The sequence below is a fragment of the Canis aureus genome, chromosome 37 (genome assembly GCF_053574225.1).
Source record: "Canis aureus isolate CA01 chromosome 37, VMU_Caureus_v.1.0, whole genome shotgun sequence".
Classification (NCBI taxonomy): domain Eukaryota; kingdom Metazoa; phylum Chordata; class Mammalia; order Carnivora; family Canidae; genus Canis; species Canis aureus.
The window spans coordinates 8,798,223-8,942,401 of NC_135647.1; the positions used below are offsets into that span (position 1 = coordinate 8,798,223).

The 144,179-nt window shown below is 38.1% G+C and overlaps 1 long non-coding RNA gene across 1 annotated transcript; it reads right to left on the reverse strand.

The window, feature by feature from the left end:
* Positions 1 to 20,572: 20,572 nt before the first annotated feature.
* LOC144306567 (uncharacterized) lies at positions 20,573 to 93,283 on the reverse strand. Its single transcript, XR_013373642.1, has 3 exons — positions 92,990 to 93,283; positions 50,227 to 50,294; positions 20,573 to 20,748 (listed from the first exon to the last, which is right to left on the reverse strand). It is a non-coding gene; the product is annotated as an uncharacterized LOC144306567 (long non-coding RNA).
* Between the last annotated feature and the right edge of the window lie 50,896 nt (positions 93,284 to 144,179).

Here is a 144,179-nt window from a genome sequence, read left to right on the forward strand (position 1 = left end):
TTAGTGTGTAAAGAAGTCATCAGAAGAAAATATAGCAAAATGTTAATACTGATTATCCTGAGAAAAATGGGCAGTTTTTATTTTATTCTTTATATTCTTGGCCCTTTTCCAAATTGATAACAAATAAGCAAGGCTTAATTTTATAATAAATATATAATTAAAATATTTTATGTAATAGAATCAAGCATTTTGCTCTTGCTCTTTTTTTAATTTTTCTATTTTCATGGTTTTCTTTTATTATTCAGTGAATTTTACTAAAAACATTTTCTTTTGATTTCTAATAATGGAGCCAAAGGCTTATTTTGCTTCTTTTATTTTCTATATCTCCTTGTTGTTCAAAGCACCAATATACAGTGGGGTCTGGTATCTTTTTTATTTTATTCAACTATTTACAAAAGAACTGGGCATTAGATGCTTCTGTAAAAGATATAGAGCCAAGTGATAGATCAACTTTGATTTTTATGTTAATGAAGGGGTGGACGAATTACTGTCATCCTGAATTTTAACTGCCATTCATGAACTTTATGGTTCTTTAGTGAGTGGATCTGTAAGTTGCAAAGCAGTAGTGCCCACTACAATGAGAATGCATTTGTCTTTCCTCATAGATATTGAAATATGACTAGATGCGATACTGTAAATTAAGATGTTATACTCATACTATGTGCCCTGAGGAAGGACTTCTTTAAGAGGAAAGTAAAACATGGTTATGCAAAATTTAGAAAGATTGCAAATATTTCTCTGACTACAAATATTAAAGCATACATGGCATCTTTAAATATAACCCATGTTAGGGGTGCCTGGGTTGCTCAGTCAGTTAAGCACCTGCCTTCAGCTCAGGTCCTGATCCCAGCGTCCTGGCATCAGCCCCACATCAGGCTCTCTGCTCAGTGGTGAGTCTTCTTCTTCCTCTCTCTCTACTCCTTCCCTTCCCCCACCCCCTGGCCCGCTCATGCTCTCCTTCTCTCTCTCTCTTAAATAAATAAATATTTTTAAAAAGAGTGTTTAAAAAATAAATATAACCCATGTTAAACATGGTCCATGTTGTGCACAGATGATAGGAGTTTATATCTTTATTTCAAATGCCTTGAATTTCAGAGAAGAGCATCTGGGAACCAAAAAACTATCTTTTGTTTTATGAGAGCTCAATTCTGAGAAAGAAGGTAGAATATACTCCTTCTTTATCTTCTTCCCAACCACCTACAAACTTAGCCATACGTGTCAAGGAAGTGGTGGTCTGGAAGCCTCTTTGTTGTTCCCATCATGCTCTCCAGTATACATTCAATCACTCTCCTCTCCAATTTCGGAATCAACAGTCATGGAATTTCATTGAAAATTTCTTACTGTGCCTCTGAGATTAATTCTCTCCATTAAGTGAATACTGATGGAAATAATTAACCTTTCACTTGGTGTTAATAGAAAAAAGTAGAATTTCAGTAGCACTAACCTACTTTATAGGCTGTTTCTTCTGTTGTCACCATCCCATCTCTGTTCTCACATGTGACCATCTGGTTCACTGAGTGAAGCTGTTCATTTGTGTTATTTGCATGAGTACACATCCAAAGAGCAAAATAGGAGATGAAGGAAATTATGCACATGGTGGAAGGGGAGATCTGAATTATGTACCAAGGAGTTCTCATGTTGGTTAATTTCAGAAACTACATCGTACATCACTGCTGGAAGATGTGGTTGTTAAATCACTGTTCTGATCTCAGAAAGGGGGTGTGGGTGCAGCAACAGGTGTTTGCAAAAGAAATTTGATTTGATATTATATGTTCAAATGACATCTGAGATTTAATAAGTATTGACTTTAGTACATTTTGCTCTAATCATGAGAAATGCAATCTATACAATATGGTGCCTGACATTAAGTGTTAGGTTCATCATGATCCTGCATTCTATGGAATCTTGAGAGCTTCTTGGCCCCTGTAATTTGCCATCATAAGGAAGATCACTGGATTGGGACCTAGAAATCTGTGGTTTAATAAGCACTGTGGAAGATTCTGGTGCATGCACATAATCCTTCAACCGTTGACTCTAAGTGATGCTTCTTCCTACTGTATGGTTTTTGTGTTTTTTAACTGCTGCATTTCTTTTGCTTTTCCAGATATTCAATCCCTCTTCCTGGAAAATTGAAATGATCTCTAACAAATTTTTCTGTCTTGATACCCACCCCTTGACCTTTTGGTCTTCCTTTTTTTTTTTTTTTTTTTTTTTTTACCTTTTGGTCTTCCTTAAACATGCCTTTCATCATACTCTTATACTTCAAAACCCCAGAGCCTCCCCACAGCCACCAGATGATGCCCAATAGTCCCACCCCATTCTTTAACATTTCCTATTGTATAAGCTGCTGACCTAACCTAAGAACTTATTTCTCTTTCCTGCCCAAATTGATTCTCACTCTGATGAGCTTTTTTGTTTTAATTTCTATACCATTCCTTGCACGTATTTTTAATCCATGCTTTTGTATAAACTTTTCAAGGTCTAAATCCCACTTCCTTAACCTTCTGTTTTCAAAACCAAGCCATCTCTCAGTGCCCTCCCTCCAGAAAGAATATAATATGTAACATTATCACTTCATCATACCTTGATCTCTACCTTTCTGCTTATTCTTCTCCTTTGACAGCTGCACATATACTATCTTATATTGTTATATACATGTCATCCTCATTGACAAAGAATAGAAGCAGAAAAATGTTCACCTTTAGCCCAGAAGGCTGATCTATAGCCTGCATGGTTTCTCTAAGGATCAAACATGTGCTGGCTGTTACACTCTTAAACGGTCTCATGACTCCCTGTACATCTTACCAATAGTTAATATCGAACTCAATGATTAGCCCTGGAAAAATCTTGCAAAAGCATTTTTATGAGTATAAATTTGAAGAAGACATTTAGGATCTAGTACTCCTTGCATGTCCTTTGCCCCTTGAGCACTAAGCATAGAACCACCAGCAAAAGTGCACCTCTTTCTGCCCACAGATCTGTCCCCATGCTACTTAAATAAACTTACTAAATTATACCACACAAGTCCCAAAAATTCTTTCTTGGCTGTTATACTTGGCTATCCCACAATACTCATGAACAAAAATAATTGATTTCTACATCTCTGAATCTTTTTATTCAATAGCTTACATGTAACAGACATTCCTGTGTATTTACCTTTGACAAATGGACAAAATGCTTATCTTCAGCCAAATTGTTATTCAGATGATTGAAACATTATTTCTTGATCACAACTCACTGTACTAAAAGAAAATTACTATAGTGTACTTGGATGAAGGTAACTGTGATGGGTGGTCGTTCTCTGTAGAGAGGGAAGAGCTATGATGCTCAGTGTACTGAACAGCTCTGAGGCTGAATTATTGGACCAGGATTAGGAAAATGGACACTGTTTCCAGGGTGTGTTAGAGACTTGCAAATAGTCCATAGGCACAAAGATAACGTTCTGGGGGTGGGGGGGGTTGCCAATGGTATAAATACTGGAGAGGAAAAAAAAAGAAAAAGAAAGAGAAAAGAAAAAGGAGGGAAGGAAGGAAGGAAGGAAGGAAGGAAGGAAGGAAGGAAGGAAGGAAAGAAAAAAAGAAGAAGAAAGAAAGAAAGAAAGAAAGAAAGAAAGAAAGAAAGAAAGAAGAAGAAGAAGAAGAAAGAAAGAAAGAAAGAAAAAGAAAGAAAGAAAGAAAGAAAGAAAGAAAGAAAGAAAGAAAGAAGGAAGGAAGAAAGAAAGAAAGAAAGAAAGAAAGAAGAAAGAAAGAAAGAAAGAAAGAAAGAAAGAAAGAAAGAAAGAAAGAAAAAGAATCTTTCTGTTTGCCTTTGCTGGGACAGATGAAAAGTGTTTTGGAAAATCACAAAATTACATCAAATATTTAAGTCATATTATACATGATACTGTACATAGAAAACCCAAAAGACTCCACCCCAAGATTGCTACAACTCATACAGCAATTCAGCAGTGTGGCAGGATACACAACCAATGCCCAGAAATCAGTGGCATTTCTATACACTGACAATTAGGCTGAAGAAAGAAAAATTAAGGACTCAATCCCATTTACAATTGCACCCAAAAGCATGAGATACCTAGGAATAAACCTAACCAAAGAGGTAAAGAATCTATACAGTAAAAAATATAGAACACTTCTGAAAGAAATTGAGGAAGACACAAAGAGATGGGAAAATATTCCATGCTCGTGGATTGGAAGAATTTATATTGTGAAATGTCAATGCCACCCAGGGCACTTTACACATTTAATGCAATCCCTATCAAAATACCATGGACTTTCTTCAGAGAGTTGGAACAAATCATCTTAAGATTTGTGTGGAATCAGAAAAGACCCCGAATAGCCAGGGAAATATTGAAAAAGAAAACCAGAGCCAAGGGCATCACAATGGCAGATTTCAGGTTGTACTATAATGCTGTGGTCATCAGGACAGTATGGTACTGGCACAAAAACAGACACATAGATCAATGGAACAGAATATAGAACCCAGAAATGGGCCCTTAACTCCATGGTCAACTAATATTTGACAAAGCAGGAAAGACTATCCACTGGTAAAAAGACAGTCTCTTCAATAAATGGTGCTGGGAAAAATTGGACAGCCACATGGAGAAGAATGAAACTAGACCATTCTCTTACACCATACACAAAGATAAACTAAAAATGGATGAAAGATCTCAATGTGAGACAAGATTCCATCAAAATCCTAGAGGAGAACACAGGCAACACCCTTTTTGAACTTGGTCACAGCAACTTCTTGCAAGATACATCTATGAAGGCAAGGGGAACAAAAGCAAAAATGAATTATTGGGACTTCATCAAGATAAAAAGCTTCTGCACAGCAAAAGAAACAGTCACCAAAACTAAAGACAACCTACAGAATGGGAGAAGATATTTGCAAATGACATATCAGACAAAGGGCTAGTATCCAAAATCTATAAAGAACTTATTAAACTCAACAGCAAAGAAACAAACAATCCAATCATGAAATTGGCAAAAGACATGAATAGACATTTCACCAAAGAAGACATAGACATGGCCAACGAGCACATGAGAAAAGGCTCCGCATCACTGGCCATCAGGGAAATACAAATCAAAGCCACAATGAGATACCACCTCACACCAGTGAAAATGGGGAAAATTAACAAGACAGGAAACAACAAATGTTGGAGAGGATGTGGAGAAGGGGAACCCTCTTGCACTGTTGGCGGGAATATGAACTGGTACAGCCACTCTGGAAAATTGTATGGAGGTTCTTCAAAGAGTTAAAAATAGAACTGCCCTATGACCCAGCAGTTGCACTGCTGGGGATTTACCCCAAAGATACAGATGCAGTGAAACACTGGAACACCTGCACCCCAATGTTTATAGCAGCAATGTCCACAATAGCCAAACTGTGGAAGGAACCTCGGTGTCCATCGAAGGATGAATGGATCAAGAAGATGTGATATATATATACACACACAATGGAATATTACTCAGCCTTTAGAAAAGACAAATACCCACCATTTGCTTCGACATGGATAGAACTGGAGGGTATAATGCTGAGTGAAGTAAGTCAATTGGAGAAGGACAAACATTATATGGTTTCACTCATATGGGGAATATAAAAATAGGAAAGGGATTATAGGGAAAAGGAGAGAAAATGAGTGGGAAATATCAGAGAGGGAGACAGAACATGAGAGACTCCTAACTCTGGGAAACAAACAAGGGGTAGTGGAAAGAGAGGCTTGGGGTGACTGGGTGATGGGCACTGAAGGGGGCACTTGGCGGGATGAGCACTGAGTGTTATGCTATACGTTGGCAAATTGAACTCCAATAAAAAATATTTAAGTCATGTTATAAAAGATGTCCTGATTGTAAATACCACATAAAGCTTTGGCTTGCCATGTGGTATTAGTGAAGCTACCTTACTGAAGATCTCAGATCTTCATCGATGAGACAAAGGTCTATAGTACAAGTGCCTCGTTATAAGCATTTTTAATTGTAGTGCAAGTGCCTGGCATTAAGCTTTTGATTGCTGAACCATCCATTTCAAGGACATCCATCTCAAATAAACACATTGCCATTTAGACAACTAGATAAGAGCCAGGCAGTTCACCCATGAAGTTTCCCTTTTAGAAAGCTCTACATAATATAGGTAAGTGACCCATGCCTTAATTCCCACTCTTATTTTTTTTTAAATTCACCAATAAAGAGCAAACCTGTAAAAGCCTAAGCCCAGTCCCAATACAGGTGAACCCCAGGTCCATTCTCTCTCACTCTCTTTCTCTCTCTCCTGTCTCCCTGTCTCTCTGTCTCCCACCATGATCTCCTTGAGTGTCCTCTGTGTGCTGGGTAGCCTCCAGGAATTGTGAGTAATAAACCTTGTTTGTTCAAAGTTCCTGATTAAGGGGGAGGTGAGCTTGCCACATGTAGTATGACCAGATGAGTGCCCCCAAGCATTCCTAGTCATGGCATCATTATGAATAGGCTGAGACAAACACAAATGAGATCATATGCCTTTTCCTTGAGGTTCTTATACAAATTCAAAATGACAGTGGCTGTTCCTGGATCAAAATTTGGAAAATTAGGACCTTGTCATCCTGGGGCTAGTTTTGGGACAAAGGTATGCATAGTGGTCTTGGGAAATCTGAGATAGAATCTCACGCGATGATTAGTCAACTATTAGGGAAACATGGGAACAAGCATGAGACAGGTCCTGTAGTCTATCCACTGGTCCTAAGCATTTATGTGGAGACCTCCCTGCAGACTTCATTTGGTCTATTTGCTTCAGCATGCCCCTGGCCTTAGAATATCATCTAATATCCTGAACCTATTTCTTTTTCCTACTCTGTCCTCAGGTCCTGCCAACACTAGATATTTTTTAAGGTCCTAATATAAAGAGCTCCTTCATGCCTTTTCTCCTGCCAAAGAAGAGAGGAGATTGATGGCCCATTTAAAAAGGCCCAATAGCTATAAACGCAGAGCTAGTCTTTTGTCCAGCTTGGAAAGCAGGTGGGGCAAATCCCTGTTATTTGCTCCTGATGTTTCACCCCTCAAAAGACCAACAAAAAGGTTTTTTTGCTCTAGCTGTGGAAAATAAAATACAAGTTAAAGCCTCAAGGCACACCCTAAGACAAGCCTTTGGCAGCATGCCCTGCTTAATTTATATTTCAATAGAGCCTATTTTCCATATTAAAATGAACACAGGGAAATCAGGAGAAGGAAAAGGAGAGGAAAAGATGGATGAGGTAGTAAAAAAGGATGCAAAATGAAAAATTTAGATCTCAGATTAACAGTATATCTCTGAAATTTTGTTCTGTCAGGGCTTAATTTATCCGTGTACTATCAAGGTAAACACATGCTCCTCTAACCTTGACATTTCATGGACTTAGAGTAAAAGCAAATCTTTAGCCCCATCACTGTCAGTACACATAAGCCTTTGGGAAACGCAGGGCACTCTGCTCCACACAGTCATTCAGGACCCCAGCTCAGATTCTTCAATTGTGTTATTTTTTTTGCCCTCAACAAAATGAAAGAAAATCCAGCTGGAGTAGAGAACATAGCAGGAAGTTCCTAAGAACCAGGAATGAAAGGGGCCTATGTTACTTCCTTCCACATTCTGTTGGCCAGAACTCAGACACCTGACCTCTTCAATCCGCAATGGAAGCTGAAAATATACTTTGGTTATGCAAATAGGAATAAAAGGAAAGAGCAGAGAATTTGGAGACAACTAGCTTTGTCTATGTGACAGTGTGGGACCAGAGCTAGGAGTGTTTTCTCCCCCAGCAGCATCCCTGGCTGGATGACAAGGGAGTGCCCAGCCAACCTATGGAAGTCTCTAGTCAGCTTTCCTCCATTCCAACTGCCATGTGGTAAAAGGAATTTTAACCCTCTTTTGCACTCTGTGCAAACACATAAAGTACACTATTAGTTAATCTTTTGAACGCAGGTGAAGAGGTTTTTATAAATTAGTTTGTATCTTATAAAGTTGACGCTATGAAAACATTTGATACAGTGTTTAGATTTGTGCTGGCTTAGAAATTTAAGAGATTTGCATAGAAATACATTATTTAGAATGTACCTGGAATAGAATTCTTTTACTAGATGATTTCGTAACTTTAAACTATCAAAACAAGCAAACACCCTAAAAGAAAAAAACAGGCATGTTATTTCCTTCCCCCCAAATTCCTTTACATAGAAATAGAAATAGATGGTTACTGTCTGGTTAGAGTGGCAATTTACAAATCCTTTCAGCAAAATATGTTTCCTTGGTTCACTCAAAAATACATAATAGCAAATACCCAATCATTAATTATAGTTCCACATCATGGCAAGAGCTGGGTTTGTTGCAATGTGCCCAGTTCTCACCTCGGTTGTCACTATTACAAGGCACTAAGAGAGCCTTCAACATGTTATTGATGGTCTGATGAATGTTATATGCATAGAGGTGGATAGGTCAGGGTTTAACCAGAAATGCAAAACCGGTTCAAATATTTACTTTCAGGGAAATGGTTATACAGGTGGTAGAGGACCTGAAAAACCAAACAAGCAACAGTGAGGTAACCCAAGAGATTTCAACAGCAGGAAGCCACTCCCACTCAGAGGCTGGAGAAACAAAGAGAGGAGATGGTGGTCTCTCTGCCCAGGGACCAGGTCACAAGTTGAAAGCTGGAGCCTGAGCAGGTGTCTCCCCCAAGAGCTGGTGATGTGGAGTGTTTAAAGCCAATGCCCAAGAACATGCCTGAGGCAAAGAAGAAGAAGGAGGAACACATGGCTTTTCCCTCTCCTCACTTCCCACAGGGTCCTGCCCAAACAGGGCCAAAGGGCCTGCCAGACGGACTGGTAAATGCTCAACACCTGATTTTCCTCTGGAGGCAAGAGGACAGGGGAGGGAAGAAGAATAAATCTCAGGGTGAGCAGGCCCAGGATCAGCAAACGTAATGAATGTACCAAGGAAGAGTATCACGTATGGCTTACGTTCTCCATTGAGCTACCTCCCACAACACAAAGTGGTGGTCTCCCTCCATGGAGCTGTTTATACAACGCTTGCCAATTCAAAAGGATTCCAAATCCTTCCAGTTATGTCTTTGAGGAAGAGTTATGTTCAGTTTTAAAAATTGCTACCTAAGACCTCCAAGCATGTCTAATTAGTTTGAGACTTTTAGCATTGTGTCCTTGCTGGAGAAAAACAAACCAAAACCAAAGTAGTCGGACAAATGCGTTTACATTTCGCATGTAGGAGGTCTTCTCAGAATATATCCGAGAGATGAATGTAGGAAGGAGACTGTCTCCTTGAGAATCAGAGTGGTGAACACTTTCAACTAAATGTCAAACTGACAGAACAAGTTAATAAACCCTGGGAATTCATTCTCCTGTCAATAAGTAAGAATTATACAAATAAATCCCCACACTTCCTACACACTTCTGAAAATCCATAACCTTTTTTTTTTTGGAGTTAATTTGTAGCAATGAAAACAACCTAAAAAAATAATAAATTTCAGCCACGCAGCTCTTTGAAAGGTGATAAAAATGAGACCGAAGCAGCAAACACAGAAGAGTTGGGTGCAGAGAGGATCTCAGGGCACTAATGAAAATGACACATTTTCAACCTAGCAGCGCTAAACCTGATTAAAAAAATGTCTGGAAACATGTAAAACGCTTTAGTCGTTCATAAATATAATTAGGGTTCTCAGCAACTTTAGCCAAATGGATGTCATGGGAATTCTCTAAGATGGTGTCTACTGTGTACTTTGTGAAAGGCTGTTTTTCAGAAGGAAGTAAGGTCTAATAGAAAGAGACTGAGCGAGATGGGCAAAACCACATAAAATTAAAATTCTGATTTAGGCGTCTGCTAGCTGTATGGTCCCGGAACAAGACATTTTACAACTTCAACTTTCAGTTTCTTTCTTCATTTAAAAGGGGATATTACTCCTCCCATGGTTAATAATAAGAAATGGCAATATTGCCAACAAAGGACATTGACACATAGTAAATTGATGTTCCATAATTCTTGATTGTAATTATTACCTTGTATTTACTGTTTGAGCATCTGCTTACCACATATTGACAAGCTATCTTTTTTTAGTATTATGATACCATTTTTCTCATCAAAAAAAGATACTTGACTTTCTTGGAGACCACTTAAAAAATGAAAACACCCTTAAAAAAATGCAAAGCCTCTGGGAGGAGTTACTCCTTGAAATAGTATCTGTGAACACTGTGGCTATTTTTAATACCTCTGCAAAGATCAATAGACAGCCACCTAAGAGCAAATTTGGGAAAGGTAGTTAGGTAGAAAAAAAGAGGACTTAGAAAAAACCTACATATTGATTGAAGCATTTGTCGAAAGTGCAGACAAGTAAGTGCCATGCCCAGCCCACCAGAATTTGGAAATCTGCATAATTAATAAGCAAGCCAGTTGAATCTGACTTACATGGTATAGGATCCCATGTTGAAGATAATTATTCTAAAGACAATATGAGGAGTTGTCAGGCGGGAGGGCTTGAGAGGGGCTGATGGTCATCCCACACACACTCCAGCTCTTTACACAATACTACTGGGTTCAAGTTTGCAAAGCTTTTGTTTAGCCCTAGTTGATGACTAGGTAAACAAGAATAGGCTAAGAGTCACCCCGAAGGTTCATATGGCTTGATGCTTAATGCTGTGAGTTCAGAGATTTCCTTTGGGATGGGGGCACTATATCTATAATTGCACATTTATAATTGCATTTTGGTAAGATAAAAAAAATAGTCACTCTCGGCACAGTATATTGAATTTATCAGTATAGGTAGTTTGAATTACCAGAGAGAACGGGCAGGCCCTCGTTTATTATTATTATTATTATTTTTGTTTTCAGGCCCCCATTTTGGGCAGAGATGGAGACTGGGCAAGTCTGATTCACACCTGAGAAGTGTGCTTCTGGCTTGCTGCTTGACCTCAATCTTTCTTTCCTTGCTTTCTCCATTTCTGACTTCTTTTCTACATTTTGGACTCTCCACACCTTCCACCCTTTCTTCTTATCTGTCAACGGCTTGAGATGGCCTATAGTGACAATGGGCCTGCTCCTCTCCTGTACATGAAATGAAAAACTCTTTGTGTAACAGGTTTAACACCAGGTTCTATAATAATTATTACCAGTATTAGCAATTCATAAAAAAAATCACGATCCTTTCCTTTATGCATACTCCCACCACTCCCAAGGATATATAAAGTAAATTTAAAGTATGCTAGAAAATTAAAAATAATTTTTAATATGAGATTATTGTTCTCTATATCTTTTTATCCCCATTAAAAACTTGAGAAATATATAAGTTTATTGTTACAATGGCATTCTTCGGGGCCAAGATCGTGAGCTGTAAGTAAATTCGTGCCAGGTTTAAAAGTCATGTCCATTTGTTGCTTGCCCCCCTCCCCTCCAATATCTGTCTTTTGGTAACAGAAAAAAATTCACTTGCCAAATCACAGCATAAATATTCAAGCCTCCTTTGTGGCAGTTTCATGAAATGTGTTCCTCCTTCTTTTTCAATTTCTGTGCTGGAATTCATTCTGGAATCAAATACCTTGTTCTTGGATGGAGTTGACAATCAAGAGATGTTCCATAGATTAGTCTGAGTTACTCTGATTGCTTCAAGGCTGGGTGGTTTATGGAACTGAAGGCAGACCTTCAGAATCAGAACCGGGCTAAGGCCTAAGTTCTTATTTAAGCCGATTTCACAGAAAGATCTCTTTTCTTTTTGGTTCACAGACGTGCTGTGAGGTACAAAACCTGAACTGGATACCGATTCCAGTTGATGTGGGTTAGTCAGTTCTTATGCCATGATCGGTTTCATAGCCGATCTCTCTTCCTTGGCCTAAATCTGGAGAAATGGTAAATTTACAGACTCTGTTTCTTATAAAATAAGAAGCAAACATAGCAAATCTACACTGAAACATGACTTATGATATTAGGTATTAAATGTAAGGATTAAAAAAAAATAAATGTAAGGATTAAAACCCTTAAAGACAAATATAACTACTAACTTTTCATCCTTCGTCAGAGACACAAAGGTTTCATTGTGGCTTGACTTATAATTATAAAACTACCACTTATATATATACATATATTCATTCCTCCCCCAAACCCTATGAGGTGGTTTTATTAATATCCCCATCTAACAGATCACACATGAGTGGGGTTCTCCCCCAGGCTGGTGGTAAAATGACTATCACAGTTCTGGCTTTGACATTTCTTCCAGTAGTTTTTTTCTTTTTAATCAATAAATCTTTTTTTCTGATCACCTCATAAACTGCCTCCTGCCATCATCTCACTGACCCACCTGAATCATGCCCATTGAGGCGATTCACATGCCATTCCTAAGAACATCCCAGTGGGCCAAGGAGTAATGACTGCTAATTGGTTCTGGTCTATGTTCCTAAGCTATTTCCTGACAAGGGAATTGAAGTGATTCCAGAAACGGGAAGCCCCTTCTGCTGGGGATGATCAGATATATCTGCATGGGGTGGTGATGATGGGAAGTTACCTACTTGGAACAAAATGAGCTTTGAGTAAACAGCCAATGATTTCCAATCCATACTTTTCATATCATGTCCTAACTTCCAGCCTCGTTTTCTGTGTGCTTTGTTGCCTTTAGTTACATTGGACTATCACCATTCCTAAACATGTTGTTGGTAAGCCACCTCTGTGCCTTTGCTACTCTGGAGAGCCCTAATATGAGCTTTTGAGTCCAAGACATCTGGTTTCAAATTCTGGCTCTACTTCATACAGACTGAGCATCTTACACTCTCCAAGTGTCAGTTTTCTCTGTGGGGAAAAAAATAGGAAAAATATTGATTTCATAGATTTATACTCAGTATCAAATCAAAAGAAGAATTTATCACAATGTCTGTGGTAAGAAATAATAAATGATTCCTGTCTCCTTGACATTTTTTTGAAATACTTCCTTGCTAAGACTGCAGAAACCTCTTCTGGCTTTTTATCCTCATCTTTTGCTTCTCTTAGCCAAGAGTTGAAAAATAACCAAAGTTTGGGAAGAAGGGGATACAGCACCACAAGTTTATTTCCTTAAAGTTTGATTTTAGATGTTGGCAAAATGGTCTTCTAAAGTATGTCCTGAGTGCTGGCAATGCACTCTAGACATGGGAAGACACTGGCTTCTTACCTCATCTAACATCCCTCACAAAAGTGGCTTATGCTGCTAGAAAGCCTGATTATCCCTCCACATCTACTTCCCATCTGGCCAATTCCTGTATTTCTCAGAATGGTCAGCACTTCCTTAGGAAAAACGTTTCTGATCTTCCAAGCTTCCAGAGTAAATCAAGTCCTCTCTCATTGATTCAAAAAACACCTCATCTTCCCCTATTAATTTCAGGTGCTCTCTGCCTGACTCTCTGACCTGTGATCCGAAGGACCTAGATAGTTCTATCTATTTCAATGCCATTGCCCCCATGCCTATCTGGCTCTTGGCACAGACACAAAGCACTCAAAAATTGCTCTTAATTAAATCAGTGAACAATTACAACCTGGACTGGAAGGTGTCAATTCTCAGAATCCAGAAAATTCAACGTATTTATTTGCTGTCATATATCTGGGTAAGAAGTAAGAAAAATGAACAGAAATAACATATTTCTAAAACAGCATACAGATCTCTCTATTGCCTTGTGAGAGTGTTCAAGGTCCAGAATGTTCTATGAAAAGTAAAAAGAAGACTACATTGGGCAAGTGTCACTTCTAGTTGACAGACACATTTTTATAGAAGCTCCATATCATTCTTATTGGATCAAACCATATTTCACAAATGTGAAAGAAACAAACAAAAATTGGAGCAAAGAAAAAACAGAATTGAAGAGAAAGTGGAGGCAGATATGGCAAAAAAGTTAATTTAAGTTTAAATAAAGCACGGAAGGCAAAATTCCTTCAAATGCCTTTAAAAATTTCATGAAATTATTAAAATGAAAATAACTGAAGTCCAAATAAGGTACTTGATTTTATTAATATGCCAATCACATTTGGCAATTATTTTTATTTGTGTTTTTGAAAATTACCACATGCAAGTCCTGATATAAGACTTGGTGATTTATTTTTAAGGCATTTTCAATTCTCCTTGAAAGGGCAGTGAATGTGAACTCCTTAAAGTGACTCTCATAAAGAGATCAGTAACCTGTAACCAGCATTAACTTTGTATTTTGAAAAGTTGAAGCCTGGGTGAAATGTATTCAGAAAGCATTTGTGGAGAAAGAGATGTGGTATGGAATTCACAATTTGAATTCAGATTTTCCTGTGTTTAAATTCTAATTTTCTGTATGATTTTCAGTCACCTGTTTCATTGCTAGCTAATAGCTCTGAGATTGTGTTTGAAGCTATTCAATATGGAGAGTAATAATAGTAATAATAACTCCATATTGTCTTTGTTTGACTTAGAAATAATGGACACCTTGCACCTGACACATAAATAATGTGCACAGCAAATAACAGGTTTAATTTTATTGTGTAGGATGATAAGAGGCCACCTCTTGTCAATAAGACAATAGGCTGCTTCTTTGCATGGAACCCAGTTCATTTCGACATTATCATTGAAACCACCAGTGGTTACAAATGCCCAAGTAAAAAGCAATATATTTGGCAGGTATAGAATAAAGAAACAGCTCTTGTCTGCTGCAAGTTACATTTGTCATAAATTCTGCTGACAGCTTTGGTGAGAAGGCTTCAAAAGGAAAAATATTTTCAAAACTAAGAAATGCATTGAGGACTCCAAAGGAGAAAAGGACACTATTGCCAGAAAAAAAAAAAAAAAAAAAGCCTGCAAGAAGGCTTTGTTTTCACTTGACCTTTTTCTTGCCAATCTCAAAACCACCAATTTCTTCTACTAACTTGCAAACATGAATAGAGGAAACAAAACTGATGGATGAGTTCAAAGCCAGATTTTTCGGAGTCTGTGATGACAGGACAGGTTCAAGGGTAAGGATTGCTCCTTCGAGTGATCTGATTTCTTGAACTTAATTTCCCAGTCTATCAGCAGCCTGAGAGACATTATTTTCTTCAGCTTAGTCAAGTTAAAAGCAAGATTTCGCAGACATAAATAAAGAGAGAGAAAAATGTCTTCTCTCAAGGGAATATTAATCCTTGGAGACACGAGCCAATTTATTATAGTTTCTCATACCTTTGGTGTTTCTGAGACATTGGTTAAATATGGCACACTTTTAATAGCTTTAGCTTCTCCATGTGGAAAAAGAGGTCCAGCAATATCTTAAGGGTGAGAATGAAGGACTTTGTCCTAGTGGGTAACTGTAACCATAAGATTGGCAATATCCATGATGTTATTTTTAGGTATATTAGCATGCTCTTAACATATTTCTCTTGAATAATTTGAAAAACAGACTTCTTTGGCTAGTAGACACAATACCAAAACAAGAAAGCAATTTCCAGAAGATATTAACCGTCTTGGAAGGTTTGTGGACTGTGAAACATAAGATCACTAGTGGTGGAGATTTTGATGTATTTATATTTGAATTCATTTTTATGTATTTATGTCTTGCCTTGTTCCAAAAAGGATTTAAGATGTCTAAAAACAACATCATATGATTTTAAAAAATGAAGCCTTAGTGAGGATATTCAGGGCAAGTAAGAGTAAGATAGATAAGATATATTTGAGGTTAGAACAAAAGCTGCTGGCCATGTGGTTTTTATATAGGTGTTATTTTTGTCTGTGATCCAGAACTAGTTTCCAGTGGGTAACCAGATGACTAAAAATCTATGGACCCAGCCGAGATTTTACTTTCGAAGACTCAGAAAAGAGAAATCAGTTCCTGGAAACCCTATCTTGTCCCCCCACCCTGCCATAATGGTTGGTATCCTGGTCTGTGTTTTTGATGTGACTACATCTGACAACTCGTACGTTCCCCAACTGGGAAAATGTACTCTGTAAATAACGGAATTTCAACTTCTTTTTCTAACACGCTCTTCACCCTTCATGTGGTCATCACAATTATGCCTGCCAGAAAGGCATCGAAAGCTTCTTGAGGCAAAGTCAAACCAGAAGAAAACCTCAGAAATAATGTAAATGGCAACTACTATTGTAGAGATGACAATTTGAAACTATAGAGATTTCCAAGGTCATGGCTACCTGTAACTTTGCTTTCCCTCTGATTCTCACCCAGGGACCCTCAATGTCAAGAATGACAAATAAATTTTTACATTGAGTTACAACTTGGATCAATTGTCAATTGCTGGTAGATACCTAAAGCTTTAGGTTGAGAACAATTTTTCACCCATACCTGGGCCCAATGGAAAAGAGTAATGTGGTTTACTAACAATATTGGCCAAGAAAGTAAGAGTGGTGACAAATGTATTTAGCATGTCTGGTTTCAAGTGCTTTCTGATCTTTTGATTCGGATTATACCCCAGAGTTGTAGGGAATTAGCTGTTTGGTACCTATATTCCTTTTCTAAGTCCCTATCAGGAAAGCTAATCAAGAGTGAAGCATTTTTGTCTCTCTACCAAACATGGAAAGACTGTTATCCTCCCCCTATCCTGTGATTGCCTCTATGTGTTTTTATTGTTGTCTGGAATGGGGCAAGATGCAAGACAATATATATTCCACATATTGAAAAAATTCCCTAACTCAAACAAAATTGATTTAGAATGCAGATGAAGAGAGAAAGAAAGAAAGAAAGAAAGAAAGAAAGAAAGAAAGAAAGAAAGTAAGAAAGAAAGAAAGAAAGAAAGAAAGAAAGAAAGAAAGAAAGAAAGAAAGAAAGAAAGATTCCAAGGGCCCATATATCCAGAGCTATGTCTTTTTGTTCATTACTTTGCAGATCCTTCTATCATATTAATTTACTCTTGAGCTAGAAATATGCAGTTCTAACAATCTTCTGCTTCCTGTATGTAAGTGATTTCCAATTTTAGATTCTTCCTATTATGGATGGTAGGATAATTTCAGGTCCGACATAAGTCATGTTTGTCTTCTAAGATTCTGAAGGTATTACTCAATCCTTTAGGAATATGAAAAGTACTGTGGGTATTGTCATGATTAGAAGGGTAAACACAGATGTGTGTTGCCAGTGAATTTTTCAGCATGCATAGTGTGAGAACATCATCAATGGAATTCCAAGAACTTTAAATGCTGTGGGAAACTGGCTTCTAAAAAGTTCTACGACATCTGACATGCAACTGTCCTTGTACTAATCATTTCATTAAAGAATCAAAGTGTTCATAAGGCTAGTTGGTCGTTGAAAAGTATTTATGGAAGAAAATTTAAACTATAGTGAAATTATAATTGTAGATTGAAATTCTTAGTTGAGGATAAACTTAATAGAATCTTAGCAGTTACTGCTAATTTTCATGTATACATATATAATGTATTGTTCCAGTACTAAACTCATCCATGATGCTGTTGCAAAGGATCAAACTTGTTCAGAGAGCTAAGGCATCCCCAAATTGGTAGGTGAGTTTCTTTTACTGATATTGGATGTATTTACATTTTAATTACGGGGATAGAAATCTGTTTTGTAGGATATGAACAGGTGTCTCTGAAGAGATATCACAGTGGGAAATGTTCATGGAATTTCCATACTTGGTTTCAACCCAATAGTACATATTTCATAACATTTCAGCTAAATTAGCACATCCATTTTTGTGTTATATGGGGGTGGGAAAAAACTAACCTTTTCTAGCTCTTGAAAATTAATCAGACGTTTTTAGCTTTCGTTTTTGAAATGAAAAATGTTGCAAATTTGAACTTCCACCTTGGCAGAATTAAAATGCTTATTCAAGCATGGAGAAAATCAATGCCAAATTAGGAAAAAAGGAAATGAGAAGACTCAATTTTGAAGGTTTGAAATGTAACTCCTGTACACATGAATCCCATCTTTTAAATGTAATACCTGGTAGTTAGCTGATGATCTCTACAGTGGCATGGACTATGAATCAGGGGGTGGAATAGAGCATGGTTGACAGGAGACTCAGAGGGAGGGCCCCCTGTATGGTTACTGTGCTTTTTGGGAATCCCATAGTCATCACTGGTACCTCTAAGGTGGGCAGTTAGAAGCTCGACTCTAATGTTCATGCTGCACATTCCTTCCAGTGAAATTATTAGGACAGACTCAGAGGCTGGAGTTGAGGTCTATAGCTGAGATTTTCAGTTTTTTGGACACACAGCTGGACTACATTTCCCAGCCTCTGCTGCGGTTAGAGTTGGCCATGGGAATGAGTACCTGGTAAGGGGATAGGGTACTTGTAGACCTGATCTACTGAGAAGGAAATCCTTCCTTTTTCTTCTCTTTTCACAGCTTGATGCTAAAATCTTTGTGTCCTTTATTATTTGTTAAAGTTGTTACCCCAGGATTAAAGGGGCCTGGGCCAGGAATGAGTACTTGGAGAAAATCCACTTGACCAGGAAAACACGGTAGGCTTTTATATGAATAAGAAGTGAACTTGCATTGTGTGAATCCATTGAGATTTTAAATTTGTTAGTTTCAGCTGCTAGCATCACCTTAAATAGTATAGACAATTATAATCTCCAGAAATCTGTATAAGACGTCTCAAAATAAACATGCAACTTAAGTAAAATGATGTGCTTGCTAGATAAAGCTAGTTTACAAATAAGTACTGATAACCACACATCCCTTTTATTTAGAAATCATATAGAAGACCCCCTACCTCCCACATGTTTCCACTAAGGGTTACAAAAGTGAAGAAAATGTCAGATACAAAGGTATCATGTGCATGGATTACCTTATGAGTAGGGCCTCCAACTCAATTCTAGGCACTGCTTTTATCTTTATTTTTTTTTTAAGATTGTATTTATTTATTTAAGAGAGTAAGAGGGAGCACAAGCAAGAGGAAGGGCGGAGGGAGAGGAGGAAGCAGGTTCCTTACTACGCAGGGAGCCTGATTCAGAGCTCGATCCCAGGACCCTGAGATCATGACCTGCGCTGAAGGCAGACGCTTAACAGACTGAATCACCCAGGAACCCTAAGTACTGCTTTTATCTTTCTAAAAAACAAAACACCACAAAAATGAGCACTGTCTTAGGAAAGTTTAACCAGCTGAAAGCCTAAGATAGTCAAGATGCTTTGTCTAAGTATAAAATTCCTGGATATTTTATCTGTTTTTGCCTCTTTTCCTTGCATGACATGAAGATGGAAAATCCTCACATCAGGCTAAAAGTGTGGCTGAAACATGGAATTCATGGAAGTAGTAAGAGCAATGATTTATGTTCTAAAGGTAAAGGGTAACTGCATGATCCCAGACTAGCAGAATCAAAAATCAAAACCGTTGTCAGCCCTCTGGGGTCATCGGATGTTTGGCAATAAGTAAACAAAAGATTTTGTAAAGTCATTGATTTTTCTTTTAAACTTCTGGAAAAGTTCTTTTGATACATAACATTAAAAATTAATTGAGATCATGCATTTCACATACACATTATAACTGTATAACAACGTAGCGGTTGCTGCTTATGTGAAAACCTTTAGGAATAGCTTTAATAAGACAGTTATCCAAAAATACTTTACATGTTTTTATGGTCACAGAGATTCTGCTCATCCACGTATAAGATTGTCTCGCCAGAGATATGACAATGGAATAATTTGCCTGAAAGATTTCCTATTAAGGTTTCAAAGTTTCCTAGTATATTCTGAACAGGTAAATAGAAGTGTGAGGACTGATATTCATGGGTGGTATTACCCAAAGAGCGGAGTTTTTGAGGTTCATCCTCCGGAGTAGGATGTTCATAAATTAGGGAAGGGTTAGGAGCCAAAGTTCTGACCACAGATAGCCGAGAACAGGGAGGAATCACTAGTGGAAATTTGCATTGATAGAATCTTCCATTAGGTAAGAGTGTAATTTACCTTGAAAAGGCAGCATCCAGGTATTGTGTTTTTTTGTTCCATTTTCAGCAGATTTTTTAGTTCATAATTTTTCCTCTGGCCCTGGTTGTAAGATATTTATGCTTGACTGTGCTCATTGTTTTTTGTGAACTTATAAAAATTGCTTTTTTATTAGTCTATAAAAGCCATGTTTGGAGACAGCCTAAAATAAAAATTAATGCAACTTATCACCCTACAGCCCGGAACAAGTGCCTGTTTCGGTCTCGTATTTAAGCACTGCAGATGCATTGAAACCTAATAAAAATTGTTCCCTGGCCCATCAACCCCAACCAGGGAGCAAGAAGCTGAAATCTGTGAATTGCCCACAACCCAAAGGGGAAGTCTTTTGAGAGCTGCATGGTAAGCTCAGAGCTGGTATGTTATGACTAGAGGCATCAAGTATGAGCTTTGTGGAGAAGCGTATGTTTATCACTTAATAAACTCTTCCTCCTCCATCACTTCGGCTTTTTCTTTCTTTCCTTTTTTCTTTTTTCTTATTCTTTTTTTCTTTTTACTGAGTCCTTTTGTGATATGCCTCACTGTGGCTTCGAACTCCACCTTATCAAACAAAATAGCTGCATTCTCTCTAGTGCTTAAATCGCAAGGAGTAGACATAGGGATTTGCTAGCTCAAAGCATGTCCCATCTTTAGATCCTCATGTCCAGGAGGGCATTCTAGCATGATAGGAAAGACATCAAATGGGCCAACTTGACAAATCATAGCAACAACGACAACTATTCTTGTCACCACTATTTTATGAGACTAAAACAAAAACACAACTCCCAGCTCTACAGATGCGACTGTTTTCTGGGAGATTCTTGCAGCTTCCTTATTCACTTCTGGTGTCCAGAGATGTGATGCAGCTTGCCAGTGCTTGCAGCATGCAGCTTGCGGGTCACCAGCACGCAGAGAGCTGCAGGATGAGAGGGAAAGATAGACACAATCATTTTGCCAGAGCTTCCCTACTTAGTCTCCTCACAAGAGACATAGGCCAACAACCTCTAACAGGTCCATGGTCCCTCGGACAATCCTACCTTCCCTCAGCTTCCAGTTCCATATCCGGTCAGGATTTTTTTTTTTTAAGATTTTATTTATTCATTCATGAGACACACATAGAGAGAGAGGCAGAGACAGAGGCAGAGGGAGAAGCAGGCTCCATGCGGAAAGCCCGATGTGGGACTCGATCCCAGAACTCCAGGATCATGCCCTGGGTCAGGAATCTTAACATAAACATCAAGCCACTGTCTTCAGCAAAAGCAGCCCCAGGGGCACAGATAGAAATAATTGGGAAATACCCACCCACCCCCTCAACGTTTTTTCCTTGAGGTGCTTTCAGCAGTGTTCTCAAGGACAGACCCATCTTTGAATGAATATTTTTCTTCCCAGACCCCATTCTTTTTCATCTGGCTCTCCAATCCCTTATTTGAACTGTGAGGATCAAAAGCCATGTCTGGTTAATCTTCAGGAAAAGCAGGCCTTCCCAAATATGATAAGAAGCCAGTTAAAATGGTCTGGGTGTTAAAGCAACCCCAGTGGAAGGATTCTAGCTAATAGATACCATCCGTATCCCCAGAGTGAGTGTGTCTTGTCCAGCTTTCAACCCCATCATCTCTGTGCTATTGGTCTTGTGGCTCATCCCTGAGTACATGCCTGGGGTTCCCAGGACACAGACCGATTGGTTGTGCAATAAAGACGTTATGAGAAACTCTCGTCTCTCTCTTTTCCTCAGGGCCTGAAATCAGCAAGCCAAAAAGCTTTTTATCCTAATATAGAAAAGAATTAGGCAGCAGATGCTTCTTCACAGCAGCCTGCATGCTGAGGAGAGGGGGAAAATATGGCGCAGTCCTCCTTTGGCAAGAGTTTAAGGCTGAATCATCATGGGAGTGTTTGTGGTGAAATCACATTTTTCTTTCAGATAGTGGAATGATTATCACTGGGCTATGGACATCTAGTCCGGAGTGATTTTGGTGAGATCTACTCTTTTTCACCACATAAAGAGTTTGTCTTTGGCTCCCAGGAAACAAAACATCTAAGAGTATTATTGTGGGAGGAGAACGGATAGAAGGAGACCCTGGAAAAAAAAAATTGGCCAAGATCAAGAAGTGAGGAGAGCCAACCAAGTAATGAAGAGGATTTGTTTTCTTTTTGAACTAAGGGTGGGGATTGGGTCATATGTCCATAATTGTGAAAACAAAAGGTCACTCGAACGAACACTTTCCCAGAGGCCCCCATGAGACAAGCTACAAAATCAATTCTGTGTCATCCGACTGAAGACCACCAACGGGGGGTGGGATCATTGTTTAGGCTTGATAAGTGAAAGTACAATTTTATATTACCTCATTACTCAGAGGCTTCTTGAGATCAGAAAGGGAAAGGCGGACAGCAAAAGGGAGACTGTAGTGAGGAAGACCCTTCAATATTAGATTTTTCCATTTTACTGCTTTAGGTCTTCATTTATGCCTGACAATTGCAATAGATAACTAATTTGACCCTTGTTATCCATCTCATTTTTTAATTAATCAATTCTTCCAATTGGCCCTTGTTCAATCTTTCTAAAAGATTAAATTGTCTCCCATAATCTTTTCCCATTGCTAGCTCCCTATAAACTATCAGGAGAAGTCGATCCTCTTCAGCCTGGGTATTTACAAAATATGCTCCCTGACTCTTCCCACTACCTCCCTCTAGGGCTGCAAACAGTCCCTCTGATCCAATGTTACTTTCTTCTCACTCTTCTTGGGAGATGTCACCTTCATTTCTATACATCCAAAACCTCAATCATCTTGTTCCTGTCAACAGTATGCTCTGCCTTCTGTACATCTGTCTATTGAGAAGTTTATTCTCCAAACCTCTTCTTCAAGGTTATCTTCAGTGCTTCTCCAGTTGCAGACCATGTATCTCTGATTTCCTACCATGGCCAATGTTTACGCTTTTGTAACATTTGCATTTCATTCAGCCTTATTTGGATTCTTGCAGCATTAGTGCATATTTGTGCAGCGCAACTTCTCCAAGGAGAGTGAAACTCCTCTGCAACAAGACTGTGCCAATCGAGATTCTTATACTCCACATAGTATCTCAAGGACTTCATGCAAACATTCAAAATAGTTTTTCTCCAAAGCCTTTCAGCTTGTGGCCTTTAAAACTTCACCTCTAGGCTTTGGGAATGGAAAAATAAGTCCAAATGAGGCAAACCTCCAGAAGCCCTTTTAGGGTCATCATCAACGACTTTATGCCTCGACTTCTCTCCTCCTCACTATTCTAGAGTTCATAGGATCACTGAGCTAGCCAGGACACTGGATAACATCCAGCTGAACACTCTCACTGTAGGGATGAGTCTGCAGCAGGTGGGAGAGGTCATGCACCTTGACTGAAGTCACACAGTGTTTAGAATAGGGACTGAGAAATGACATGTCCAGACCCATGGTTCAGTCATTTCTTTCCTGTTTGTGGTATCGTTTTACACCCTAGCGTTCCCATAGCTGCCGAGCCAATAAATACTGTTAATTTGATTTCAGGAAACAAACAAACAAAAATGAAAAACAAAAACCTCCAAGCAAACTAAAGCAAGAAGGAGGGAAAATAAAATGTAGGGTTTGTCTAAGCAAGCCTTCTGCTTTTCAGTTATGTCTGCCATGCTTCAGGCCCCTGGTGCGTGCTTGTCAGTTCTGATCATGTTTCTTTGCACTTTTATTCTGTTTCAATCTTTTCTCTTTGGTGTTTCAGAAGTTGCTTTGGATCTAATTAACCACTTTGCTTATATCACTAATAATGCTCCATTGTCAACAAAGGGCCACGTTCTGCCCTCTGTGTAGTTGAGTTGCTGTTACACTGTTCTGGCCCCTCTCAGAGAGCGAAAGCCAAAATGCAAGGCCTAAGGGAAGATACTACCCAAAGGCCATGCCTCTGGAAATGCTGAAATACCCAAAAGTAGACAAATGCTTACCGTGTAAGAAGAAGAGTAGATGCACCTCAGAAATGTTCTAAGTCACTACTTTCATGCTTTGGATGCCAAGAGGCATTTCTTGGAAGAATAAAATTAAAATATCAAAATAGTTTTAAGGAAAGAGTTCTAAAATAGAATCAAAAGTCCTGAAATCCAGTTCTCGATGAAGCCTTTGGTCATTAATTTCCTTGAGTGTCAGTTTTCTTGTAAGATGAGAATTACTCTGTTCAGCACAACTCATATATTTGCTCTTATTGTCAGAAGTATACATACAAGGGCACAGAAATTTTATTTACATATTACATTTACTTTTTCTGGGCTTAAAGAAGATTGTTCCCTGGGCTAGGGTTTATTTTACTGGTTGTGCTGTACAGATTTTCCATGTGCATTAGCTAGGAAGAAAAGAGTAGTAGGAGTCCCATTGCTGAAATGTGGGACTTACCAAGCAAGCTGCAGGACAGATGGAATCGACCATCGAGTGCGCAACTTTTGATTCTTTATGATTCTCTGCTGCCTTTCCTCCATTTCTCTCTGCTCCCCACATTCCATCACCCTATTCTGCTCAAACAGGCCACTTGTTTTATCCTCCAACCAGTTAGTTCCATAACTGATATGAATGACTTAGGAGAGATACAGCACCTCACCACACGCAACCATATATGAACCTGACAGCCTCTGTGGAGATGGATGCACACAAGATAATGATAGAGCAGTAGACAAATAACTAGCAGTTTGGCTTATTTACACTGAAGGAGTTTTGCACTGCGGGGTAGTTATGTGCCCACTTTTTGTACCTTCATTGTAGCCACTGATTTAGTCCACTTAATGCTTCACTTTGAGTTATTCTGAGATTGCCACACACAGTCTCATGGTAAGAGACAATCTTAGTGTGGAGCAAAAATCCTCATTTCCTCTCTCATTACCTTTAGGATCACTATGGGGCAAATATAGTTAGTGTCTCTGCAAAGCACGTTTTTCTTTTCATATGTACAAAGGTTGTCCTATTAACAAAATAGTTACTTGTAATCTAAGTAGGTCTCAATTTCCACTTTTTTTTAAAAGAGAAATCTTTTTTTTAAAAAAAGATTTATTTATTTATTTGAGAGAACAAGAGGGAGAGAGAGAGTATGTGTGTGTGTGAGCAGGGGGAGAGGAAGATGGAGAGAGAGAGAGAGAGAATCTCCAGCAGACTCCCACTGAGCATGGAGCCCAATGTGGGGCTTTATCTCAAGACCCTGAGATCATGACCTGGGCCAAAATAAAGAGTCAGACAGAAGCTCAATGCACTGAGCCACCCAGGCGCCCCTCAATTTCCACTTTTGAGTACTTTATAGTAGACTAAATTGTTCAGGGATAAGATATGGGCAAAATGAACCAAATGAAACAAGTCATTATAAAATTTAAAATATAATATGTGCCATTTGCAATAGCTCAAAAATTGTCAAATATCTCGAACAGATGTGCAAGACCTCTGTACTAAAAAACTAGAAGCTCTGTTGACAGAAATCAGAGTCTGTAAATAAATAAAAGCAGATTCCATGTTTACAAAAAGTTTTCTTGTTGCTGGGGTATTGCTGTGGTGGGGTTGTCAAGTTTATTCAAAAACATATATGTCAATGAAATGCTACCTTGAAAAACAAAGTCAGAGGACTTGTGCTACCAGATACCAAGACTTATTGTAAAGCTGTATAATTAAGACAGTATGGGATTGACTTACTGACAAATAGACCAATGGAACAGAATAGAGAATCCAGAAATAAACCCACAAATATACAGTCTCTTGAAATATATAACAAAGGTGTCACTGCAATGCAGTGAGGGAAAGGATTATATTTTCAATGAATGGAGTTGGGTGAGGTTTATATTTATAAAAGGAAAATCAATATGATTTATAATTCAACGTGGTGTATAGATCTGAATGAGAAAAGTATGAACCCTAAGGCCCCAAGAAGATAGCAGAGTATTTCCATGTAATTTGCATAGGAAATTATTTCTTTTTTTTAAAGATTTTATTTATTTATTCATGAGAGACACACAGAGAGAGGGGCAGAGACATAGGCAGTGAGAGAAGTAGGCTCCCTGTAGGAAGCCTAATGAGGGACTCGATCCTGAGACTCCAGGATCACACCCTGAGCCAAAGGCAGATGCTCAACTGCTGAGCCATCGAGGCATCCCAGGAAATAATTTCTTAAATAGGATTCAGAAAACACCGCTTATAAGGAAAATTTTGGTAAATCGGGAAAAATTAAAATTAAAACCCATGTTCATTAAAGGACCATTAGAAGAGTGACGGGGCAAGGTACAGAGAGGGGGAGTCTAGTGACAATGCATATATATCACAGAAGACTTATACCAGAAATACATAAAAAAAACTCCTGTGTGTTAATAATGAAAAGACATGTCAGTAGAAAAATGAGCTCAGGATTTTAACAAGCCCTTCCAAATAACACATCCAAATGGCCTATAGACATATGAAAATTGTCCACCTTCATTAGTTGCCAAGGAAATTCTAATTAAAACTAAAATGTGAAAGCCCTTTCCACCCATCAAATTGACTAAAATAACAAAGGCTGACAAAAACCAGGGGATTATGGGGACACAGGACAACTAGAAGCTTCCCACACTTTGGATGGGCGTGTGAATTGATAAAGGCACTTTAAGAAACAGTTTGGCAGTATCTACAAATGTGTATAAGGCGCATACTTTATGACCCCAAAGCATGTGCTCAGCAGAAATGATTATGTATTTGTGACAAAGCAATGTTGGTCATGGTGCTCTTTGTGAGAGCCAAATATTAATGGTCACTTGATATATTTTAGATATATAAATGGAACTCTGCAAACACACTGTAGAGTAAAAAGAAGCCAGACACAAAAGAAGACATGCTGTATAATTCTGGCTAACCCGGACAATGGAGAAAGAAGCCATAGAGTGATTACTTTGGAGAAGATTGCATGTGTGGGCAGGGCCAGGGAGTCTTCGTGGGTACCTGTTAATGTTCTATTTCTTTAAAAAAAAATTTATTCATTCATGCAAAACACACAGAAAGAGGCAGAGACATACACAGAGGGAGAAGCAGCTCCCTGAGGGGAGCCCCATGTGAGACTTGATTCTAGGAACCTAAGATCATGACCCAAGCCAAAGGCAGACACTCACCAGTGAGCCACCCAGGTACCCCAACGTTCTATTTCTTGATCTGATTGATGGTTATGGGGCTGTGTGCATTTTGTGCAGATTCACCAAACTTTTTTTTTTAACTTTTCTGTATATATATATTATACTTAAGTAAACATTTATAAAAAAAAAAACAAACAACCAGATCGCCTATTCCTTAATTCTGCTATTGACTCCAGATTATTTTGTCCCATTATTGTTGCTCTCTAAAATTGTTGTGCAAGATTGATGCAGTCTATAAAACTTGGCTTGAAGTAATCAGGAAATTCCAACTTTAAAGGTTTTGTGTTATTGTCTTTTAAAAAACAACACACATACAATCAAGCTGTCAAGGACCCTGCTTGTCTACCAGAGATAGGGAGATTCAGATCAAGAAGAGAATTTTAATATGGTCATGCATTATCTATAACCTGTAGGATGAATAAAGATAAGAATTAGAGTGAACTTAGCTGAAAATAGCCTTGCGATAAAAAAAAAAAAAAAATCACTTTATTTCAATGACACTCACTTCAACTGTGATTTTTATCTGGGTTTATTTAATTCCTCAGCCCAAACCAAGATGACTTGTTTTTTTGTTTTGTTTTGTTTTGTTTTTCCTTTCCTTTCTTTTCATTCTTTCTTTATTTTTTAGGTTTTCTTTTTTATTTCTTTCTTTTCTTTTCTTTTCTTTTTTTTTAATTTCTCCACTTCTGCAAGGTCAATGTAACCTATGGAAATGGAGTTGCCCTTCTGGTTTCTTGCATGATGTCATTGAAGCCACAGCTGGGACAGAAAGCAGATGTGAGGCTAACAGTACTGGTAGCCTGAACTACTTGTTCCGAACTTGAATTTCGAAAACACTGTTCGAAGTGACTCTGACATTATTTTGATTTACTATTCTTACAAACAGCTCTTTCTCAGACTCACAAGCTAGCCACATAAATTAAACAAAGCCATGTCTCCTTGAAGGATTGATGAGGGAGACAAGGAAGACACATATCACCCTACCGGCAAACACTTGGTGTAGGGTTTTTACAGAAAAGGTTTCATTTCTGGTCATTGCCAGATTGAAAGCTTTTGTCCTTAATTTCTAAGCGATGCTCTCCTCAGTCAGTTTAAATACTAGGTGAAGTTCAGTTTATTTGCAGGCATCCCCTACAATAATCATTGGATTGCTCTTTCATTCCCTTCCTGTTTCTCTTGTCTTTCTGGTCCTCAAAGTATAAGGACAGAGCCACTTTGAAGCAATATCCCAAAAAGGAGAATAGACATGCAAGCATGTTTTAGTATCATCTTGAAATTTCTAGGTAAGGAAATATAAACCTGAAAAAGTGAGTGATGAGAGGGAGACCCATTGTTCTCAATGTAATCTTAGGACATAGAACCAATGACATCTTGTAACTCAGATTCCTTGAAGCGGTAATAAGGGTGAAGGGTGGATAAGTGGGTGGCCACTGTCGTTTAACCAAAGGTCCCACTGTAGTTTAATGAGTGCCTGTAGAAACTTCAGTTTCCTGGAAATGGGGGTAGGTATTAACCAGACCGTGTTAAATTTACTGTGATGAGTCAAGTTACTCACTGGAGATGAATCTGGAACTATTGTCCTCTAATTTAGCAAGTAATAAACTGAAGTTGTTAGAGGAGGACACAAATGATATTTAGTAAAAGACACTTCACAGAAGGTTCATAAGAAAATGCAAATTCAATTTCTAAAAATTGTCATAGCTATAATTGCATTTTTTTAATGCAATGAGGCTGCCCTAGTAGAAAACTCACACCCAACAACCTAGCCTAGCTCACTAACAAACCAGTTTCCCCTGCCTTTTAAGAGACAATAGCTGATTCTTTCGATCTGTTGGTTCCTGGACAGGAGTCTACCTTCTCTGAATTTTTTTCCATATTTAGATTCATAGCACTCTTTTCAGTCTTACCAGACAAACTTGATATGCCGACTCACTGCAACATATATCACCATATGGCCTAAAACTAATAACTGCCTCTCCGTCACCCATAACACGACAGTGTTTGATCACATGGCACAATGATCATTTTTAAGGCATGAAGAAAGGCACAGGTGCATTAAACTATTGACATGAAACACATCCTCACTGCAGATGGAATGGTTAAGCCAAGGTTCAAACCGGATTCTGGTTAGGTGGAGATGTTTGGTGTACCTCCCAATTCTGATAGAGTTATTAGGAGGCAGTGCTGGTACTTTGTGGAGTGTTCATGTATATGATGCCTTTGCCTGAGTACTTTAGCCAAGATGATTGGGCATTCATTGTGTTCCATTCCATTAAATAAGGAATTGGGAAAATCATGTGCTCTGTTACATTGTGTATCTGTCATGTAACATTTTAACCAAGTAAATGACTTTATGAATCTATATTTGCAAATAATTAGTACTATTGGTGAGCCAGAAAACTTAGAAGTAACTTTCATCTTAATGTATTTGTAAATTACATGTCACTGTAATTTAGACATTACTGAGGGGTTAGACAAGTTATTCCTTGGGTGGAAAATGAAGAGTCCCTGACTCTGACCCCAGGTTTCTAATACTGCACTTGGCTTAGTGCACTTGGAAGCAAAATCACATATACTGTAAAACTCACACTTGCATCTCATAATCTGTCCATTAGTAAATAGTTTCCAAGCAAAATGAAATTTGGTTTAATATTTTATAGATTTGATTTATGTAGTTGACTGAGAGAGACAGCACTGGGGGGCAGGGGGGGTGCTGCAGGCAAAGGGAGAAGCAGGTTCCCTGCTGAGCAAGGATCCCAACGTGGGGCTTGATGAGGGTACCCTGGGATCATGACCTGAGCTAAAGACAGATGCTTAACTGACTGAGCTATCCAGGAGTCCAAGCTTAATTTTTAATATATGCTTGCAAAAGGCAAAATGACAAGAGTATGAGCTGGTGCATCAGAGTAGAAAAGCAAAGGATTATATGGATTTACAGAATCCAAAGATGGAAAAGAGAGTTGTGATTTATGTCACATTAAGAGACTGAAATCTGGGCAGCCCGGGTGGCTCAGCGGTTTAGCATCACCTTCAGCCCAGGGTGTGATCCTGGAGTCCCAGGATCGAGTCCCATGTCAGGTTTCCCCCATGGAGCCTGCTTCTCCCTCTGCAGCCTGTGTCTCTGCCTCTCTCTTTCTCTCTGTCTCTAATGAATAAATAAATAAAATCTTTTTTTAAAAAAAAGAGAGAGACTGAAATCCAAAGAAGTTCAATTACTTGTCCAAGTTCCTAGGACTACAGTTGTCTGCCCTTGCTCATGGTTTCACCTTCTACGATTTCAGTGACCCAAGGCCACCCACAGTCTGAAAATATTAAATGGAAAATTTTGGAAATAAACAATTCATAACTTTTAAATTGTGCATTCTGAGCTGCATGATGATAATCTCGCACTGTCCAGCTGTATTCTGACCAGGACAGGAATCATCCCTTTGTCCAGCGTCTTAAGAGACTCTGTGTCTCCACTCTGCATCCGTTGCCATCCCTTAGCGACTTAGCAGCCAGCTGAGTTATCAGATCAACTGTCACAGTATCACAATGCTTATGTCCAAATAAACCTTATTTTACTTAATAATGACCCCAAAGACCAAGGGCAGTGATGCTGGTGTTTCAAATATGCTTCCATTAAGTGGAAAGAAAAAATGTTCCCCATTTAACAACAGTTAAAACAACAGTTTATGTTGAGGTTGCCAAGATCTATGGTAGCTTTTACTACAGTATTTTGTTATAATGTTCTATTTTATTATGAGTTATTGTTGTTAATTTCTTACTGTACCTAATGCATAAACTTTATCATAAGGAAAAAAACCCAGTATATACAGGGTTTGGAACTAACTGCAGTCTCAGGCATCCACTGGTGTTCTTGAAACATATCGCCTGCAGATAAGGGGGCACCAGTGTAGACAGGTACAAAACCAAGAATAAAAGAGAGATCTATCTTTTCATTTCCAGTCTTGTTTCTTACTCTACCACACCATGTTTCCCTTAGAATATTAGATTTTCATATTGATAGCTAACACATCTTAATCATATAATATGGACTTTCTTCCTAGTGATTGTTAGGAAAATACATTTATGTGAAAAAATAACACTATTTTACTGCAGTGGTTCTGGGCTTTGGCCGAAAGTAACAGTCTCCATACTCCCTTGCAACTCAAATTCAGAATGTGTTACAATCCCTTGGAGACCGGTTTTGCTGTGGGGCCTTAAAGAATTTAGATGGTCAGTAATGAGTCCAGAAATAAACTTGGTAAGTAAACGATGGTACACTGAATCCCCACGTAATGTGAGGCTATGGGTCCTCTGCCAAGAGTGGGGTCTGTGATGTTTGGCTCTGTACGTTTCAGCACAATGAAATCCAGGGCAGGGAGGACAACTGAAGCCCTCTTAAATTATAAATAGATCCCAGTTGTGGAGAATCCTTCTAAAGTTTCTGGCAATTTCTTAAAATATATTATTCATATTGCCACATGATATGGGTAGAGCCCATTTCAGCTAACTCTTACATTAAGTGCTAGAAAGCTAAATGAGGCCACGACTCTTTTCTTCAATTACAAATACCAATTAGATGTATTTTACTCATAATTACCAAGTGGTCATCTACCCAAATGGCTTGGATTCATGCATTTATTGACTCTAAGAACCGGCTATACCTTGTGATACGGAAAAGGAGAAGCAGTTCAGTGTGGAAGAACTGTGAATGGGCCACACTGGGACCTAACTCACACATTCATTCATCCAGTTAATATTTCTTAAGTAAATACTGTTTTTTCACAAGGAACTCACAGCCTAATGACAGAAACAGATAACCAAAGAGTCAAAGAAACAGACAATTACGTAAAGGTAAGTACCCTGGTGGAGCTTCCCAGCAGACAGGTTGGAGATGCTGAGCTCAGAGGTGAATGAAATATTTTCAGGTTTGTTCATATGGGAGAGAGTAACCAGAAATGTGACAATTCTTACAAATGGTACCAGAATCCATCATTAGGTGGAAATTATGGTTTTTGGAAAATATAATGTAGGTTCTTGGGAAAGAAGGTTCTTATTGATTGGTGCCAAGGTTTCCAAAAATAAAGCTAGACTGTTCTGGTTTTTGGGGTGTGTGTGACTCAGTGGAGGGGAGGGGTATGCAGTGTGGGGAAGACAGTGAAGATTCCAGAGCACTCTGAAGTATGGTCTGTAGAATTCTAGAGGTCCTCGATACTGCCTCGGGGGGTTGAAAAGTCTAAACTATTTATAAAATAATGCTTAGATTTTATTTATTTTTACTCATGGCCTTGTCATTTATACTATTGGAACAAAGGCAGCTGTGGGTAAAGCTGCTGGTGCCTTAACATGAATCTCAGGAATGGCACCAAGCATTTTTTTAAGCCGATTTCATTTAAAAATGTCTTCAATGAGGCCGTAAAGAAATGTTAATTTTATTAAATCTTGATTCTTGAGCATATTTTTCACTTTAAACGTGTATCTCTGGGAATGGCTAGATTTTCTTCATAAACTTCAACCAAAACTATTATAGTAGATAGGATCCAGAAACAGATGCAAGAATCAACCATCCTCTCATTTAGGACCCTGGAAAACTGTGTGGAGGTTCCTCAAAGAGTTAAAAATAGACCTGCCCTACGACCCAGCAATTGCACTGTTGGGGATTTACCCCAAAGATACCGATACAGTGAAACGCCGGGACACCTGCACCCCGATGTTTCTAGCAGCAATGGCCACAATAGCCAAACTGTGGAAGGAGCCTCGGTGTCCATCGAAAGATGAATGGATAAAGAAGATGTGGTTTATGTATCCAATGGAATATTACTCAGCTATTAGAAATGACAAATACCCACCATTTGCTTCAACGTGGATGGAACTGGAGGGTATTATGCTGAGTGAAGTAAGTCAGTCGGAGAAGGACAAACATTATATGTTTTCATTCATGTGGGGAATATAAATAATAGTGAAAGGGAATATAAGGGAAGGGAGAAGAAATGTGTGGGAAATATCAGAAAGGGAGACAGAACGTAAAGACTGCTAACTCTGGGAAATGAACTAGGGGTGGTAGAAGGGGAGGAGGGCGGGGGGTGGGAGTGATTGGGTGACAGGCACTGGGGGTTATTCTGTATGTTGGTAAATTGAACACCAATAAAAAATAAATTTAAAAAAAATTTAAAAAAAAGAATCAACCATCCTCTATTCATTATAATACATGTGAAAAAGGTGTGCAAACATGCAAAATAATGCCACATGTCATATCCCATAGAGTCGTTGTGTTGCCCAATGCAGAGGACAATTACATGTGACTGTTCACATTTAAATTCATCATTAATTAATACAACAAATAAAATAATCAATTAGATATTCAGTTTCTCAGTCTTCCTAGGCTCATTTCAAGTGCTCAACAGCCACAATGTGCCCAGAGGCTGCCATATTAGTATTTTAGAACTAATTCCCAGTGTTCTGGAAACATTCCCAGTATTCCCAGTATTCTGGAGAGTTCTATTGGGTACCAAATATGTGTATGATGGTGACTTTTTGGTCTGTGTTCCTATGTTAAAGACAAATTTTAAGGAAAAGAAACTGAATCATATTTCTATTGGAATGTATAAAAATCAACATCATTTCCATGCAGCTGGTCTATGTTCTCTCCAACTTCTCTTCCTTTGGGCACTTGGAATCTCAGATTCCCACTGTCAGGGCCACTTCAGATCAAGGTATAGAGAAAGCAGGCTCTCTTTTCCTTACCCCACAGCTCAGAGGGTGCCCAACTCAGGGTGTCCAGAAGCAATATAGTTATCTTAGGTCAGGAGTCCCTGGATTTAAGCAACCCTGATTGCAGCAGAGCTTTTATGCCGACCGGGCTGGGAGGGTGCGGGAAAGCAAGGAACTATTTCCTTCCAACATGAATTCAAACGACCCTCTCCATGGAACCTTCTTGATGGCATACTCGTTCCCAAATCCACAGTTACCTCCTCTACCGCCAAATATTTTCAACACACATTTCTGATAATATGGTTCTACCCTGGAGTTTGCAAGCTTGTTAGAAGCTGGGATGAGAGACTGCCTGTTAGCAGATGCCAATGCTTTACTTCCTCAATATTTTCCCTTCCTGTGATAACAACCATCATCATTCTCTTTTTAGGAGACAGAAACCCATGCACAGAAATTTGTGTGCTGTTATTCGCAAGGTAACGATATTTGAGTGTTTACTCTCACGCTGGTGTTAATTAGTTCACAGCATATTTAAGTCTGGGAACAACACAAGTCAGCTAACATCTCCGAAGGACATCTTTTACACAGCTACATTATGTTCTGACAACACCCAAGCAGCTTTGCCAAGACACCAATGGTGACTGGTAAACACGGTTTTTGGCAAAGAACGCAGAGGAATTCCTCTCAACTGGCAACCCGGCAAATCCAGGTTTACAAATGTGCCACCCTTGGTTAATTAGTGACAGTGCTGGCTTTTAATTTAATTTGAAGCAATATGAGAAAAAAAAATCAGGAAAAAAAAAGGTGAATAAACAAGCCCACTAGTCCCGCTGCTGGAGAAATGAAGTCACACAAGCATGAATGATCCAGTCCCGCAAAGAGGTTGATGGATGTGGTTGCTTTTGAAACACAAGAACATCTGGCTCCCCAGCACAGCTGAGGGGGGGAAAAAGTAGGGTCCAAATTCATGGACACATTTCTGTCAGAGACATCCGGCAAACAGATGGCAGTGGTTCCAAATAAAGTCCCATAGATGTGCTGAGAGGTTTTTGAAAACCTGTGTGTTCATAAATGCATTCTTTTTACCCTTTGGTTTCCAGCTCTGTCACTTATCATCAGTTCTTTCTGCACTTGCTCGCTGTCTTCAGAGCAGTGATGTTTCCCAAGGCAGATACCTATAGAGGCCTGGACTATATTCTCGACCAAGCCTGGCCTGGTGTGAAATGGCATGTGGAGTCTCTGTCGGGTGACCCCCGACAGTTATGAGAATCAGTAGCCACCACCCCCCCTCCGAAATGCTAGTTAACATATTGTAAAGGCCAGCATTCAGCAGACACTGTGGGCAGGGCTCTGGACTAAGTGCTCATCTCATCTTATGTGGTCCTCATTGCAGTCTTTGGCAGTAGCCGCTCTCACGATCATGATTGTAAAGATTAGGAAGTTCAGGTGCATGTCTGAAGTTATCCAATTTGCTGGCGGCAACCACAGAATTCATTCTTAGGTCCCTCTTGGTGAAAGAATAGGGTCGTATCCACTTTCCTGCACTGCCTATAAAGATTTTTAGGGAAATAATGCACTCTTTGTTTGAGGTGGGTGAGCTTAGGCAATCAAAAGACGAGATTTTTGAGTTGCTGTAGTCTCTTGAACAATGAATAATATATTGTTTGGAGAATACCTCCAGAATCTAAATTTTAAGAGGGATTTTTCCTTTTTGCTGTGGCCTGCTTCTAGTCTGATAGATCCCTGTGAGAAGAAGGGGACAGAGTGCAGAGCTGAGACTTCTGGAAGGCACAATGGAAATCTGTATCTACTGGAGGACTTGAGCCTCCAGTGGGTAGGAGCAGTACCCTGGGATCTCATGTGGTGCCCCCCCACCCACCCCGGGGCTGAAAACAATCAGGAACAGAATTAATACTAGCAGTTAAGAACATCCTGAGGTTCACTCGCTCTCTTTCTCACAGGCAATCACGAATGTCTACAAACATCAACATCATCCATTCAGATGAGATATGAGAGAAATTCAAAGCATGCATGTAGAGGGCTTAAAAATAGTCACACTCAGTGATGTCTGAGGCTATCAGGCAATTCTATGGTTCTTCAAATCAGACAGGACACTGGCCACTAGCGATGCTGAAGCAATGCCTTCTTTCATTAAGCGAGACTCTAGGAATCTAATTCTTTCATTGACCAAACAGGACCTGGTGCTAAGATCTTCTGCAGAAAAGGGGTGATGGAGGCAAAAGTCGTGTTTATAATTATTGTATTATGTGTGTCATACAATTTTTGAGACACAAGCATGGCTTAAATGGATAATGGAATAGATATTAGGCAAAAGAGTATTTTGCACATTTTCTGATTTTTGAGGCAGTGCAAAAATCCAGGGTAATTTGGTTCAAATTTCAGATACACGCAGCTATGTCAGTCGACTCAACTGGCAGCAGGCAGAGGATTCAAAGACTCATATTTCTGAACTGTAAGAAAAATACTTTATTCTCACAGGATTCATATCGTTATACGTGTGACAACACACGTGAAGACAGGGAAATTACTTTATAAATGTACATGGCGTGGACTCAGTATCCTGGTTAAGTCATTTGTTGAGTGTGTTTGTAATTGTTACTTCTATTTCTGTCCTCACTTCAGAGTGTTTCCAGGAGCTATTGCTGATTGCTGATGAGCAGATAGTGAGCTTGATAGGGGAATGAAGCCACATGGCTGAAAGATCTTTAAGGGTACTCCTTACTGCGGTGGAGCCTTGGCACAGGCAAAGAGGCACTCCCTTTGGAACTTGAGGAGATCATGATTTTAAATAGTCACACCTTCAAATAAACCCCAGTCTGGGAAAGTGCTCTAGATGGGGATGACAGAAATAATAAGATTATTAATAACTGGTAACACTTATTGGGTGTCTCTGTATGTTCCAGGCAAAGTGCTTCAACTCTTAAGAGACATCACTTTATTACAGTAACTATTCCGAAGGTTCTATTGCTATTCTCATTTAGCATTTTAGGAAACTGAGGCCCAGGGAAGTTAAAACTTGCTCAAGAGTAAATCTTGCCAAAAATAATTTTAAAAAATAATGGAATCGGGGACAGTTGGATGGCTCAGTAGGTTGAGTGTCCAACTCTTCATGTCAGCTCAAGTCATGATCTTGGGGAGCCATGGAATCGAGCCCGGCCTCTGGCTCCATGCTCAGTGGACAGCCTACTTGAGATTCCCTTTCTCTCTCTGCCTCTGCCCCTCCCCCTGCTCACTTTCTCCCTCTCTCAAAGGGAGTCAGCTTGAAGATTCTCTCCCTCTGCCCCTCCCTCCTTCTCTCTCTCTTAAATTAATTAATTAATTGTTTAAAAAAAAAAAAAGAGGGAGCTGACCTAAGAAGTATACCTGCCTGAGAATGATGAATCTTTAACCACTTGGTATTTTAAAAAATATTGTATTTATTAATTTGAGAGAGAGAATATGTGTGTGAGTGAGAGAGAACACAAGCAGTGGAGGGGGAGAAGCAGGGTATCTATGGAGCAGGGAGCTTGATGCTGCTTGATGCCCAGAACTTGGGATCACAACCTGAGCTGAAGGTAGACACTCAATGGACTGAGCCACCCAGAAGTCCCTGGAACCACTTAGTATTAACATCTGTCAACTCAGCCTGAATTTCAGCAGCAAAATTTACAAAAGGGAGACTGTTACTCCCACATAGGCAACTTCCTCTCATCTGCTGGAGATGCATACCTGTTTGCCTTTACCTAGTTTTTAACACCTTACTCTTGGTTTCATTTTGTGCTGTCATAGGCTTTTTTTTTTTAATCAAAAATTTTGCTTTTAAGGTATTTATTGCCTTTCTAGCATAAGTTGACATTAAAATGAATTTTTTATGAGTTGTTTTATATAAAGAAATTAAGGCGGAATTACAAAATCTTTGCACCCAAATGACCAATTTCAAATGGTTGGTTTGTGAAGTCTGGGCTTTAGTGAAAATGTGCTCACAGCATTTGGCTGAAGATGTTAAATATCCCACTACACAGGAAGCTGACTTTGGGGAAAATATCAAATAAAGCAGTACCACTTTTAGTTCTTCTCTCTTCACACACTGCCTGCCCCAAGGCAGTCTGCTTAGAAAAGTGGTATATCTTTTGAGCAGGACTCTAATATCAGAACCTCTGGCCACATCTCACACTGTGAACCCTTCATCCTCTGTTTTCCTGAAACTTCACCCTAATGACTCTAGCACTTTCTTCCTCCCTGTCTTTACCTGTTCCTCCCCTACCTCTTCCACCTTCTCTCCAACTCCCTCCCAATGTCACCTGGGTCTCACTATTGGCTTGCCTTTTCTTGTTTTTCTCTAAACCTGGTGTCATTTGACAATCTCAGCTGCAATTAATATTTCAGCGTGGTACAAGACTTCCAAACCTTTATTTTCAGCTCTGGCATGCTCTCCCAAAACTATAACATTCTATCCAAAACTCATTCTTATCAATATATCCTTCATGCATCTCAAATTCAATGCACCCAGAGTTGGTGTCACTAGCTATCTCTCTCTGAAGAACACATACCTGTCTATGCCCTCTGTTTTCCAAGCATGTCTGCTTCCTTGAATTTCCTCTTTGCAAATGATACAAGTTACCTAGGTGAACAATCTTTGCCTCCTTTTTCTTTTTGCTATCTAAAATAACATCGGTTGACAAATCCTCTCAGGTCCATTGCTTCAATACATCTCAGATCTACCCATTTATCTAAATTTTCCTAGATAAATTCTTCAGACTCACTCTTTCTCACCTGAAGTATGCCAATTGGTCTCTTCTAGTCTTTATTCTTCTCTTATATGCATCCTGTATAGCGGCAAGATCAAACTCCTTTTTCTTCTTCTTCTTTCTTCTTCTTCTTCTTCTTCTTCTTCTTCTTCTTCTTCTTCTTCTTCTTCTCCTTCTCCTTCTTCTCCTTCTCCTTCTCCTTCTCCTTCTTTCTTCTTCTTCTTCTTTCTTCTTCTTCTTCTTCTTCTCCTTCTTCTTCTCCAAGCTCTATGCCCAACGTGGGGCTTGAATTCTAGATCTTGAGATCGAGAATTGCATGCTCCTCTGACTGAGCCAGCCAGGTGACCCAAGATCAAACTTCTTAAAGAACAGTCCAGATCATATCACTTCTTTGTTCAAATTTCAATGCAAACATTACATAGTTACATCATTCTATGCTGTTCAAAAGTCTCAGCCTGGTATCCAGGATCCATTGATGAGACCATACATCATTTTTCAGGTCCTACTTGGCATGACATTTCCTCTGGGAGTCCTTTTTGGAGTCCACAGAGCCCTGCTCTGAGCTTTCACAGAGACTATCCTTGCTTCTTACTCTCCATCACACTTTATTTTAAAAATCAGTTTAGTTTTTTATCTTACCTTAGACTTAGAGAGTTCACAAGAGCAGAGAGAATAGAAAATTTATTTATAGTTATATTCCAAGTCCTGGTCCTTGGGAGATATTTAAAAAAAATGCTTGTTGAATTTACTAACAAATAAGTGAATCTACTCATTTTAAGCAAGTAGATCCATTCAACTCTAAAATGTGGCTCTGGACCAAGTGACTTGTTGCCTCTAGTTTAGATAGCCTATTTCCTATCTCGATATGGTCCTTACCTGGCCCTACGTACCAGTCCCCATAAAGCTAAAGTCAGCCTACTTTGATAAAAGCATAACTCAAAATGCTTCCTCCATCTTGAAACGTTCCTTGAGTCCCTTAGATATGAGTGACCTCTTTCACTTCTAAATCCTTGTAATATTTTCTTTGTCCCTCTTTTATAATACTGAATATGTTTTTCAATTTTTATATAAAAATTGTACATATTTAAGATGCAAACACAATGATTTTATATACATATACATGGTGAAATGATTGCTACAGTCAAACTAGTAGTCAACTACTAGTTTAAGTCAACTACTTCTTTAAGAAGTAGTCAAATCATCTCCTTACATAGTTACCTTTGGGGCATGAGTATGACATCAGCACCTGACATCTACTTTATAGCAAGCATTTCTTAGCTTCCTGATTACTCTGCAGGCTCTGGGAATACAGGAGTCTTGTTTGTGCTATTTTTACCTAAGTACTCATTGTAGGGCCTTACAGAAAGGAAAAGCTTAATAAATCAGCATTTATTGGGGTGCCTGGATGGCTCAGTAAGTTAAGTGTCCAACTCTTCATTTTGGCTCAGGACATGATCTCAGGGTGGGAGACTGAGCCTCGCATTGGGCTCTGCACTGGGTGTGGAGCCTACTTAGGATTCTCTCTCTCTCTCTCTCTCCTTCAGTTCTCTCTCTCACTCTCTCTCTCTCCAAATAAAAAAAAATTCAACAAAAACAAATAAATAAATCAGCATGTATTGCCTGTAATGACTGAATGAATGAGTTGTATCAACAGACAATGGCATTCTTAACTCCAAACATCAAATCTGTATTTCTCAGAACTCTTGCAAGTTTTTGTTCAGACAGATTTATAATTTGAGAAATAGTGAAGTTTCCTCAATTGGTGATTAAAAGACTTGCCCTTAACCTCTCAGTCTACCCCATTGCCTCAGGGACCATTTTCATGCTGGCTTTGTCCAGATTTATGAAGGAACAATACGCAGAGTTCTACCTTAGGCCAGGAGTATACCTTTCACACTTTCCATCATGGGACTTCTCTAATGCCAGGGTATGAAATACCTCCTGGGAACCCACTCAGCATCCACACACATGCAACCCAGAAGGGCAGATGAGAAAACACAGAGGGGTATCAGGTGCTGGTGGCTAAAGGCTTCGCTCTTCTGTACTTGACTGAACAGTTTGAGACGTATCTCTTAATGATCCTGAGAGGATGAGATTCTAGTCACCCTCTCCAGTACCCAACACACATCCTTGGATTGGCTTGGCCCCGAACACTTCTCCTTGCCATCACATTATCCAACAAACTACCTCAACTACCTCACATCTGACATCTCATATCTGCTTCTGGGTGAGCCTAAACTAAGATACCTAGTTGCTAAAGTCAGGACCAGATGCAAATCTGATCCTCTGCCCCAGAGAGTGAGAACGTTGCAGTGAATCATGAATGTTGTCGTTTTATCATCTTTTTAGCACACATCACGCCTAGAAGTAGGATTTGAAAAACAAAAACAAAGAATTTTACTGGTTCCTATGACTTCTTTCCCTAAGGAAAACTTTAAATAACCATTGTTGAGAAAGCTTACCAGCACACATGATATCCAAAATACCCACATTGCTCCTCGAATGCTTTTTAGTTGAGGTAGAAAAGGAATAGTTTGTAGCATTAAGGACAGACTTTGACTGCTATGATTGTGGGTTTAAAAGTTAAAAATGCAGTTGACAGTTAACTGTGGCTAGTGGTGCTAAACTTATATATCAATGCAGAGAGAAAAAAGGAAAAATTGATGGATAGAGAAAATGAACAATGCCCTAAAGGACATGCACATACCACCATAGATCATCGGGAACAGACAGCAGTGAAAGTGAATGGACTGAAAGCCCAGTCTGCAAATCACATGGCCAAGTCATCATTTTAGGAAGAGGCATTTAAACTACCACATTTACCTTTTCCCTAGTTTGTGCCAGCCCTGGTCTCATGTCCTACTCTCCTATACTGTTGGTCCCTGCAAGCATCCCTTTAAAGGATATGAGTAATAACGCAATTATAACAATTGCAGCTGTCCTCTATTAAATATGAGCCAAGCACTATTCTAAGCATTTAAAACCATATGGCATATAATATTCACCACAAGCTAATGAGATAAGCACCCTTATGATTCCCATTTTTCAGACGACGAAATGAAGGCTTAGGAGAGCTGCCTTAACTTACCTAAAGTCACATAGCTGGTAAGGGATGGAAACAGATAATGAGCTCAGGTCTGGGACTCATGATTCTGAGTTCTTAACTTCAGATGACTTGACTTCCAGAACTCCGGCACCCTACCCTCCTTTTATAGACCCCCAGATACTGGTCTTCCCCATATCAGATCTTCTGCTCTAAGCCATTTTAGTCATGCTCCTTGCTGCAAAATTGTGCTCTTCATCTATCTTCTCACCTGACCCCGGGGTGGTTTCACTATCTATTTTGTGATGTTTTCCACTAATCTCAACTATTTTCTGGCTTGTCCCTTCTTCTGAAATATCACCATCATCAGGAGTTTTTGGTGAAAATCCACTCTGTGAAATGCGCAAACAGATTTTCATTCATCCTGCACAGAAGTGTTTTAAACATAGTCCTTTTTTCCAAGAAAGTCTCTTCAACATGGAGAAGCCTAAGATTTGCACTTAGAATGCTTTATAGATTGTGCTCAGGTTTCTTGAGAATCTATCTCCATCTCTAAGATCTCTATTATGATATGTCCTAAATAATCTCAAATATCACCTTTATATACCATTTTCCCTACTACAACCAAACATCACATTTAACAACTTTTTAAAATTTTAGAATGGTTTTGTGCACGCAGAAAAATTGTGACAATGGTACAGCAAGTTCCCATGTACCCCACATGCAATTTCTTTTCTTATTAACATCGTATACTAGGATGACATGTTTGTTACTTTAATGAACCCACACTGATACATTATTATTAACTAAACTCCATACTTTATTCCGATTTCTTAATTTTGGCCTGATGTCCTTTTTCTTTCCAAGATTCCATCCAGGAAATCACACCATGAGTTGTCTCATTAGGCGCCTCATGATTGTGGTAGTTTCTTAGACTTCTCTTATTTTTTGGTGGCCTTGACAGGTTTGAGACTGCTCAATTATGTTGTAGGATGTGCCTCAACGAGGAATTGGCTAATGCCTTTCTCGTGCTTAGCCTGGGGTTATGGTTTTGAGGGAGGAAGACCACAGAAATAAGAGATATGCAACACATCCCACCAAATGCATGTAACGATCAACACGATTTTTCACTGTTGATGTTGACTTTGATCCCATATATAAGCTAGAGAATCAAGGTCATACATCAAGGTCATATAGCAGGTTTCTCCACTCTAAAGTTTCTCTCCCTTCCCATTTTCTGCTCTTTGGTGAAAGGGACTACACTTTCTCTACTACACTTAAGGACTGGGCAACTTTGCACACCCTGACTTAAGATGGATTATTTAAATATTTGGAATTAAATATTTGGAATTCTTGTGCACGGAAAATTTATTTCTTCTCCATGTATTTTATTGAATCATTTATTTATATCAATATGGACTTGTGGATATTAATCTTATATGTCGGTTTTTTAACTCTATGATACTTATTTATTTTGTTGCTCAAAGTTTTCCAGCTTTGGTCACTGAGATCTCTTCCAGTTGGCTCCTACATCCCTTTGGCACACTGTCACTGTGAGATTTTGTTTCTTTGTTTTGCTTTCAGCACTACTTTACTTTCTGGCACTAGAGATGCTCCAGGCTCATCTTCTCATCTTGTGTATTTCTGTCCCTAGTTCTAGAAATAACCATTTTCTGAAGGAGCTCTAGTTCCTTTTATTGGAGAATAGTATTAGAAACCAGGATCTGGGTGCCAGCTGTGCTCGTTGTTACTGGTTGCTTCTAAGCTGACTGAGCAAAGAAATCTATGACTGCACGCTAACCCCTGTTTATACACATATCTATAAATATTTCTATATGTAGCCATCTATGTCTATATTAAGCTAAACATGAGTTCATACCAATGTCTCCAACTTTAATCTGTCACTGCATGGATCATTCTAGCCTCCTCCCCTCGCTTATCTATAAAGTCCCTCTCCAACAGTGAGAAACCTGGCTTCTGCCATCTGCCATCCATTTACTCCATCGTTCTGTTCCAGGATACATGTCTAACAATATCAGAATTGTTAACCCAGACCCTGTGGGGAACAACTTTATCATCTAGAGTATGGCATAATGCCACGCTTCTGAAAGTTACGTATGAAAAAAATAATTCTAAGAAGCTTTCTCCACACTTTTGTTTGTTTATGTCTTCCTATTGATTTCTGCCGTAGGGCCACTTTACAGGGCGAATAAAAACCACAGCCTGGAATAAAGCAGAAGTTTTTGGGAACAAGGCATTGGGACGTATGAAAATGAAACCCACAAATACAAACACAGAATCAGTAGAGCAGGGCTATGAGAGGAGTCAGTGCAGTTTCAGACACAATTTTGACCGAGCCCAGGGCAGTGTCGCTAACTTTGGCTTCAGACTATCTGAAGGTTGGTGGCAGGCAACCATAGCCTGTTGCATCACCTCTTTAGTACCTAGACCTCAGAAACAACTCTAGGCCTGACCTTTTTGGTTACTAGGTGAAGCTACATGTAGAGGACAAGCTATTTTTGTTGTTGTTGTTGTTTGGTTTTTAAATCGATTTTCTTTTGAAGAACAGTTTTAAGTTCATGAAAAAACTGTGTACCAAGTACACAGAATTCCCAGTTGCTCCCTGACCCACAGCCTCCCCAGCTACCCACACACCAAAGCACAGTGGGCATTTGTTAAAGTCCACGCACAAGCCTACACCGAGACATCATTATTGCTCCATCATTTACACTACAGTTCATTTGTCCTATTGTACATTCTTTGGGTTTTGACAAATGCATAACGACACGTGTATATACCACTGTAGTATCGTACTGGGTAGTTTCATGGCCTAAAAAAATCCTCTGTGCTCTACTTGGTTATCCCCACCCTTCCACCCCCACCGATCTTTGTACTGTACAGCTCTGCCTTTTCCAGAATGCCATATAGTTAGAATCATAGATAGTCTGTAGCCTTTTCAGATTGGCTTCTTTTACATTCTTTACTTAAATATACATTTAAGTTTCCTGAATGTCTTTTCATGGCTCATTTCTCTTTCGTTACAATAGCTATAATATTTAGCTATAATAATACTCCATTGTCTGTATGGACTGCAGTTTACGTATCCATTCACCTACAGAAGGATTTCTTGGTTGCGTCCAGGTTTAGGCAATTGTGAAGAAAGCTGCTATAAACATCTGTGTGCAGGTTTTTGTGTGGGCATAATTTTTCAGCTCATTTGGGTAAATACCAAGGACCATAATTGCTGGATCATATGGTAAGAGTATGTTTAGTTTTGTAAGAAACTGCCAAACTGTCTTCCAAAGTGGCTACACCATTTTGCATTCTCACTAGCAATGAATGAGAGTTTCTGTTGCCCTACATCCTTGCCAGCATTTGATGTTATCAGTGTTTTGGATTTTCACCATTGTAATTGGTGTGTAGTTGCAATTTGTTTTAATTTGCAATTCACTAAAGACATACGATGTGAAGCATCTTTTCATATGCTTATTTGCCATCTGTATATCTTTTTTGGTGTGTCTGTTCGGATCTTTTGCTCCCTTTTTATTTGGGTTGTATAGTTGGGTTTTTTGTTTTTGTTTTTTTGTTTTTGCAGTAGAGTTTTAAGAGTTCTGTGTATATTTTGGTTAAGAGTCCTTTATCAGAGATATCTTTTAAACATATTTTCTCCCTGTTCATAGTTTGTCTTCTCATTTTCCTGATGGAATCTTTCCTGGGGGTAGAATTTTTTTTTTTAATTTTTTATTTATTTATGATAGTCACAGAGAGAGAGAGAGAGAAGCAGAGACATAGGCAGAGGGAGAAGCAGGCTCCATGCACTGGGAGCCTGATGTGGGATTCGATCCCGGGTCTCCAGGATCGTGCCCTGGGCCAAAGGCAGGCGCCAAACCGCTGCGCCACCCAGGGATCCCTTTTTTTAAAGATTTTATTTATTTATTAGACAGAGAGAGAGAGAGAGAGAGGCAGAGACACAGGCAGAGGGAGTCTCCAGGATCACACCCTGGGCTGAAGGCAGCGCTAAACCGCTAAGCCACCGGGGCTGCCCAGAATTTTAAGTCCAATTTACCTATTATTTCTTTCATAGATCACGCCTTTGAGGTTGTACCTAAAATGTCATTACCAAACTCAAAAAAGGCATCTGGCTTTTCTCCTATATAAACTTCCAGGAGATTTAAGATTTTTCACTTTACCCTTAGGTCTCTGATTTATATGGACTTAATTATCATGAATGGTGTAGGGTCTGTGTGTAGATTCCTTATTTTATTCTATTCTTTCTTTTATTATATTCCTATTTTAATTTGTTTTATTTTTTTGTGGATTTAGTCCTGGGCTCTCCATTTTTTTCCAGTGATCTATTTGGCTATTCTTTCCCTAATACCAAGACTTTATTTTTTTTTATTTTTTATTTTTCTAAAGATTTTATTTATTTATTCATGAGAGACACAGAGAGAGAGGCAGAGACACAGGCAGAGGGAGAAGCAGGCTCCATGCAGGGATCCTGACGTGGGACTTGATTCCGGTCTCCAGGATCACACCCTGGGCTGAAGGTGTCGCTAAGCCACTGAGCCACCAGGGCTGCCCACCAAGACTTTATAATAAGTCTCAAAGTTGAGTAGTGCCGGTCCTCCAACACTGTTCTTCATTACAGGCTTGTTTTTAGACAAGTTCACTCTGAATGTAATGCAAAGGCACTCAGTCTTTTTTGTTTCATGTGCTTTCTTCTGGCTTTCCACTGTTCCAGCAGAGCTCACATTGAAAATACTTGACAAAATGGCCTTCTGTTCTTTTTTTCCCTCTTGCTTTAAGGAAATTTGATATCAGAGGCATTTCTTCTTAATTCTCTGTCTCCTGAGGGAAAGAAGTTGGTCTTTCTATCTAGTTAGATGACTGGGAGGGATGAAGGGAGGCTCCTGGATGCTTCTGGAATCATTCCAGACACCCTTCCTGGAAGATGTCTGGCAAACAAGCCACCACTGAGCAGTGTGACTCAGTTTTTTCTTGGGCCAGACCCTCTCCTGTGATGACCAGGAATATAACAGATAGTATTAAACACTGACTGGGGCAAAGTACTCTTTGCAATATAAGGTTCTAAAATAAGGAGATGTTGCAAAGAAGATTCCAGACATACTAAAGATTCTGGATTTTCTGAATTATATTTTTCTAATGTTGAAAACATAGAAAAGAGTGAAAATGTAGCTTTTTTTGAAAAAAAAAATAAGCATAACATATATACTGTTCCAATTAGAAAAATTCCCTTCTCATGTTTAGTAGTGTTCAAATTAGGCTGAAAAAGAGAAAAAGAAGATTCAAAATGCTTGAGACTAAAGCAGGTATTTCGGATTGCCTTTTGTTATAGCAATATGATTTGTTTAATAATTCATATTTTAGAATACATTAATGTAAATGATAATTTTAGATTGTCATCAAATTTTTAAATATTCAACACAGGAAATTTTCATTTTTGTTAATTTTCTCAGATGAAATTGGACACTTCAGACATATATGCAGTTTCACTCATGGAAGTACATTCGAATTGTTTTGTTTTAGTAATATAGAACTAAGAAAGGTTTTCATATTTTATTTAAAATGAATAGTGCATTTCTGGATATGGGAAGCTGTTGAAATAGGAAAGGTAAGAAATATTGTGTTTTATTTTCTAAAATCCCCGGAAGAACAGAGATCGCCACAAATGATCTTGTCAATATTGTATTTTCTGGTTTCAGAAATGAAATAGCCATACAAAGAAAGTCTCTTTAATGTGCCTAATGATAAAAACAAAAAAGACCAGATAGAATGATTCTGGAAGAGTAGTGATCAATCTAAACAAAAATACTTCGGACTGTTTTAAAGCACTGCTATAAAATGCATTTTCTACTTTTTTGATTCTTTAGTATTATTTGGAAAATTTTACCTCCTGATACTTCCTAAGTCATGATCATCACATATACAATTATCCCCTATAAATGAAGAGAATCCCCACAATATTTTGTTGTCATTGTTATTATTATTAATGTGTTGCTGTTCTTTTGATTGTTTTTGGCTTAGTCTTCCGTCCCAACAACTTTGCTACTCTTCCCCCTCAGGTAAATCAGACATGTTTTATACTCTACACACATTGCATTCAAGGAGAGGATAATCTTGTGGTTTATCATTCACATGGGGACAATTTTGAGTATGAAAGGATGTACATTAAGTGATTACTTTGGTGCGACAGGCATAAACTGGACATTTCAAATAAATGAAATCATACACTGTATGATTTTGAGTGCCAAGTTGTTTCACTCAGCATAGTGTTTTCAAGGTCTATCCGTGTCATAGCACATGTAGGTGCACCATTCTTTTAGGGTTAAGTATATATTCCATTATATGATTATACGTTTTGTTTCTTCATTCATCAGTTGATACACATTTGAGTTGTTTCCATTTCAAGCTATTATGGATAATTCTGCTATTAAACATGGCAAGTTTTTCTGGGAACATCTATTTTCAATTCTTCTGGGTACATACCTACAATCGGGATTTCTGGGTCCCATGATCACTCTGTGATTAATGTTTTTAAGGAACTGACAAATAACTTTCCACAGTGGTTACATCACTTTACATTCCTACCAGCAATGCATGAAGCCTCTAATAACTTCCCATCATCACTATATTTGTGTTTTGTTTGTTTAAGATTATAACCATCCTAGTTCATATGAAGTGGTGGTGCATTTTGGTTCTGATTTGCATTTCTGTATAACTAATGATATTTAGTATTTTTCATTGGCCATCCGTATATCTTAGTTGTAAAACTGTCTATTCACATCCTTTGTCCACTTTTAAAATTGGCTTTTTATTGAGTTGTAAGAGTTCTTTATATATTTTAGATATTAGGCCCTGCTCAGATATATGATTTACAAATATTTTATCCCAGTGTCTTCTTTTTGCCTTATCGATAGTGTCCTTTGAAGTACAAAAGTTTTAATTTTTTCTGTTCCTTTGTATTCCCTTCTATTTTTATAAATATATAATTTTAAAATTATTTTTTCAGTGGTGCCCTGGGGATTACTATTAACATCTTAAATTATAACAGTGTAGTTTGGATTAATACCAACTCAATCTTAATAGTATATAAAAACTTGCTTCTATAAAGCTCCCTTCCCCTCTTTTTTAATGCTATTATTGTCATAAATTATGTCTCTTTAGGGACTGTGTACTCATCAAAATAGATGTATTATTTTTTATTTATGCAGTTGTCTTTTAAATCAGATGATAGAAAAAAGGGGGTTACAAACAAAATGTATTATCTTTTATTTTATATTTCCATATATTGATACCTTTACTGTTGCTGTTTATTTTTTCATGTGTTCTAGTTACTGTCTAGTGTCTTTTCATTTCACTTTGAAGAACTTTTTACAGTATTTCCTGGAGAACAATTCTGCTAGAAGCAAATCCTATTTTTATTTACCTGGGAATGTCGTTATGTCTTTTTTTCTTTATTTTAAAAAAATTTTCTTGTTGGATATACAATAGTTGGTTAAAAGGTTTGTATCTTTTTCTTCAAATCTCTGAAATGTCATTCCACTGCCTTCTGGCCTCTCTGCTTTTCTGGTGAGAAATAATGCTATTAATGTTATTTAATATCTGTTGTATGTGATAAGTCTTTTTCTTTTGCTGTTTTTGATTTTTTAAATATTTTAAATTAATATCATGATTTCCTTTTTGAATCATGGAATATTTGGAAGTATGTTGATTACTTTTGAAATATTTTGAGATATTATAGTTATCTTTTCCTATTTAGTTCTGCTTTGATAGCATTTGGTATAGAGAACATACTCTGCATGGCTCTAATATTATACAATTTGTTGAGAACTATTTTATGCTCCAATGTATGATCTCTTTTTATTGATGCTCCATATCTACTTGAAAAGAATATGTATTCTGCACTTATATTGTACAGTGTTTTATATGTTTCCATTAAGTCAGGTATATTAATTCTGTTGGCTAATTATCAGTATCTCTACTAATTTTTGGCTGCTGCTTATTTTATTAGTTATTAAGAATTTCTATTAAAATCTTCCTCTATTTGTCTATATCTCCTTTTATTTCTCTGTTTTTCTTTATGTATTTAGTATATTTTAGGTGCATATGAATTTAGAATCTTATTTCTTTTAAATTTATTTAAATGATAATGTTAGTAATATTTATTGCTTTATAGTCTGTCTGATATTATCATAGCTTTATAAAATTTAATGTTTGTAGGATATGTTCTTTACATCCTTTTATTTTCAATCTATGTATCACTATACTTAGTGTTTACCATATAAGTGACATATATTCTTTCTCTGCCGCCATTCTTTCATTTTTATTTACATTTATTTTTATTCTATTTTCTTTTAATGTAGTCATCAGTATATATTTAAGTTTATTTCTATTATTTTATCACTTGTTTTCTTTTAGCCCAACATTTTCTTTATTCCTTTTCTTTTTTTCCTTTATTTCAAATTAATTATACAGTTTCGTTTCATTTTTTCTCCTATATTACCTTTGGTTTTTTTTAATTATTATTTTTAGTGATTATTCTGTAAATTACAAGGCCTATTTATGCCTTACTAGAAAAAAACTTTGTTTTCCTTTTGCTTCATTCTACACAAGGTAAGAATTTTAGAACAGTTTATTTTCTTTTACTATCTTTCAACTTCTCTGCTACTTTTTTTTAGTCTCTTAATTCAGTGTGCACTTTAAACATCAGGAGATATTATTTTCATTATTGTTTTATATAGTCAATATTAATTTATATGTACTTACATCTTCACCTTTCTGTTTCTCTTGTTTTTGCATAGAGATGCTTTCCATATGGAGTCATTTTCCACTGCCTAAAAAACAAACAGCAGACAAAACAAAACTCTTTTTAAGATTTCTTTACTTCAGATGTGCTGTCAGTAAATTCTCTCGACTTTTATTCTCTGAATAATTTTACTTGGGTTTTATTTTTCCACATATTTTACTGGGTATAAATTTCAGGTGGGCGCTTTTTCCCCCAGCTCTTTGAAGATGGCATCTTATTGTTGTTAGGATTATTTATGTCCTCCAAAAAAGTATGTTGAACACTTAACTGCTAGCATATTAGGATGTGAACTGACTTTGGAAATAGGGTCTTTATAGAGCTAATCAAATTAGAATGAGATCATTAGGGTGAGCTCTAATGCAATATACCTGGGAGTGTTTTAATAAAAAGGAGAAATAAGAGATTGGAGTGACCCATCTATAATCCGCAGAATGCCAAAGATTGCCAGAAAACCACCAGAAGCCAAGAAAAGTTCAGGAAGGACTCATCTATAACTTTCAGAGGGAACATGGCTGCTGACACCTGGAGTTCAGGTTTCTATCCTCCAGAACTGTAATACAATTCGATCTGGTTTCTTTCAGTCAGCCAGTTTGTAGTACTTTGTTGCAGTAACCACAGCAAATGAGTACAATTGTCCTCTGACTCCTCTCTGTTCCTGTTGAAAAGTCTGTTAGTACTTTGATGTATCATTTTTCTCTGTTTTTATTTTTTTTAAGATTTTATTTATTTATTCATGAGAGACAGAGAGAGAGAGAGAGAGAGAGAGAGAGGCAGAGACACAGGCAGAGGGAGAAGCAGGCTCCCTGTAGGGAGCCCAATGTGGGACTCGATCCTGGGACCCTGGGATCAGGCCCTGGGCCAAAGGCAGGCGCTCAACTGCTGAGCCACTCAGGCATCCCTTTCCTCTGTTTTAAATTTTCTTTTTGTCTTTGGTTTTCAGCCATTTGACTCTACTGTATTTTATAATTTTCTTTGCATGCATCCTATTTGGATCCCATGTTTCTTTAAGATTTATTTATTTTTTGCAGGGGAGAAGCTGAGGGAAAGAGAGAATCTCAAGCAGACTCCCTAATAAGCATGGAGCCCAACACAGGGTCTGATATGGGGCCCAATTCTATGACCCTGAGACCATGTCTTGAGCTGAAGTCAAGAGTTGGACGCTTTACTGACTGAGCCACCCAGGCATACCCGGATCCCATGTTTCTTTGCCCTGTGATATGTTTCATACGTTTAGAAATAATCTTTAAAATATCTTTCTAAATAATATTTTTCCACATTTTTGTCTCTGTCTTCTCCATATGAGATTCCAAATACACATTGTGTTAGTCTTATTTACCAACTTCCATATGTTTCATGTCATTTTCTGTGTTTTAATTTTTTTTGTTCCTCTGAATACTACAATCTGGATCTCCCCTCCTGTTATACCTTCTAGTTCACTAATGTTCTCTCACTTTCCTTACTGTTAAACTCATATTTTGAATCATCACTGTTAGGTTATTTTGGTTTTGGTTCTGGAATTTCCATCTGATTCTTTATTATATATTTCAATTCTCTTGTGATAGTTACCATATTTCAGAAAACTCGACCATTGACTATATTAATCACAGTTATTTGGAAATCTGGTTTGGATAACTGCAATATCTGTATCATCACAGATATGTTTTATTGTGTAAATCTTCTCTTGGCTTTCTGTCATTTGGTCTCGTTTACTGGCAAGCCTAGTAATTTCAGATAGTCTGCCAAACATTGTATATGAAAAATTATAGGTGCTCTGGTTGAAGTTGTCTTTCTCCAGAGAGAAGTTAATCACCTTCTGGCAGCAAACAGATATGAGAAAACCATTTTAATACAATCAGGCATTTAGATCATTCAAGGCTATGCTGTAGCTTTCTGCTGTTCTGCTGTTTCTAATTTGCCTCTATTCCTATAATGGAGCTCTCTGGAAGTCTCAACCAAAAGCCTGCAGTTTTACTGTGGTCTCCAGGAACAGACTTCAATCCCAAGTCTTATCTCTTCAGAACTATGAGTCAGGTAAATCCTTAGTCTGCTTGTTAGCCTCTTATCAGCTACGTTTGCTTAATTTCTTAACTCTTGCCCTTGGCCTATGGAGCTCAGGAACTGGCAAATTTCTTTTTTTTTTTTTTTTTAATTTATTTTTTATTGGTGTTCAATTTACTAACATACAGAATAACCCCCAGTGCCCGTCACCCATTCACTCCCACCCCCCGCCCTCCTCCCCTTCTACCACCCCTAGTTCATTTCCCAGAGTTAGCAGTCTTTACGTTCTGTCTCCCTTTCTGATATTTCCCACACATTTCTTCTCTCTTCCCTTATATTCCCTTTCACTATTATTTATATTCCCCAAATGAATGAGAACATACAATGTTTGTCCTTCTCCGACTGACTTACTTCACTCAGCATAATACCCTCCAGTGAGAACAAAGTTGAATACAGAACATAGGTCTAGTTTCACTATTGTTTTCCCTTCCCCAGGATTCCCTTTCCTGAACATAAGGTGCTTAATTTTGTATCTTGAGGCTAGCAAGTCTGCCACAAGCACGAGCTTTTCTCCTTAGGCTCTAGGCCTCTCCATACAAATGAACAAAGTGGAAAATAGGTTGTTGAGTATAGACCTCCATTCAGCAATTATTCCTTTTCTCTGAGATTTTAGCTCATGACATTTGTTGGTTTTAGTTGATCTCTAGTATCTTCAAATATGTTTCATTGAATACATATTATTTTAATCCCATTTCTACCTGTTGTTCTCTAGGAAATTTTTTTTTCCTTTACACAAACTTTTTTATTCAGAAAATCTTTTAAAAATATTTGTATCTTAATTTTTTAAAATTTTCTCTTCACTAGATCTTTCCACAATTTTCCCTCAATTTCATTATGTTCTTCATTCTATTAGTAATAAAATGATCAAATCATAGAGATAAGCATAGGATTGGTACTAATTTTCTATGTGTGTGTGTGTGTGTGTGTGTGTGTATTAAAGAAAAGGGTAGCCATAAATGTTGAAGAATTTAGAAAGAAAGCCATCAGACCTACCCTAAAATTATTTATTTTTTTCCACAAACCTTCTGACCCCAAGCAATACTTTTTGGACTGCTCTACACATCAAATCCACCACCAAAAAGTAGTATTTTCACCACTTTTAGACTTTCTATCATGATCCTTTGGTTCATGTCCTTCTTTAGATTTTCTATTCATCACTAGAAGTATTTGCTTTCAAATATGTTCAACAATTTTACTCTATCTCCATCAGGGGGTTGACCACTGAGAACAGTTCTAGTTTTTGCCAGTTGTCCCTCAGTGATTAGTAGTAGTAGTAACTTTTTACCCTCAAAATTATTCCTATTTGGGGAATTATTATATTGCTATCCTTTAGTCACACACATGACAAGATCTCAATTCTGGCTATATCAAATTGCATAAATCCTCTATTGAACTACAGACAAATTTATCTGAATGACTCTCTGATCCTTGCTCTAAAAGATAATAGTCATCTCATAATTATTTATTCCTAAATAGAAAGTTTGCCCTCCTCACACTGTCTCATTAAGTTAGCCATCTTTCTGAATTCTAACTTTCTATCAGTGACACTAGCATCCACTTGGGTTACTAAAGAAATGAATTTGAGAGTCACCTTTAGTTTCTACCCTACCTGCTTCCTAAGAAACATATGTTGAATCCTTTTACTTCTCTCTACCACCACAGCCACGCCTGTACCATAACATCAAACCTGGATTGCAGAAAGAGCAAAGGCTCAATCCATTCTCTACCTGGTTCCAACATTAACATTTTCAAAATGTAAAAGTTGTGCATAGGAGCTGAGAATAGCAAATATAGCTTGGGAAAGATAAATAAGTAAAAAGTAATCCAAGCATTACATTTTTTCATGAGTCAGGAGCTAGACAAGTAAATGTTCTGTAGTAAGAAGTGGCCTTGCATTCTGGTAGTATTACTGCCCTGCTGAAAGGCTTTGTACCAGAGCTTTGGTAGCTTCTCATTGTGCTCATCATAAACTACTTACCATGGCCTACAGAACCCTCTTTGATCTGGTTATTACCCCCCTCCTTATCCAGCACCAGCCATGCTGGCTTCTTTTCTCCTAAGGTTCTTTACATTATTATTCCTTCTCTTCACAATTCTCATAGCTTATCTCCTACATTTCTTCTTTTAAGCATCAATTCAATAATTATCTCTCTGCTCCCCATGTTATGTCTCTATCTTAAGTGACCCCCAGTTATTCTCTGTCATAGCATATAGTTTATTAACTTTGTAATGCATGTGACAATGCAAAATTGTTTTTTGTTTGTTTATTTTCATTATTGTTCACTTGTGTATTGTTTACTTCCACCACTGTAATGAAGTTTGAGGAACCTTACCTTGTTTACTTCTGTAGTTCTCAGAGCAATACTGGCTTAAAGTAGGTGCTTCCTGAATAATTATTGAATAAATACATTTTTGAAAGAGCTCTAAGATTTCCTGCAAAGTTCTGAAAAGTGCTAATTAATCTATTATTTTCTCGAAATAAAATATAATTTCTCGAGTATTAGCATCTGTAATAAAAATGATTTATTCTTTGGCTTTATGTTTTGATTTCACATATAGTATAGCCAATTATATTTTATTGCAAGTCTAAAGCAGTTTTGTTATATCCTAGATCAAATGGGCTTTATGAGTCTTCCAGGGAGCCTAAACTGTATTTATTACCTTGTTTCTGTATGAAAATGTGGTCTGTAGTCCAAGTAACAAAAAATTTACTTTCCAACAAACTTTGAGTTCAAAATTAATTTTGACATTGATGACAGTCTATATATAGAGTTCTGAGCAATCATTAAAACGTTGGACCAGAAACCAAGTTTCACTAATAACATCTTAGTATCCATGCAACAACCACATTAAGCCCTGTTTTCAGAAGTAGGGAAGATGTAAATGGTAAATACTTAAATGTAGTCCTTTATATGGAGCAAGAAAGGTGTTTAGTACATAGTATATACAGTAGATGTGAGTGCAATACTCCAATGTCTGGACAACCAGAAGGAAAGTCGTTATGTGGATTTCTTTGCTAAAAATGATCTAAAACCATTAAAAAAAAGAAAATATTTATTGGTACATTTATTGGTAGTTGTTTAAAGCAATATTAGAGTTGCGTATCATTTAGTTTTTTGAAATTTGTCTTAGAGAAGATAGGGGGACAGCAATCTCTTCTACACTAAAATAATGTTTGTTTTGCATTCATATTCTCTTTGATATTTAATTAGTCCATGAGATTATTAGAGGGCTATCTTCTCTACTACTTCACACAACTATTTTGTTGTTTTATTTTATACAAGAGCTTTTTGTTTTGTTCTGTTTTGTTTTAAATGAACAGGAACTTATCTGTTTTTCTGGCCAACAATTACAATCTAGTTTACTCAAACACAGGTAATACCTGAATTTCTATATTAACAGTAACAAAGTCAAAGTGTTGTTTCAATAAAAAATTATATAAATTTAGTGGCTGTCAGGAAAGAGTTGAAAATCAGCCCATATCTATATGTCAGCTGAACTCCATGCTTGTTATTCTTAAATGGGTCTCTTTTTCACAGAAGTTCAGCAAAACAATAGAATTTTTAAAAATATTAAAGAAGAAAAAATGAGTTATGTCTGTTTTATGATAAATGAATATTGCCAATGAAGATTACGCGTTGTATGTATGTTCCTCATATTATTGAAATGTGTTTTTCCTCCTGCAAGACTAACATTAGACATAAAACTTCCCATAACAGGCTGTATTGGTCAATGTGTCCCTGGAAGAAGGTGTTTTGTGTCTCAGAGGTAGCATAAGCCCCATTAGATGTGTTGTTGCCATGGTAACTGCTCTCTCTTTTTTAATTGAATAGCATAGTAAGTAGTCTTATAAAACCCACCAACCCATAACCTTCTGGTGCCTCAGGGCAGCTTTAACTTAACCACCTTCTCTTTGTCTTTATTTTTTCAGTCTAAGGGATTCAGGTGTTTGGCTCCACCTGTTTTATGAGTCTGATGTGCCTCGGTGCTAAAATCCTTGGGTTGTTGACCACAGATAATTTCTAAACAAGAGCTCAGTGTAGTTACAAAATCAAGAAAAGAATACAAAACTTCAATTGCAGAAGCGAAAGCAAACTTCTACATAAAACTGTGTCTGTAAAACTCAGACTGAATAAAGCCAAGTATTTGATCTGATTTCACAAGAACTTATCTATACCTGGCAGGGTGCAAAGAGATCATACTAGAAACACAAGAACCACAAAGAGTGTTGCTTTAAAATAAGTCTTCAGCAACAGGCTTACATATTTTAAATTAAACAGAAATTCTCCTAGGATCCAAGAGTCCTATTTTCCATTCTGGCTCAAACACACACCTCATAAAATATCTGTGCCTTAGTGCAGAGATGTTGCAGGGGTCAAATAAAATCTATTGCAACTCCCTTCCCACCCTCTTTCCTTCATAGAGATAATAATTCTTTCTGGTTGTTTTGCTAGTTATTTATGTTTAAACCGTTAGTAAATCTCTTTTAAAATAAAATTGAATATATGGGAATTGCTAGTGTTTGGTAGGAAAAGAGGGCTATTAGAAGTTGTTCTACTTGTGGAAGAGGGTATTAAGATATGATAAACAAGATCATTTTGATAATATTAATCTAGTGTCACCAAATACTTCCTCCTGAGTAACATTATGATTTTTCAAAAAACTGAGTAGGTAAGAACAATAACAGATATCTGTGAGTTTAAATTAGGTAGTGACCCTTCATAACATCAAATAAACACAGATTCTAGAGCTTAGAATTTACCTTATCTAACTTCCCATGCAATTAGAGATTCTCTTTACAATATTAAAAAGTTAATTTGAAAACATGTTTCTATCTAATCTTTTAGTACTCCTAAATTTTGATGCAACTCAAATATAGTTGATGATTGCTTTCTCAACTTTGCTAGCATCTTTTACAAGATGAATAATTTAGTTTATATTTAGGCAATGAATAAATACCATAGCAAAGTGGGTAATTATAGCAGCTTACTCTTTTCAGAGTGTTCCTCTGCCTAACTCAGAGAAGTCCCAGAGGAAATAAAGGAACTGGAACGAGGAATTAAGTATAAGAATGAAATATACCTACAGAATCTTTGGAAGAAGCACATCCCATTGAACTGAGGCTATGGAGATCTCAAGGTGAGAGAGATTGGGGACGCTACTCCCTAGGTGTCTTTTGCTTCTAGTGTGTTGCTGAGTATGAAAAGAATTTGAGGCCCTAATTGCTCTTTACCTGCCATTTCTCAATGTTGTGTTTGTAGTGAGCAACCTTAGGGAATGCAATAATGCCTCCTTCTGAGACAAAGAGCAGGCTTGCCTACTGTCTGCTATAAAATAGTAGGTTCCCAATATCAGTGTCCCTTGGCTATAAGGTAAAGCCATTGCAGATGTAGCATCAATGTGGAATCCTGCATCACCCCTGTGAGACACGGTGGACAAGGGGGAAAGGATTCAAACATGCTGGTGCTTATGCTTCTTGCTTTGCTGTAAGTAATAAAGTCCTTTGTCTCTGATCCAGGAATCTTGTGTCTTTGACAGCATCCATGAAACTGTAGCAGGCTTATTTATTAGCTTGTAAGTAGGATAAAATTCCACACCAGATAGGAGGAAGTTGTTAAATTCACCCCTACATCCTTTTGGAGGTGTCATTAATACACTATCAAAACTGTGACCTGATTTTTGCTGGAAAAGAGAGTATAGTTTAATTTTTCTAAATCTGAAGCCATTACCTTGGTAGATGTCCTAAAAGCAAGTAAAACACTTTAAAGCACATACAAAAAGGGCAAAAATAAAATTGCTCAAAGGTACATATTAGCTCTTTCACAAGATGAGGGTTTCTTTTTTCCCCTAGGCAGAAACCTTTTAGACTAACATTATTTTGCCAAACTATTTAGAATAGAATTTGTATTTATAAGGTTTAAAATAATCTTAATCTATCATACGCAGAATCATAACATGGTTTATAGACTTTGTCATCTTATAGCAGAAGAGGCATTGGGGGCTCTGTTAGTCAACTCGGTTTTCAATACAATGTTAATCAACTCGGTTTTCAATACAATGCCAACTGCATCAGTTCACGTATATCTGTTTGGAAAGAAGTATTTGTATTCAGTTGGTAACATACTAACTGTACATGTGATTGGAGTTGACAATCTGGAATGTACTGATATTCTATAGCTATCAAATCCACAAGTGGGATAAATAATATCTTTGAAGATAATCCAAAGAACATGATGTCCATTTAATTCTCTAAACCATTATTTCTCAACTTTTTATTTTTTTAACGGCCCCCTCACAGAGCCTTTTTTTGGCATCCCACCCCCTTCAATTGCTTCCCTGCCAAGCTTCAAGGGAAATTTGAATACCAGAGATATACTATATATATACACACACATATTTTTGTGTTGCAGCCCTTGGAAGGCCACAACTATTGTAATATCTAGGAATTTTTTGCCTCCCAAGAACCAATCATTATCCCCTTGTGGATGATATTGCCCACATTGAGAACTCATGTGTTAAACACTCTAAAATCTATCCCTGGACTCAGCTATATACTTCCCTGCTTACCCCATTACATGGTCTCTCAATAGCTTTTTTTTTTTTAACTGCCTTGTACTTTGGAGTGATGGTTATATTTAGTGATACTATAAAAAAATAGCACATGAAAGTACTTAAGGCTACTAATAAAATTGTCATTGGGGGCACCATAATGCAATTATTACAAGTCTCATCTGGTATCTGAATTTAAATTTTGACATTTCACTCACTACTCTGGTGTCTTAGGCGTGTTGACTAGCATCTCTGAGTCTCAGTTTGCTCATGTGTCAAATGAGGATAACAACAGTACTCAAAGCACAGGCTTATTATAAGAAATAAAGATAAAAAGTATGTAAAGTATCTGACTGAATAAAATCTTCAGAATATTAGCTCATATATACACATAGTTGTGCAGGGTCCTCTGTGCAAAGAGTCTAAGAATGTTCTTACTGGTCACTGTCAAGAATAATTGATTTTATCCTAGGAATCAATATTGAGAGTTGTGGTTGACAGATTTCCATCTTTTCACCATCTGATAGAGAGTTTAAAGCCCAATTTGTGTTCTTTCCCAAATCAAGTACATAGTAATTCATAGTATATATTTGTCTCCTGATTCCAAATCATGATTTTGCTCTTATTTTCCTTTCTGTTTTAGCATGAATTTTGGAGTCATACAGAGCTAGTTTGAGTCCTGCATCCATTACTGATTAGCTTGTTAACTTCAAGTGAGCTCTTTTGCCTCCTTAATTTTCTTTGTTCTCATTTATAAGATGAGGTCAATATTGATACCTTGCTAATAACATTGTTTGGAGGAAAGTATATGGCACGTGATGAGTGATAAGAATTCAATCATTCTTATTCAATTATGTTTATGACTTATGTTATCTTACCATATTTTTTGTATCTGTGCAAACCACCATAGTTTTTTTTTTCAAATGAGATGAATAAATACAGATAAAACTAGAACACTGCTGCTGTGATTTGAAGGTTTGTGCCCCTCAAAATTCATATGTGAAATCCTAATGCCAATGTGATGGTATTAGGATGTAGGGCTTTGGGAAGTTCTTAGATCACAAGGGTGGAGCCTTCAGGAATAGAGTTAGCACTCTTAGGAAAGGGAGCCCACAGAGCTCCTGAACTGCCTCTGCTATTTGAAAACACAATGGCAAGTCTGCAACACAAAAAAGAACAGAAAAGGACCCTCACCCAACTGTGCTGGCACTCTGATCTTGAAATTCTAGCCTCCAGAACTATGAGAATTAAATTTCTGTTGTTTACAAGCCACCCAGTCTGCAATATTTTGTTACAGCTGCCTGACTAGACTAAGACAGTTGCCATGATCACAATGCCTCCTCTATCAGGTCTTAAGGTCTTGGATATTTTCTCACACTGTCACTGGAGTCCCCTTGACTGGGAAAGAAGCAATGATGTTCACCCAGTACCACTCCAGTCATCATTGCAAACCCTTATGTTCAAGTTCCTCAACTATGACACTGACCTATGATCCATGGATGATTGAGAATGAGAGTTTGCCCAGGATGATGGATAGTTTAGGAGGTTCAATCCTGAAACTAAATTTAGATATCTGGACACTTGCCCTGCAGGTCAAAATAGTTTTGTGTGTGACGCCAGGCAAAGCAAGTCAAGCATCATCACACTCAAGTATCTCACATCAGCTAATCAAAATAGTTGTCTTTCCTTTTTTGCTTGCACCTCAGAGCTTGTACCAACATCTGTAAAATCCTCAGCCTAGATTAAAGTACTAGCTTCTTCGCTGTGTGGTCTTGAGCACATTACTTTGCTTTCTTGGTTTCTCATTTATAAAGCTCTATGCCTATAGTAGACACTTTGTAAATGTAAACTCAACTCATTTCCCTTCCCTTTCTTAGTGGGAGAGTCGGGGTTTCAGATTGACTCTCAAGTTAAAAATAGGAAAAAAAAAGAATTTATTTCCCCAAGTGTGTATATTACATTTATTTGGCCTAAAAAAAATAGACCCGAATACAAAGCTTAAAGGCAAAGTCCTCTGCCCACAATTGTTTCTTGCTTATCTCTTTTCAGAGTAGTTTGGCTGTGCATGGGTTAAATTGATAAGGATAGATATGAATGAAAGAAGGGGGAGAGAATGGAAAGGTAGATATTGATATTTTCCCTCTTTATTGGTAGTGGTACCATGGAGGAAATAGTTTCTGAGACTCTGCAGTAGACAGAATTCAAAGATGATCTCCAAGGATCCACTTTCATATACCACTGTCCCCTTCACTGTGAGAGGATCCCTTGAGTATAATAAGACATCGTTCCCATTAAGTTACATGACAAAAAAGGTTTTGCAAATGAATTTTCGATTATTAATGTGTTGACTTTGAGTTAACCAAAAAGGAGATTATTTGAGTGAGCCTGACCTAATCACATGAGCTCTTTAAATTTGTATCTAGAGGATAAGGATAAACAAAGGTAAAGATCTGAAGCATGAGAGGCTCTGACTTATCATTGCTAGCTTGAACATGGAAGGGACCACACAGCAAGGGATATGGGTGGACTCTGGAAGTTGAGAGGGGTCCCCTGCTGGCAGCCAGGAAAATAAGAGAGACCCACAACTGCAAGAAACTGAATTCTGGCAACAACAAGAATGAGCTTGGAAGTGCATTTTCCTCCAGAGCCCCCACATAAGATCTCAGGTTCCAACTGGCATCTTCATTTCAGACTTACGAGATCCTGAGCAGAGAAACCAGCCATTCCATGCCTGGATTGCTGACCTATAGTAACCATGATGTAAGAAATTTTTGTTGTTTTAGGATGCTGGGTTTGCAGCAATTTATTGCACAGCAGTAGACATATCACATGTTGGGTGATATACAATAGCTTACAGAGATACCCAAGCAATACCTGGAAACAGCCAGAAGCCTCATCCCATCTATTTAAGCATTAGCTCAGTTGCTGTTAGTCATTATCTTCTTAAGCTACTAGCAACCCAGGTTTAGCTACTTCACCCAACCCACTCATAGCTTGGGAATGAGGTACTGGAAGTCCTTCATTGGCATGGCCCCTAATTCATCAACATGGCAGGCTGTTCCAAAGTAGTCAGTTCATATCTTTGAGTCTGTATCATTCATGACCTGCTCATTTATTTCTTCCTGACTTTAAATATCCTTGTACTACACTATTATTACTTAAATCCTACTAAATTCTAAGGTCCCAGAGTGAAGGCATTTTAAAAATCTACTTTAGTACCTACTAGTTTTTGCAAACTATGAAAATGTTGATTAAATGAATAAGACAATGATGTAAGAATCTTGCTTATCTTTCAAGTCCTATTCCAATCAATAAGGTATTTTCTGACCCACCACCCTCCTGAAATATGGAAAGGAAAAGGGATCATACTAATGGATAAACTTTGAAGACAGTGCTAAAAGGTACATCAAGAGCTGCAGTGGAAGTAGAAACTCTTCTTTCTGGCTGAGAAGGGAAAGAGAACTTAAAAATTATGATTTTGGTATTCTCAGAGATATTTGAGAAGCTATCTTATTCAGAATTGCACAGGACCAAAAAAACTAGAAACAGTTCTTGGAAATAATAAATATGGTCATCAAAATAAAACATTGAACAGGATAACTGAAGAATAACTTGGACACAATTTTAAAAAGTTTGTGTTCTGAAAGATTCATATTTATTCCTCTATGAACCTATGTCTAAGGACACAAAGCAAAACAACAGAAAGATGAAAAGCATGCAAGAAAATATTAAGACATGAGTAATATTTATTAAAAATATGATAAAGAGCACCTGGGTGGTTCAGTCAGTTGAGTGTCTGACTCTTGATTTCGGCTCAGGTCACGATCTCAGGATCGTGAGATCCAGCCTTGTGTCAGCTTCTCCCTTTCCTTCTCCCTATGCCCCTCTGCTCACTCACTCTCTTTTTCTCTAAAATAAATAAATAAAATCCTTTTAAAAACACAAAAATAGGTTAAATAAAATGCTCAGAAACAAGGTAAAAGAAATTGCCAATGTAACAGAGGAAAATTTTTCTGAGTGGAAGCAATGGTTAAATCTTCAGATTCAAAATGGGCTATAAGTTACTGTGTATTAATTTGTTGTTTATTTATTCAGCAAATAATTATGGAGCTCAGTTTTTTAAAAGATTTTATTTGTTTATTTGAAAGAGCACAACCAGGGTGGGTGCAGAGGGAGAGGGAGAAGCAGGTCCCCCATGAGCAAGGAGCCCAGACTCAGGGCTCCATCCCAGGACCCAAGGATCATGACCTGAGCTGAAGGCAGATGCTTAACAGACCAAGCCACCCAGATGCCCCTCGAGCTCAGTTTATTCAGAATGTTGTGGAAATGGAAATGAGTATTAAGAATGAAAAAGAATTTTAAAAATCTGTGGTAGGCTATATTTTTAAGTGGCTCTCAAATTTCCCATGTCCTATATAATGACCTCCCATTGAGTATGGGAAAAGACCTAAGACTGTGATGGATGTGACTTCTATGATAGTTTATACTATACAGTAAAGGCAAAGAGATTGTCCAGTTATAACTAAAGTACCTAATCAGTTTGCCTTTGAATTGTGTTATCCATACCTAGGATAATTGCCTAGGTACACCTGACCTAATTAAGTGAGCCCTTTAGAAGTGGTTCTAAGGATACCTGTGTGGCTCAGTTAAGCATCCAACTTTTAATTTTGGCTCAAGTCATGATCTCAAGGTTGTGAGATCAAGCCCGGTGGCAGGCTTCATGCTCAATGCAGAGTCTGCTTAATGTTCTCTCTTTTTCTCCCTCTGCCCTTGCTCATGCACTCTATCTCTCTCTAAAATAAATAAATGAAATCCTAAAAGAATAAAAGTGATTTTAGTAGGACTTCCTTGCGCTTAGAGACTTCTTAGAAGGAACTCTTTCTGTTGCTGCAATTGAAGAAGCAAACTGCCATGAATTCCATAGCATCAAAGAAATAAATTCTGCCAAAACCTGAGGGACTATGGAAGTAAATCCTTAAGTCAAGCCTTCAAATAAGACTGCAGCCCAGTAAACACCTTGATTTTAGTCTTGGGATACCCTGAGTAGAGGATTTAGTTATCTTTCTTGGACTTCTGACCTATAGAAACTATGATCTAATTAACAAGTATTGCTTCAAATTGCTAAATTTGTGGTACTCTGTTAAATAGCAGTAGAAATCTGATACAAATTCTACACATATTAGGGTGAAACTTCGGGACTCTAAGTATAAAGGAAAGTTCCTTAATGCTTTCAAAGGAGAATTTTAATATTATTAAAATAAGAATAACTTTAGACTTTTCATTAACAGTGTGTTGTTCTAGAAAACGATGGGACAGTTTCTCCAATGTTCTGAGGAAAAATAATTTGGAGCTAACCAATGAATAAAATGAAAGAGTGAAATAAAGACATTTTCTGACATGCAAGGACATTGAGATTACAATGTACATATGGCATGATTTTGAGAAAATCATAGAATATACAATAAAAAGAATCAATTTGACCTTTACTCTTGGAATAGTCTCCTTCGAGAGGTACACAAGAGTATGTGTCAGATGTGTCACTTGGACCTGGTGCATATGCAATATCATAATATTATAGACGCTGCTGGTCTTTTTACATTTTTATTGAAGTAAAACATATACAGATTAATAAGCCTCAAATTCACTAATCTTGATAAGGTTTGGGGAATTTTATAGATGTATACACGCAGGTAATGGCTACCAAGATGAAAATATAGAACCTTTCCAGACCCTTGGAAAGTGCCTTTACCCCCTGACATGACTACCACCACCCCCACTTCTACCCTCGTTCATCAGTTTTCTCAGGTCTGGAAGTTCATCTAAATGCAATCTCACAATGTGTACTATTTTGCTCCTGGTTTCTTTTGCTGTGACAGCCATTCTTATCATTGTGTGGGCCACTAGTTCATTCCCTTGTCATTGCTTCCTAATATTTGATAGATCACTTCATTTATATGCCACAACCGAGCCATTGTCCCTTTGGATGTTTCAGTTGGTTTTGAGCTTTGGCTACCATGAAAAAAGCTGCTGTGAATAACTTTCCACGGTATTTTTCCACTCATCTGCATGTGGTCAAATACCTACGAGTGGATCGCTGGTCCATAGGATAGTAGATATTTTTACCGCTTTTAAACATTTATGTTCAAGCTATAGGGAAAACATTGAAGACTCATGGATAGTACTAAAGTAAATGAAAATAGCAAAAGTCTTGGTAATTTAACCGCAAGGTTAAAGACAAAATTCAATGGGAGAAAAATAATACTCTGGCTCATTTACTCATATTCACCAACTAGAATCAGAGTAAACTTTTCAAAATTATATTCTGATCATGATCTTCCTCTGCTCCAAAACCATTCCTCTGGTTCTTAGAATAAAGGCAAAGTCCTTGATAAGGCCTGCAAAGCTCTGTATGGCTGGTCTCTACTTATCTTTCTTCCCTGTGTTAACTCTTTGATCTTCTCCACTTTTTTCCACTTAAGTCCCAAATGGCTCCTATCACATCATTCTTGCCATGACTTCCCTGTCACAGGGCCTTTGTAAGAGCTATTCTTCTTCCTAGGATGCTCTTTTCTCCCAATTTCCACATAGTTAAATATCATTCATCCAGCAGATCTCATACCAAAGGTAATCACTTTGGAGAAAGAATCCCTGATCTCCTTAATATAAATCCTCATAATTCTATAAACTTCTGGGCAGCACTTGTTATTGCAAATTATTTGTTTGTGTTATTATTGATTGACCTTTGCCTTTTTCATTAGGTGGCAATTTCCATGATGACAGAGTTTATCTTCATTTTTATTTACCATTTTATTGCCAGAATCTAGCATAGCAGTTGGTCATTGTGGGCATTAAATACATATTTGTCAAGCTGAAGTAAAAACCTTACATGGTAAAGATAATTTTGAAATTGAAGAACCAATGTCATTTAAAATTATGAAGGCAAGCAACTGAGGAACAGAAAATAATAATATAATGCAAATTGAAATAGAGGAGAAGATTCTAGTAAGTGAACCAAATTTCTCTTGTTTCTAGAATGGACTCAAAAGCCTAGTACTTATAGTGATAATCATGAAAAGAACTAAAATTAGAGACATTTAAGTATAATTATCTCTGGGAAACGAGGCTAGGGCTGGGGAATGGAGTTGGGGAGGTAGACTTTTACTTGAAATTTTTTACTTTATTAATTTTTAAAAAGACTTTTTTTAAGATTTTATTTTATTTATTCATGAGAGACATAGAGAGAGAGAGGCAGAGACACAGGCAGAGAAAGAAGCAGGCTCCATGCAGGGAACCTGGCATGGGACTCGATCCCAGGACTCCAGGATCACGCCCTGGGCCAAAGGCAGACACTAAACCTCTGAGTCATCCAGGGATCCCCTAAAAAGATTTTTTAATTTAAGTGTGTGTGTGTGTGTGTGTGTGTGCATGCACATGCATGTGCATGCATTGGGGATGGAGAGAGGAGTAGAGGGAGAAGGAGATAGACAACCTCAAGCAGACTCTCTGCAGAGTGTGGACCCCAGCATGGGGTTTGATCTCATGATCTGAGCTAAAATCAAGAATAATTAACCAACCGAGCCACCCATTTTTTACCCTTATTTTTAATTTATTGTACTACAAAACATGTATTATAATAAATAATTGAAAGATGAAACCCAAGGTTACTATACATACACAGTTTGGGAATCCTTTGGAAGACAGCAGAAGATAATTTGCACATCTCCCCCAGTTTCAGGGGTTGGGTGTAGAGTAAGAAATTTGTTGACAAATTTCCCAGGTCTATGACAAATTCAAGTCTCAAGTAAAGTGAACTAATGAAACTATAAAGTGATTTGAAGACTATCAAGGGTAATAACAGGTTTTGAAAATTCATAGAGCAAGATGTCCTTGTTCCTTGGAGTTAGTTTAGGCAGTCGGGGACCAGGGCAAAGCATCAGTGTCCTGGGTGGTCTCACATTTGCTCCTGTGGTAGCAGTACCATATCAAATTAGTCACATATCACAATGAAAGAATAGAATAGAGGGAACAAAATATTAGTCATATCATAGGTTTCAAATAGAAATCCCATCAGCAAAACAGGAGCAAATATTTTAAACCAAACTGGTGAATCAGAGCTAAGGATTAGGATTTTTCAGGAGAGAATTTGGTAATGGGATATGGGGATTTGGAGACAGGGCAATCCATATTAATTCTGATTCACCACAATTGGCTGACTTTCTCAGTAACCCTCTCAATGGGTCAGGATCTTGTCTTCTGGGCTGTCACTGAACATATCTACTCTACATGCCAACCTGTCCTGAAAGTTCCAGCACAAACTTCCAAAAAAAAAAAAACCCTTTATAGTGCCCAGAACCAGAAATAATCCCTCCCTCCTTGATCTCCCAAAGCCCTTTCTCTAATTTTCTTATGTGGCATTTAGCCCTTTATATTATATATATATATATATATATATATATATATATATATATACACACACACACACACACACACACACATATATACATATACACACACACATATATACACACACACACATACGCACACTCTGGTTATACATGTGCATTTCTTACTTCCTTTATTAATCTAAACGTCATGACAATTTGGGATACACATTCATTGTAGGGACCAGCCATGGACTTTGCACATCGTTAGCGAAAGAAGGTTCAACAGCAAATCAAGTGCTATGTGAGGACCCCAAGATGACACATTTTGCCCACCTCATTGAATTGTCATATGCAATGTGCCTTACAAGTGTGTTTTGGTTAGCGTCACAAAATTCAGAATGTGTATTACCAGATCATGTTATAAGTATATTTTATTATTTCCATTAGTACCATCTAGGGGAATGAAAATGTTTTCTATCTATATTGATAAGCACCACACCCCCTTTTGTATCAGATGTCCAAGTCAGGAAACTAGACATTGATTTTTAATTAACAAGAACTGCGAAGGTATTTGAATATTTCTGCTTTTAATAATAACAATGATTCATGCAGGCTATGTGGTTTAAGCTACTTCCTAAGGTTATATCGTTTAAGTCCTCATAAAGGCCTACTATTCTTCAACAAAGACAAGCTAAGGCTCTATTTATCCATTGTCTATAAAGCTAAAATAGTAATGAAAATGTCTTAAGGGGGAGAAATAGAAGCAAAATTCATTCTACATTCAAAGCAAGCCATTTTCTGTGATTTTAAGTATATGCAAAGAAATTCAGAGTAACCTACACATTCAAGTCGTGATTTCTGAGAAATAAAGATGTGAGGCCTACTTATGTTCCAGGGAATTCCTTTTTTCCTTTTCTCCTAAGGCTGTTATCTCTTTTTGTGTTATTATGGATGAAATTGGTTTAAACATAAAAAAAAAACCCACAATTGATATTTCATCCTTGAATAATGCAGGAGGTAATGTATGCAGGAAAGTTTTTCCAAGGCATGTCTGAGTATATACTTTTGAATTTTACTGGAAAACATGTCATTCCGTTCAGAACTCTGAATTAAGATGCACTATTTTTCGCTGAAGGCTATTTTAAATTAGGCTAATAAATTGCTACTCTCTGCCTTGCGTGATAATGCATTACATTATCTACTGATGTACATGTATTGTTTGACTCTAATGGTGTGGAAATTAAATGTTAGACATGGGCCAGATGTTCCTATAGATGAATATGAAGTATGACTCTGGCACAGTTATGTCTTATTGGAACGAAGGGGAAGGCATGATAACCAATAACAGTAACAACCACCTCGAGAAACATCCTCTGATCCCAGTTTCCCATAAGAACTAATATCACGCACCTCTACATCCTCTCAGTCCTTGTCTTTGAGGAATGTTCTAAATGCCAGCAGTTATTTGCACCTATTTGTGGGGAAAGACGTCTTGTTTCCTAAAATGCATAATAAAATGAAATTATGAATGAATAACTACCTGGAGGGGTGTCCACAGACAGTAAATATTTGTCATCTTTATTTGACAGACAGGAGCAGCCTGGAATGCTTCCCTGGATTGTGTACCTCGACATGGCAGTGAGATTTCCACGGGTCATTCCTCTGCCCCCGCAAAGAGTTCACAGCGGGTAGGAGGGATATGGGAGTTGGGGGAAGGGAAATGGCAAACAAATGGGCCTTATGGTGAATTTTAATGAAGATCCCCTGCTGGCTTTAGCCCCAATGGAAAAAAAGAAAAAGAGAAGAAAAAAAAAGAGAAGAAAGAAAGGAAAAGAAGGAAAAGAAACACATAATCTATTCAAGAGGCTAACATACGAATGGGATCCTAATTCCAATTGCAGAAATCTGTCACAGGAGTGGGATAGGGGTGGGGGAGGACATAGGATGTTTGCTGTTGCCACTTCTACTGTGCTACTCAGACTACAAATATGTAGATATATTTTTGAAAATCATCAGACGTGAATCCATTACATCATCTTACCATAAGTCACCCCCCACACACACTCCCTGAGAAATGTTTGCAGATCTGTTCTGATGGATGTCAGAGGAGGGCTTCTGGAAGCTCTGAGGAGTGTATTTCAGTTATCAGGAAAAAGGGTAAAGAAGGAAATATGTGGGTATGTTCCATGATATACCAGAAGAACTGGGGAGACAGACAAATGTAACTCAGTGAAAGGCTAGGCCAATGTTTGCAAGTATCTTCTTTTTAAAGAGCTGCTAGTTCCAAGAGGAATATGATGAGAAAATGTAACATGGAGAAAGGGAAAAAAATACATTCTTTCAGGCCCGATTTCAGCTGCAAGTGTTACTGTGAGGTTTTCCCTCTCGTTCGCTGTCTCGTGGTTTGCTTGAAAGATGGCATACTGAGGGATTTGTTGTTTTGTGCGCCAGTGGTTTTTGTCTGTGTGTTTCTCTCCAGATAGTGAGATCTTTTCTTTCTGATTTATGTGGACTCATTTTTTTAAAATTTAGTATCATTTCTGATTTTTGGTCCAATCAACTTTGAGCTCTCAGAGGTAGCTTAACTCTTCTTCTTTACCTTGTTTTTCCTTATCTGCAATTTCTTTATTGTGTCACTTAAAAAAAAAAGTAGAGTTTTGAAAGTTCTTTTCCTTCCTAATCATGAGCGTAAGGTCATTTTTTTCTCTCGCATGAATTTTCTACAAAGATGAATGTCTTGCCTTTCTGGATCTCCCTCTCAGGCCTGATGGGAACAGAAACCTAGTTTTTCTCATCATAAAGCAGTAGACTAATTATATATCCAATATATTCATGGTGTCATCAGTTCCGGACAAATTAAAAGAGTCTATTTCTGCCTTCCAGGACCATTGAGCTGCATGAAATGATGAGTAGCAGTCTGGAACCCTCACCTTTCGGAAAAAATTACTCTCATTTCTCTGAATCTTAGAAGTTTTGCTTTCTTATCATTGAATCAAATGGATTCTTACAATCCCTGAGACAAGTTTGCAGGGTACCCTTTGATGGATTGGTGTCAGCATTTTTGTGTTGAACAAGCTTCCTGGTCATTATGCCAAAAGGAAAAAAAAAGAAGAAGAAGAAGAAGAAGAAAAAAGAAAAGAAAACCTCTTAAGGGCAAACTGTCTTGCTCATTTCTAACATATTCTTGCTCATTCCTAACATATTGATTTCTAACACACATTCTATGTGTTAGAATATATTTTTAATCATGAGACCTATTTAAATACAGTCACCAATGAAGAAGGGCAAAAAGGAGGAAATGAAGGAAAACAAGAGAGAAAACATGAGTTTCTGATGGGCTTGCTCTCAGTTGGTCATTTCCTCTAGACTTAGGCTTCTTCAGCATTTGGTATAGCAAGTGGCTGGAATCAGAAGAAAGGAAAAAGGAGACCACTCTGTTCAAATGAGGCTCTATAAGTAGGGTCATCACAGAACCAAGACTAGTTCAGCAAATATTTTATTAGGATTGGAGACTAAACCTCTAGCTAACCGACTTAGTCCTCAGGACATACAGTTCCTTTGAGGACATAGGTTTCCTTTGAGAAACAAACTACCATGGCAGGATAGCATGGGAATCCTGAATTCTTGGTAATACTCAAATATTCAATTGAATATTCAATATTCAATTCTTGGTATAGCTAATGAGAATGCTATTATTAGTAAAGAACATGAATTTGGGAGTTAGGCTTGAAGTGAAATGAAGTGAAATGAAATCATATCTTCACTACCAACTATCTGTGTGGGCATGGACAGTTCTTTATACTCAGTTCCAATTTTCTCATCTGTACAATATGTGTGATTATAGCACCTACTGCATAGGATTATCATGATTATCAAATGAGATAATATACATAAAAATGTTTAGCTCCGTGCTCCTGGCATATACCTTCAATACATATTATCTGCTACCAATAGAACATTAATAACAAACACAGTCATATTAGTAAAGGCTAGGCAGAGGGATTCTTAGTCTTTTTAAGAGTCCAGTCTGACTCCCTTCTGAGATTCTGGCTGTTTGAGACTGTCAAATGAACTCCATTCTCTACTTTATTCTTCATGTCAGATTTATTGTGAACCCTGTGAAATTAGTTCTCCGTGTTTTATTTGATGACTGCGACCATTCAGTTTGTTATTTTGGGTTTAGTCAAAACAGACCCTTAATATTTTTGGAAAATGAATTTTCACTTGTCAAGAACTGTGTAACTGGTCATTTTATCAATTAAATTAACAAAATCTATCAGGTGCTCAATCTCATAAATGTTAGAAGTTGTAGGATAAATACAAGCACTCTTTCTAAATCACAGTGGATGGCACTCTTGAAGTCTTATTGGGGACTTGAGGCCAACATGTAGGAAATAGTATGAATGCAGAGATAAAAGCTATACTATATAAGAACTTAACCTTTAAGGCCATGATGAGGTGCACCTATTCTCTTAGGTCTTGTGGGTTTTGTTTTGTTGCTTGTTTGCTTCCAAGACTGGAAGGACATTTTTTATGTGGACTCTGGAACTTCTACAGTTGCTTGCTTGCTTGCTTACCAAACACTGCTCACTTGAAATCAATTTGCTCAGAAAATGCTAGATTTAAGGTGTTTCTTTATGTAAAAATCCAGAATATGCAATCTCAGACCTGTGACATGGCTACTATTTTAAGGACTTCTTTTGGCATCCAGGGCAAGCTTTATCCAGCTTCTGACTCTATACCTCCAATTTTGGCTTTGCTATCCTTAATTTCACACGGATTGGGCCAAAAGGCTGTCCAACATGCTGCCATGATATTTTTACTGTGCTTTACAGTGTAGCCAGTATTTTCACATGTAGTTGAATTATTTAAATATCTGATTAGGTACTAAGTTATGTAGCACATAATGTGTGGGTTGCAAGAGTGCAGGTAAGACAAATCAGTAAAAGGTTGAGGAAGACTTCATATAACAGAGGAAATGGAACTGGGCATTGAAGATGGAGTATAATAGTGTTTGTCTCTCATACTTTCTAACTTCATTCATTTTCTTTTGTTTAGTTTTACATAATATATAAACATATTCTTGTTACATTCAAAGGATACCAAATACAGAGACAATAAAAAGTCCCCCACATTGAAATCTCCCCAATAGAATTATTTTTATATTACTCCAGCCCTTTCTCTATGCATTTTTATATATAAACCTGAAAACAGATCAGCATACATATTCAATAGGTGGGGTTATAGTCTATTTCATCCTGTAACTTTATTTTCTCTACCAACAATTTGGCTACTTAATTTTTTTTTCTTACATGATATTTTAGTCCGATACAATTCATGTAAGATTAAATCACTCATTTAAAATGCACGATTCTGGGGCACTTGGATGGCTTGGCTGTTAGAGCATGTGATTCTGGATCTCGGAGCCATGAATCTAAGCCCTCCACACTGGGTGTGGAGCCTATTTAAAAAGGTCCAGTTTAAGCAATAGTTTTTAGTATGTTCAACCGTCAAGGATATTCATTCCAGAACATCATCATCATCCCAAAGAAAACCTCTTACTTATGTGCAGATACTTTCTTTCTCTCCTGCCCCAATCCCCGGAAAACAATCTACTTTATGTTTCTACATATGTGCCCATTCTTGACATTTTACATCAGATAGAATCTGTAGCCTTATGTGTTTGCCTTTTTCTCGTGTAGCATAATGTTTTCAAGGTTCACCCATGTAGTGTGAGGCATCAGTACTTTATTTCTCTTTGTGGCTGAATATTTCATTGTATGGTATATACCAACTACGTTTATCCATTTCTCAATCCATATTTGGTTGTTTCTATTTTTAAGCAATTATAAATAATGCTTGGTCAGTTTTGGTAGTTTGTGTCTTCCTACGAGTATAATACCATTCATGTACAAATTTTTCTATAGATGTATGCTTATATGTTTACAATTTTATCATCTCATCAACAGTGTATGAGGATTCCAATAACTCCACACCCTTATTATTGTCTGTGTTTCTGATTGTAGCCATCCTAGTAGGAGTGAAATGGTATTTCATTATGGTTTTGGCTTGCATTTTCCTAATTATTAATGATGTTGATCATCTTGTCATGTGTTTTGGACACTTGTACATCCTCTTTGGACAGAAGTCTATTAAAATCATTTCCCCATTTAAAAAATTGGATTGTGTATTTTTGTTGTTGAATTACGTTCTTTATATATTTCTGAATATCAGACCCTTATGAGATATATGATTTGCAAATATTTTCTCATGTTATATGGATTGACTCTTCATTCTCTTGATAATGTCCTTTGATGTACAAATTATTTTAAATTTCAATTATGTTTGACATCTGCCTTTTCTTGTTGTAACTTATATGTTTTTTATTTGTACCTTTGATGTTATATCTAAGAAACCATTGCTTCATTCAAGATGACAGATGTGCCTATGTTTTCTTTTAAGAGTTTATAGTTTCAGCTGTTATACTTATGTCTTGATCCATTTTGATTTAATATTTGTATGCAGTATATGGTAATTTTAGAATCATATTTTCAGTTTCTGCAATTAATCATCTTGGATTTTGTAAGGGACCATGTTAAATGAATGTGCAGATAGATTTGAGCAGTATTTCCATCTTAACGATATTAATTCTTCCAACTCATGAACATACCATGTCATATTATGTAAATGCAATAATAATTATTTCTCACTTCTTTTAATTTCTCAGACCATTATTGTTTAACTTCATAATTGTTTCAGTTTCAGGTCATGTGAAAGTGGTAATATTAAGCATTCCCTGAATTCTGCTTTATTGTCCTCTTCCTGAATACGCAGGAATACCATGTTCCCAGGCTCTCTTGCAGTTAGGACAGGGCCATGAGATAGTCCTGGACAATAAATTATAAATAAACTGTTGTTTTTACTTTTAGGTCAATAGGCAAAAAGTGCAAGCACAAGTTCTCTCCATTCTCTCTTGCTTTTTTTCAGTGATTGTTGGGATCATCTGTCAAGATGGCAGAGTGACAAGATGGTACCAGTCTGGCTTTCTGAGTCAACAGCTTAAAGATAGCTGCTGGTAGATGAGCTTCCTGACTTCATTGGACTTTGTTGCACTGTCTTGAGATTCTGGGATTAAAGCAGCACCTACTTTATCCTGACTAACACAGATGAGTATTCACTTACTCCCCCAATCTGTACCAACCTTCATTTATTTTGTTTTCTTCTTCAATTTTTTCCTAGACAATATTGTAATCCTACAGCCAATAGGTAGGTAGTGAGCTGAACAATTAGCCTTGATGACAAATAGATGTGAGAGTTAAAAAATATGAGTGAAAAAGGAAAAAAAATTATTCTGGAAGTAATAAATGAGGTAGCTGCAAATCCCAGTATTTTTGAATTGCTTCAGGAGGCTCCTTAAAGCTGATTCCTTTTGTCCATTACTGCACAGTAAAAGACCAGTCTTTTGTAACCTGGTCTTCCCACTGATTTCCTACGGACTTTCAAAAATAAATTCAATGATTCAGGTGCCTGGGTGGCTCAGTAGGTTAAGCGTCTGACTCTTGATTTCAGCTCATGTCTCGATCTCGGGGTTATGAGTTCAAGCCCCACATGGGGCTCCATACTGGACATGGAGCCTACTTAAAATAATGGTGATAATAATAATAATAGCTTTCATGATAAATTTCTTGAAAAAGTTTAAATTGATGCCATGATTGTTTAAAGTGATGTATCACATTCAACCTAAATCTGGCCACACCAAAACAATTAAGATTGTAAACAATAAATTACTTAAAATGGACATTATTACTCTTAATTATTTAAACAGTCTTTCTATAGACATTGAAAGGAAAATATAGATAAATGAAGTCAAAAGTAGATAGATGAGAGGAAGAGGCAAAAATAATTTTAAGATAGACTACTTGGATAAATGTTATTATAAAATAGCAGCTGGTAATGTTGATGTGAATTTAGTGACCAGTAAAGCAACTAACGTAAATGAAAAAATTATAGAACTTCAGTTTTTCCATTGTAAGAGGTAATACATACTAAAAGACACCTCTAAGTTTCAGGGGAAAAAAATGATTAAAACCATCAATACATTTCAGTCAGCATAGATATATTTAATTTACATATTTTAATTTTAGTCACCATCACTAATTAACTCCTTCTGAGACAGATGAGGTAATTAGTAACCTCTATGTCTCCTTTCTTCTGAGTTTATTGCCTCTATAATACTTAATTTTTAATGGCTTATATCTGGTATAATAACATTTACCCAGCTGTTTTATCTTATAGTTATATTTAAGTGAATTAAGATTTGAACTCCTGTCCTGTTATCATGGCTTCTTAGTTTCTGTGTTTTTTATTTTAAGTCACTTCTTCTCCGGTTGCATTTTCTTCAGTAAAGAAACTTCAACTTTGATAAAATTTCATTGCTCCTAAGTTTCCTCAAACCTATTATTTCATATATGGAAATGCTTTTTGTTTGTTTGTTTTTATATATAAATAACATGTTAACTTGGTCCAACGGAGATTTTGTTACCTTGTTTTGGAAACTTGAGTTTTTATTCTGAGACAAATTTCTTCCACATGTATGTTTCTTGCTTTTTCTTCCCAAAAACTTAAAGGAAACTTTATTCAGTAACTTAACTAAATGTGTTTTTATATCACCAGCTTTGTATTGATTTTTCTTAGTATATGGAATGCTCTATCATTTATTTACTTTAGGTGAATTTTCCTATGTGATATTTCTGATTATTTTCTGTCCTATTTGCCAGAGTCTACTTGAGCAATATCAATCACCCTTATGGTGGATGGACTAGAGTTTCCATATCTATTGCCTTCCTAAGGATGTATTTTAAACTTGTTGTCTCTTTAATTTTATTCAGTATAAAGCCTGATTTACATGATAATTTTTTGCTTTTTGCTGCTTCTAATTTATCTGTACTGATTTTGTTTTATCTTAGTTTTTTTTCTTTATATCTCCATTCTTCTCCTCTCTTTTATTATATTATTGTGTTTTCCTTGGGTTACTAAATCCAGTTCTCATTGGATTATTCAAGAGATTAAAGTACCAGCAGAGAATCTGCTTTTATTTCTTTTATTTCATAAATTATATATTCTTTCCATTGAATCATCTGTGCTATCTTTTAAACTCAATGCCTTCCTCCACTTACATATTTTGATTGATTTTTGTTTTTTGTTTTCCTGTAATGGTTTCATGGCTCTAAAATCATTTATTTTCTTCCTCCACCTTTGTTCAGATTTTAGTTTTTCTCTGAAATAGTTTGTGTGATTTTTTTCCTGAATATCATCCCTACCTTGTCTGGAATCATCTGACTTCTCTTCTGAGTTAGCGGGCACCAAGAGCAGGATATGGAGAAGGGGCAAGCACAGCTGAGGCCAGCTGCAGTCCGAGCTGAGGTCCTGAGTTCACTCTTATTGCTGATGTCTCAGCAGATGTCCTCTATTATACTCCATTCCACCCAGCTTGGCATGCATTCAACTCTTGAGGTCTTTGGCTCACTCCCCTGACTTAGCACTACATGCTGGAGCAAGAGAATCAGGAGCCCTTTCTGCTTCTGCTAAGGTCCAGATGTGGTTTGTAGAGCATTTTCACAATATTTTATCTTGATTTTCCCAGGGATATCTACCCATCTCTTTAGCCCACTCCTTTTCAAGTAAGAGAATATGCAGAAGTTTCAGGATTTCTGCAGTTTCTCATATCTTCCGTGCTGCTTTCTGGGGTTGAAGCAAGCTTGGGAATCCTGTCAGCCTGGCCAATAGACCAGAATTTTCTGTCCTTTCACCAGTCATAACTTTTTGAAGTTTATAATTATTCTGTATTTCTTTCTAATGCTGGAAAATTCTTGGCAGGGTTGTTCTATTTTTACTTTTGTTTATTGGAGGAGGGAAGTTCTGTACCACAACTTCATGGTATCACTATTACTCAGACTCAGAGTTATATCCAACTGTATTTATGGATATGCATCTCAAGCAACTAGAGTGAAGACTAATATATTAAAATGAATAAGTAGATGGGACATCTGGGGGCTCAGTCAGTTAAACATCTAATTCTTGGTTTCAGCTCACATCACCATCTCATGGGTTGTGAGATCAAACCCCACATTTGGCTCCATGCTCAGTGGGGAGTTTGCTTGAGATTCTCTCTCTCTCTTCCTCTGCCCCAACCCCTGCTCTATACTTTCTCTCACTATCTAAAATCAATCAATCAATCAATCAATCAACCAACCAATCAATCTTTTAAAAAAAATGAGTAAGTGGATATGTGGGCTCAACAGCCTGGACTATCCTAAATAGGTGAGTTAACTAGGATCATGGGAATGGAAAGAGAAGCAAATACGATTCTGATCATCTTCAAGGGACCATTACGTATTCTCAAATCATGTGAATAGATCACTGATCCTCATTAGCATGAATCTAGCAGGAAGATAAAGATTGAATCTCAAGATAGTGGGGAAATGCCATGGTAGGTATCATGAGACAGGCTTTTATTCCAGCTTTTTCACACCACTCAGATGTGTGAGGTAAAGTGAGTTATTTGCCCCCTCTTGGCCCCATTGCTCTGTCTATAAAATAAAGGTAATGAACTTGCTCTCCAATAGCACAGCTCTGTATATTGTAATGGGGAAAACATGGGGAATTTGAAGACTTTTTAGTATGTAGTAATGATTTTTGTACAAATAAATGGGGAATGAATTAAGGCAATTGGAAAACTGAGAAAACATTTTTGTAATTCAAGGGAATTTGCAGAGGTAGGATCGAGAAGTAGGAGAAACTGCATTTCAGGATGATTTCAAGTGTCTTATTTTGTGTTATAGAAAGATATAGGTGATTTTCAGAAGTGTGGAAATCAGGCCAAGGAGGTATTTTTAAACAGATCATTATATCAGCATAGGATATGGGAGGGTAAAGTAGTGATGCCTATATCCAGTGATGATAAATTGGCAGTTAGAAATGGAAATCTGACACACACACAAAAACATAAGTTTAGGACTCAATCTTATAGAAGTGATTGGTGGAACTCTACAAGGGGCACATACTGTGTGTGTGTGTGTGTGTGTGTGTGTGTGTGTGTGTGTGTGTGTTTGAGAGGAAGAATAGAAAACACAGCATAAAGTTAACCCTCACAAGATTATTTATTAAAAGTTAAGATCAACTAGGTGAAATATAAGAGGTAGAGAAATAACTTGTTCATGCATTTAACAAATGGTACTTACTGAAAAACATTGAACTGGTACTTTAGGAGGTAAACCTACATTCCATCTTTAAATGTGACAGAGATATGATAAGTATTTGTTTTGTTTTCTTGGTTAATTATGTATATCTCTTAAGAGATTTGTAGATAAAAACCTTGAGAACTCTGAAAGGGATTTTGCTTTCTACTGGGAAATACATGAGAATATTATTTTATATAGCAAGTAGCATTTGGATCTTAAAGGTGAATAACATTTTCCAATGGAGAGAATGCTGTCATGGAGATTTGGCAGATGGAAAAATTGATATTAGCCGTGGTTCTATAATAGTGGGGACTTTAAGGCACAGTCCCATGAAGTTCTGGAAAGGCTTTTAGTGACTGATTCCAGGGACTATTTATATACGACCTAGTAGGCTTAAGGGATGGACAAAGATGTTGAGGGCCTGGGGACACATGACACATAACACATAACACATGAGAGATTACACCTTACAGGCTTCTGGTTTTGGAATGAATAAGTCAGGGGAATAAAAAGCACAACATAAGGAATACTGTCCATAATATTATAATGGCAATGTTACAAGACAGATGGTAGCTATGCTTGTGATCAAATAGCATAATGTATAAACTTAACAAATCACTAAGTTGTATACTGAAACTAATGTGACATTGCATGTGAACTATACTTAAAAGAAGAAGAAAAAAGAGGAGGAGGGGGTGAAGTGGAAGAGGAGGAAGAGGAAGAAGAGGAAGAGAGAGGAGAAAGAAGAGGAAGAGGAAGGAGGAGAAGAAGAAGGAAGAAGAAGAAGGTGGAGGAGGAGGAGGAAAGTTTTAGGAGTTGCTGAAGACTGGAGCCATGGAGGAAGGACCACCTCACAGAACTGTAGTCTGGGAGAGGCATAATCACTGCAAGAGCCATGATGTTCAAGCAGGAAGACAACAGGAAGAAAAACTCCCGAACCCATTCCCTCCCACTCTCCATCTCCTGATGTGATGCCCAACATGAAGCAAGGGAGCAAGGTAGTTAGGTGACTTCTCCAGCAACAGCTCCCTGGAGCACAGCTCAAGGTAGAAAATGGATTGGGATAGGGGCCAAATGAAAGATAACTGCCACAGCTATGGAGCTGGGAGAGAATAAAGCGTGACTATGATAAAAAAAATCAAATGATTCATTTTGACTAGAATAACTAATACATGAGAATGAGAAGCCAGAGTGTGCATATAAATAAAAGCAAGTGGTTGTTGAAACTCATGAGAATAATTACAAGGGAAGAGGCGGGAAAAATCTTGTCCACCTGGTACTTAACTCATCAGGAAAGTTTGTTGCCTTTCCTGGAAATCAGCAGATGACAGCAACAAGGATAGAGAAATGACATTAAAAAAAAAGATGTACTACAAAAAAGTAAGTTAGCTTTAGAAATACTACTGTAGGGGTGCCTGGGTGGCTCAGTCAGCTAAGCATCCAACTCTTGATTTCAGCTCAGGTCATGATCTCAGGGTCATGAGATCCAGCCCTGCTTAAGAGTCTCCCTCTCTCTGCCCCTGCCCCCCACGCCATGCTTGTGCACTCTCTATATATTAAAAAAAATTAATATCACTGTAACAGCAGCCCAGAAGAGGCAGGAGGGAGAAAGGAGCTCTCTGATTCCTTCTTTTCACTTTATAAGGTGAATAACAAGAATGCCATGTAGCTCACAACTCAGAGTTCCTGGCAAATATTTGTGGGACTGGCAGACAGGAAGGTGGCAGTGGAGTGGCAGAGATGGGACACTGCAAAGAAGAAGGAGATATTAAGGATGCTGCAAGGTGGGTCTGACAGCCTACGGTGCTAATTTTTCAATAGCAGCACGAGAGAGGCCTCTTGCTGGAAGGTTTTCCAAACATAGATGAATTCTCTGGGGGTCTGTAGGTAAGAAAACCCACCAGGAGTCCTTCCTAGGTCTACAGTCTTAAGAGAAATTTAGCTGTCTGACCTCAGAGGCCACATGAGAGTAGGTTTCCAGAAGGACCCAGAAAATGATTAACATCAAATGTAATGGTGTGCTGAAATTGGCTCATACCAGCTCCTGAGAGTCAGCTGTGCATGTCTCTCTCCAACTCTGGGTTCAGTGGCTTCATACTGGTAACATGAAACAGGTTATACTGGTAACATGACACAGGTTGTGGTGGATGTGTTCATGCCACAGAAATGAACAAATACTGCAAACCAGGGTCCCACCTTCACCTGGGCGTTGTTGTTATTGTTGTCAAACATTTACCAGCATAATACTGATCTCCTTCAAAGATTCAACTGGAGAGTACGCCGCCGTTGTGCTAAGCAATGAGGATGGTGTCCTGCAAGGACATTTTTATGAGAGGAGGAACCCCCCCCCACCCCCACCCTCAACAGGGGTGAGCACCCACTGAGCAGGTTACAGGTGTGCTTTTCCTGAAAAGACTGAAATGAATGGAAGCTCATCGGTCAGGACTGTCTATTGATCAGTAGGAGAGAGTTTGCGATGATATAGCTCAGAAGAGATTGAGCAAATAAAAATAAATCATAAACAATTCATGAGGCATGCAGAATTCAGTGAATAGAAAATTAACGCATTCCTTTGAACTGAACAGGCCTGATTTAGCTGCAGTGAGCCTTACAAGTTAAAGCTGGTGCCTTCTTCCTGTTCACGCCCACTGCATGGAGTAAAATTACATCCCACCCACCTGAAGCCTGTCATGGTCACCTGTGTTTCTTTAGGAATCCTTCCTACTGCGGTCCTGAGCCACCGCTAGCTGTTCCCAGCAATTGTGTCTGTGTTTGCCCGTTCGTGAAGGAAATAAATTCTCTCCATGCCCATATGTGACACTTTCCCACCTTCTGATGGCTCAGACTGGGCTCAGGGGGTTCAAATGAACTGCTGCTGAATGAAGAAAACTTTATTCCAGTAATATGGTGCCAAGTGACAGAAGAGAATTAATCAATTTTGTCTTTATATAATTTTCTGGATGCTTCTGCCACCTTTTCCCCTTGACTTCCCTTTCACATTTATTTTTCTAGCTGGCATGTTTTCTATACCACTTTTATACACCCAGTTTCTTAGGGATTAGAAATGCATAAGAAGTTTCACAAATGGAGATTTACTTACTTACCAATATTGCTCACATAGCAGAGTCATCCATCATTCATTAAATAATATTCGTTAGTCACCTACTATGTAAGAGACGCTATTCAAGGAATCTTATATTGTGCAAATCAAGGGCTCACCAGGTACAAGCTGAAGCAGAGATGCAATCTCCAGGCATGTTTGGTTTTGAATTAAATGACTTTGCATTCACAACTGTATTTACTTGAACGTCCTTGAGTCCATGTGAATGCCTTTTACTTTCTTTATTATTTTAATATTATTCAACTTATATCTTGGAAGTATTTAGTTTCCAGAGTGGAAGCAACTCAGTTTAGTCATACTGTAGGAAATATGCTGACATTGCTATAAAGGGCCCATGTGGGGTATTACTGCGGATTTCTTCTCTCCAGGTCAGCCATACACATGGGAGGGGGCGGGTGGCAATCAAAGTATTATGGAGGGACACCTATAGATCTTAGTGCATGAAAATGTCACCTCCATAAGGTCTGTCACCATGGCTGACACCTCAAACCTTTGGTCACTTATTTTTCTAACATAAGAAAAACCTTTGTTAAAATGTAAACAATATTAACCATCTAAGAAAATTTCAGTATCCTAAGGAAAGTCCTAATAGAGACCTGAGTGAATTTACCAAATCACATCTATATCCCCAGACAAGAGGGTGTTTAGGAAATAAGTGGGGTGTATGTTTTGCAGAGGAAGATCTACAGAGGAGGCCAGGAGGTAGGATGAGCATAATCTGCAGGGGGCGGGGGGTGTCACTGAGAAAGAGAGATATCAGAATACAAGATCCATTAGCAGAGACCCATTTTAACACTGGCTGGTTAGATGACTACTTCTCACTGAATGGCATAAGGAGAGTTGGAGGAGGCCAGTACTGTGGGGTGGCTTCATGAGGCCAGCCAGGGACCCAGGCCCCTTCCATCTTTCTCCTCCCCATGCCTGGGGTCTTGCCCTGCCTCAGTCTCCCTGTTAATAGCTAAGAATTCCCAAGTGTTGATACACATGTGCTTTCATACAAGTCTGCTCGGCTGAGCTCCCCGGCTGTTCTACCTGGTAACTACGACATCCTTGTTGTTCCTGCTACAAATCCAGTGGGTTGTAATGCTGGGACTCATGGATTTACATGTTCTTCACCACCCACCAGGGGTTTGTTTCACTAAATCTGCAGGGCTATCTGTGGCTACATGGAAGGGGGAATGCCTTTTTTCCCTTTGGTTACACTCTGGCCTAAAGTTCCTGAAATAAGATTGCTCTTGTTCCGTCTGCAATTTAAAAAAAAACAAAAACAAAAACAACAACAACAACAAAAAAACAAAAACAGGACAAAACAACAGCATTTAAGCTTTCATGTACCATCTCTGCTCTCTGTTGCTCTAAATATGCATCCAGGGGGAGCTAGGTTGCAAGATGCACCTAGGAGACTACAATCATGCTGCACTCAGAATCACTTCCCCTCTTATAATCAAATCTATATTATAAAAAGCCCATCTACCTAGGGTCGGGTCAGTCTGCCCCCACACAGGAACTTTTATTCTCGTTTCTCTCTTTAAATACCTTTCTGGTGGACCAGCCATACCAATTCAGCAGATATGCTTAATCACTCATACCTAAAGTGGGGTTTAAGGAGGCATAGCATTGATATAGCATATAAGTTGGGGTATAACACTTTGAAAATCATGACACACGAGAAATAGAACAATGAATTTCTTTACTGGGAACCCTCCATAGCATGACACATGCTATTCAATACAATAAAAGTGTCTGAAATTGCAACATTTGTATTCATCAAAAGAGCCAACTGCTGGGGTGCAGGATCCCACTTTGCATTGAGCATTGAGTCTGATTAAAAGTTCTCTTACCATTCTAAAGTGGATTTAGTCTACCATGTAGTAAATGTCAGTGACAATGAATTTTGAAGCAACAAAATATAGAGCTTTTATGATCCAGCAACTGTGTTCATTGGGATTTACCCAAATGAGTTAAAAACTTATGTCCAAACAAAAATCTGCACATAGGTGTTTATAGCTGCTTTATTCATAATATCTAAAATTTGGAAGCAACCAAGATGTCCTTCAGCAGGTGAATGGATAACAAGACAATGGAATATCATTCAGCATTAAAAAGAAATTAGCTCTCAAGCCATGAAAACACATGGAGGAATCTTAAATGCATAATAATAAGCAAAAGAAGCTACTCTGAAAAGGCTACATACTGTATGATTCCAACTCTATGACATTCTGGAAAAGGCAAAACCATGGAGACAGTGAAAAGTTCAGTGGTTGCCAGGAGTTCTAGGGAGAGAGGAATGAATATGTGGAGCATAGAAGTTTTTAGGGCAATGAAGCTATTCTGCATGATATTGCATTGGTGAACACATCCCATTACACATGTGTCAAAATCCATAGAATGTACATGACCAATGACCATGAATCTAAATATAAACTGTGGATTTTGTATGATAATAATATGTCAATGTAGGTTCATCAATTGTAAAAAAAAAAAAAGGATTACTGTGGTGTGGGATACTGATAGTGGGGAAGGTTATGCATGTGTGGGGAAGAGGATAAATAGGAACTCTCTGTGCTCTCTGCTCAATTTTGTTATGAACCTAAAACTACTCTAAAAAAATTAAGTGGGGTGGGGATACTCAGAACTTTGTGGAACAAGTATTAAAGTCTTCAGTGCAATCCAGAAACCATCAGCATAAATGGAGCCTTACCATCCACCTGTGTGTATTTTTATTTTTATATTCATGAACCCCAATAGTTTGTCAAAAATAATGAATATGAATAGAGATAAAAAACTATAGAGGAAAGAAGAGAAAATGAGTGGGAAATATCAGAGAGGGAGACAGAACATAAGACATTCCTAAGTCTGGGAAATGGACAAGGAGTAGTGGAAGGGGAGGTGAGCAGGGGGATGGGGTGACTGGGAGATGGGCACTGAGTGGGGCACTTAACAGGATGAGCCCTGGGTGTTACACTATATGTTAGAAAATCGAACTCCAATAAAAAATATACAAAAAAATTATTAAAAATTTCTGAGTAATTTAGAGAAAATGAGAAAAGCCTCTTACCCTTCTTTCTTTGGAACCATATGAATATATCCCATATGTTCCAAACCTGAGATACTAAATACTACTAACAATCTGGATGAGATCCATATCACAGTTCCTTGCCCTTGGGGAATACAGGGGAGGCAGATGCCAAAAGTTGGGATGTGCCAATGTATGCCAGCTACTGGGGATGTATAATTTCACTGTACTCTCTATGACAACTTTTAAGTAGGTATTATTTTCCTCTAATTTATTAATGTTTTGCATGAGTCAGTGTCAGGCTGTATCCTTACAGACATGTTTTGTTTGGGAGTCCCTAATTCTCCAGGTACCCAGTCTTCCCAGTTGGAGACAGGAGCACCAGTTTTCCCTGGGTTATTTGCTCAGAATTACATGAGAAAATTTAGCAACTGAGCCAGAGGCCTTGAAAAGGAGAAAACACTGGAACACTGGAGAAATGGTCCTGTGACTTAATAGTAAAAGACATCAGAAAATGTAGAAACTGGTTTGAAGCAGACAGAACTGGGCTTGAAGAATCCTTGGGAAGGAGGGCAGCATTACAGATCCAAGGCAGGACAAGAAATGTAGCCATTGGGGCACCTGGGTGGTTCAGTGGTTGAGTGTCTGCCTTGGCTCAGGTCATGATCCAGGGATCCTGGGATCGAGTCCCACAACAGGCTCCCCACAGGGAGCCTGCTTCTCCCTCTGCCTATATCTCTGCCTCTCTCATGAATAAATAAATAAAAACTTTAAAAAAAATAAATGCAGAAGGGAAGGGAATGCAGAAGAAATAAATAGTCTGGAAGGGAAGGTAGAAGGAGGATAAGAAAGTGATGGCTACAGATATTTAAAAATATACATATGAATCTGAAGATGGACCAGAAATAGAGGTACCCACCAAGAGGGAGCCAGCAGCGGTGAATGGGGAGTGGTGGTGATGGATGCCATAAGCTGGAGGATGGAAGAGATAGGAATAAAAAATATGTATTTCTACTGAATTTTGTTTGACATGCAATATTTCATTGGTTTCAAGATAGTGATTCTTTATTTTCATACATTACAAGCTGATCACCACAATGGGTCTAGTAACCATCTGACACCATATAAAGTATGTGCAATATTACTGACTATAACCCTTATCTTGTACATTACATGCCTATGACTTATTTGTTTTAGAACTGGAAACTTTTATTTCCTAGCCTTCCTTACCTATTTTTCCCATCCCTCCACCCTTATTCCCTCTGGCAACCAGCAGTCTGTTCTGTTTTCTGAAATGTTATGTTTTGTTTTGTATGTTTCTCTCTTTTGTTTTAGTTTTCTTAAAAGTCCACATATAAGTATTTATGCAGTATTTGTCTTTTTCTGTCTGACTTATTTCACTTGGCATAATACCCTTTAGTTTCATCGATGTTGTCATAAATGGCAAGATCACATTCTTTTTCATAACACAGTAACATTCCGTTGTATATGAAAAAAAGTTCATATAAAATTTTGTAATTTTTTTACCTCTGGTTCCCCCAGCTCTAGCCAACGTGAGGTTGACCTCATACTCATGGTTCTGTGCATATTATTGGAAATAGCATCACTAAAGCAGCAATTCTACTAAGCTTGCCTCTGAGTCTTTGAATCTGAATTAACAGGATGGTCCTGACATCAGAAACCTAGGCACTTGCTCAATGCCAGGGGCAAGATCTTTCCATTATGCCATGTAACTGCCATGGAGTAAGAAGATTAAGTAATAATTATTTCCAGTAATTGCTGGTGAGCTCAAATCTAACTAGTATCTGCCTTCCTTTGCCTCTCTCTCTCCCCGACATCCAGCTGCTACTGCATGTTTCCAGCATCCATGTCTGTCCTGCATTCCATTGATGAGTGTCCCCCCAAAGCAGTGCTCAAGCCTAGCTGCCTATTGTACTCACCTGAGCAGTTTTTAGAAATAAAAAGCCCAAGCTCCATCCAGAGAAACTGAACCAAATCTTTAGGGCGGGTCGAATCTGCTAGGTTACAAACAGACCCAAGGGATTCAAATGTGTAGCCAGGCTTCAGAAATACTGAGACAGAGCATCTTTCTCTCTGAACTGCTTGTGAAATGAAACAAAAGATTAGATGTTATTTATCGACTTTTCAAGCAGGTTTTTGATTCTTATATGGGAGATAGGCTCTTTGCTGTGAGATAATTTGTCATTTGATAAAACTACCTTCAAAATGTTTTAAAGATTGGGACTTCCTGTTCTTAGCACAAAGAACAGCAAATGCCAGTATCAAAGTACCAACAGGAATTTGGATTTAAACATATCTGGCAGTTTTCCTTTATATCTGTGTGTGTGTGTGTGTGTGTGTGTGTGTGTGTGTGTGTGAATTCATTATTTTCTCCTAGAGAAACAGCAAGAAGGGAGTATTTCCTTTGGGTAATCACTTGAATATGAACAATAACTCTATTCTATCTAATTCTAGATATGCAACTAGAATCTCCTAAACAGAAAATGAAATTCATCAAATTCTCAAGAATGGCTTCAAAATACTGAATCTTCATAATAACTCCAGATAATAGATCACTGTTATATCTGAGGTGTGGCTTAGCAACAGGAGAGGCTATAGGATCCTGGAAAAGTGCTCCAGCTATAGACCATAAATGACAAAACAAAAACAAAAACAAAAACAAAAACAAAAAAAAACCCCACACAACCCTGCAAAGGATTCCTTGCTCCCAGAAACATGGATCTTGTCAAAAATTTTAAAAACTATTAATTTTCAGAAGGTACTTTATTCCCAGGATTCTCTGTCTTAGAACTATAGTGTCTGTTAACTTAATAAGAGTGAAAAGAACATTGAATCTCAGTATTTGATGGCACAAGCCAAAGATGTGTCCTTAGATGCTGTCTACATTTCTATCCACCAGCACCCTACCTTAAGGATTGCTGAGAACATATATTTACGCTGATGTGCACATCTGGTAAAATGACATTATGTGTGACCTTCAGTATTTTCCACCTGCGTGCAGCCTGTAGACTGCCTTTGGTGTTGACTTTCCGCTGTCTAGTGTTTGCAAGAAATTTCCATAGTTTTTAGGTCATTTGGCAGTTTTTCACAATCTCTGTTTTCAATTTTTATTCATATAGACAACTGTGTCCACGATAGGAAAAAAAAAACCTAAACTCTCACCTTCTTTATTATTGACTTAAAAAAATTAAGTTCTTAAGCTGATTCAACATGTTCACAAGACTCCAACGGTTATTCTCTACCAGCAGCTCTTTTACAGACTTGCCTCTGTTCTTCCTCCCTTCTATCCCCCTGTTTGATGAAAGAGGCAGGACAAGTAGACCTGTCTATATCAGGGAAGGACTTTCAGACACATGAATTACAGGCTCCATTATGGTTGGTTTCACAAAGACCCTGTGCCAGATCTAAAAATATTTGCAGAAACGTGGTCCTTATAAGATGGCAGACAAGGGAACAGCAAACTCCAAAAGATGGAAGATTGCATACTATATTGGTGGATAATTGCATGGTAGAAAATGAAATCATGCTACTACAATAAAGAAATAAGAATAAATGAAAAAAAATGAAAAAAAAACCCAAATGTAAGAAATATATTATGTATGCAGAATGGACATTTTAAAAATTTAAAAAGGATGAAGAAATCACAAACCCACCATATGGGTTTTGCTAAACAAATAGACCTGGGTTCAAGTCAAGGTTCTGTATTTCCTTCTTGTGCAATATTCAGTAATTTGCAAAACATCTCCAAACTTTAGTCTCTCGTCAGTAGCATGGCCATAATACTCCCTGCTTCAGTTTGCTGGAGGGGCTTGGGTGAGCAAGGGTGAGTTAGATGCACCTAATGTAGCATTTGGAATATATGATAGAAGGGACATAATAAATGTCAATTACTACTCCTCTCCCTTTTGTCCTTACAAAATGTAAATACAAAGGTAGTATCACTACCCAGGACTTCAGAAGAGCTGAATTCTGAGGCTTGATCTTAATAGTTCATTATACTATTCTCGTAGATCCTGAAAAAGTGCAGGGCGAGGCCAGTTCTTTGCATCTAAAAGTAAAGTAAGATCCTGGTAGAGAAGCCTGAGTATGTAATTCGGTGTTGCTGGGTTGCTTTTACCTGGGATCATGATAACCCATTATGAGTGTGCTTCAGCAATCTTGAAAGTGGATAGCAGCAAAATGCAATTCACTGTACAAAAGCAGTATGAGACAATGCACCTTTCAGAAATGTTCTGAAATCCTGATCACGCAGTGTCACAGAGATTAATGGTGAATTATAAAATAAGTGCATGATAGCAGCACATTTTAAATGAAAGTGGGGGAGTGTGAAAACATAATAGGCATCTTCTTTCTGAAGTTCTTATTGCTGTGTCTTTAGTGAAAGAAGAGACATAATCAAAAGTAGATTAGAAGCAGAGCTCAGAAGTTGCTCAGGATAATGTGCCTTTAAAGGGTGAAGGTCATGTCACCTTCTCCACTTTAGCCTCTATTACACTCATGAAGACAAAGATAAGCATGTTTCTATTTAATAGAGTAGCCACAAAATCAATACAGAGAAATTGTTAATACATAGTGTAAATGCCACTAGAAGCAAATACCCTCCAGGAAAAGAAACTTTCAGAACAGTAAGGGACTTCAGAAACAATGTTGTCTAACTATATCATTTCTCAGGCAAGGAAAAGGAAGCCCAGGGAAGGGAAGCAGACATGGTGGTTAGTTTGAAAGCCTGGAATTGAACTCAGAATCTCTAATAACATAGTGGTTCTCTTATACATCCTACTGGATCTAAGAGTGTGAGTTGGAAGCATGTAAGTACAGCTACAATTTCTACTCTATAATAGGGTCCAGAAAAGTCACAAAATAAGTAAAAGACAATTTTCACCAATGAAAATGTTTTGATTCTAATGTAAACTTTTATAATCTAGAATTCTGGCCTCGAAGAGAATAGATTAGAGAAAGAAATGGATGGGCTTTTCACATGAAGTTTAAGTGGAAGTGTTTGCATGTAAACAAATTATTTTATTTTCTGTTTAGGTTGGAACATTTGACAATCACGTCCATTTCCCTAAAAGAATGACCCCTGAATTCTACAACCTGGAAATCAGGAACTCTAATGGTTCAGAGTCTCCCTTCTTTTCTGCCCAAATCCCATTCAAATTTGTCTCCTGGAAACAAGGGCCCTGGCAAAGTCTTGCACAGACTTGAAAAAATCTTATATTAGCTTGTAAGGAAAAACAAGGCAAAATAATATAAACAGAGGAGATGAGAGCTCTTGTGCTTTTTCTGGCTGCTCAGTCAAGATCTTGATGCCTGTGATGAATAGATTGCATGTGTGCAGCAGAAGATAAAAATGATCTCTGTTGGCCCTTTCCCAGCCACAGATGTCATGGCCTTGATCTTAAATATCTTATTCCAGCCCCAGTTTGCTGAAATGCTCCAAGGCAGAATACCCTGTGTCACTCTGCCTCAGTGTGGCAAGAGGCTCCCAGGGCCTGGGAATGTGCTCATATTTGGTGATGCCTTCCTGCGTCACTAAATTAATCAGATGGATCCAGCTTGAGAAGACAATAAGGGCTGGACAAAAGCCGAGAGGGCAAACAGATGGGTAATAATCCCCTCTTTTATCATTCGTGCCTATGGAGAATTATTCAGCAGAATTGAATTCTCTGATGAACAGAGCTCAGGACAGCTTGATGCAGTTAAAATTACAGGATTCTTCCTTTGTATTTGCTTCTGTGCTCTGGGAGAGATGGTAAGATGATATTCTTATTCATAATAGTAGATAATGTTTGCAGAATAAAAAGGATCTACTGGTGTTTGGTGGTGATCAATAGTGTGATGCCAATGAGTGGGGCTCCGTTTAGCCAGACTCCTTTATCATGGATCAGGATATATATGAGACATCTGTCAACACCCTCCATAAGTTCCCAGCGTCTCTGATCTGCAATGGACAGGACACAAGAAAAGAGATGGGACATCTGCTATTCTAAATTGACACTGAAAATCAGAACCATCTACAGAACCAAGCAGATAATAACCACTCCCTCCCCCATTTCATAAGTTTTGAGATAATTCAGTAAACTATAATTTGGACTTTGGAAAAAGAAGTGCCCCCATATTCCAGAACGCAGAGGCTAGAAAGCAGGGAAGTATTTACTGAAATGGGAAGGGCAATGGTGACTTCAACACTTTGTATGCCCTACCACACCTTTATTCCAGGTGCATGGCTCTGAGAGGGATGCAAGTGGACAGCTGGGCTGAGGCATAAACTTTTGGGCTGCTTGCCATGGCAAGGATGCCCTAATCTACTGCTACTGCCCTCTTGCTGGACGTAGGTCTTGTGATCATATTATCCCCCCTGAAATATAGCAGGACCAGACTTCCAAGCTTAGGTTTAGAACTTGACCTGATAGAAATTCTTTCGACAAGATGAGTGACACATTTACCTTTGCTTCAGGTCTGTTGTTCAATAGAGGCTTAACAAAGAATAATGGGTGCAATATCCTATTTTATCTTTTACCTGAAGAAAATAAATATATTTCACATGAAAGATGTTTTGTTACAGAAACAGACAAGTAATAAATAAATAACAGCAACTACTTATTGAGCTAGTGTGTGTGTGTGTGTGTGTGTGTGTGTGTGTACATGTACATAGTGGTATGTCTGTGTATATCTACTATTAGAAGTTAAGTGGCTTCCTTGAGATATTACAAGTAGTAAACTTTGGGGCTCAGGACTGCGTGATGCCAAATCCCAAACTCTTTATATAAAAGCAGACTACCTTGGGGCACCTGGGTGGCTCAGTCGTTAAGTGTCTGCCTTCAGCTCAAGTTATGATCTCAGGATCCTGGGATCAAGCCCCATATAGGGCTCCCTGCTCAGGGGGAGCCTGCTTCTCCCTTTCCCTCTGCTCCCCCCTACTTGTGCACGCTCTCTCTCTCTCTCCCTTCCAATCTCTCTCACCCTCTCTATCAAATAAATAAATAAATAAATAAATAAATAAATAAATAAAATCCTTAAAACAAAACTAAAACCTAAAAAATCCTACCTTATCTCTAGCAGTTAGTTGCAATTGATTCTACGCTGCCTGACCCTCTTGACTCTCCTTTCTCCGAAACTATGCTGCAAGCCTACTGAGAGCAGAAGCCCCATCCTGCATTTCTTTGCCTCCCCACACAGCCAAATGGGAGTCTACAGAGCACTCTTCTTGACACAACCAGATTTCCTTGTGATGAATGTCTGTTGTACACATCTAGTGATTATTCCTCAGTTTTATGAGACCTCAAATCCTCATTTCATTTGAAAAACGAAGTAGAAACAGTTGTGATCAGAGTATTTAGGGCCTCATCTGTCATGTGGTAGAGACAGCTACTCACTTGATCTCCATGTGAGTCCCTACCTTCCCCAGGCTCCTCCTGCATCAACTGCATCTGGGACATTGGTCTAGTTTGAGGAACGGATTGTGAGCAGAAATGACATGTCCTATCTGGGCCATGGCAATTAAGAATTCATTCCCTTCATTCTTTTTTCCCATCATGGTGACACAAGATGGTAACATCACAAGATAAACATATTCTGAATTTCTTAGTGATCAAATGGATGGGAACTACTTTTTCATCATACTTTTCTAGGGAAAGAAATACGCTTTGCTATTTGTAAGCCCCTCAGGTGTGGAGATTTACGTTACTGCCACAGATCCTATGCTTGACTTCTTTTTGTATACCATACCCTAAGATTTGGGCTTTATATTTATGGCATCAAAACAAGAAAAGCTTTTATAACAGAGGAGAACAATTGAAAATATCCTAACTATCCAATCAGCTCTTTTTATTTTTTTTTAATTTTTATTTATTTATGATAGTAACACACACACAGAGAGAGAGAGAGAGAGGCAGAGACACAGGCAAAGGGAGAAGCAGGCTCCATGCACCGGGAGCCCGACGTGGGATTCGATCCCGGGTCTCCAGGATTGCGTCCTGGGCCAAAGGCAGGTGCCAAACCACTGCGCCACCCAGGGATCCCCAATCAGCTCTTTTTAAATCATTTCCTCATATTTTTCTCCTATGCACATTTTCCAAGGTCATTTACATTCATTCAACAATTGATTGTTAATTATCTTATTTATCCACTTAGTATGTGTCTGGTATGGGACATTCAGAGATGATGATCTAGTCATTCATTAAATATAAAAACAAAGCAGATTATGTGCCAGGCACTTCTCTGGTGCTTGTCAAATATTTACTTATTTAATCCTCATAGCAGTGCTACAAAGTACTATCCCTATGCTCATTTTACATAGTAAGGAAATTGGAACACAGCTATTCAGTGACTTACCTAAGGTCACAGAGCTGGTGGTATAAAAAAATGGACCTTGAATCCAGGCAGTCTGGCTCCAGAATCTGGGCTCTCAAGCACCAGGCTGTGTTGATGACAGTATTATAGTTTGTTTAAAGAGTTAGTGAGTGAGTGAGTGAGTGAGTGAGTGAGTGAGTGAGTGATTTTAGAGAGAGAGAGAGAAGTAGTGAGCACAAGAGGAGGAGGAGCAGAGGAGAAGAATGAGGGACAAGCAGACTTCATGCCCAGTGCAGAGCCCATCACTGGCTTCATATCACAACCCTGAGATCATAACTTGAGCCAAAACCAAGAGTTGGACGCCTAACCAACTGAGCCACCGAGGTGCCCCGATCAAGTTATAGTTTAATCAGTGCAGAAAATGGACTCCCAGCAGACCACGATGGCCCTTCTATAGTTGTGATAAACATCACCTAGGGTTTAAGACAAGGAAGTTCTCAGGAAAATGCTGAGAGAACTAGCAGGGGAGTCATTCCAACTCTACGTTCTCTTAATATATATATATATATATATATATATATATATATATATATATATTTCTTTCATTCTCATTGAGCCACCTCTGATATCACATGTTTATTTACTTAGTTATGCACAAGTTTTGTCCATCTTGGAATACATATAGTATTTAATGCACTACATAAATGTGCAAAGTAAATGTCAGGCAGATGATATAAACAATAAGTAAACTAATTAATATAACCTCAGCCATATCTGTGGCTAACATTTTAGCATCTTTGGCTATTTCTGGTGAAATGGTAGGGTAGATGACCCAACAAGTCCTAAATTCTTTTTGGCCTCATTATAAACTCTATTTATATAATGTTTGGGCAAGGGTTAATACTGCATATTATTGTTTCCACCTGTGGAGTAATCTCTTGCTGTTCTAGTCCTGAGAAATAATACTAGAAGACATCTACTGGGCATTGCCTCTGAGCTAATCATTTGCTGTGGACTAAATGTTGCATGTCCACCCCACCCCCAATTCATAAGTTGAAGTCCTAATTCCAAAGTAATGGGAGGTAGGAACTTTGGAGGTGGGAACCCTGGGAGGTGATTAGGTCACAAGAGGGTGGAAACCTTATGAATGGGATCAGTGCTCTCAGCCCTTAAAGAAGAAACACAACAGAAATGATCTCTCTCTCCATCATGTGAGAATACAGTAAAAGGGCGTTCTTCCTCAAAGTAGGAAGAGGCTCCTCAATAGGAACCTGACCAGTCAGCCCCTTAATCTTGGACTTCTCAACCTCTAGAACTGAAAGAAATGTTTACTGTTTAAGCCCCCCTAGGCTGTGGTGTTTGTTTTAGCAGCCCGAACTGACACAGCAGTCTCACAAGGCCATTGTATATAATAATTTTTCTAATCCTCATCATAGCCTAATGAGTCATATGCAATCAATTCTATTAGTCATGGTAGTTATGTTCTATAATACTGAAGTGCCGCTCCTAAAAGAAATAAAGGGCGAGGTTCCTATAAGTCTCAGTGTTCATCAACTGATTGAGACATAATCTTGTTTTATGTGTGTTTCTGTTAAGTGACACTTTATTTAATATGTAATGTTGATTAATTTACATTGAACTCATGAATAAGAGCATGCAGACCTGAACTCATGCCTGAATAAAGCTTATCTAATACACATATTTTCTCTGTAAGGCACATGACAGCCCTTTTGCATTTAAGAACACTAGATAGCATTTAGCACTATGCTTTGGGGCAATTTTAAACAGTGAAATCACCGACGAAAGCACACAATGTTAAACACATGTCACTAAATAGACTGTGAAAAGGATATTTGTTTATAGCATGAGAGCTGAAATAAGAAGGCAGAGCATTGCCCTGTTCAGTCTCAGCTGGGAACGTGCATGCCAGGCAACTCAAATTTTTCACCTTTCTTTGCAAGTGAGCAATTGACCACAAAAGTGCTATGAGTACAGATTTTGGAGACATAAATAAATTGTAGAGTAGGCAAATTCACAAATACAGAATCTCTGAATAATGAGAGTATCAGCTGACTATCTATTTCCCCCAAAAATTCATATGTTGAAGCCTTATCCCCCAAAGTGTGACTGTATTTGGAGATGGGGTCTCTGAGGAAGTAAATTAAGGTTAAATGATGTCATAAGGGTAAGACCTTGATCTGATAGAGTTAGTGCCCTTATAGGAAGAGATGCTGGAGAGTTCTCCAGTATAGCCGAGATACATTGAGGAAAAGCCATGAGGACATAGTGAGAAGGCAGCCATCCACAAGCCAGGAGGAGGGCTCTTAACAGAAACTGAATCACCTAGAGCCTTGATCTTAGACTTCTGTCCCCTGGAACTGTGAGAAACTAAATTTCTGCTATGTAAGCCAAACGGTCTATGGTATTTTATTATGGCCGCCCAAGTAGACTAAAACAATGAGAACCAACTGTTATAACTCAGCTATAAGGCTGAGGAACCTCAGGCATGAAGGTAATATGTAACCAGCACAGGATTGTAATATCTATGATTTAATGAACAAGGTTTCAAACCCAACCAGTCTAACTCCAGATTATTTGTTTTAACCCCTGGAACACGATGCTAGACTACCTCCCCTGATGATAGGCTGCCCTTTTCTTTCTGCTAAATTGGGATGTGGGATCATCAGGCTGAGGTCTGAAACACAACTCTTCCCTTCCTAACTATACAGATTCTCCTGCATCTCTCAGACTCCTTAGTGGCTCAAGACTTGAAAAAGAGAGGAATGGAGACATGACATCTTTTAGAGCTGGAAAATGATCCTTCTGTCATGACAGAACTGGAGCACCAGTTCTCTTGGCTTCCAGTACAATATCCTCTTGAAAATCTCCTCTCCTTGGCCATCTTGTATCCATTAACCAGCAAGAAAGCCTTCCAGCACACTATCCCTATTATTGTATTGTCCTAATCAAAACCATTCTTTCCATATGTCTGAATGTGGCCAGCATACTTTACTTGGTGACACTTTAGTTCATTGGTTCTTTTTTTAAAGGTTTTATTTATTTATTCAGAGAGAGATATACAGAGAGAGGCAGAGACACAGGCAGAGGGAGAGGAGGCTCCCTCCGGGCAGCCTGATGCAGGCCTCATGACCTGAGCCAAAGGCAGATGCTCAACCATTGAGCCACCCAGGTGCCCAGTGCATAGATTTTTAATGCATTTGGGGTCATGGCCCATTCTGATAATCTGGGGATATTTACAGATGTATTTCTCTAGAAAAATTCACATGCCAAGTGATAAACATACATTTGCAAAAATTTCAGAAGATCAGGGACCTTTTCCCTCCCCAAAGCCTTTGCTATATTGATAGTCATCCCATCTACACAGGAAGGACAGAACCATCCTGGCTCCTGTCTGCATGGGGTAACCACAGCAAATGGATAACCTACAATGTAAGAATTGGCAAGAACGTGAAGGTGCATTTCTGGCCATTGTAGAACTTCCTGTTATATTATATCAGGCTTATCTTTATGTCAGATTTCCAGACCTCATCCTCATTCTCACAGTCCTTGAGCCACTTGCAGGCCTGTCTCGCTAAGAATCCAGGGCAAAGCACAACATGTTTTTGTAAAGAAAGAAATGCTCTGCTTCTCTTTAGAGGGGCTTCAGTTTCTGGACCTTGGGAAGTGGGTGATGTTACCACACAGAAAGGCAGAGTTTCCAGTGGCAAATGAAAGCAGAATTGCAGGAAACCAGCTCAACAGCTGACACCAAAATGCTTTTCCATATGTAAAGCTGTCTTAAACCCACAAGAGACATTGAGAATAAACTTTGTGCTTTCTTTTCTTTTTGCTTAAAACCAAATGGGTCAGGGAGAAGCGCTGGATGCTTTTAAAAATGCACTTATAATATTGAATCCAAGCTGTGCGAGTACCCATTGGAGACAACTGTTCTCTCATGGCCTGCTTTGAATAAACAATCACAGCTCTGTGTGATATTACTTCTTAACCAGATTCTAGCATTGAACTGTTGGCTCGCCATGGTTACTTGCATTTTAAACCAGTGTCTCCTTTTCCTTCCCTTTGGCTGAGATTCCTGCTTACTTGGCAGTGGCTCCTTCTCATTTGAACTTTTACCCTCTTTTAATGTCCACCAAATTTTAGTCTAAAAGAACCTTTCATAGGCACCTTTTGTGACTCTGGGTTTCTTTCTCGTGTGAGAACCAGCTTAGAGAGCTGGTTACTGGAAAACACTCAAGGGCCTGTCTTCCTGCTCTGTGAAACCAGCAATGACAGGCTGTTTTGTGTGTGAACTTTCCTTTAAAAAAAAAAATTAAGGAAGCACAAAATGCAAGCTGTTTGCTGAAAACAAAATGTTTGCTTTCAAAAGCGAGTGAACACACACATATTTGCATATGTCTATGTGGCTTCACTCTTGTCCCTTCTAGGCCTGCTCCCCTTTTCTCCCTTAGTATATCACACTGTGGAAACTTACTGCAGTTTGAAAGCCAAATCAACGAAGGGTTTAATTCCCTCCTGACTTCCCTTACCAGTTACAATTTGGTGAGGTCTTTCAAGGCACAAACAACCATAGAACCTGTTTCCCTTTTCCAAAGAATAACCAGTATGTCACCCGCTCCACTCATTTTACGGTTAGACAATCTGCTTCCCTTGCAAACAGAGCCTGTGCTTAGAGCCTTGTACTTCATCCGGTTTATTCCCTGGACTCTGTACCCAGAGGGAGCCCATCGACACTCCGCTCTGCTCAGTTCCCCCCAACTCACCCTGGCCATCCCGAACCTATGTCATTGCTTCTCCTGGGTCATATGCACCATATCCCTACATATTTCATTTCCTCGGCCTCACAACTTGTTGGCCTATGCAGAACCACCAGCCCCACACACAACTTGGTGTCCAGTCGTAGCTGGAACCTACCTTGCAGCCTGGTAATAACTCAGTTCTACAAATTCTCTCCTGCCCTTTGTTGAATATTTTAGACCTTTCTTTTTTTCTTTTTCTTTTTTAAAGATTTTATTTATTTATTCATGAGAGACAGAGATAGAGAGGCAAAGACATAGGCAGAGGGAGAAGCAGGCTCCTCACAGGGAGCCCCATGCAGGACTCCATCCAGGAATGCCAGGAAGACACCCTGAGCCAAAGACAGACCCTCAACTGCGAGACCACCCAGGCATCCCTAGACCTTTCTTTTCACTCTGCCACTCTCGGGATCTATTTGACTCAGAAGACACAGCTCTCTGGTTTAAGCTACTACTTTTGCTCACACTCTTTTTTCACATGCTGGTCAATACTCTGATGTCACCATTCAGTCTTAGAAGGAAGTGAATTTGCTTCAAAGCCAACCCCTCCATCCATATGAGCTCTTGACAGAACTCTTGACTTGGAATCAGAAGGACTGTGCTCCATGTCTCCCTTTTGGCCACAGCCACGTATTCCCTGCCAACTCCTACTCTTCTGCCTTCAGATACACTTAATGGATTAAACAACAACAACAATGAAAACTTCCAATGAAGCTTTCTTCTCCCACACTTCTTACTACCACACAATTTCTTTCCATCCTTGTGCTCCACACCTGAATGGTCTGTGTCATCCACTGTCACTTCCATATCTCTGCTTTTTGCTCTCTTATCCCTCTTCTCTTGCTTTCAACTTATAAAGGTCATCAATAAACACAGGATGTTTCCCTCACCTTCAGTCTCATTGTCTTCTCTGCTATAAAAGCCCTCCTTTCAAGATAAAACTTTTACTTTGGGGTTATCACATTATCTTGATTTCCCTCTCTTTGTGATTTCTGCTCTACTGCTTCGCCTCCCAAGTCTCCTTCCTTAACTCAGTAAAGCTAATTTTATCAAACTTTTTAATTTTTGAATATTGCTTCCATCACAGCCCAGATGTAAAGAGATATGAAATAAGACTTTTCTTATTGCCTGAGAATGACAGCTCAAGCTTTAATCCCAAGGATAATAGGCCATAGGAAGGGCTGATAATCACCTGGTTGTTATAGAAATACTTCCAGACAATTGATAAATAGCCATTTCCCAGGGCTTTGCCACTCAACCACCCTGGCCTCTCCTCTGGAACCCTCTGATTTCCTAATAATCTGGAAATAAGATTAAATCCTGGATCATCAAGGCCTTTCCAGAATATCGTTTCAACATTGTGGTCTAAATCCACTCCTGTGGTCTACCATAATGGCTATTAAACACACTGAATATCACTTCTGTCCACAAGTGCCTCTTTGGTCTAAAGAACAGCCAAACAGATATCCTCAAGTGTTTGCTAAGTGATCAGACTGGAACTTCATTCTCCCACTTACCTTCCCATCCATCCTATAAAAGCAAAAAGCAGGAGTTCCTGGAGAGAGAGATAAGTTGTAGGAGAGAATTATCTGCCTAGTAACAAGTGTGGTTACCGGGAGGAATACACATGAGGAATGGGAAGAAGGGCTCTCTCCACCTAACCAAGTCAGAAGGACTCCAAGACAGCCCCTCTTGGCGACTTTGAATGTCTGCAAAAGAGAAAGCAGATCATCCTCTCATCGGACACTTGCAAGATGCAGAAATTTGTAGTCTTACTTGGTGCATTAAAATTTGATGAGGAAGGCCTTGGGAGCACTTGACATTTAGGAGGAATTTATGCGTGTCCCCTGAAGTTTGACAGAGTACATAAAAATAGATACTTGGAGTCTGTTGCCAAACTGGAAAAAATCAGAAGATAAATGGCTGGCTGCAGCTGTCTTCCATGGCAAGACAAGGAAGAGTGAGTGGCTAGGGGAGCAGACTACCCACAGTCTGGCACAAAAGCAAGGCATGAATTTCCTTTAGAACCAATGTGCCTGAATTGTCATGATGGGATCCTACTTTAAAAAAAAAAAAAAAAAAGCCTGCTGGGGGTCAGGGAATCCCACCAGGATAGATCCTTCGGGACAAAGGCTGAAATGATGTCATTCTAGGTTAGCTGGAAAGTATACCACCCATGTCATAAAGCAATGATCTGGAACAATCTCAGTGAAAAATGTTTGGATATTGGCTGAAGAACTCAGGACAAAAAATGTTATATATGAGAAAGCAACATTTAGAAGCTTGCTAATAAAAAACACACTGGTCATTTTCTTTTAGTCAAGGGACAACTATACAAAACAGCAGCAGAATAAAGGCTTGACAGAGGAAAGAGGAAATCTCTAAGCTGAAAGCATGGTCTCTTCCCTCCTGCAGGGCCAGAGGCATGGATCTGCCTTGAGCTGTGAAAAGAAAAGACACTCAGATCAAATTAGATGTGAGACTAGAATTTTGATTTAAACTTGCCTAGAATTTTTTTTTTTTTTACTCCCTGAAAGTGAGTGATATGTACCTAGATATTCTTATAATGTAGAATCACAAGGAAACTATGGAATCATCTCAAAACATTGTAGGATGGAAATGGAGCTATGACAAGCCATGTTAGAAGACAGAGGCTAAAAAAAAAAAAAGAAAGATATTTTCTCTGTGTACCTCTGCTTGGAATCTAGTTATTCTTGTTTTCAACCATTTGAATTACCAATACATTTTTATTATGGTGATGTTGTGATTGTTTCTTTTCTTTTTTTAAAATAATTTTTAGATTTACTTATTTGTTTATTTTAGAGAGACAGTTTGCCTGAGCAGCGGAAGGAGATGAGGTGGAAGGAGAAAGAATCTCAAGCAGACTCTGCACTGAGCAGGTAGCCCCACTCCAGGCTTGATCTCAGGAACCTGAGATCATGACTTGAGCTGAAATCAGAGTCAGATGCTCAAGTGAGCCCTCCAGGTGCCCAGGTGATTTATAATAAGAAATGGGTATTTGGTCTTTGTCCACTATTCCTGGCACATAGTTCCTTAAACCTTTGGAATTTTCTAAATGATAAGAGCCATAAAAGATGTCTTTTGTTATGTTAATGAGATGACTTTTGAAACCTACCTGAGGATGGCACCTGGTTGCCTGGAGAACAAACCATGTGCTTAGAGGGTTGTAACTTTTGGTCCCTGACCTCTTGGAACTTTGGGGAGGTAAGAGGGGCTAGAGGTTGAATTAATCACCAATGAACAATGTTTTAATTAATCATGTCTATCTTATGAAGCCTCTGTAAAAACAAACAAACAAACAAAAACAGGACAGGTTGTTGGTGAACGCATGAAGATTTGGGGAATGTGGCCCTCTCAGAGAGCATGGAGCTCTGAACTCCTTTCTTTATGTGTCTGTTCCACCTGGCTGTTCTTGAGTTATATCCTTTTCTAAGAAACGGGTAATCTAATGAGTAAAATATGTTTCTGAGTTCTCTGAACTACTCTAGCAAATTAATCAAACCCAAGGAAGGGGCTGTTGGATTCTAATCTATAGCTCATCAGCCTGAAACACAGTTGACAAGCTGGAATTTCAATTGCCATCTGAAGTAACAGAGGGGGGCAATCTTGTAGGACTGAGCCATTAACCTGTGGGATCTGATGCTATCTCCAGGTAGGCAGTGCCAGAACTGAGTTGAATTGTAAGATACCCAGTGGGTGTCTGAGAAGTGCTTGGTGTGGGAAACCCCTGCCCTGGGATTGGTGAGGGATTGGTGACCAGAACTGTAATTACCAACTGCTGTTTTGTTCAAGGTTTTTACAGTTGTAAGAGACAGAGTCCTGACTCTAATAGACTTAAGAAGAAGAGGAACAGAATGGTTCATGCAGTAAAAATGTCTAGAGTTAGTTTGGGTTCAGGAATAATCTAGGACCTCAAAATAATGTTATCAAGGCACCAGCTTTCCCTGATAAATGAAATCCATTTGTCTCTCTTGGCTTAACTTTGTATTCCTGTTCTTTCTCAGCTGTAGGCATAAGGGATCACACTGTTCTAGCTTAATTAATCTTGAAAAAAAAATACAGGGAAGCACAGCACTAAATTTCAACTGAATTCTCTAACTGACCTATCTTGGGTTATATGTTAACTTTCCAGAATCTATGGTACCCTAGAGGGTGAGATATACCATATGTCCATCCATGTAGTTGGGAAAAGTATGTTAGCATCACATGAACCATGTGACATGAGTTACCACAAAAAAAGGGACTTTATTAAGAAGTGGGGATTCCAAACCAATTAAGTTAACAGATCTCCATTAGAGCATCCTAATTTATAGCCTCTTCCAAAGTGTCACTGTCTATTTTTCCCATCAGTTGTATTAATTTTTTATATATTTGGGAGATCTCTTATTGGGTGCATAAATTGACACTTTCATTATTAAGAAAAAAGTCCTTCTTTGTTTCTTATTATAAAACATACACTGTTGTCTCTAGTAAAGATTTTCATTTCAAAGTCCATTTAATCTGGTATTATTATATCTAAAGAATGGGGTGAAGAAGTCCAAATTACAGAACCTGATGGTGCATTAGATTTGTGGAATGTTAATCAAATATATTGATATGATTTCAAGATTTGGAGCTTAGTTGGCAGATATGGTTATTTGCCAAGAATAGGAAAAAGAAAGACACAACAGATGTGGAATATAAAGAGAATGAGTTTCATTTGGAATATTATAACTTTAAAGATAATGAGAGAGGGCACCTGGGTGGCTCAGTGGTGGAGCATCTGCCTTGGCCCAGGGCATGATCCTGGGGTCCTGGTATCCATTCCCTGTATCAGGCTCCTTGAGGGGAGCCTGCGTCTCCCTCTGTCTATGTCTGACTCTCTCTCTGTGTCTCTCATGAATAAATACATAAAAGCTTTAAATAAAATATAATAAAGATGATGAGAGAATCAAGATATTTTTGGTGGCTAGTTTGGCACATATTTGGCATATGACTCACTTTTGAATTTTTTAATGTATATTTTTTATTGGAGTTTGATTTGCCAACATATAGTATAACACCACTGCTCATCCCATCAAGTGCCCCCTTCAGTCCCCATCACCCAGTCCCCCCAAACACCACCTACCACCCCTCCCACTACCCATTGTTCATTTCCCAGAGTTAAGAGTCTCTCGTGTTCTATCATCCTCTCTGATTTTTCCCACTCATTTCTTCTCCTTTCCCCTATAATCCCTTTCACTATTTTTTTATATTCCTCATATGAGTGAAACCATATAATGATTATCCTTCACCAATTGACTTATTTCACTCAGCAAAATACCCTCCAGTTCCATTTATGTCAAAGCAAATGGTGGGTATTCGTCATTTTTAATGGCTGAGTAATATTTCATTGTATGTATTTACCACAACTTCTTCATCCATTTATCTTTCCATGGACACCAAAGTTCCTTCCACAGTTGGCTACTATGGACATCACTGCTAGAAACATTGGGGTGCAGGTGTCTCGGGTTTTCACTGCATCTGTATCTTTGGGTAAATCCCCAGTAGTGCAATTGTTGGGTGCTAGGGTAGCTCTATTTTTAACTCTTTGAGGAACCTCCACACAGTTTTCCAGAGTGGCTGCACCAGTTCACATTCTCACCAACAGTGCAAGAGGGTTCCCCTTCTCCACATCCTCTCTAATATTTGTTGTTTCCTGTCTTGTTAATTTTCTCCATTCTCGCTGGTGTGAGGTGGGATCTCATTGTGGTATTGATCTGTATTTCCCTGATGGCAAGTGATGCTGAGCCTTTTCTCATGTGCTTCTTGGCCATGTCTATGTCTTCTTTGGTGAAATGTCTGTTCATGTCTTTTGCCTATTTCATGATTGGTTTGTTTCTTTGCTGTTGAGTTTAATCAGTTCTTTATATAGATCTTGGATCTTTATAGATCTTTATAGCCCTTTATCTGATACGTCATTTGCAAATATCTTCTCCCATTCTGTAGGTTGTCTTTAGTTCTGTTGACTGTTTCTTTTGCTGTGCAGAAGCTTTTTATCTTGATAAAGTCCCAAGAGTTCATTTTTGCTTTTGTTTCCCTTGCCTTCATAGATGTATCTGGCAAGAAGTTACTGTGGCCAAGTTCAAAAAGGGTGTGGCCTGTGTTCTCCTCTAGAATTTTGATGGATTCTTATCTCACATTTAGATTTTTCATCCATTTTGAGTTTATCTTTGTGTATGGTATGAATTTTGATGGATTCTTATCTCACATTTAGATTTTTCATCCATTTTGAGTTTATCTTTGTGTATGGTGTAAGAGAATGGTCTAGTTTCATTCTTTTGCACGTGGCTGTCCAATTTTCTCAGCAGCATTTATGGAACAGACTGTATTTTACCAGTGGATAGTCTTTCCTGCTTTGTCGAATATTAGTTGACCATAGAGATGAGGGCCCATTTCTGGGTTCTCTATTCTGTTCCATTGATCTATGTGTCTGTTTTTGTGCCAGTACCACACTGTCTTGATGATCACAGCTTTGTAGTACAAACTTGAAATCCTACATTGTGATGCCCCTGGCTCTGGTTTTCTTTTTCAACATTCCCCTGGCTATTCGGGGTCTTTTCTGATTCCACACAAATCTTAAGATGACTTGTTCCAACTCTCTGAAGAAAGCCCATGGTATTTTGATAGGGATTGCATTAAAAGTGTAAATTGCCCTGGGTAGCATAGACATTTTCACAATATTTGTTCTTGCAATCCATGAGCATGGAATATTTTTTCATCTCTTTGTGTCCTCCTCAGTTTCTTTCAGAAGTGTTCTGTAGTTTTTAGGGTATAGATCCTTTACCTCTTTGGTGAGGTTTATTCCTAGGTATCTTATGCTTTTGGGTGCAATTGTAAATGGGATTGAGTCCTTAATTTTTCTTTCTTCAGCCTTATTGTCAGTGTATAGAGATGCCACTGATTTCTGGGCATTGATTTTGTATCCTGCCACATTGCCAAATTGCTGTATGAGTTCTAGCAATATTGAGGCGGAGTCTTTTGGGTTTTCTATCAGCATCATGTCATCTGCGAAGAGGGAGAGTTTGACTTCTTCTTTGCCAATTTTAATGCCTTTTATTTCTTTTTGTTGTCTGATTGCTGAGGCTAGGACTTCTAGTACTATGTTGAATAGCAGTGGTGAGAGTGGACATCCCTGCTGTGCTCCTGATCTTAGGGGAAAGGCTCTCAGCTTTTCCCCATTGAGAATATTTGCTGTGGGCTTTTCATAGATGACTAAGATCCTGAGGAATGTTCCCTCTATCCCCACACTCTGAAGAGTTTTGATCAGGAATGTATGCTATATTTTGTCAAATGCTTTCTCTTCATCTATTGAAAGGATCATATGGTTCTTGATTTTTCTCTTGTTGATATGATCTATCACATTGATTGTTTTACGAGTGTTGAACGACCCTTGCATCCAGGGGATAAATCCCACTTGATCATGGTGATTAATCCTTTTAATATACTGTTGGATTCTGTTGGCTAGTGTCTTGTTGAGAATTTTGCATCCATGTTCATCAGGGATATTGGTCTATAATTCTCCTTTTTGGTGGGGTCTTTGTCTGGTTTTGGAATTAAGGTGATGCTGGCCTCATAAAATGAGTTTGGAAGTATTTTGTCCCTTTCTATCCTTCAGAACAGCTTTAGTAGAACAGGTATTATTTCTTCTTTAAACATTTGATAGAATTCCCCTGGGAAGCTATTTGGCCCTGGACTCATGTCTTGGGAGGTTTTTGATGACTGCTTCAATTTCCTCCCTGGTTATTGGCCTGTCCAGGCTTTCTATTTCTTCCTGTTCCACTTTTGGTAATTTGTGGTTTTCCAGAAATACATCCATTTCTTCTAGATTGCATAATTTATTGGTGTATAGCTGCTCATAATACATTTTTTAATTGTATTTCCTTGGTATTGGTTGTGATCTCTCCTCTTTCATTCATAATTTTATTAATTGAGTCTTTTATCCTTTCTTTTTAATTAGGCTGGCTAATGGTTTATCTATCTTATTAATTCTTTCAAAGAACCAACTCCTGGTTTTGTTGATCTGTTCTACAGTTCTTCTGGTCTCTATTTCATTGAGTTCTGCTTAAATCTTTATTATCTCTCTTCTTATGTTTGGTATAGGTTTTATTTGCTGTTCTTTCTCCAGTTCCTTTAGGTGTGAGGTTAGCTTGTGTATTCAAGTTTTTTCCAATTTTTTGAGGGATGCTCATATTGCGATGTATTTCCTTCTTAGTACTGCTTTTGCTGTATCCCAAAGATTTTGAATGGTTGTACCTTCATTTTCATTAGTTTCCATGAATCTTTTTAAATCTTCTCTAATTCCCTGGTTGACCCATTCATCTTTTAGTAGGATACTCTTTAACCTCCACATGTTTGTGTCTCTTCCAAATTTCGTCTTGTGATTAAGTTCCTGTTTTAAAGCATTGTGGTTTAAAAATATGCAGGGGACAATCCCGATCTTTTGGCATCAGTTGAGACCTGATTTGTGACCCAGTATGTGGTCTATTCTGGAGAAAGTTCCATGTGCATTTGAGAAGAATGTGTATTCAGCTGCATTCGGATGTGAAGTTCTGTATATATCTGTGAAATCCATCTGGTCCAATGTATCATTTACAGCTCTTGTTTCTCTGGAGACATTGTGCTTAGAATACCTGTCATTTGCAGAAAGTGTCATGTTGAAGTCTCCTACTATTAGTGTATTATTATCTAAGTATCTCTTTACTTTGGTTATTAATTGATTGATATACTTGGCAGCTCCCACATTAGGGCCATAAATATTCATGATTGTTAGGTCTTCTTGTTGGATAGACCCTTTAAGTATGGTACAGTGTCCCTCTTCATCTCTTACTACAGTCTTTGGGATAAACCTTAATTTATCTAATAGGATTGCTACTTCAGCTTGCTTTTGAGGACCTATGAATGGTAAATGGTTCTCCAACCTTTCATTTTCAGGCTGTAGGTGTCCTTAGGTCTAAAATGAGTCTCTTGTAGACAGCAAATAGATGGGTCTTGCTTTTTAATCCAGTCCACAACCCTGTGTCTTTTGATGGGATCATTTAGCCCATTCACATTCAGAGTAACTATTGAAATATATGAATTTAGTGTCTTCATAATATCTATTCAGTCCCTTTTTTGTGGATTATTCCTTTGGGCTTCCTCTTCCTTTTACAGGGTCCCCCTTAATATTTCTTGCAGAGCTGGTTTGGTGTTCACATATTCTTTCAGTTTCTGCCTATCTTGGAAGCTCTTTATCTCTCCTCCTATTCTGTATGAGAGCCTTGCTGGATAAAGTATTCTTGGCTGTATGTTCTTCTCATTTAGGACCCTGAATATATCCTGCCAGCCCTTTCTGGCTTGCCAGGTCTCTGTGGAGAGGTAAGCTGTTAATCTGATATTTCTCCCCATTTAAGTTAAGAATCTCTTATCTCTTGCTGCTTTAAGGATGTTCTCTTTATCTTTGGAATTTGCTAGTGTCACTATTATATGTCGAGGTGTTGGGCAGCCTTGGTGGCGCAGTGGTTTAGCGCCGCCTGCAGCCCGGGGTGTGATCCTGGAGACCCGGGAACGAGCCCCACCTCAGGATCCCTGCATGGAGCCTGCTTCTCCCTCTGCCCATGTCTCTGCCTTTCTCTCTCTCTCGTGTCTCTATGAATAAATAAATAAAATCTTTAAAAATAAATAAATAAACTTCAAGGTGTTGAGTGATTTTTATTGATCAGTGGGGGGGGGGACCTCTCTATCTGCTGGATCTGAATGCCTGTTTCCCTCCCCAAATTAGGGAAGTTCTCAGCTATGATTTGTTCAAGTATACTTTCTGGCCCTCTGGCCCTCTCAACGTTTTCTGGGACCCCGATTATATGTAGATTCTTCCTTCTGAGGCTATCATTTATTTCCCTTAACCTTTTCTTGTGGTCCCTTATTTGTTTTTCTCTTTTTTCCTCAGCTTCCTTCCTTGCCATCAACTTGTCGTCTATGATGAAACGCTGGGACACCTGCACCCCGATGTTTCTAGCAGCAGTGGCCACGATAGCCAAACTGTGGAAGGAGCCTCGGTGTCCAACGAAAGATGAATGGATAAAGAAGATGTGGTTTATGTATACAATGGAATATTACTCAGCTATTAGAAATGACAAATACCCACCATTTGCTTCAACGTGGATGGAACTGGAGGGTATTATGCTGAGTGAAGTAAGTCAGTCGGAGAAGGACAAACATTATATGTTCTCATTCATTTGGGGAATATAAATAATAGTGAAAGGGAAAATAAGGGAAGGGAGAAGAAATGTGTGGGAAATATCAGAAAGGGAGACAGAACATAAAGACTGCTAACTCTGGGAAACGAACTAGGGGTGGTAGAAGGGGAGGAGGGCGGGGGGTGGGAGTGAATGGGTGACGGGCACTGGGTGTTATTCTGTATGTTAGTAAATTGAACACCAATAAAAAAATAGAAAAAAAAAAAAAAAAAAAAAAAAAAAACTTGTCGTCTATGTTGCTCATTCTTTCTTCCAACTCATTAACCCTTGTCATTAGGACCTCCAGTTTGGATTGCATCTCATTTAATTGATCTTTAATTTTTGCCTGATTAGATCTAAATTCTGCAGTCATGAAGTGTCTAGAATCCTTTATGCTTTTCTCCAGAGCCACCAGTAGCTTTATAATTGTGCTTCTGAATTGGCTTTCTGACATAGAATTTTAATACATATTCTGTAACTCTGTGGCAGAGGGTACTATATCTGCTTCTTTCTTTTGTGGTGAATTCTTCCTTCTAGTCTTTTTGTTCAGTGCAGAGTGGTTGTATGAGGGGGCTGAGTCAAGAATATCAACCACAACCTAAGTAAATTTCACCCTAGATAATTCTGCCGAGGTCAGAGATCAGAAAATGAAAACAAAGATCAGAAAAAAACAGAAAGACCACTAAAGTGAAAAACAAATTTTAAAACAAAGTAGTAAAAAATTAAAGGCCAAGAATCCCAAAGAAAAAGAAAGAAAAAGAAGAGAAAAAAGAAAAAGTAAAGAGAAAAAAGAAAAAAAAAAAGAAAAAAGAAAAAAAAGAGAAGAAGAAAGGGGAGGACTGGGAAATGGTGGTGGTGAAGAAGTTGTAGTAGAGGGAGAATGTAGTCTACCTGAGGGGTCCCGAGGGTGATCCTCTTGGTTCTGAGTGTATTAAGTTCTGTATGTTAGAAGATGCTCAGTCCCAAATTTATATAAACCAGCAATACTTGTAGAAGGCCCCAACATTGACCACCAAAACATAAACGAGATAAAGGAGAGGGGACAGAATGGGAATGAAGAGAGAATATAATCTGACACAATGGACCAGCAAGGTATTCCACTTGGTTCTGGGAGCATGCTGGTCATGTTTTAGAAGGTATTAACTTCTACCAGTGTAGAACAAAATGAGTCAGAGAAAACAAAAAACACAAAACAAAAAACCATATCTTGTATAACGCTCAGAGCCTTTTCCTCCGGGAAGAATCCAGTACGGATTTTTAACGTTCTCACTTCTCCGGGTCGGGGCTTTCCTGTCCCAAGGCTCCCACTGTCCCCCTTAGCCCGGCTCCTCACGGGGCCCATCCCCCACTGGATTCTCTTTTTATTTTTTTCTGCTTTCCTACCTTGTTAGAAGGGAAAACCCTTCTCTCTGTAGCATTCCAGCTGTTCTCTCTTTAAATCTCAGGTCGGATTTGTAGGTGTTGAGGATGGTTTGAAAATTATCTAGGTAATTTGGCAGGTGAGGTGAGGACCTTACTCCTCCGCCAGCTTGCCCCCTCAATCCATTCTGAAATCTCTTTGCAATCCCATCAGCCTGGTACAGAGTTTAGCTCAGACTAGATAAAATTCGGTTACAGTAGTTCCCACCAAGTAGGTCCCACTAGTAATGGGACCACTGTACATTGAAGGATTGATTTGGAAAACTTGACACTGTCATGCACGTCTAGCCATTCTAAACAAAATGTAGTTTCCTGAATACACACCATGGTGTTTTGGGTTTGTTTGTTTTTTCCATTTGAATCATGGGTCTTTGAACATTTTGCTTCTTTCCTTGCTGATTCCTTCTTCTTTATCCTCTATTGTTTACTTGACTAACTGTATCTGTCCTTTAGGTCTCAACTTAGAAATCACTGTCTACAGAAAACTCTTTCTAATAACTTAGGATTATCTGTGTAATTCCTCTCACTTCCTCACTACAGATCTTGCTGAATTGTACTGTTTAATAGCCTATTCTCTGAGGGTAAATATTGCTTTTGTTTACTATTTGATGATGGGTACGTAACATAATACATAGAAATTCAATAAATGCTTTTTTAAATTAATTCACTTTTAAATAAATATATTTAACCATAGGAAAGAACTGTCTCATTGCCTAGTGTACATTTTACACCAGCACAATCAAGAATTAAATGGATAGTCTTTAAGACAAAACTAAGGAACAAGACAGCTTCATTAAAAAATAATAATAATAATGGAATGGATTATTCCAAAATAGATGTCCAAAGAAAATGAAAAGAATGGTTTCTTTATCCCCACCCATCAACTGAATTCTTTTCTGGCAAAACTCTGCCTTCCAAAAGTGCCCAATAATGTAAAATAAGTCAGTTTGGGAATGATTGGGTGATGGATGATGACATTGGCTAAGTTTGGTATGTTTGGGATTCATGTCTCAATTACACAGCATATTTAATCAAATCTAAGATGACATTAATTACAATCTGCACCATTATTTTATATACCTTCAAAAAAGAGAAGTAAAACATTCTGATTATGCTGTGACACAATGACTAAGGAATATCTATTTAAGATACACTTCAATATCTGAGATATTAAAATGTGAAAAAGATGTATGTCTTATACTCAATTAAAGATGTTAGATAAGATTCAAAATTATTAATTGAGGAAGGATCCAAGACTTCATCCACTCTAATTTTCCTCAATTTAGAAATAAACTGAGAACCCAAAGAATTTAAATATACACAGGTACATGGAAATTGAGCAGGTCAATCAACTTGAAAGACCAGATGGGCTGGTTCTTTCCAGCATTAATATGTCACAATTTTTATGCACTAATATTAATATTAAGAAAGAGACCTCGGGGAAATACATGTCATCGTGAAATGACAAATGTCTTGTTCCTATGTTAGAGGGAGATAATGCATCTCAACAAAGAAGTTACTTTAGGATTTTTAGACACAAATACCTGAGTCCTAGCATCTATCCCCAATGAATCCAGGGTTTGCCCTGAGAGACTTGAATCCACTTTTTGTTAGTCAAGAAAATACTTAATGACATGTGTGCTTATTTAATGGTATATTGGACTTTTTTCCCCTCTGATATTTGAAAAGCTTTCATTTAATCAAAGATCATTTTCTGTAGCATTAGGATATGCAATATTCCACATCGAAGAATAAATAAAATTTGCCCGAAGTATGGTAAATTTTAAATTCATTATTTCTAATGGCAACTTTAAACTTGGTTTAGTAAATTTTCACCTTCTTGCCACCCAGTGCTGTAGGTTTTGTTCTAAAAAGACACTTCTCCCCTCTCTCTTTCCTTCATTTTCTCCTTCCCTTAACACCGCATTGAAAAACTCCCCCTCAACTCCACCTCCTCTCAAGTTTCTCTACCTACCTGGCACCTAGGCCCTCCTTTCATTACCTTGCTAATAACAAAAGCATCTTCATTTTCTCTGGAACTCATGCAGAAGAAACATTTTAAGCTCAACTAAATAATTATCCACCTACTTGCTATTTCTTCCCAAGGGAAAAAAAAATCCTGATTGACTGAAAAATCACCAGGTTGTTGTCACCAGAATCCTTAATGTGAAACCCTCCTTATAATCTTCCTTCTTCAACTTTGTTTTTGAGGTGGGAAGTGGCAAAATTAAGGGAATTTGTGGGCTGCAGTAGAAAATGCCACTAGATAAATGAAGACACATTTAATTGAGCAAGTCATTGTGAATGCATTTGCTATCTGACTGGCATGCTGAAGGGAACCATGTGCACAAGGGGTGTATACCTCTCACAGCAGCCCTGCGAGGTCCCTGGAGGAATGTGCTTAAAGCAGGTCTCTCATTGCAGGCAAAACGGCTGGGAGGTTGTTCAGGGGCTGCCAGCTAAAGAATGACTCACCAAAGCAAGTAAAGACAAAGCTCCTTTGGGCAGACCTAAATTCCAGTTACTTCCTCATATTTGTTTTGCAAGAACACTCTCTGCTTAGAAAGGATGAGAGAAATCATGATTAAATGGAAGAAGGTCTCTGCCAATACAACCTCAAGACTGCCAATTAATTCTTGTTGTTTATAAATACATACATATGCACATGAACATCTGCCCATATATAGATATGTACAAGCACATACAAAGGCAATTTTTTAATTGGTAAAAACCCTTTCAGAAGTCAGAGTTGGCCCTTGAGCAAGACATGGTTTAAGAAAGCTTGATTTGCTGTCCTCTCCCTTCTATTCATGTTCCCTTTCTCCTCTTTGTCCCATTCCAAAATTTCTCATTTCTTTTGTCCCCAACAGGTTTAGATTCTTGTCAGAGATAAGTATTTAACAAGTGCTGCCATGTCTGACCTTTTAGGAGTAGTGAAATGATCCTCAAAAAACTGAGTAATTCGGTTTGAAAGGTGGACTTGGTCACCAGGAATATAAAATCATCGCATAATTTCTTGGCCTTCTCAGCATGGTGGCCAAGAGGGCCCTATTCTGCTGCCAAAAGACATTATCCATAGATATTTTCAAAAATTTAGGAGGTGGAAAAGATCCTAACAATCATCTCAAACATTCTTCACATTTTATATATTTGGAAATCGAGACCCAGAGAGTCAAGGTAGTTATTGCTAGAGGTAATCTCCACCCCTATCAGATTCCCAGGATGGTAGTTTTGAGAATCCTGCCTTGGGAAAACTAACACTCCTCAGAGGCCCTGAATTTTGGGCACTCGGCAAGCTAAACAATTTAGCATATGTCATTTGGGAAAGCTGAAGGAATATGTCTAGCTTATGTACTCCCACATTTGATGGAATATCTATATTCAGCTGATTTATGTCTATCAATATGTCAACTGTTGCTTAAAAGAAAGAAGTCTTTTAACTTAATCCTGTGGAGCCACAAAGCCCTGGATAAAATGATATTGAGCATCGATGTGGAGGAACGAAACTACCTGTTCTAACCTCCTAGATGAGAAAACCTTGATAAAATCTCTTTGGCTATCTTCTTTTAACATTATGGCTGACCAGGTACCCTGAAAGCCTTCTGTTGGTAGTACAGCTTATATAGGATAGAGTTTTCAAATGTAGTTTACTATTTGAATAGGTGGAGATTTTCAGATGCCTTCTCCTAAGCCCTGCCCGTGTAAATTACAGCAGTGAACTTGGGATAGTTAGGGGTCATCAGGAAGAACAGGGTGTAACAAGATGGCAGCACTGCTGTTGTTGGGTGCTGAATGTTGAACAAACATCAAAGTAAGGAAGTTGAGCCTAGGATTCTTAAACTGACCCAAGGCTGTCAAGGTAAATAGAAATGTTCATCTATAACACCCAAAGCCATAGGAACAAAGCACACTTGTGTTCAAAAAAAAAAAAAATTCTCAATTTTTGACTTGCAGGATTCTCAATAGATAGATCAAGTAATGTGATCACAAAGATCATTGGCAAACAATAAGGTAAGCTGTATTCATTACCTACGGCTGTATAATAAATTACCCCAAAACTTAGTAGTTCAAAACGATAATAAACATACATTATTTCTCCTAGTTTCTGAGAGTCTGGAATTAAAGTACCTGAAATTTGAGTCCTGACTCAGGGTGTCTCAGAAAGTGGTAGTCATCTGAAGGCTTGACTGTGGCTGGAGGATCTATTTCCAAATGCCCTTAATCACTGGGTTGGCATACTGGTGTTGCTTGTTGGTTAGAGGCTTCAGATCACTTCCCTATGAATCTCCCCTCAGGCCAGCTAAGTGTCCTCATGAGACAGCAACTGGTTTTCCCCAGAGTGAACAATTCAGGAGAGATCAAATCAGGTGGAAGCTATTATATTTATGTGCTAAACTTAGATGAAAACATGGGAAAATTTCTTTGTAATCTTGGGTCAAAAAAGGTTAACCATGAAAGAAAAGTAATAACAACAAATTCGATAATATTAAAATCATAAATAAACAGAAAACCTGAACAGACTGATTATTAGTAAGGATATTAAATCTGTAATCAAACCCCCCAACAAAATCCAGGACCAGACAGTTTCACTGGTAAATTATAGAAAATAATTTATATATAAAGAAATAAATAATTTTTAAATAAATAATTTTTAAATAAATAAATAAAGAAAAATTATTTCCAATCTTTTCAAGTTCTTTAAAAAAATAGGGGAGGGAATATTTTCAAACTCACTCAAACAAAGCTGGAGGCATCATGTTCCCTGATTTCAAACTGTATTACAAATCTATAGTAATCAAAATAGTATGGCAAAGAGGTAAAAACAGACACATAGGTCAATAGAACACAATAGAAAGCCCAGGAATAAATGCACGCTTATATGGTCAATTACTTTATGAAAAAGGAGCTAATATATGATGGGGAGAAAGCAGTCTCTTTAACAAATGATGCTGAGAAAACTGGACCACTAACTTAAAATGGATTAGAGACTTAAATATAAGACCTGAAATCAAAAAACTCCTGGAAGAGCACATAGGCACTAAGCTCCTTGACATTACTCTTGGTGATAATTTATTGGATCAGAAGCAAAGGCAGCAAAAGCAAAAATAAATAAGTGGAACTACATCCAACTAAAAAAACTTCTGTAGAACAAAGTAACCTATCAACAAAATGAAAAAGCAACCTACTGAATGTAAGAAAATATTTGTAAACCATGTTTCTGATAAGGGGTTAATATCCAAAACATATAAAGAACATGTACAAATCAGTAGCCAAAAAACAATCCGATTTAAAAATGGGCAGAGGATCTTAACAGACATTTTTCCAATAAAGACTTACTTTTGGCCAACAGACAAATGAAAAGATGCTCAAAATCACTCATCATTAGGGAAATGCAAATCAAAAGTACAATGAGATGTCACCTCACACATATCAAATAATATATCTTTAGATATTACTTCCTTATATGTATCTATTAGCTGCCTAGTATGAACAATAACAGATTTTTTTCCTGTATTTTCTTCCTGTGCAAGAAACAACAGGTGTTGGTGAGGATGTGGAGAAAAAGAAACCTTTGTACACTACTGGTGGGAGTGTAAATTGGTGCAGCCACTATGGAAAGCAGTATGGGAGATTCCTAAAAAAATTACAAATAGAACAACCATATGATCCAGGAATCACACTACTAAGCATTTACCCAAAGAATACAAAAATACTAATTTGAAACAATATATGCACCCCATTTTCACTGCAGCATTATTTATAATAGCTAAGACATGGAAATAAATTAAACATCCATCAATAGATAAATGGATAAAGAATGCATGATGGAATATTATTCAAGCATAAAAAGAACGAAATCTTGCCATTTGTGACTACATGGAGAAACTTCAAGGGTATTATGCTAAGTGAAATAAATCAGAAGGAAATATATAAATGCCAATAGTCTCACTGAGAAGTAGAATCTAAAACAACAACAAAAATGGGGGATATCCGGGTGGCTCAGCAGTTTAGCGCCTGCCTTTGGCACAGGGCGCAATCCTGGAGTCCCCGGATCAAGTCCCACATCGGGCTCCTGACATGGAGCCTGCTTCTCCCTCCTCCTGTGTCTCTGCCTCTCTCTCTCTCTCTCTCTCTCTCTGTGTGTGTGTGTGTCTATCATAAATAAATAAATCTTTAAAAAGAAATGGAGCTGATGCATAGAGAGAATAGCCCAATGGATGACTAAGGGGGAAGGTGGGCAGGTGAAGGATGGGCGAAATCAGTAAAGGGGGTCAAAAGGCATAAATGTTCAGTTATACAATGAATAATAAATCATGGATGTAATGTATAACATGGTAACTATATTAATAATACTGTATTGCATATTTGAAATGAGTTAGAAAAATAGATCTTAAAAGTTCCCATCATGACAAAAATAAAAATATATGTAGCTGTGTGGTGATAGATGTTAACTGAACTTACCATGGTGATCATTTGGCAATACATGCACATATCAAATCTCTATGTTGTACATCTGAAACTAACATAATATTATGGCAATTATAGTTTAGCAACAGCAAACAGAAACTAAAAAAAAAAATCTGGTCATCAAAAAACATCACAAAGAGAATGAAAAAACAAATGACAAACTAGAAGAGACATTTACAACTCATTTAATAAACAAAAGATTAGTACCCTGAATACATAAATAATTTCTACAAATCAGTAAAACAGAAAATCAGGCGAGGTGCCAAACATAAGCACTTAACAGAAGAAGAAATAAGTGTCACCCAAACAGAAATCAGAAGGTTTTCAATCTAGTTAATGATCAAGGAAATAATCAAATGACCACTATCATGAGATGCCATTTTACACCTATTTAGCTGCTTCACATCGGAAGATTTGATAATACCAAGTATTGGAGAGGAAGTGAATTAACAGGAAAGGCAGAGGACATTAAATTTTTATAATCGCCTTGGAAAACCACTTGGTATTCTCCTGTAAAGGTGAATATTCCCACACCTAATCTCCACCCAACAGCTATATTCCTGGGTCAGTGATTTTGACCTCTAAGGAACACGTGGCCATGTCTCTAGACATTTTTGATTGTCACAACAAAGGGATACTACTGGCATCTAGTGGGTAGAGGCCAGGGATGCTCTTAAACATCCTACAACGTCCGGGACAGACCCCCACGACAAAGAATTATCTGATCCTACATGTGCCACAGTCAAGAAACCCCATCCTAATTAGAGACCCTAGAGAAATTCTTGCTCATAGCTATGCCAGGACTTAAATAAGAATATATTCATCACAGCAGCAACAAAGTAGAAGTAATATTTCCCCTTTGACAGGGAAATAGGCAAATCAACATGACATAGCCATTGAGTGAAATGTACGTTATTGAATGAATGACAACATGAAAGAATTTTAGTGATATGATGCAAAAGAAAAACGAGTCTCCTAAAACGATACCCAATGTGCTATACTTAACATAATGCTCAAAAACAAGAAAAATTGAAAAATGCCTTATTTAGGCATATCTATAAGCATATTATCCAACTATAAAAATAGGCTAGGCCACAATAAGACAAAATTCAAGGTACTGATTAGTTTTTGTGCAAGATAAGGAGATTATAGGGAGTATGGGGTAGATAAGCAGAGGGGAGTTTGTTTTTTTAAGGCTTTATTTATTTATTAATGAGAGAGAGAGACAGGCAGAGGGAGAAGCAGGCTCCATGCAGGGAGCCCGATGTGGGACTCCATCCCAGGACTCCAGGATCACGCCCTGGGCTGAAGGCAGACGCTCAATCACTGAGCCACCCAGGTGTCCCAGAGGGAAGTTTTATGACATGTTGAAATTTGGATTGGCTAATTGGGTTCACATTTGTTTATTGCATTATATCACACTTATGCACAAAGGTATATAATACATACATATATCTATGTCACATATATCCTTTTGTATTGAGTACTATATTAAAGAATAAATAAACTGAAAAAAATCAGGGCAGAAGTTGTGGGGTGGTTGTACAATATACACAAGTTACACAAGTAACTTCTTGAAATTAGGACAACCAACTCACTGTCATCCTTTTGGAAAGGAGCTGTTGCTATTTCTGTGGAGACACAGGCTCGAAATGAGGTGTAATTTGTCCAGTGTGTTCCTTCCTGGCAGTCCACTAGAATAGCATCCCCCAAGCAAACACCGTGGATCTAAGCGCCCCTTACCTTTGAGCTCTATTGGCAACAAACCCAGGGCAAATGAAACTTGGAAATTGTAAGATCTTTTTTTTCTGGACACTGTAGCCATATACTGACGGGAGCACAGGATCACTCTGTAACCCCAGCGAGAAAGTGGATGGATGATCCATGGCATTCCTTGTCCCTGAAGGAAAACCTCAAAGCCTTTTAAAAATCAAAATTTCAGAATCATGTGCCTTTAAACCCTAGGGTGGCAAATGAAGGTGGCCTGAATGATCTGAAGTTCTCTGACCAGTTGCCGCTCTTAAACAAAATTATAAAGATCCCCTTTTTTTTCTCTTTATTTTTCTTTTGTTGTATTCTAAACAGGCTTTCCAGGTATCAACCCCCCTCCCTTATTCCTATTCTCAATTGACTTTGAGTGTTAGTTGAAAAGTATGGTATTAACTATTATAGCTTAGTATGATTCTTCCTGGGGTGGTTTTTTATTTTCACAAGAGACTCATAAAGGTTGGTATGGGCAGCAGGGAAGGCAGGGTAACAGATGACCTTCAAGAAGCTATACTAACTCCAGCACCTGAAGAAGCAAATAAATATTTGTTATGCAGCCTCTGAACGGTTGGCAAAACCTTGCTTCGGGCTCTGTTTAAACATCCAGGCTCTGTCCACTACTTTTGGATCTGAGCTGCAATAAAACCTCTTACTTCCCTGACCCAGGAGGAAATATTTTATAAATTAGAGTGTAGAGAATTATTTGGTCAACATTTGGACCTGAAATACCCTGAAGAGTGAGAAAGTGGGGGGGGGGGGAGGGGGGGATAGATTTGGAGAAAGGACAAAGGCCAAAATCCATCAAGAAAATGTTTAATAGTGTAAAGAGAAGAAACTTTTCAAGCGTCCAAGCATAAATGTCAAGAGAATTTCAACAAGCCCAAAAGGGTTGAAGCTGAAGTATGTTGGAGAAAAGAAAGGAAAGGAGGGAGGGGGAGGGGGAGGGGAGAAAGGGGGGGCGCGGAGAGGGCTGGAGAGACAGGGAGAAGGAGAGAGGGAGGAAGGAAGGAAGGAAGGAAGGAAGGAAGGAAGGAAGGAAGGAAGGAAGGAAGGAAGGAAGGGATAGAGAAGAGTATTGAAGAGAAAACAGTGAGGTGGGATGTGTATATTTACAAAATGATTGTTGGGCCCCCTTCCTGTTTCATAGTAGGTGGTAACAGCCACGGCTTTGCCTGAGGAAGACCAGTCTCAGCCCTTTATACAAGAGGTATCCCTGAGTCTGGATGTTTAAGCCAACAGGTCCTCGCAGCCCAATCAAATGCAAAAGTGCATCTCTCTCCCCCGGTGCTGCAGCACAGAACGGTTGCAGGACCCTGTCTGTCTGTCGCATGGGCACCAGGCACAAAGCTGGAAACATATTGGGGGGAGGGTCACACTCCGAGGAGGACTCCTTGACCAGTGGAAGCAGGGGTCAGTAAGTAAAGATTCTCATTTTCCATCCCTCGGGTGCACCATTTTCGGAAGCTCATTCTATGTGATTCCCCAGAGGGTCCCAGCAGGAAGATGCCCAGCTGCCCGCAGGGATGACCAGCCCTAGAATGCAACCCTTGTCTGCCCTTTGCTCTTCCTCTTCCCTCCTTCCCAGTCTCCTAATCCTATCCCCTGGGATCTTATCCAAAAGTCAACTAGCTATAGGCAAGCCCTTGTGGCAGCCTGCTTACTGGGGAAAATCCAGACTGAGGAAGGGTTCTAGAAGGACATCCTGAGGGACTGGGGTTGGCAGTAGCAGTAGAGCCCTGGGTATTTTGTCCCAGTGCTGCTTCCTCCAAGGGGCCCCACTTCAACCTGTTTGTATATTATACTTTCTCGTTTTGTTTCCCTTAAAAATAAAGTTCAGAAGAAAAACACACTTGGAAATAATCAATCTCAAAGAAAAAGCTCAACACTTGGAGTGAAGGGCTAGAATTTCACTACTGGTATAGTCTGTGATGACCTATGGTGCATTATTGCAAAATTGAGTGTTTGTGGGGGGTTGGTCTGTATCACAATTATTGAGCAAATAGCACACAATTAGTATTAGCTGTTAATATAACATAAAAGTGATAGCAACGAGCCCTGCAGCCAGACTCAATCACTCTATCCTTACAGTTGTCATTAGGGGCTTTGTTTGACCAAGTGAGGGCTCCTGCTGTTGAGTAGCTGGATGCAAACACCCTAGAGGTGATTGAAATCTTAGGATGTTATTGCAAAATTTGACTTCGTTAGTTGGTGCTGCATCAATGTGAGTCTTTATAATCACAGGGAAAAAGAAAGGAAAGAAGGAAAAGAATTTCTCTATAAAAAAGTATGATCAGAGGACTCATATGAGCTCCCCAGGATGCAGGCACCCATTTAATCCACTGATGCTGTCTTTTCCTCCAGTTTCTTCTTCTGATTACCTGGTAGTCAGCTGTCCTGGCACTTGCCTTACTGTAACACAAGGCAACCCAGTAGATTCTTCATGGGTTCTTCTGACATATACAAATTTGATATAAAAATAAAAGCCTTATTTGTTATACCATAAACTATAACACCATGTTGCTGGACTCACAGACTTTTCTCCATTTGCTCCCAAATTTTGCTTTGCAGAGAAACACACAAAACAGAACAAAAAAAAAAAAAAAAAGAAAAGAAAAGAAAAGAAAAGAAAAGAAAAAAAACTAATTATGCCTCAGGTACTACATGCACATTTTCACATAATTTTTTTTATTGAAGTACAATATATGTATAGAAAGGTACATAAATCATAAATATACAGCTTGAGGAATTTTCACAAAGTAAATTCTCCTATGTGACCAGCATCCAGACCAAAGCAACTGAATAGTCTCCCTTTTGCTACGCCTGGTTTTTCAATCCATCCCAAAGAAAACCAGTGTCCTGACTTCTAATACCATCACTTTATTTTGCTGCTTTCTGAAGGTTACACAAATTGAGTCACAGTTGGTACTCACATGTGTCTGGTTTCATTCATCCATATTGTCAGATTTACCCACATCATTACTTACAGTAGTAGTTCATTTTTATTGCTGTATATTTTCATTGCACTCACTTGAATTAATATAGAACAATTTGTTCATTCTCCTATGGTTGAAAATTTGGATTATTTCCAGATTTTTGCCCATTACAAAGAGGACTGCTAGGAACTTTCTTGTATATGTCTTTTGTTGCACTGCGTTTGCATTTTTTTGAGGAATGTACTTAAAGTGACCTCCCCGGGTTCATATGTTCAGCTATGCCAAAATGTTTTCCAAGGGGATTGGAAATGAACACGATAATTTAACATGTATGTGTTAAAACACAGGGCCAAATGTAGCCAAGACATTCTAGGGGAAAACCTCACCAAAGTAGAAAGACATACAATACCAAGTTTGATTTGTTAAACTGCAATATAATGACAATGTGATACTGTCACAATAGGCAAATAAATGATGAACTAGAATATGGAGTCCAGAAACAAATAAATGAGTAAATAATTCTGTATCTGTATCTGTATCTACTTGATTCACGACTAAGGTGGCACAGTTGAGGATTGTGGAACAGATGGTCTTTTCAACCTATGATGCCATGTCGATATTACACCCATATTGAAAGAAATAAATGTTGATCCCTATCTCACACAACACACAAAATCAATTCCACTGTCCACCCAAGGCTTTATCAGGTGTATTTCTCTACAAATCTAATCAGTGGTATATGTCTTTTAAAAAGTTTTATTTTCATTTGTATTGAGATCAGTACCTTGGATACACTTCTTTACTAAGATTAAGATGAAATCTTTTTTTAAAAAAGATTTTATTTATTTATTCATTAGAGCCTCACAGAGAGAGACAGAGACACAGGCAGAGGGAGAAGCAGGCTCCCCTACAGGAGGCTGATGCGGGACTTGGTCCTAGGACCAGGGGATCCTGACCTGAGCCTAAGGCAGATTCTTAACCACTGAGCCATTCAGGCATCCGTAAGATGAAATCCTTATACATATTTTGGAAAATTTATTTTCCTCCCTCTTCTTTTCTCTGTGCTCCTCTCTCTTTCCTCTTTAGCTCCTCCTCCTTGACATTCTTCCCTCCCCACATCTGCCCTCTCTTTGGGTTAACTACATGCATCAGAAGGCAAGGCAAGAAATTAGCAGCCCACAAAGCAATGCTGACCTACAGAGCTGTTTTAAAACTAATCATGTTAAAAAAAAATCCTGTTGCCAACACGATTGTGAGATTTTATGCAAAATCCAATTATGGGACATTCTTTTGAAAATTTGGCAGATGTAGCCACCCTGGGCCAGCAGCAATCTATGGCGACAGCCTCCTGGATTTCGTGAAGCACTTGCCTGCTGAAGGCAGGGAAGCCCTTATAGGTTCCCCTTAATTCCTCACTAGGCCTGCTTTCCTAGCGCACATTACCTTCCTGACCCCTGCAGGATCTGCACTGAATACCCCTGTTACCATTAATGTTCGAAGAGGAGAGCTACATGGAAAAACATGTTTCTAAAAAATTAGAGATGCACAAATGTCAATATTGTTTTCTATTTATACACAGTTTTCAGTGTTCTACATATGGTAGCTAAAAAGATTTTTCTTCTTTAGTTTTTGGGCATAAATCCCTTCTTGTTTTCACAGGAACATTAGCTCAAATTTGCAGATACTGTGTGCTGCAGATAAAATTGTTGCGTTTAAAACCATATGTCACACTGAACTGTTCAAGAGGCACCAAGCCTTTCTTACCCACAGATCCTTAAAGATATAATTTTATGCTCAGTTAAGATGGAAAAGAGCATTAGGCTTGAAGATAAACCTATTTACTGTGGATGCATTTTGCTAAATTATTTCACCAAATGACTAGGTAGAGAGACATTAGTATAGTATGTTAAAAGACAACTTTCTCAATTTACATATGTCTTTCTCCATATTCATCAGCTGTTAGGGGTTATAATGTTGATAGCAGCAGGATCGGTGAGGATACTCCAAAGGATCTGCCTCCCATTCATTTACACATCCATATTTACTTTCTAAAAGTTGTAATAAGGATCTCAATTCATAAAGTGGCTGTGAACCATTTAACATTTTATGGGAATTTTGTTCTATTTCAGGCTACCATTATACTATGGTTATAGAAAGGCATAAGACTCTATTACTACTTCATAGAGGTAAAAAAAAAAATCAACTTGAATTGTATAAAATGAGTAGTTCATAACTGTAAAAAGTCCTTCAGGAATAAGATGCATTTCACTATAACTATTCTTCATGCTCACACACATAACTTGTAGGGTTTTTTTAAGACACAGAAATACATAATGGGAGTGTCTTTGCTTTAAGAAAGTATGACCCTTAGGGCCCTGGCCTCTTCAAAAGGACATTTCAATACAGAACACAATTTAAATGACAACAAAAATGAGTTCATATCTCAGCCTTGCAAAATTAGCTTCATTTGGCTTTCTCTCCCTCTCTCTCTCTCTCCCTCTCACACACACACACACACACACACACATGCACACACACATATGCATGCACATTTTTTTCTCTTCAAATGAATATTAAAAAACTGACTGAAAATATAGAAAATTGGAAGTGACTAGAGAGGGCATCACTGAAAAAATGTTTTACCTCAGGGGTGACCAGAGCCCCAGCTCAGTGGTGACTAGAATCCTGGCACCACTTAACTAGTCTGTCTTGGAAACAGTGACACTAAAATTCTAATATTTTATATAAAATATTTATGATGGGAGCAAATAAAAGAATGAAAAGTCAATATGAGGTACATACATACACATCCAACATAAGGCCATTTCTGACTAGGAATGCCTGAACCAAAAATTGTTCCCATTGCCATTGACACTGAATCACTTTTAGAACTGAGACCTCATCTCCAGCTCTTGCTCTGTCCTGTGCTCTCCACTCCCATTCCTCACCCTCCACCCACCCCAGTTGTCTGTTTTTATCCCTGAAGTCAGAAAGAACATATGACAGGGTGCCGCTGGCTCAATCCATTGAGCATCCTACTCTTGGCTTTGGCTCAGATCATGATCTCAGGGTTGTAAGATCAAACCCTCCTCAGGCTTCATGCTCAGGGTGGAGTCTGCTTGAGATTCTTTCTCTTCCTCTGCCCCTACCCACCCCCTGTTTAAAATAAATAAATAAGATATTTATTAAAAAATAAATTAGAAATAAAAGAAAGTATGACAATCACTGTTCCCCTGCTCACACCCCCATCTCTGCCTCATCCATTATCCCAGTGTGCTGAGTAAGAGGCAAAAAAGAAGGTGCCTTGAAGATGGGGATACAGATAGGAAACAAAAAAAGATGAAAAGCCTTTATAAGTTTCTGAAGGTCTGTGATCAGCCCTAATTCCTTCCTTTCTTATAAATTTAGTTCTGAGCCCAGTCATCAAAGCCTGCCGTCCTTAAACATATTTATAGCCTTTCTCTAGATAAATTTCCCTTTCCCAGGCACCTGGGTGGCTCAATGGTTGAGTGTCTGCCTTTAGCTCAGGTTGCAATCCTGGGGTCCTGGTGTTGAGTCCCCACATCGGGCTCCCCGCAAGGAGCCTTCTTCTCCCTCTCCCTGTATCTCTGCCTCTCTCTATGTCTCTCATGAATAAATAAATAAAATCTTTTAAAAATAGAATTAATAAATTTCCCTTTCTCTGGCTAGCACATTTATCTTAAAAACTGATCATACTCAATAGCCTCATGTCTTCCTCTAGCTAATACTGTAGCCCCCCTTTATCCATGGTTTTGCTTTTCTTAGTTTCAGTTACCCATAGTCAACCACAGTTGGGAAGTAGATGAGCCTCCCTCTAATGAATCATCAGAAGGTCAGTAGCAGCCTAACAGTAGGTCCCATGCCTATGTCATTCACCTCACTTCATCTCATCACATAGGTATTTTATCATCTCATGTCGTCATAAGAAGGATAAGTACAGTACAATAAGGTATTTTGAGAGAGAGGCCACATTCACAGTACTTTCATTACAGTATAAGGTTACAATTGTTCTATTTTAGGGGTGCCTGGCTGACTCAGATGGTGGAGCATGCAATTCTTGATCTTGGGGTTGTAAATTTGAGTCCCACTCTGGGTATAAAGATTACTTAAAAATAAAATCTTAAAAAAATAATTGTTCTATTATGTCATTCATTATTGTTAATCTCTTACTGAGCCTAATTTATAAATTAAACTGTATCATAAGTATATACATATAGGAAAAAACACTGTCTATAGAGTTTGAAACTACCTGTGGTTTGAGACATCCACTGGGAGTCTTAGAACATGTTCCTCACAGATAAAGGGAGACTGCTGAAGTCTTCTAAATTTAAGGCCTTGCTTTATAATTTTCAGAATCCCAATCAATAAATTCTTGACAAATTTCAAACACAAAATGTCATATGAAAGTTTCCTTTTCCAATAGCACTAGAGTGAACCCAAAATAAAATTCAAAACAAACCAGTAGTCAACATTCAATTTCTTTGCTCTTTCTTCTGAGTCATCAATATTGAGGAATATATGTAATATTATAGAATGAGGACCTTACAAATTTATGACTTTCAGCTTTGTAGGACCCCTGAAGCTGCACATGAAGCCTTGACTTGACTTTGGTCAGTTTTCCTGTTTTATCAAGTCCCTTGTTCAGTTTACCTGTAATCAGACTTCAAGTGTGTGTGCACATATAGATAGATGAATTATAGACAGATGAGAGATAGATGATAGATGATAGAGAGAGAGAGAGATGAATCCATCCATGTCTCTTTCTCTTCTGTGTTTTTCCAATCTCTATCTCTCTACCTTCTTTTCAAAAATCACTTGGGCTTTTTTATCACATTTCTATCTCCATGGAGCTGGTGCAAATCCAATTTTTCCTGTTCTATCATACACTTCATTCTCTTTGCTGGTTTCTATGCCTTGGTGATAGATATTGTGATATAATTTAAAAAATACATTTGGCCTTTGATTTATATTCCTGGCACAAAGCTCCCCAAACCCTTGGATTTTCCTAACTGATAGAAATCTTTTGTTATTCATATCAAGCCCCTCAGGAACGCACCAGAGTCTTTGCTACTGAGATGACTCAGGGTGGGGCTTTTATTTTTATTTTTATTTATTTATTTATTTTTTTTATTGGTGTTCAATTTACTAACATACAGAATAACCCCCAGTGCCCGTCACCCATTCACTCCCACCCCCCGCCCTCCTCCCCTTCCAACACCCCTAGTTCGTTTCCCAGAGTTAGCAGTCTTTACGTTCTGTCTCCCAGGGTGGGGCTTTTAAATAGCCTCAGGATGGGAGGCTGATTACTAGAAAGAACAACTGTAACTAAAGGGTGGAAATTCTCTGGCCCATCCCATCCTCTAGAGGGGAGTGGGGCTACAGATTGGATTATAAAATCTCTTGAAGAGTGAGATTTGAAGAGCTTCTTAACTGGTGAACAAGTGAACATGCTGGGAGGGTGGCATGCCCAAAGAGGGCATGGAAGTTCTGCGCTATGCACCCCTGCCAGACTCTGCCCTATGCTTCTTTTCCATTTGGCTAGTCCTGAGTTGAATCCTTTGGAATAATCTACTAAGTGTAAGTAGTGTTTTCCTGGGTTCTTTGAGGCATTCAAGTATATTAGCAAATCCCTCCTCAAGGGATTGAGGAGGTCATGGAAACCCTGAAATTTGTAGCCAATTTGAACAGAAGTGTAGGTAGCTGGGGGCAATCTTGTGGGATTGAGTTTTTAAACCTGCAGAGCCTGATGCCAGCTCCAGGTCATGTCAGAATAAAATTGAATTATTGGGCACCCAGTCAATGTAGAGAATCAGAGAAATATAATCTGCTATATTTCATTCCTAGCTAGCTCCCTTAAGTCTTTCTTTCTTTCTTTCTTTCTTTCTTTCTTTCTTTCTTTCTTTCTTTCTTTCTTTCTTTCTTTCTTTCTTTTGTCTTTCTTTCTTTCTTTTCTTTCTCCTCCCTCCCTCCCTTCCTTCCTTCCTTCTTTCCTTCCTTCCTTCCTCTCCCCTTTAACCATGAAACTTCTTGAAAGAGAAATCCACAATAGATATTAACCATTTCTTTCCTCTCCTTTCCTCATCTCTCCTCTCCTTCTCTCTCTTCCCCTGCTCTCCTCTACTTTCCCCCCAATCTCTCCTCCACATCTATATCCCTAGAAGCATATATGATTTTCATTAAAACCCCAAGCTTGTATTACCTAATCTGCCTACTGAATATTTCCAACTGGAGATTTTATAGGCATCTCAAACTCAATGTGTCTGAATCTGGACGTATTATCTCCTCCTTACTCAAATATTTGCCTTTTCCACTATTTCCCAACCCAGTTAAAGACATTGCTTAGATTAATTATACTTAGTTTTGTCTCTTTATTTTTCATGTTCCATATGGACTAAAAGAATTATAAGGCACTGGTTTAGTGCTTGGCTTTCCATTTAGCTGGGATATATAGCTAACCACAAAGCTCATTCATCTGACACTCAGGAACAACAAAAGTATAGGTACAGAAGTGAACAGAAGTGTAGGTAGCTGGGGGCAATCTTGTGGGATTGAGTTTTTAAACCTGCAGAGCCTCATGCCAGCTCCAGGTCATGTCAGAATAAAATTAAATTATTGGGCACCCAGTCAATGTAGAGAATCAGAGAAATATAATCTGCTATATTTCATTCCTAGCTAGCTCCCTTAAGTCTTATATTTATTTACATTTACATCTATAATTGGGTGTTTCATATTTACATTTATATTTGGATGTTTCATACATGTCCCATCAAGAGAGGGAATTTGTAATGACTGTAGATTTTCCTTCCAGTTAAAACTCATTTGTGTTCACATTCTTATTTCAGAAAAGTGGAAGGCTGTATCAACTTTAATTAAAAATTTCAAGACATAAATTCACTTAGTCAGACATTAATTCCATAGAATGCTCTTCCCTAAAGACTTATTTCCTAACAAATATGTTAGGTATATATAGTATTCATCTAAATGGGTATTAGGAATAGGATGAGAAACTGACATCATTTTTAAATCAATTTTATAAAGGTGTGATTCCCATGAAGGAAACTACACCTGTTTTATTAAATACATAGTTCAATGAAATTTGATAATTGCATACATCTGTGTAACTACCTCCACCATCAAGGTATAGAACATTTCCATAAGACCCCAAAATTTCCTTATGCCCCTTTGCATCAGGGCCCCTCATCCCTCCGTAATCTCAAGGAAAACACTTACCTGCATTGTGAAATTTTCATTTCCTGGGATTTCATCTGAACGGAAGCAAACCATATGCACTCTTTTAGATTTGGCTTCTTGTGTGCAGCATGAAGCTTTTGAAATTAAATCACTGTGTTGTATAGATCTTGCTTTTTATTCTGAGTAGCTTCTACCACATGAATTCACTACAAATTGTTTGTTCATTTGCCTAGTGATGTATTTGTTTCCCCTTTGGAGCTACAGTGAATAAAACTTCTAAGTACTTAAAATATTCATGTACTTGTCTTTGGGTGGATATATGTCTCTGTGTCTCTTGGGTAAATACCTACCAGTGGAATTGTAGGGTTATATATTAAGTGCGTGTTTAACTTGATAAGAAAACTCACAAACTGTTTTTCAAAGTAGTTGAACTTTTTTACATTCCCATCAACAATGCTAATCCAGTGAAGCTGGTGATTGTGTGTTATAAGACTTCCATATCCTACTGATTTTATGATGACTCATCTTATTAATTCCTGAAAAAAGGATGACTGAGATATCCAGCCATAATAGAAAGTTTTTCCGTTGCTAATTTCAGTTTGGTCAGATTTTTCTTCAGGTACTTTTGAAGCTCTGTTACTAGGTACATAAACATTTGAGGTTGTTACATTACCTTGATAAACTGACTCCTTGATAAAATGTTCCCTTTTATTCAGGCTAACATTTCTTTACCAGATGAGTACTTTGGTTCATTATGGCAAGAAGGTAAGCAACTTGCAGTTCAGCTTGATACTTTCAAAACTTGGTTTTATATGCTGTCACAACAGGTCTAGAGTTACTTCTCTTTAGATTAGGTTGCAATGCCTGTATAATGGTCTAGAAAATGATTTTAAGCAGAAATCTGGGGTGATCATAGTCCTCACCTTGTTTGCTTCCTTCTCTTAGGATCACTATCTGCTTTATTCTTTGTCTAATGTCTGAAACATTTGCTTTATATATTTTGTCGGGTTTTTTCTAGTTTTTTCCCCCTTTCTAGATTTCTATGGCATAAGGATAAATCTGTTAATCCATCATGGCTGGAGGCAGAAGTCTGACTTCTCTTTTCAAACACACATAGTGTATAATGATCTCTCCAAAATGTCTTTGCTTTTAAGAGAGAAAACATTACCTTTACATAGCAGAAAATACTGCTTACCTCAAAGTTTACTACGTCTTTGACAAATGGAAAATTCAACAAACTGTACTTTTTTTTATTATTTTTGTGTTTTGGGAAGCAGAGCTTATCCTCTGTCATCCATACCATTTGTACAGGAAAAAAAAAAGCTGACTATTATATATCAGTTAGTTACTACTATGTAACAATCCATCCCCCCAATTCAGTGGCTTAAAATAGCACTTTTTTTTTTTTTCATGAATCTGTAGGTTGATTAATCAACAGATTAATCAGCACTACTGGTCTGACTGGGCTTGCTGTGGCTCTGTCGTTGGCCTGTGTTCAGCTGCTGGTCTGACGGTCTTTCCTACTCTCAGTTGGATGCTCTCACATATCTTGGGCTTCAGTTAAAACAAACGGACTGATTCAACTTTTTCCATGTGGTCTATGTTTGATATCATGGTGGTGGCAGTTTTCCAAGAAAGCAAATGGAGTTGTTAAGGCTTCTTGGACCTGAACAGACTTCTGCTGCATTCTTTTGGCCAGAACCAGCTCTAGGATCAGCCTATATCAAGAATTGGAGAAATAGACTTCTTGATAGGAAGAGAAGCAAATCATATATATAACAAAGGGTCTGGATGAAAAGAAGGCGTGCAGAGTTGGAGCCGTTTTTACAATCCATCTACTATATAAATTTTACCTGTGCAAAGTGATCATATTTTAGGAAACTGACTAACTAGGCTCAGAAAGATTACAGTGATTTGAAGTTTTCATTCCTGAGCTTCACTAATCATGATGACTCATTCTAGCATATGGGCAGTGAGAACACAAGGAAATCTCATTAATCAGCCGTCTGTATCAGTCTACTCTAGCTTCTGCCCATGACTATTTCCATCTTTTTATTGTTATTTTTGCCAAATCTTGCAAAGATGTCATAACCTATAATCAAGAAACTACTATTTTTATATATATATTTTTTATTTATTTGTTCATGAGAGACACAGAGAGAAAGGCAGAGACACAGGTAGAGGGAGAAGCAGGCTCCATGCAGGGAGCCTGATGTAGGACTTGATCCCAGGACTCCAGGATCATTACCTGAGCTGAAGGCAGACACTCAACTGCTGAGCCACCCAGGTGTCCCTCAAGCAAATACTACTAAATGAAATATTTTCTGAGCCCCTAATATTTCAATAGTTCCTGCACCACCACCCTTATGACATTTATCATATTTTACGTTTCCTTTAGGTATTTTTTTCAAATTGTGTTATCCTCAGCTCTATCATCTAGCCCTTGAGGTCTAAAAGCATATCCTTTTAAATTCATGTCCCTGTCAAGACTAATTCCCAGCACTTAATAGTTGCAGCACTGAATGAGCTGCATAAAAAAGAGGTTAATGTATATTCACTGCAGCTCCCTTTCTAATGAGCATGAAGAATGGGTTTCACTGTAATTCTGATCAATACTATAAATAGGAACAGCTACCATTTATTGAGTGTGTTCTATGTCCAAATAATTCTAAATATTTAACAAAAGAAGTAAGTTAAGAAAAACAAGTACCTAACTATTCATTAGTGCCTACCTTTTAACTTCAGTCTATATTATAGACTGAAGTTCAGCAAATACATACTTTGCTGCATAGTCGGGCAGAGGATAGAACAGGGCTTTCAAGACACAGAAATTAGATTCAAATCTCTCACTGCTGCTTTTCAAATACGTTAGTCAACCTGAGGTTTCTTCCCTATGACACAGATTTATCAACATCTGACTCATAACCAACAGAGGAAATTAAAAGAAACAAAATATATGGAGAGTCCGACACACAGTAGGCACTTGGTGCATGTTCATTTAATTCAATTCCTCCCCTCTCCCCCAATCCCTCACTCCCCTCCTTTCCTCTCCCCCTCTCCACTTCTCCCCTCCCCCTCCCACTCCCTCTTTCTCTCTTTTCTCTATCTCTCAGAATGCAAGTCTATTTTATTGGCAAACACTACAGAGCCTAAGTAGGTCCTTGTAATTTTACAGATGTGGTTTAGGAAGATTAACTTGAAGAAAAGAGAGATGTGGTTTCTGTTTACTCCAAATCTTTTTTGACTTCATTCTATTTTTTTGGAGCTAAGTCTTGTAAAGTATCTGAAGCTTTGAGGACCTCCCTGAGATAATATCCTACCACCTATCTGAAGGGACATGGACAGCTCTCTCCTGACAGCCTCAAAGTTAAGGGGCAGAATACCTCAGAGGATGGATCAGGGAAGTTTTTACTATTGCTTCTCCCATTCTGGGAGCCCTATGACCCATGTCCGTTGCTCAGAAGCACTTCAGTCATCGCCTATCACTTGCAATTTTTATCTTCTCTGCCCTTGGTAGTTACAACCACTGTGCCTTTGAGACTTCTGTTCTTCAAACTTCCCAAGTTCCCAAACTGTAGATCACTAAGAACATAGTCGGGAATTCATTTTACTAATAATGCCACTTTTAGCTGCAGCAAATGTCTGGTCTTCCTTATAGCATCACAGCAAATTTGAAAAGATTTGAAGAGAGGATGATAGGGAACACAGGACAGGGAGTGGGTGTGGTAGGATGAATAATACTCACCCCACCTCCACCTCACCCCATTCCACCCCACCCCAAATTTCTCCCCACACAAGACCACATCCTAAGTCCCAGAGCCTGAGGATATATGGCCCCACATGGCAGAAGGTCAAAGGACCCTTTGCAGATGTGATTAAGGACACTGAGATGCAGAGATCATCTTACATTATACAGGCAGACCCAACCTAATCACTATGTTTCTTGACGGTGGTCAGAGAGAAATGTGACAATGGCAGACAGGTCAGGGGGATGTAGAGCTGCTGTCTGTGAAGATGGAGGAAGGAACAGTAGCCAAAGAATGCAGATATTCTCTAGAAGCTGAAAAATGCAAGGAAACAGATGTTAGACTGAAGCCTCCAGAAAAGAATAGAGCCCTGATAATACCCTGATTTTAGCCTATGAAGACCCATCTTGGACTTCTGACCCATAGACTGTAGAATAAAAAGCGTGTGTTATGGACACCATTGTTTGTCGGTGATCTGTTATAGCAGCAATAGGAGAACAAATATGGTGTAGATGAACGGAAAAGGCATTTGTTGGAAATGAATAGCTATTCTCAGGTGATCACCTTTATCCTTTGCTCAAACTTAGAAAGATTCCCTTTAAAATCTTTGAATATGAGCCCTCTCAGAACAATGAAGATTTTTCTCCATGGTAACAGACTTCAGCAAGAACTTTTTCTTCCCCTCCATACTGCTGCATCTCTGTATATAGGCATATATTTGAGATTTTAAAAATATTTATAATAGAGAAACAGAGGTGGTATAGGCAGGCAATAAAATAAACATTCAAATCTCCATCATTCATTACCACAAATCTTTGCCAATTGCCTGCTGCATGGAAGGCATGTTACTTTGCCCTAAGGACAGAGAAAATTATACAGATAAATTAATCTTGCTTCTGCCCCAAATACAATACCATCCACCTATGTGATACCTTGATCAACTTTTTATTTCTGAGCACTGCTTTTAGGAAGAACTAGTAAATGATCCCCAAAGTTGACCTTTTTCTATTCTATAGAGTTTTTCAGTGGCACCTGATTTTCCCAATGATGAGAAGTCCCTGGAAGGCACTAACTCACCATAGCAAAATCTGTCTTATTTCCCATCCTGCTACCAAGGCAGAGATTAGGAAGATTCAACAGAAACTAGAACAAGAAAAGAACTGGCACCAGCAGAAGTTCACAGTCCCTTGAGTCCTGGCTAATGAACAGCATGTTGTGCATGAACAACCAATTGAACCAAAGAATAGAAGGCCTTACCCTGTTGTTGTATATGTAGAGAGGAAGGCAATAAGGACTTTATCCCTCACTGAAGAAAATTTTTTGCAGAGACATTGATGAAAATTGGCCCTTCAAGGAGCAAATGACCTGAGATTAAACCAGTATCTTGTGATACCTTGTACTTGTGGTTTGAGAACGTTCCTTAACTTTTATGAGCATTTGTCATTTTAAAGGCTTGTATAATAAATTATGGGATCACAGAACTGCTTATCAGTATTATATCATAGGGGAAAAGATTGTAAAAGCACCAAACACCTAGTGATGTGTTTGGTACAAACAATGTAAATGAAAAGTCTTTTATTCATCCTTTCGTTGGTCCAAAACCTACTTGGCATTTGCAAATACAGTGACAGTCCTTGAACATAATGATTCCCCACACCTAAGAATTGCTGACTTTCAAAATTTGAGATTTGCAAATGGAGTTACCAATCTGCCAAGATTTGCGCAAAATGCTTCAACAGAGCAATTATAAGTTAACTCTCTCTTTTGTTTCATGCTTCATTTTTAGATGTTTCATAACCAACTCCTTTGGAAAGGAAAAAACATCTAGCACATCAGCGTTTTTTAAGCACATTAGGATTGGAACAGCTGAATGACAGTATCTCCTGGAAGAGAGATTTTCTACTCACAGAACCTGAGACAAGAATCATCTGTGCCAGTTTTATGAATTAGAAAAAAAATCTCCAGTTCCTTTTCTGCCAATATTTTTCTGATACTGGAGTTCTGATTGAAACATTCAAGTTCAACGCAAGCTTTTCACTACTACTTGAAGGCAAGAGATGCCCTTTTCTTTTATATCCTTCATATTCCAATTCACAGTAAAGATGTATTTTACATCTATATATCTTTATAAATATATGTATACATATATACATACATATATACATACATATATTAGATTCCTGAAAAGCAAGAAAGTCTTTTTACAAGATAGAATTTACCATACGGTTTTTACATTAAAAACTTGCCAAAATGCATTTAACCTGCCTTTGAGAGAGCTAACCCTCTGCCAGCAACTCTCCATCCTGGTTGCAAAATGACATGACCTAGGCAAACTTTAAAAGATATCTATACCCAGAAGGGCCCTCCATTCTGCTTTCATTGGTCTGGAATGGGTCTCAGGCCACACTAGGATTTTGTTTGTTTGTTTGTTTCTCAGTTAATTTTAATGAATAGCCAAAGTTGAGAAATAAATGACCAACACCAAGGTTTAGTGGTCTGCAGCCCAGTAGTACATTAGAATCACCTGGGAAAGCTTTAAAAAAAATGCTGAGATACAAGGCACACACCAGGTCTATCAAATAAGACTGTGGGGTGGGGGAGGGGTCTGTATTTTTTAAAGCTCCCCAACAGGTGCCACCAGGGTTGAGAACCACTGCCTACACCATGCCAATGAGTAATGATTATGATGTACATTAGGCATCAAATGATCCATTATGCAGCTTTATATTCCAACTCACTGCAGCTGGGACTCATATTAGACTCCTCATCTTTGTTTCACATATGGAATTAACAAATTAATTTCAAATTCTATCATACCTTTACTAAGATGAATATTGTGTCAGTGATCAGAGAATTGCCTCTAGTGTCTCTGACATATTTGCTTTCACAATATTTTGAGAACTAAGAGTCTGCTGTGAGCAAATATTAATATCATTCCATGTGAGCAAATTTTGTCCGGAATTGGCCTTAGGCAATTCATGATTTCATGAGCATCAGGGTCTCTCACCCTTACAGATATATTACATTTTAGGAATTTTAAACTATTCGGTTGCTTTAGGTAAATCTATACCCTTCATGCTCACCACTCTTTAGTGTCTGCCAATCCCATGAGAATCCTTTTAATATCTTGTTGGAGGGTATTTTTTTCTAAGCTCATTGCTTTTTTTCTAAGCTCAATCATGCCCAGAACATCAGAGGACTTGCAGGAAAGCTACAGCTTTTCTTGGCACCTTGGTATCACCTGTCCCTAAAGTAGAACTGTCATCATTTTTCTCAGTTTATTTCCTCAATGAGCAATGGAAGCATCACCTTAGTGTTTTTGAGTAATTTGACTTGTTAATAACTAGAGTGATCTTCAGTACTAAGAATTTTTATACATCTTCTTACGTGGTCTTTGCCTAGAAAAAATTTTATTGCCTGGTCTTTGTTGGCCCTCTTATAAATCTGTTTTGGAACAGAATCCTAAGGCATCTGGATTTGAAATGAGGCTTTGTTAGTTGTGAAATCAAATTCACAGTCCTTCTGCGGTTTTGGTGTGAGAGCTCCATCTGGAAATGGATCAGCCCTGACTGTCTCAGCATATGTCCCAGGGACAACATTCTCCCAATGATTTGAACAACTCTGTGGTTCCAAATTCAGCAATTTTCTCCCTTCTTGCTGTTATATATCTATCTATGAACATCCAAACTTCAGGAGGCTCAAAAGGGTGTGGAGTGATATTTACAATGAAGAAATAAAACAGCATCCTCATCAAAAAAAAAAAAAGTGAGGCTAAAATATTCTTCTGGTTTGTATTCTATTCAGGGTTATGGAGAGGTTTTACTTTTTTCTAAATTTGTTTATGTGAAGTTAGCTGTATTCTCACCATTTTCCTACTGATCAGCATTTTAGCATCATAGACTGACCTTCTCTGCCATTCATTGGACAGACCAAACAATGAGGGACCTTTTTAATTACAAAGCTCTGGGGCAGAATAGAGTGGCTTTCATTGTTAAGGCAGAAAGAGGGAAAAAATGGGTTTTCTCTAGGTTTGACACCCCTCCCTCCCCCCAAAAAAAAAACAGTACAAAGATTTCTATTACCTCAGTATGTCACACAATTCAGAAGGCCACTGTTCCCTGAGTGGGGAAGAAATACACTTACTGCTTCCTCTGCATTTCATGTGAGCCACTGCAAAGGTCTAGGTATGACCCTCAGAGATTAGTCTTCAATTTCTCTTGCAACAGAAATACAGTTGTCAATGCCAATTTCTGGACCATTCCCATGACGCCACAGGTGGAAATATAATGATTAAAGTAGGATAAATAGAAATGAAAGAGCCAACCACCGTTACCTGGGTTAATATTCAACATGGAAGATTTTCACAATATTAGAGATAGAGTTTCCTTCATGCCTCCCCTTATCCTGATCTCTTATCAGTCTTATATATTCTGTTTTCAAAGGGAATCACCTGCTGTTAAAGCTTTCAGACTGTTCTAATTCTGGAATCCTACCTTCAGATGACTGAAGATCCTCTAAGATGAACAGAAGTTAAGGAAGAGATCCTAAGGCCATAATGCCAGTAAGATAACACTTATTGGAAATCCAGGGCTTCCATTTGAAAGAATGACCAAAAGGCCATTTCAGGGTCCATGAATCTCAAATATCAATGCCCATAAGCATCACCTTGGACACTTGTCAGAAATGCAGACTCTCATCTCCCCCTCACTTTTTGTTGTTGTTGTTGTTGTTGTTGTTGTTGTTGTTATTCAGAAGGCCTGGGTTCAGACCTGGGGTGAGGGAACCTGATTATTACTGCACATGACTCTGACATAATTGGTCTGTGGAAGACACACTGAGCGTTGCTAACTTACTATAAGAGGCTTAGAAATACAGCAATAATTTTTTAGATGTTTCTTCAAAGGTGAGTTTTAAGGTATATCTGTTATCTGTACTCTTAGCTTATTTTAGATACCAGGTAACCCTGAGACTCTTTGAAACCTGAAGGGCATCTGGAGTTTTTTTCTATTTTTGTGTGTCTCTGTACGTGAACTGACAAGGATTAGATATTGGTGACACATCCATTCAGTCAGTAAATAATAGTTAAACTCTTGCTTAGCTGTGAGAATTGCACTAGGTACTGGCACAAAGACAAATAAAATGCAGTCCCTGCCCTTGATGAGTTCAGTTTCACAGAGGAACGGTAATATGAATTAATTAAAGTGATGTGAAAAAGTGTTATCAATGCATTTTGGGCAATGCAATTTACTCTGCAAGGGGAAATTTAACAGAGATGATAGAAGCTGAGCTTTGCTTCAGACTATTGCTAGAAAATTGCAAGGCATGGAAGAGAAGAACATTTTGAGAAATAGGAAAAAATCACATGCAAAATTAAAGAGTTAAGAAATAGCCTTTTAGGAGTGGCTCAATTGGCTAAGCATCTAACTCTTGATTTCAGCTCAGGTCATGATCTCAGGGTTGTGAGATTGAGCCTTACATTGGGCTCACCACTGGGCATGGAGACTGCCTGCTTAAAATTCTCTCATCCCTCCCCCCAAAAAAAAATTCTCTCTCCCTTTCCCTCTGCCCCTTCCCACCTGCTCCTATGCACTCTCTCTCTCTTAAAAAATAACAAAAACAACAACAACAACAACAACAAAAAAAAACCTTTATAGTCTAGACATATTAGGAAGGTCAAAGACTTTGGAAAAAAGCATGAATGGTGGGAAGTGGCAGGAAATAAGGTGGACAGGAGATATCCTTGATACCATATTATAAAGAGCATTATATGGCAAAATCAGAACCTTGAGTTCAATCATGTATGACACAGAACATTACTGAGACAAAATAAAGAATGACTGAATAATGGAAGGAACAGTCCATATTTACAGATTAGGAGGCACAATGTTTTGTTTTTTTTTTTCACAATGGTTTTTAAATAATCATTCTTCCTAAATTTAACTATAAAGGCAAAGCAATCAAAATTTAAAGCCACAAAGTTTTAAAATCTCAGTAAGCCTATTTTAATATTTGTGTACAAATGCTAAAATCCAAGAATAACCAATATAAGTTTGAAGAACCAGAGAAAATAGAGGTCTTACTCAAGATTTATTATAAAGTTGTAATAACTCATGGTGTGGTATTATCATAAAGATAACTAAATAGACCAATAAAATAGAATAGAAATTTTAGAAACAAATCCACAATTACAATATCACTTGATTTATAAAAAACACACCACTATACCACAGTGTGGAAAAGGTGGTCTTCTCAATAAATGGTACCAGGCCAACTGAATATCTGTATAGAAAAATGTAAATTTTACCCATAACTCATCCCTTGAATAAAAATTAATTCCAGATGGTCCTTAGATCAAAAAGTTAAAGATAAAATAATAAACATTCTACAAAACAACATCTTGTAAGCAGAGATTTTTTTTGCAAAACATAACCAAAACCTTGATAAATTGCAACACATTATAATTAAAAACCTACATTTACCAAAAGACCCTGTTATATGAATGATAAGACAGGCCACAGAGTAGAAAATGCTTGCTACATATATATCTGACAAAGGAATCATGTACCAAATACATAAAGAATTTCTATAAAAAACTAAGCAATAGCAAACAACCAAGTTTTTAAAAATGTTTAAGATGTTTCAACAGATATCCAAATTGTCAATAAGTATATGAAAATGTGGCCAATCTCCCTATTCAGTAAAAATTAAAGCCATAATAAATACAATTATATGCTCACTAAATGGCTAAGATTGAAGATACTAACAATACTAAGTGATACAAGATTTGGATAACATACTGGATCATATACTGCTGGAAATACAAATTGGTATAACCATTCAGGAAGTGTTTGGTAATATTTATAAAGACAAACGGTCCTACAATCTATTAATTGCATTCCTAAGGAATATACTCAACACAATTGCATCCATATTTGTACCAAAAGACATATTAAAAATGTCCATAATAGCCACTCTTTAAAATAGCCCAAAACTGAAAATTTCAAATGACAACCGACAGCAGATTGGATAAGTAAATTGTGATATATCCAGACAAAGGAATATCATACAACAATGAGAATAAGCAAATTACTGTTATATACAACAATATAAACAAATGTCAACTTTATAGTTGAGCAACAGAAGAAAGATACAAAAGTATATCATATTATAATTCCATTTAGATAAAGTTCAAAATACTCAAAATTAATTGATCATATAGAAATCCTGTAAGTGGTTACTTTTGAGTAGGGAGCATGAAAGAGTTTTGGGATTCCTAGAATTTTTTTTTTCACATGTGGTGGCTACTCAAATGGGTTCACTGTTTGAAAATTTATTGAATTGAACATTGCACACTTCTGTATTTATGCTATAATTTAATATAAATTTTAACTTTAAACATTTTCACAGGAATTCAATTAAAATGGAGTACTATGCTATTTTCCAAAATGGGCCATAGCCTTTTCTAGGATTACATTGAAAGAAAACATTTTTCTGGACTCTTGTTTCCTCTTGGACAGCATTTTTAATAACAAATAACAAAGCCGTTTGCCTTAAAACAGAAAGAAGAGATGATTGTGTAAATGCAGGAAACAGACAAGGAGAGTCTAAATTGTGTGGAAATACAGACACTAGGCAGAAAAGAAGCAATGTAACACAGGAGGAAATCATAGGACTTGAAATTATCTCTAGGATGAGGGAAATGGAAGATAAAAATGACCCTAAGGTTTCTAGCTTGATATATTTGAATGATTATGTAGTTGAATATAATGAACCTCCTTTTTTATTTGAATATGTTTGTTTGGAGGTTTAGAGGATTATCTAAATGGATACAGTTTTGGGATCCCTGGGTGGCGCAGCGGTTTGGCGCCTGCCTTTGGACCAGGGCGCGATCCTGGAGACCCGGGATCGAGTCCCACGTCGGGCTCCCGGTGCATGGGGCCTGCTTCTCCCTCTGCCTGTGTCTCTGCCTCTCTCTCTCTCTCTCTCTCTGTGACTATCATAAATAAATAAAATAAAATAAAATAAATGGATACAGTTTTATGTAATTGAAAATATGGGTCTGAAATATAGTAAAAAGGTCAAGAGTAGAAATGGAATGGCTCTCTTCCAATGCATGTGTGTTCAAGATTTTGTTTATTTACTTATTTTTAGAGAGAGGGACAGAGCAGGGGGAGGGGCAGAGGCGAAGGGAGAGAGAGAAAGAGAATCTCAAGCAGACTACAAGTTGAACACTGAGCCCAATGAGGGGCATGATCCCACAATCCTGACATGATGACCTGAGCCTAAACTGAGAATCAGGTGCTCAACTGACTGAGACACCCAAGGTGCCCCTCTTCTAATGTATGTGTTATGTTTCAAATTTCTGTCTTATGAGTAAATCCCTTAGAATAGATGCAATGCCTCAATCCTGAGCAAAGATGTAATGAAGGGAAGGGAGAAAGAATAGCAGAAGTTGGGAGCATGATTCAGGAGGAGGTTTCAAGCAAGGAGCCCATTTGCTATTTAACTGTTTTTAAGCATCCCTGATGTATGTAGCTACACACCCAGAATGACTTAAGTCATTCTTTTACTCTTCATCCATAATTCTTACACTCTTCATTCTCCTTTAATATCTATTTTTTAAGTATAAGAATGATTTCAGATGCATCAGAAATAGTAGCTGGTATTCCACAAAACTTCATTTGTCACTCAGGTCTGAGCATAGTATTACCAGAAAACAATATTAGATTGTTATTATGACAGTTATTTCAGAAATACCTTACAACTAAAATAAAACGGATGTTGACATATCATGTCTGTAGCCTCCCAAGTGAATTGCAGACGTCTGAATCAGATATTCATAATAATCTCTGTAAAATTACTTTTGAGGAGACCCGCAGTTTTAAATCAACATGGAACATGAAATATTCCCAGGTTTGTATAAGATCAAAAAAATACTTATAAAATTATCCCAGTTGTTAAAAATATTATAGTTTTCTTCTGAAGTCTAGTCATCCATCATAGTTTAATGGAGCTCACAAACTATCTGCCGAATCTATACTAACAATACCCACTTAGGAGAGAAACACATTCTACATCCCTGTTTGTAAATTCATCGTTCCAGCAATCTATTGTTATGTAACAGATTACCCACAAAATTTAGTGGCTTAAAACAATCCCCATTTTATTAGATCTCACAGTTTTGGGCATCAGGAATGCTGACAGCACTGAGCTGGCAAATCTTCTTCTCCATGTGGCATTGATGGAGGTTACTAATGGTATTCAGCTGGTGGATGGACTGGGCAGAGGGTTGGAGAGAGATTTCTCTCACAGGTTTTCAGTCTTGGTAGTGATGACTGGAAGGCTGGGCTCAATTGTGACTCACTGGAGTACCTGCAAGTGACTTCCCTAACATGGTGGTCTATGGTAGTCAGACCAGTGTAATGTCTCAGGGTTCCTGGAGACAGTGTGCTAACACAGAGGAAGTAGATGTGGCTAGTTTCTTAAGCCTCAGCCTAAAAAAGGGCATGACATTACTTCTGCTGTCATCACTTTGTCAAGCAGCCACAAACGCTACTCAGGTCAAGGAGAGGAAGCATAGACCTCTAATTCTTGAGGGGAGAAGTGTCAAACATTCTGAGGTTTTCATTTAATCCTTGTAATAATAATCCATGTAATAATAATACATCATTTATGATGCTGCATATTAAATATTTGTGTGTACCAACTTAGGCCCCAAAATAAAATAAAAGCAAATCTGAAAATAGTTAAATTTCATGAGGTGTATTAATGTTCCTTCAAAATAGTTGATGATTGTATCTAGATGTGGACCAAGTCGCACCTGGAATTAAAATTTGAGAATAAAAATGAAATAGAAGTTTCTAGATACTTGTAGATGGCATAAAAATAAGTGACTGGGAAGAGCAGAGAGAGACTAGAAATAAACTCAATTATTTTTGATGACTTGATGTGCTGATAACCAATTTGGCCTCTTCCACTTAGAAAAACAAACATGACTCTTGATCTTTCTCTACTAATCATTGAAAAATATGCATTCACAATTTTTTTACATGTGTAATTTTCTGTGTATTTGGCTTTAATGCTTAAGTATTCTGGAAAGGAAACTCACTGCAATCGCATCCCTCCTATATGCTTAGCCTGCGTCAAGCACGCTTAACCTTCAGAACCAATCTTTTAATTGAGCATCACAGTCCTCATTGTATAGATGAGGAGACTGAGATTCAAAAAAGTATATATGTGGGGATCCCTGGGTGGCGCAGCGGTTTGGCGCCTGCCTTTGGCCCAGGGCGCGATCCTGGAGACCCGGGATCGAATCCCACGTCGGGCTCCCAGTGTATGGAGCCTGCTTCTCCCTCTGCCTGTGTCTCTGCCTCTCTCTCTCTCTCTGTGCGACTATCATAAAAAAAAAAAAGTATATATGTATTATACATATGCATAAGTATAATACAATACTTGTATGTAATATATAATATGTCTATGCATTATACATGTATATTCGTAATGTATATATGTGTATATTTATTATTATACACATTGTATACATATATATGCATAGATACTTATTGAGTTATAATATATATCTTTTTATATATGTATATATAAAAATAATATATATAATATATATCCTTATATATGTATATTTAAGGGCATTTTAAAAATTAGTCACCCTCCTTCTGTTTCTTAGAATAGAAATGATTATTATGTAGTCTCTTGGATGTGTCATCTCACTCTGCCTAGTGTAGCATGCCAAAATAGCTTTTAAATTATGAAATACGTTTTCACATACATTACAGGTAAAATTTCTGGCTATCTCTTTTCTTCAAGCACAACAAAAATTGAATGAATATTAATTACTATCAGCAGCTTTTGATGTCAATACAACACAATGTAGTTCCAACCTGAGGTTTCACAAATAAATCTGTGCCATGGCACAGTTTGAGTTGCAATACTCTCTTTTCTTCAGATGATCAGCTCTGCTAAGCTGACAGCTGAGAGAAGCAGAGAAGATCACCATGACGTGATTGGCCAGGTCAAGACTAGTGTTGGCACGACACACAGGCCTGGTTTTCAATCATCTTAATAGCACTGTACAGAGCCAGAGCACAAAGAACCTGATTGGTATTTGTCTGATACTGATTAGAGATATTTGTGCAAGACCTTCGGTGACATTGTTTCTAAGGAGAAGTGACCTACCTAAAAGTAGCAGGTCGGGGGGTTCCAGATTCAGACACATTTTGATATATTGGGCAAGAATGTCATCTTGTATTCTACTTAAAGCATTTCACAGGCCCCATGATACCCCGAGGATTAAGTCCAAATTCCCTTCTCGGTATCCTAAGCACCTGGTCGGCACCTGCCTCTTCTGCAGCCCCATCCCTCACCAGTCTCCACACCCTTCCTCTGTGGCATGCTGTACCACAGCTGAAGTGAAATTTCTCAGATATATTTGAGTGAGAAATTTTCACTTGCTTCTCACTGCAGGTATTCCCATTTAGTTGGGCAACTTGGGTGGTTCCTGGGAAGCCCAAAATAGCAAGTAGGTGTAAAGATGCCACAGACAGTGTTGAATCATATATAATGTATGCACAAGATTAGCCCCAGGCCTCAAGGTGATGGGTAGAAATAGTTACTACCCACTATACGGCCTGTGAGGGAGACTCTAGCCCCTACCTGAGTCCAGCCAGAAGAAGCTAGAGAAAGGAAGAGAACAGCAGTGCAGACACTATCCAGGAGATCCTACTGAAACCTTTGAGAGAAGGGAGTTGGGCATGAAGTAGGCATTTGATTAGGCTGCTGCCATAGCATGTGAGTTAGTCTGTATCTTCCCTTACTTCTGATTCTAAGACAACATTGTTCGAGCCTATAGAACACCTCTGAGAAGTCTCAGATCAGGAGGGATATTTTGGGGTAAAAGGTATGTGTGTGCTTCTTGGGTAGGAGATGTCATGATCATACATCCTAAAACCATGAGATTCACCCCATAATATTGTCTGTATATGGTGAACCAGGTGTATCTATAAGGCTAGACGCTGCCTGCCCTGTATGAGAATCTAAACTAAACTATTGAAGTAAGATCTTGAATCAAAACAATTTAATTGAAACTGGTACATTCAGAAATACCTTACAACTAAAATAAAGCCACACCTGGGTGGCTCAGTTAGTTAACCATCTGCCCTCAGCCCGGGTCATGATCTCAGTGTCCTGGGATCGAGCCCTGCATCGGGCTCCCTGTTTAGCGGTGAGTCTGCTTCTCCCTCTCCCTCTGCCTGCTGCTTTCCCCTGCTTGTGCTCTCTTGCCCTCTATCCAGTAAATAAATAAAATCGTAAGAAAAAAAAAAACTGATACATCAGAGATGGCAAGCATGTCTCAAATGGGGGGAGAAAAAGGTAAATGATTTTCAACTCTGTAATTCAGGGGAGGATAAAGAAATGTTACCATCATTCACCAATACGTGATTAGATAGTTCTGTCCTTGAGAAAAATTGTTTATCTTTGTGAGCTGTTTTTATTTTATAAGTGACTACATTATAAAAGCAGAGCGTCCCACTTGGAGAGATGAAATACTGGACTGACATTTATGGGCTCACCTGATCTGCACACACTGGGCTTTTGGGGGTCTG